At 34.0% G+C, this 114,184-nt stretch overlaps 1 protein-coding gene and 2 long non-coding RNA genes across 5 annotated transcripts; 1 reads left to right on the forward strand and 2 right to left on the reverse strand.

Annotated features, from left to right (window-relative positions):
- Positions 1–40,064: 40,064 nt before the first annotated feature.
- On the reverse strand, positions 40,065–53,518 carry LOC141544652 (uncharacterized). The gene is made up of 3 exons (XR_012482734.1): positions 53,278–53,518; positions 52,807–53,070; positions 40,065–40,092 (listed from the first exon to the last, which is right to left on the reverse strand). It is a non-coding gene; the product is annotated as an uncharacterized LOC141544652 (long non-coding RNA).
- Positions 53,519–53,542: 24 nt separating this feature from the next.
- On the forward strand, positions 53,543–69,265 carry LOC141544653 (uncharacterized). Its single transcript, XR_012482735.1, has 3 exons — positions 53,543–53,699; positions 59,599–59,693; positions 69,117–69,265. It is a non-coding gene; the product is annotated as an uncharacterized LOC141544653 (long non-coding RNA).
- On the reverse strand, positions 59,356–111,852 carry LOC141544651 (ankyrin repeat domain-containing protein 26-like). 3 transcript variants are annotated; one of them, XM_074271048.1, is made up of 15 exons: positions 110,743–111,852; positions 104,504–105,118; positions 102,148–102,264; positions 99,604–99,720; positions 97,025–97,165; positions 94,751–94,833; positions 92,992–93,085; positions 80,681–80,923; positions 79,359–79,429; positions 78,735–78,873; positions 70,173–70,430; positions 69,123–69,223; positions 67,202–67,340; positions 60,255–60,297; positions 59,356–59,527 (listed from the first exon to the last, which is right to left on the reverse strand). In XM_074271048.1, exons 2-15 carry the CDS (start codon positions 105,074–105,076, stop codon positions 59,400–59,402), a joined length of 2,247 nt encoding a protein of 748 aa, XP_074127149.1. In that variant the 5' UTR covers positions 105,077–105,118; positions 110,743–111,852; the 3' UTR covers positions 59,356–59,399. The 3 variants fall into 3 exon arrangements, with proteins under 3 accessions (XP_074127149.1, XP_074127150.1, XP_074127152.1); XM_074271049.1 differs by lacking the exon at positions 80,681–80,923; XM_074271051.1 differs by lacking the exon at positions 70,173–70,430.
- Positions 111,853–114,184: the final 2,332 nt, after the last annotated feature.

Below are 114,184 nucleotides of genomic sequence, written 5' to 3' on the forward strand. Positions count from 1 at the left end.
TGTACAAGCAAAATAATGCAGACAAGATTAGAAGGGAAGCAATAAACTGGGAAAACATTATTCCAGTCACAAATTCTGATAAAGGCCTCATTTCCAAAATATATAGAGAATGATTCTAATTTATAAGAATTCAAGCCATTCTCCAGTTCATAAATGGTCAAAGGATATAAATAGACAAAGAAATTGAAACTAATTGTAGCCATATGAAAAGATGCTCCAAGTCATTATCAGAGAAATGCAAATTAAAACAACTCTGAGATACCACTACATACCTGTCAGATTGGCTAGGATGACAGGGAAAGGTGATGATGAATGTTGGAGAGGATGAGGGAAAACTGGGACACTGATACATTGTTAGTGGAATTGTGAATACATCTAGCCATCCTGGAGAGCAATTTAGAACTATGCTCAAAAAGTTATCAACTGTGCATACCCTTTGATCCAGCAGTGTTACTACTGGGCTTATATCCCAAAAAGATCTTAAAAAAGGGAAGGGGACTTGTATCTGCAAGAATATTTGTAACAGCCCTTTTTGTAGTGGCTAGAAACTGAAAATTGAGTGGATGCCCATCAATTGGAGAATGGCTGAATAAATTATGGTATATGAATTTTAAAAAATATCATTATTCTGTTAGAAATGACCAGCAGGATGATTTCAGAAAGGCCTGGAGAGACTTATATGAACTAAAGCTGCGTGAAATGAGAAGTACCAGGAGATCATTATATACTTCAACAACAATATTATATGATAGTCATTTTTTGTTAATCTATTTTATTTCTTTTTTTTTAATAGTTTTTATTTACCAGATGTATGCATAGGTAATTTTACAACACTGACAATTGCCAAAACTTTTGTTCTAATTTTTCCCCTCCCCCCCAACACAGATGGCAGGTTGACCAATACATGTTAAATATGTTAAAGCATAAATTAAATACAATATATGTATACATGTCCAAACAGTTGTTTTGCTTACAAAAAGAATTGGACTTTGAAATAGTGTACAATTAGCCTGTGAAGGAAATCAAAATGCAGGCAGACAAAAATATCAGGATTGGGAATTCTATGTAGTGGTTCATAGTCATCTCCCAGAGTTCTTTCACTGGGTATAGCTGGTTCAGTTCGTTACTGCTCTATTGGATTTGTTCATCTCATTTTTGAAGATGGCCACATCCATCAGAATTGATTATCATATAGTATTGTTGTTGAAGTATATAATGATCTCTTGGTTCTGCTCATTTCACTCAGCATTAGTTCATGTAAGTCTCTCTAGGCCTTTCTGAAATATGATGATCAATTTTGATGGATGTGGCTCTCTTCAACAATGAGATAAACCAAATCAGTTCCAATTATTCAGTAATGAATAGAACCAGTTACTTCCAGTGAAAAGAACTCTGGGAAATGAGAGTGAATCACTACATAGCATTCTTAATTCTTCTATTTTTGTCCACCTCCATTTTTTATTTCTTTCACAAGTTAATTGAACATTATTTCCAAGTCTGATTCTTCTTGTGCAGCAAAATAACTGTATGGATATGTGTATATACAACATATATATTTAACATATTAACATATACTTTAATATATATTCCATGTATTGGTTCACCTGCCATCTGGGCGAGGGGGTTGGGGAAGGAGGGGAAAATTTGGAATAAAAGGTTTTGCAAATATCACTGCTGAAAAATTACCCATGTATTTATCTATAAATAAATAGCTATAATAAAAGAGGAAAAATAGTTGAGATAAAAAATAAAAAAGGAAAATTATTAGCATAATTTTCTGTATCAATAAAAAAATTAACAAAAACCATAACATTTCAATAGATACAGAAAAACATTTGATAAAATGCAACATCCATTCCTATTAAAAGCACTAGCGAGTATAGAAATAAATACTTTTCCTCAAAATAGTCAGTAGCAACTATTTAAAACTATCAATAAGCATCATGTGTGTAATAGGGATAAACTGGAACCATTCCCAGTAAGATCAGGACTGGAATGAGGTTGCCCACTATCATCATTACTATTCAATATTGCATTAGAAATGCTAGCTTCGGCAATAAGAGATGAAAAAGAGAGTAATGGAATTAGAGTAGGTAATGAGGAAACACAATCATCACTCTTTGCAGATGATATGGTGGTATATTTAGAGAACCCCAAAGAATCTACTAAAAGGTATTAGAGATAATCCAAAACTTTAGCAAAGTTGCAGGATACAAAATAAATACACAGAAATCCTCAGAATTTTTATGCATCACTAACAAAATTCAATAGCAAGAGATACAAAAAGAAATTCTATTTAAAATAACTGTTGATACTATAAAATATTTGGGAATCTATCTGCCAAGTGAAAGTCAGGAACTGTATAAGCAAAATTACAAAACTCTTTCCACACAAATAAAGTCAGATCTAAACAATTGGAAAAATGTTAAGTACTCTTGGATGGTCCGAGCAAGTATAATAAAGATGACAATACTACCTAAATGAATCTGTTTATTTAGTGCTTTATCAATCAAAGTCCCAAAAACTATTTTACTGAGCAAGAAAAAATAAGAAAATTCATCTGGAGACAAAAGGTCAAGAATTTCAAGGGAACTAATGGAAAAAAAAATCAAATGAAATTGTACCAGATTTACAACTACTTATAAAGAAGCTTCATCAAAACTATTTGGTATTGGCTAAGAAATAGAATAGTTGATCAGTGGAATAGTGTTAAGAAACAAGTCAATTGTTCAACAGCCTCCACAGCTGTGACTCATAAAGTCTGAAAGAGTTGCAGGGCAGCCTTTGTTGACACAGGTGTGGTGGATTGGGATTGAGAAAAATTGGAGGCAGAGGGAAGAGGAGAGAGGTGAGACAATGCATTGGCCTCTTAATCAGAGATTTTCCAACCATTCTGGATAGCAGTTTGGAACTATGCTCAAAAAGTAACCAAAATGAAAAAAAAAATAGGACCAGGAGATTATTATACATGCTAACAAGAAGATCTTATGATGATCAACTATGATGGATGTGATTCTCTTCAGCAATGATATGATTCAAACCAGTTCCAATTGAGTAATGCAGAGAATCAGCTACACTCAGAGAGAGGAACTGAGTGTACACCACAATATAGCATATTCACTCTTTCTGTTATTGTTTGCTTGCAGTTTTGTTTTCCTTCTCAGGTTTTTTCTTTCTTTCTAGATTCGATTTTTCTTTTGCAACAAGATAACTATATACATATGTATACATATAATGGATTTAACATATATGTTAACATGTTTAACATATATTGGACTACCTGCCATCTAGAGGAGAGGTTGGGGGGAGGGAGAAGAAAAGTTGGAACAGAAAGTTTTGCAAGGATCAATGGTGAAAAAATTACCCCTCCATATGTTTTGTAAATAAAAAAGCTATTTATTTATTTATTTATTTAGTTTGTATTCATTTTTCCAAATTATCCCCTCCTGTCTTCTACTCCCTCCTCCCGATGGCAGGTAATCCCATACATTTTACATGTGTTACAATATAACCTAGATACAATATATGTGTGTAAATAACATTCTCTTGTTGCACATTAATTATTAGCTTCTGAAGGTATAAGTAACTTGGGTAGATATACAGTAGTGCTAACAATTTACATTTGCTTCCTAGTGTTCCTTCTCTGGGTATAGTTATTTCTGTCCATCATTGATCAACTGGAAGTGAGTTGGCTCTTCTTTATGTTGAAGATTTCCAATTCCATCAGAATACATCCTCATACAGTATTGTTGTTGAAGTGTATAGTGATCTTCTGGTTCTGCTCATTTCACTCAGCAACAGTTGATTTAAGTCTCTCCAAGCCTCTCTGTATTCCTCCTGCTGGTCATTTCTTACAGAGCAATAATATTCCATAACCTTCATATACCACAATTTACCCAACCATTCTCCAATTGATGGAGATCCATTCAACTTCCAGTTTCTAGCTACAACAAAAAGAGCTGCCACAAACATTTTGGCACATACAGGTCCCTTTCCACTCTTTAGTATTTCTTTGGGATATAATCCCAATAACAGCAATGCTGGGTCAAAGGGTATGCACAGTTTGACAACTTTTTGAGCATAGTTCCAAATTGCTCTCCAGAATGGCTGGATTCTTTCACAACTCCACCAACAATGTATCAGTGTCCCAGTTTTCCCACATCCCCTCCAACATTCATCATTATTTGTTCCTGTCATCTTAGCCAATCTGACAGGTGTGTAGTGGTATCTCAGAGTTGTCTTAATTTGCATTTCTCTGATCAGTAGTGATTTGGAACACTCTTTCATGTGAGTGGATATAGTTTCAATTTCTTCCTCTGAGAATTGTCTGTTCATATCCCTTGACCATTTATCAATTGGAGAATGGTTTGGTTTCCTATAAATCAGGGTCAGTTCTCTATATATTTTGGAAATGAGACCTTTGTCAGAACCTTTCCTTTTAAAAATATTTTCCCAATTTGTTATTTCCCTTCTAATCTTGTCTGCATTAGTATTGTTTGTACAGAAACTTTTTAGTTTGATGTAATCAAAATCTTCTATTTTGTGATCAATAATGATCTCTAGTTCTCCTCTAGTCATAAATTCCTTCCTCCTCCACAGGTCTGATAGGTAGACTATTCTCTGTTCCTCTATTCTATTTATGATCTCATTCTTTATGCCTAAATCATGGACCCATTTTGATCTTATCTTGGTATATGGTGTTAAGTGTGGGTCCATATCTAATTTCTGCCATACTAATTTCCAGTTTTCCCAACAGTTTCTTCCGAATAATGAATTTTTGTCCCTAATGTTGGTATCTTTGGGTTTGTCAAAGATTAGATTGCTATAGATGTACCCTTTTTTGTCCTTTGTATCTAATCTATTCCACTGATCTACCGGTCTATTTCTTAGCCGGTACCAAATGGTTTTGGTGACTGCTGCTATATAATATAGCTTTAGATCAGGTACACTTAGACCACCTTCCTCTGACTTTTTTTTCATTAGTTCCCTTGCAATTCTCGACTTTTTATTCTTCCATATGAATTTTGTTATTTTTTCTAGGTCAATAAAATTGTTTCTTAGGAGTCTGATTGGTATAGCACTAAATAAATAGATTAGTTTGGGGAGTATTGTCATCTTTATTATATTTGCTCGGCCTTTCCAAGAGCACTGAATGTCTTTCCAATTATTTAAATCTGACTTTATTTTTGTGGCAAGTGTTTTGTAATTTTTCTCATATAATTCCTGACTATTCTTTGGTAGATGGATTCCCAAATACTTTATACTCTCAACATTTGTTGGGAATGTAATTTCTCTTTGTATCTCTTTCTGTTGCATTTTGTTGGTGATGTATAAGAATGCTGAGGATTTATGTGGATGTATTTTGTATCCTGCTACTTTGGTAAAATTCTGAATTATTTCTAGTAGCTTTTTAGCAGAGTCTTTGGGGTTCTCTAAGTATACCATCATGTCATCTGCAAAGAGTGATAGTTGGATTTCCTCATTTCCTACTCTAATTCCTTGAATCTCTTTCTCGGCTCTTATTGCCGAGTCTAGCGTTTCTAGTACTATATTGAATAGTAATGGTGATAGTGGGCAATCTTGTTTCACTCCTGATCTTACTGGGAATGGTTGCAGTTTATTTCTATTGCATATTATGCTTACTGATGGTCTTAAATATATGCTCCTGATTATTCTAAGGAATAATCCATTTATTCCTATACTCTCAAGAGTTTTTAGTAGGAATGGATGTTGGATTTTGTCAAATGCTTTTTCTGCATCTATTGAGATGATCATTTGGTTCTTATTAATTTGATTATTAATACGGTCAATTATACTAATAATTTTCCTAATATTAAACCAGCCCTGCATTCCTGGAATAAATCCTACTTGATCATAGTGTATTATCCTGGAGATGATTTTCTGAAGTTTTTTTGCTAATATCTTATTTAAGATTTTAGCATCAATATTCATTAAGGAAATTGGTGTATAATTTTCTTTCTCAGTTTTCAATTTACCTGGTTTAGGTATCAGTACCATGTCTGTGTCATAAAAGGAGTTTGGTAGGATTCCTTCATTCCCTATTTTTTCAAATAGTTTATATAGCATTGGGACTAATTGTTCTTTAAATGTTTGGTAGAATTCACATGTAAATCCATCTGGTCCTGGGGATTTTTTTTTCCATTTGATCAATTTTATTTTTTAGAGATTTATTTTCTTTTTTCCAACACATTAATCCTGTTTTCCTTGGAGTTGTTTACCTTTTCCAATTCACTAATTTTGTTTCTCAATGATTTGATTTCTGTATCCACTCTGTCTTTAAATGTGTGGGATGACTTCTCTATACTCTCTTGCCAAGCTTCCCTTTCCTTTTCCCATTTATCTTCTAGCTCTCTTATGAGAGCCTTTTTGATTTCCTCTATGAGAGTTTTGTGTATTGAAGAGCAGATCATATCCCCCTTTTGGGGATTCTTCTGAAGACAGTCTGCTTTTAGTCTCCTCAGGGTTTGAAGTCTGCTTTCTATCCATACCGAAGCTGTCAAGTATTAGAGCCCTTTTAAAATTTTTGTTCATTTTGTCAGAGCAGAATCAAAGAAAACAAATTAATAAGGAAAACAACTGATCTGCTTTTTTTGGGGAGGATGGGGCTGGATGGTGTTACTGGGCTTTCGCTACAGACTGCAGGAGACAGCATCGAAGCACTAACAGGACAGCAATGGCTGTGCTGCATCTGGGCTCTGAGACTCTGAGGCTCTAAGAACAAGTTGAGCCACTCAAGGTGGGGGTGGAGGTGGCCAGGTCCCAAGAGATGCTAGGGGTTTTATTCTTTACCTCCTGTGTTCACACCTTCCCTGTGTATCCTGGCTTGCTGCCAAGACAGAATATCCACACTGGGGTAAAGGTCATTCCACTGAAACAGCAGAGATCACATCCATCCCCCCTCTGGTCTGAGCAGTGTGAGCTGCCTGCCTCGCTCTCACTACTTGCCCTCAGCCTTCGCCCAGTCTGTTTGTCCCCTCCCCTAAGCAAACACAGACCTTTTCTGGTAAATTTCAAGGATGTCTTCTGTTGGCAATTATTTGTGTGTTTTTTTCCCCCCATCAAATATTAATTCTGAGGCTTGTCATGCAATAAATTTTGAGAGAAAACATGGAGCTCAAGCATCTGTGTGCCTCCTTTCCACCATCTTGGCCAGAAGTCCAACAAACAATATCTGTAATGGAGATAATCTCAAAGACTTCCCAGTAAAATCAGAGGTGAAGCCAGGATGTCCATTGTCCCCACTATTTTTGACATAGTACTAAAAATGTTATAACAATAAAAAAAAATAGAAAACATTAGAACAGGCAATAAGGAAACAAAATGATCACTCTTTGAAGATTATGCATAATTGGATACTTAGAGAAACCTAAATCAACTAAAACTATATTGTAGTAGAGGGCTGAAACTCTAAAAAGGTATGCTTGAATCAGAAAACAGAGCACTTAATTACCTATTCGATGTGAGACAATGACTCTATTAGCATATGTTTCCATAAATGGCTTTTCTCACTATTGAGTACTTGCGGTTTGGTATTGAGATAATCATAAGCAAGGATTGGAGGTTTGAGGGACAGAGGTCAGTGTCACTTTGCAGCAGGAGAGGAAGAGAGAGGCTGGTCCAGGAACCTTATGGCAGGTTGTCTGTCTCCTTCACTTCTCCCCCTGAAAGCCAAGGACTTTAATTTATCCTGACTCTGGTTGGCCCCAAGGCCCTCCAAGGAACTAGCCTGTACTTCACACTATATGAAATAACAACTTTAGTAAAGTTGAAGATAAATCCACATTTGCATTTCTTTATATGATCAACAAAGTTCAAAAGCAAGAGGTAGAAAGAAAAATTCGGGAAGTCTCCTGCCAAAACAAATTCATGAACTGTCTGAATACAATTACAAAACACTTTTGACAAAAAAAAAAATTGGCAGTTTTTATCCATGATCGATTGATATTATTGCTTGCATGGATATTGCACAACAATAATGAACTGGTCTCAGCATTATTGGGAAAAGAAGATCCAATAGGATCTCATTTGAGAAACTACACAGCACTTTTCTAATAATTACACTGCCACAAAAGCTTATAAACACCAATATTTTTCAGGAGTGATATTTGGCCACAGTAGATTTTTAAAAATCCAAAACACAAACACATGATCTCTTACAAATCAAAATTGTAGAGAATCCCCAAAATCCATGGACATATATATGGTGAATATACATAGGTGATTTTGATGACTTTGATGCAGTAAAGTATGGCAAAGACAAAAATGAATAGAAAAAGAGGAAGGCTAATCTCGTATTGCAAATGAAAGCTTGCACTGGTTCTCAAGTATTGAAAGAAGCAAGGGAACAATTCAATGTGTTTTCCTGGATCCTTTATGACAAAAGTCCTGTGGGCTGAGATTGGATGGAAGGATTAATATCTGAATCAGTGGCAAGAGTATTCATCATGATAAGCTCAAGGATCCATATAAGTATTTTATCATATCATTCCTTTATTTGCATTTATCAATGTGCATATTCTTAAGGGAAATTGAAACATGGAACAGAAAATACATGCTACAATCCTTATTAAGATTATTTCATAAAGAGAATCAACTGAATTATGAAAGTTCAAAACTTCTATGGGATAATCTTAACTAATTCAAAATCAATAAAAAAAAAACCCTGCAAATCGTAATCACCAATACACAATGGTTAATATGCCCACATGAACTGTTTTTTCTCTTGCAGAGTCATAAATAGGGATTTTTTTTTCTTTTCATACCTGATGTGTGTTGACATTTTTCACCCCTTTTCAATGATGTTCAGATTCAATTATTGTTGTTCACTAAGTGTTCCATGATTTAAATTGTTTTTATTGCTTTTTTTTCTTTTAAAGTTTTAATTACTGTACTTTTTATAGTCATCCAAGGCTTAACATTTGCTCCATTCTTTAGCAGAAATTGTGCCATTTCACAATTCTTTGCTCTAATTGCAAAAAAAAAAAAAAAAGTGGTGTTAATCCTTCCTGCAAAGTCACAATAAAGATATTGTTATATTAAGTAAGCATTTTATATTTAATTTAATTCAACTTATGACATTTTATAAACATCTTGTGAATTTGCTAATGAAGTGGTAAGAAAGCATGGCACAATGAAACATTAGAGAAGACTAGAACATAAATCTTATTTCTGTTAGTTAATTTCTATGTGATCAGAAAGCAAATTATTTCAGCTCTCTGGACCATAAGTTTCCTTACATGTAAAATGATAGAATGAAACTAGATATCTTTTGGATTCTTTCTAGTTATTAATATGTATTCATAATTTGTAAGAGACCAATTCCTATTATTTGATGAGTATATTTCCTTTCTTGCCATATTATTGTCCAGATGCAGACAAACTTATTTCCTCAAAACTCTATTAAGATAAAGGCTATATCCTGGCTGGCTTTGAAGTTGACTAGTTATTTTTACCCATTCTCCTCAGATGCAAACAAACTCAACAGTAACACCACCAACAGCAGCAGCAAATAAAACACTTTAAAAAAATATTGCCCTAAGCAAGTTAAACTTGGAAGAAAACGATTTACCTAGCACTTTCCCTCTTTTACCAACCTTCCTAATATATTCTTTGTTTTTTTCTCTCCCAAGTGGCAATGACTAAGAATTAAGACTTTACTGAAAAAAATCAGGAATCATTCAGACTAGAAAAAGAAATTTTTAGTCATTAGGATAAAGAAAACATATATTTAATTTTTTCCTGTGAAAATTCTGTCTCTGTGTAGTTAAGACCCAGTAGGAACAAATTTCAAAAGGTTTTTCCTAAAAAATCATGACATTTCTTCATGACAAATTGACATTGCTAAGTTCTATATAGAAAAGGATTGTAGATAATATCTGCTAATACTAGTTTATCATTCTGGGGAGCAGACCTAATATATCAAGCAGAGAAGATTCTGGAGAGATGGATGTGATAGAATAGTCAGCTAACTAGTAACAAAGTCAGTGAGACCTAGATTCAGGGCCTTCAGCTGACACACACATGCTGACTGGGTGACCCAGCAGCACTCCAGGACTCTCCCTAACATTGGATTTCTTAACATTTTGTTTGTCATGCACTCCTTTTCAGAATAATATTTTTAAATACCTAAAATACATAGAAAACAAACAAAACCAATTACATTGAAATAAGCATAAACATAATGTAGTTTTTTTTTTTTTTTTTTTTTTTTTTTAAGTTAATGAATCTCAGTTGAATCCACACTCTAAGATTAAAACATAGAGCAAGCCCTGAGCTAAATCAATAGAGGGAATTTCCTTCTTAGGAATTCCACTGTGAATGAAATCTCTTCCAGTGTCATGTGTACTCTCCCTGACTTCCTCACCCCTCCATCCTACATTAGAAAATTTCAAAGACTAATGAACTTTGATTACAGGATAATTTTAAATTATTTTCACTAAAGAAATGCTTCCAATTAAAAAATATGTACATTGGACACTATGATTTTTTTAGCTGATAATCGACTTTATTATACAAGATTGTTAGTTTCTACCTTGTTTTTTGCTTCAATATCAGCTTTATATTGAAGCAGTTTTGCTGCCATGTCTATGCCCTGAAAAAAAGGCAACATAGTGAAGAGCATTGTTACTGCCATCCCTAAGATTAGGATTTGCACCATGTTCAAGCAAGATAGTAGCACACTCCTCCTGCTCACACTGTATTGCCTGTCAGTATAATATATGCAAAGAAATAATAACATAATGTAAAGTTGAGTATATTCAAAAATTATTAGTGTTATATATATAAGTTACTAATTTTTGATTTTCTTAAAGGCAGAAATCTAATTCCTTTTCAATGAACAGCATGGTTAACTAATGAATACCTTCATTAAAGGTGTTTGACTGTCTCTGTCCAACAAATCCAGTTCACATTTTCTCTCTACTAAGAGAGACACAACATCTGGATGTCCATTAGCACAGGCCAGATGAAGAGATGTTCTATAGAAATGAGAGAGCAATGTGATTGTTTGATAATATACTACAGCAATCAATATTGTGCCATTGTTAACTTAATTAAATTAATAATGTATTATTCTTATGCCTAAATTGTAAATCATTTCTAAAGTAAATGGCCACAAATGTCACCCAAATAAATACAAAATATGCATTAACTCTCATAGCTGGACAAAAAATCGCTAGAGCAGGAAAAATATATCTAGCAAATAGATGTAGATTTCACTACAGAATAACAGGGGAACTTTGCTCAGGTTCTGACCTGGGCTGCTTCACCTCATGAGTTCAAGAGATCTGCTAGCCTCAGCCTCCCTGTAACTGGGATTATAGGTGGACTTCACCATGCCTGGTGGTTAAGTCTATATTTTTTTCCATTAAGATATCCATCCGCAACTACAAAATATTTAGTGAAGCAGCTGCCTCATCAAAATCCCTTACATATTTACACATTGGATCTTTATACTAGCACATGCACACATGTGTGCATTCTCTACCAATACTCACTGAAATGCACCATTGTACAGTTGAAATGGCTCTAGGTTGCCACAGGCTATTCCAGCAGGGTAAACATTTTGGCAGTTCTGCCATGGTGGGAAGGGTTTGTAGTAAGGGCCTGGTTTGTCTGTTGTCTGCAGACCAACCTAACTCAGGTCATAAAGATTGGTCAAAGGAGGATGGATTTTTTATGGATGATATATTTCAAAGTACATCTTTGTTGTTTAGTCATCTCAGTCCTGTTTGACTTTATGTCTCCTCATGTTGAGTTTTCTTGCTAAAGATACTGGAATAGTTTGCCATTTCCTTCTCCCAGCTCATTTTACATATGAGGAAACTGAAGCAAACGAGATTGAGAGTCTTGCCCAGAGCCACACAGCTAGTATCTGATACCAGACTTGAGCTCCACAAAGATAAGTCTTCCTGACTCCAAGCCCAGCATTCTATTCATTGAAAACCTCCTGCTCATAGCTGACCTTCTACACCAAGTTGTAAAGAGGTTGTGTTATGTGTTGGTGGAGGAAATATCCATAACAACAAAATCATGCATTACTGAAGTAATGAATGTTCATATAAATTTTCATATAGATATATTTTAATTTTTTCTTGTTTTTCAGAACTCCCTTTTTGCCTTTTCTTTCTGGCCTTCTCTCAGAGCGTCTAAGGTAATCAGAAGGGAAGAGATTTCTTCCTCCCCCATCCTCCCAGCTGCAATGGTGACATGCTTGGATGTATCTTGATAAGAAGGAAAACTAACATGTATTATGTGTCTACTATGGTCCAGAGACTATGTTCAGCATTTTTCAAATATTTTATCATTTGATCTTTGGGAAGTAGGTATTATTATCATCCTCATGCTTGAGGACACTGAAGAAGCTGATAAACAAATTTGCTCAGGGTCACATAACTAGAAAGTATATATAAATCCAGGTCTTTCTAGTAATTAGTATTTAGCAATAGTACGAACTAGTTCTTAAATCAGTAATCAAACAAAACAGAAAAAATAACACATAAGATATTTGCATCTCTTAAAAAGTTAACTGCTAATGATTTTCAAGCTTATTTAGAAAAGGGAGAGATGAAGCCTTTTATTATTGAGAATATGAAGGGGACTTTTAAAAAATTGAAATTTTTAAAAAAAATTATTAATTCAGTTTACACTACAAATTTTAACTTTCTTAATCCAGATGTACTCCTTGTTTTACTCAGAAAAGGGATAAGCAAAATTAAAGGAAGACAAGATAAAATGATATTCCAGGGAAGGAGTTGGCAGAAAGGATAATGGAATTATAAAAAGGTGTTTATATTTGTGAAATTGCTTAAGTAGGAAACTAAGTAATGAGTAGTGAAAGAAAGGAAGTAAAGCAGCAAAAAAATTCTCATAATAGAGGAAAAGAGGGTGAAAAAGAAAGATGCTTGGTAAACAGTCATGCTGAGTGGCACCGTGATGGGAGGGCAATTTGATTGCTGTGCATTTTCAGGGGAGAATATAACCATGAAATACAGGGGAAAAGGGAAGACTGAGTCAGTTTTCAATGAATTCATAAGCAGCTGATGGTTAGAAATTCAATGTTCATCATTTTGAGGATGTCTCCAGATTAAGTATAGTCAAAACTTCAAACTGGTGGATAATTAAATAGTGACATTCTGTTTAGGCTCATTTGGCAGTGGTTCTCTGACCACTATTGAACAAATTTAAAAGTATCTCAACCTTGAAAAAGGGATTAACATTTTCTTTGAATTGTTATACTGTGTGGCTAAAGGATGTTCATTTTTCTTTAGTTTTAGAAAAAAAAAACATATTAAGCCAAGAGTTACTTATAATAATTTCCATGAACATTACTGTATTTAAATAAAATTTAATAACCACATCAAAAAAGTATGCATGATAATTATTTTATCTATCTATTAATATATTCTGAAAGTAATTCAACTACAAATCAGTATATCCATTAGAAGAAAATAAGTAAGGATAGTCAGCCAATTATTAAGTCAGTCATTTCAGGGAGCTAATACCTCTGTTGCTTTAGCCTATGGGGATATTCTCACTTATCCACACTTACTTGTGGCTTTGTAAATGTTAAGCCAGGCACACTGATGTACGGCTGTGCATGCACAAGTACCATGCCAGTACCTTTAGGATACTTGGCTTTTAGGATAAGGGAAAATATTAAGAAAAAAAATCAAAATATAGCCTGTCATTTTTAATTTTTCAAGCTAATGAATAACTGATATTGGAAATGACATGAAAAAATAAGTTTAAATCAGGACAAGACTTTATTGTTTCTAAGAATGCATTTAATTACTTGCATATTTTTACCAATTAAGAAGCAATATAAAATACAATTTGGACAAGTGAATAATGTACTTTGAACCATCAAGTTTCTAGAAAGGACTCCACAAATTTTCAGTATTTAATAAACAACAAAGTCCTTTGAAAAATACATAAGAAATTTAATTTCCCTATGTATGATTTTTGTGATTCGTGGTTAAAGATTCTCTTGCATACATTGTTTCATAAAATCAAGAGTGGTAGCACAGTATGGTGGACAGAAAACTATCCTGGAAGTTTGCAAGACCTACTAGGTGTTATATTTTACATACACTTCCTATATAGGACCTGTGCAGATCAGTTAACCTCTCACTGACCAATACAATTTTCTAAATTCAAAGTTGCAGAAAAGATACTGTCAAGGGAATTCCCTTTTATCAGTAAAACTACTTAAACAGTCCTCATCCCATGAGACACTCTAACATACACTTTTCATTGGAAAGCTATATGAGGTATGCTGAGAGAGTAATAAAGCTGTTTCTATAAACTACACATGAAAAAAGTCTCCTTACATTAGTCATAACTTAAAGCCATTATATTTCTTCAGCATACAGGTTATCACTCCCTCAAACATACTCACTTCATAGTTGCTCAGCTTCCACATTTCATATGATCTACTTCATCTTATCTCAGCCAGATAAAGACAGACCTTTGACCACCCACAAATGCAGCACTGCTGTCCTTTCAAATCCTGTTTCTTTTATCTGATCACAATCTATTGTCAGACCATGTCTTCCTTTCCTTTGCAAACTTGAATTCTGTTTTTCAGCCAGACCATGATTTCTAATCCAAGGCCATCACCCCTGCATTAGCTATACTCTTCTCCTTTCTTTATCTTGACTCCTTAGTGAACCATTCAATGTGGCTGTTCAACTCTCCCTTGTCTTCCTTTAAATCTATTGCTCATGTATTATATTGCCAACAATGTTCTTCTAGGCCTCGATCTTTCTATGAAGATGTCAAATAAGGCTGGAAAAAAAATCATGCACCTGTGCTTACTAGGGCCACTGAAAATTTGTCCCATGAGCTCAATTGGGTTCTCCAAGGCAATCCTTTCATATTATACTTCCCTAATTAATTCATTATGCCATTTACCACAATAGCTCTTCCAAACCTTTTCATCTCAAACCTTTCATAGTACACACACACTCTGCTGCATCTTTTCAGCTAAAAATCTTGGCTTATATTTACTGGGGAAAAACAAAACAAAACAGGTCATTCCCCGAAATCTCCCCCTTTTGCCCTCCTCACCTAATTCATCTGGAAATGCCTCCTATGAATATTTTTCCTTCACCTATCTCATTTGAAGAGGTAGCCCTTTCCTTGCCAATGAATTATTCCTCTTCTCACTTATCTCACTCTTTCACTATATCCTATTTCCCTGCTTGCCTACAAACATGCCCTTGTCTTCTCCCCCAATCTTCAAAGAAATTGCCTTTGATCTATCCATCCCTACTATCATTCCACATCTCTCCTGTCTTTTGTAGCTAAATGCCATGAGAGAGGTGTCTCCATTTCCTCTCCTCTCATTTTCTTTTAACACTCACGCTTTCTTCTAAATTCTTCACATGTTAATGGATCTCTTAATTGCCAAATCTAATCGTCTTTTCTCAATTCTCTTTTTGCCTCTCTGAAGCCTTTCAAACTGTAGCCTTTTTCTCCTTGATATTCCCTTCTCCCTAGGTTTTGTGATATTCCCTCCTCTCTAGTTTTTTAATACTACTCTGTCTCCTGGTTCCCAAACATCCTTTCCTCTGCTTCAGAGGCTGCCTTTTTGATTAGCTCCCTTACCTGACTGACCTCCTAGAATGGAGGGGCAATCCATGCTCCCCCATTCCTTTGTATCTGTTGCTGTGAGCCTTGTGCCTGATATACAGAATAGATCTTAATAAAAGCAGCAGTTTTCTGCCTTGAAATTTTTACTCTTCACATATTGCATCCATCTTGGGGCATTTAAGTGGCACAATGAATAAGAGTTCTGGGTTTGGAGTCAGGAAGACATCTTCCTGAGTTCAAATCTGATGTCAAATACTTACAGTTGCGTGATCCTGGGCAGGTTGTTTAACCCTGATTGCCTCAATGTCCTCATCTGTCAAAATGAGCTGCAAGAAGGAACTGGCAAACCATTCCAGTAGCTTTGCCAAGAAAATCCCTCACATATCCTTATGGACAGTCACAGTCGTTTTGGACCTGTCAACATTTCAGCAGAAAAGATTAGTATTTTTTCCCATGTTACTATGATTAAAAATATGCCAGTTGGACCCTGGCTAAAGGCAAAGGAAGGAGTTTCCAATTCATTAAACATGGACAGGCCGGAGGGAGGAGGTGGCCCAGCTTCTGGGACTTGCTATCCAATCTCTAGAGAAGCAAAGTGCTGAGGAGGTTTGATTTCCAGGGGGTTAATTGGGGGGGGTGGCACGTACTCAAGTGGAGGGATGGGGGGCATATCTTAGGTTCCTCGGGTGGGATCTTCTCCTTCTCTCCCCTCCCCCAACCTTTGCTCTTACCGTTTCTCTCTATCCGGATCATTTACATTGTTTTTTTCCGAACAGCAACAGACGCTGCACTGTGGCCACTTCCCCTAACAAGGCAGCTTTGTGGATCTTCCGAAGGTCCTTGCTCTGGATCACGTATCCTGGGACGTAGCTGGACGTTTGGACCCCAAAGAAAATCGGCAGCTTGATGGAGGGGCCAGGTGGGAATTGCTCTTTCTGGCCGAAATCAAACATCATCTTCATGCTGGAAGCAGGCTTCAGGGCGGGGAGGGAGAACCCACGGGGGAGTTCTCTCCCGGCCCCTCAGCCTGCTCCCAGGGGGGATTAAAGGGGAATTTGAAGGGGGAATTAAAATGGGAATTAAAGGGGAAAGAAAAGGGAGAAATAACCCGAGGACAGAAGTTTAGAGACCGCTGAGGCCGCAGCAGTTAGAACCGATTTTCCTCTAGAGAGCAACCCTGGCAACCACAAGAGGGGACCTGAACAGCCCGTGCCTTTGTCGGCTCCTGGCTCACGGGGATGCGATAGTCAAGTCACGCACTGGTGAGTGCTCGGGTGCTGGGTCCCTTAACTCTCAGCTCGAGGAATCCAGAGCTCGAGGCGCTCGAGGGTGGGTGAGCTCCTGGTCTCCCATTCGAATCTCGGCACCTGCTCTGTTGCTTACTTTTGTATTAGGCAAAACTCGTCCTCTCTGAGCGTCGGTTTCTTCTGTAAAATCAGATTCTACTCGGTAATCTGCCAATAATGTCTCTAAATTGCATATGATGTTCTATAATATTTTCTAACATTTAGCACTGATATGTTTTGAAAAGATCTGGACAATGGTTTGGCTAGTTCAAAGCCCCATTGAGCAAGTAACAGACTCCATCATCCTATATGTATTTTAGTGCGTATGGGTTATAAACAGAAAATTGCTCATGGATTAAAAATTATTTGAAAAAAAAATATATATATATATACATACATCTTATTGGGGAAAAGACAAATGTATATGAAGAATAAACAAGTAAATCTAATTTGTTAATACTCAAAGAGGCAAATCATTAACATTTAATGACTTACAGATACTTGGCTGTAATCTAATATGAAATTTGTGGAAGGTGAAAAACATTTTCTTGAATTTTTTATAAATACAGATGAACATAAACTAGATGAAAATGGACAATAATTCCTCTTACACTTATTGGTAATCCTAATAACTCCCACATACCTAATATTTTATGATTCATACAGCACTTTATTTCTCTCTATTTTTGATGAACATTTATAAGAAATAGTTGTACTTAAAATAGTTTAAGTACTGTTATCATTCCTGGCTAGGGACACAGTTGATAAATGAAAAGGACAAGATTCGAACCCAGTTCTATTTATGACAGATTTAACAAAGCCATTCTTTTGAAGTTTCTCCTTGAATTTCCTACTTATGGCACACATTTGCATTGTGTGCCCTTCTCTCCAGCTGTTTCTGAGAAGATTATGAAAGATTATGTAGATTATGCCTTCATTTGATTGAGTCTATATATGTAAAGTCTTCCCATTGTTTCTCCAGACAGAGCTAAGTTTGGTTCCAATTAATGCAAATACTGAATCTTGTGAATTGGTCACATACATCAGTTGAATTTGCACTAAGTGATTGGATTGGATTAATACCAATACCAATAAGTTTAACTTCAAATAGTGTGATTATGTGGGCCAATTTTAGAGAAGTCATTATTTGAACTAATTAAGAGTTATCTCTATATCCACAGTACTAGCTGAAGAACCAATAGAGAGGTTCAATACCCTTTCCCTCTAAACAAATGTTCTTTTTTCCATATGGTTTCTGAACATGAGGCCTCTTCAAAAAGATTCATGGGAAAGTAGAGTGAGGAAACTGTGGAAAATTTATCTTTTCCAAAGTCACTAGGTCACTGAGTCAAACCCTTAAGATGGATGAGCCCAGATCATCTTGTACATTTCAGAAGGTCATGAGGCCCTAGAAGGCCACTAAATCTGTGGCTGCTGTGTTTACTGATGGTCAATTGTAGTGGTAGCAGCAGGCTAGAACAAAAGGAAGAATTGACATTTGAGAAAGAGGAGCCACTGGAAAAAGAAACACACACACACACACACACACACACACACACACAATATTTGATTGATCCTTGTTAATTTGAACAATTTTCAAACTGAATTATGGATGAAGACTTGCACGAAGACACCTGGAAAATAACTCCACTTACAACTTGGTTACAAATGGAATTACAAGTCGTATTCAAAGTGTTCTTTAAATGCACACTTTAATTCCCCTATGCTCATCATTGTTTTCTATATGGAAAGAAAATACATTGTTCCTATTACCTAAGTCATGGGATAGCATTTTTAATTTCTTTCCATTAGAGAAGACCTAGATTCCCAAAACAAAACTGATGTAAATAGCCATTTTACCTCTGAAGCAGGGTGGCAGTGAGGAGAAGGGGTGGCCGGGAGGAAACAATGAATTTTCTAACCGTTTCCAATTTCATTGCTTTTTTCTGCTGTTTGAATGTCAGGCTTCTTCCAAAATTCAACCTTGGGTAAAGAATGAAGGTAGGTGAAAAACAAAAGTTAATGGAGGTTGAGGTACTTTGTGGCTTTTGCCAAGAGGCATGTAGCTAAACATTGCACTTGATGTGAGAACTTCAGCATACTTTTGAACCCCTTTGTATTTATAGGACTCAGTGCATTGAGTGCAAGACAGGGAGTGACAGCAACCTCCAATACTTACTACATATATGATCCTGGACAAGACATTTACCTTCTGCTTGCCTCAGTTTCCTTATCTGTAAAATGGGAAGAATACTAGCAACCACATCCCAAGCATTGCTATGAGGATCAAATCAGATATCATTCACAAAGTGCTTAGCACAAGACCTGACATGTAATAAGCACTATGTAAATGTTAATCATGATGATGATGATGGTGATGATGATGATGATGATGATGATGATGATGATGATAATTATTGGAGGGATACTCCATAGAGAATTCTTGTGAATTTGATGGGAGGCTTACCATATAGAGTCAAGCACAGGCTCCATTGGCTAGATTTCTGGTTGGTCCTCTAGATTTCCTTTGACTTTCTTTGGTATTTGTTTTCTCTAGCACTGACCTTGAGAATATTTTAAAGTGATAGAGATAATGGGTATTGTACTTCATTTTCAAAGAGGACCAAAATGACATTACTGTCTTCATGTCAAGTTAGCATGTTCAACTGTAGCTCATCAGACCAATATGACCATGGAATCCTGTGACAAAGGGTTAGACCCAAATAGTCCTTATGAACATTTGGGGTGGTTTCTCTAACTGTGTTCATCTTCTGCTTCTTTTGAGCTAATTCAATCCTATTTTGCTCATAGAGCACACAGTGCTGGATGATGCTATGCAAATATCTCCTTTGTCATGCAATTAAATCTAAAGTTTTTAGGAGAAATCTTGAGTGTGTCTCTGTTTTGCTTTTTCTGACCACCTTGTGAGTGCTTACTCTGTATGAGTTTTCCATAAAATAGTCTTTTTGGCAAGTGTCTGTAAGGCATTCAAAATAATGTGATCTTGACTCCACAGAGCTACACTCTCTGCAGAAGTTTGGGTGTTTGGTAGTTTACTTTGAGAAAGTAAATATCAGTGTCTGATATTTTGTCCTACTTAATGGGAGCTTCAGCATATTCCTAAGACAATTCACATGCAAGCGATTCCATTTCCTGGCATGGTGCTGGCATATTGTCCAAGTTTCACAGACATAGAGCAACGAGGCAAGTGTAACAGCTCTGTAGCCCTTCAGTTTGCTATTCAGTACTCATCATCACAGCTCATCTCCCAAGCTTTCCCAAACACTGAGCTAGCCCTGGCAAAGAGTGTGTCAACCTCATAATGGCAAGATAAGAGAATTTATCCATAGCATTCAAAGCTTCTCCATTTGCTGGAACGATGTTTCTCCATATGGATGGTGTGATGCTGGCTGATGGAGCAACTATGTTTTCTTCTTGTTAATTGTTAGGCCAGAAGTTATCAGACCCAGCAGAGAATTGATCCACACTTGGCTGCATTTCAGCTTCACAGACTATATTGAGTGCACAATTATCTGTGAACAAAATAAAAACAAATGCTTATGCCAAGGTTATTGCAAGTTCAGCAGCAGTTGTGAGCTGGTACCAAGGGAATAGTTTTCATGGAGAGAAGAGGAGAGATGGAAACTATATGGGACAGTGACTCTTACCCAGATGAAAATCAGAGCCTTTTAAGGTCAAAAACTACAAGGATTTATTTAATCTCATGAGAAAAGGCAAGTCCTGCCAAGAACAAGCTGCAAATGCAGTAGTATATGGATCCTAATGCAGAAGCCTCCACCCCTTCTGACCTTTTCTCCCATTGGAAAAGTCTGGGGGAGCCCAGACTTGTATACTAATGTGGAAACCTACCCAGAGCCTAAAACATCTACTCCAGAAATAAAGAAGACTAGCCAGTGACACACTCTTAATGCTAATGAAAAAGAGAGGGTAGGAGGCAACAGTAAGAGAATGTAAATTCATTGAAGATAAGCAAACACCTGCAGTTTTTAGCTGTAGCTCAACTTGTTACTGCAAAGTCTCAAGTCATAATTAGGGCATAAATTGAGACCCCTTTCTTATTAGAGGTCTTCACTCAGGTCATCCCATTCAGAAATTGAAAAAGAAAACTTGGGAAGAGAAAGAAAGACAAACATTAAAAATCAGAAAGAAAAGTCTGCTGATTGTTAAATTGTCTTGGCCTGTTGAAGAACAACACTGCAAAAACTGAATATTACCTTCCTAAAGTAGCTAATAGTGATAAATTCCTGGATTCCTGCCTAATTATTCTATAATTCTTTATTATTTAGCACTTTCTTTTCTGTCTGGTGAAAAAGCTCCTTGGTCCATATTAGGATTGTTTTTAAAAGCTATTTTTTCTTTGTTTTTTTTCCAACCAGGAAACCAAAGGCTATAGTCAAGTATAGAATTGTCCCTGGAGTTGGGGAGAGGGGGCTATTATATTGGTTAGCTTAGATTGGCTATTGAAAAGTCAATCTTCCATCCCTTCCAAGGGTGGAAACTTGTAAAAATCACAATGGCAAGTGAAAACCTGTCATTGGCCCAAGTTCTTGGCACTTGGAGCCTCCCCTAAGCTATGCCTCACTAAGGCAGATAATATCACCTTGCTAAGGTAAATAATAATATCCTGAGTAGATGGAGAGGACAGCTGACTGACTGGGCAACTGCTAAGCCAGAAGAAGTTAAGGAAGCTCATTTTCTCCTAGGAAAATAGTACCAAAACTGGTTAAACCAGCTTTAAACTCAGCAACACTCTCAAGTAAGATCTTGCTGAGAATACCCTTATATTTATGTAGGTTTGAAAGTATTTTGCATAAATGTCATTTAAACCTCACAACATCCTGGTGAGGAAGCTATTCATTATTATCCCCATTTTACAGATCAAATAACTGATACTGAGAAAGTTTTGATGATTTGTCCAGAGTCACACCTTTAGAGAATATTTTTGTTTGGATTTAAACTCAGCTCTTCTTTACTGTCCAACCCTATGTACTTGTGCTATCTTTATAATTATCAACAACACTACTAAGTATTCCTGAAAATGTTGCATATTAGTTGAAAATCATAATAATGAAAGAACAATCCTTTTGTTAAAAATACTTAATTATTATGCTTCAAATTATACAAAGTACAATTTACATAAATAACTGATGAATTCCTAAGCATAAGAGTAATATAGTTAAAACCAGATTTAGAATATTTTCATAAATTCTGCTTTGTAGATTTCAATTTTGGTTTTAGGTATGTCCATAAAAATCTGTCACTGACTTAATTGGCTTTTAATGGGACAAGAAACAAATTAATTTCATTCATTACAAAAGTAAAATTTAGTGATGGCTGCAATTAATAGTTGACATGAGCTGAGTTATCAAGTCTAGATAGAGAATGGTTTTACTCTGGAGATGTTTAACGCAATGAGTCTCTTGCTTTGATTTTGTAAAGGTATTATCCTATGCTTTATCTACTAAGAGCAAAAGGATGAATGGGCTTCAAGACAAGTTGTATTGTGCTCTGTTTTGGAAATTTTAAAGTTAATTTTCTTTTTTATTTCTTTTTTTTATTTTTAATTTTTTATTATATATTTTTATAATATTATCCCTTGTATTCATTTTTCCAAATTATGCCCCCCTCTCTCTACTCCCTCCCCCCGATGACAGGCAATCCCATACATTTTACATGTGTTACAATATAACCTAGATACAATACATGTGTGTAAATACCATTTTCTTGTTGCACAATAAGCATTAGATTGCGAAGGTACATGTAACCTGGGCAGACATACATTAGTGCTAACAATTTACATTCACTTCCCAGTATTTGTTCTCTGGGTGTAGCTACCTCTGTCCATCATTGATCAATTGAAAGTGAGTTGGCTCTTCTTTATGTTGAAGATTTCCACTTCCATCAGAATACATTCTCATACAGTATTGTTGTTGAAGTGTACAGTGATCTTCTGGTTCTGCTCATTTCACTCAGCATCAGTTGATGTAAGTCTCTCCAGGCCTCTCTGTATTCCTCCTGCTGGTCATTTCTTACAGAGAAATAATATTCCATAACCTTCATATACCATAATTTACCCAACCATTCTCCAACTGATGGACATCCATTCACCTTCCAGTTTCTAGCTACAACAAAAAGAGCTGCCACAAACATTTTGGCACATACAGGTCCCTTTCCACTCTTTAGTATTTCTTTGGGATATAATCCCAATAACAGCAATGCTGGGTCACAGGGTATGCACAGTTTGACAACTTTTTGAGCATAGTACCAAATTGCTCTCCAGAATGGCTGGATTCTTTCAGAACTCCACCAACAATGTATCAGTGTCCCAGTTTTCCCACATCCCCTCCAACATTCATCATTATTTGTTCCTGTCATCTTAGCCAATCTGACAGGTGTGTAGTGGTATCTCAGAGTTGTCTTAATTTGCATTTCTCTGATCAGTAGTGATTAGGAACACTCTTTCATATGAGTGGATATAGTTTCAATTTCTTCCTCTGAGAATTGTCTGTTCATATCCTTTGACCATTTATCAATTGGAGAATGGTTCGGTTTCTTATAAATTAGGGTCAGTTCTCTATATATTTTGGAAATGAGACCTTTGTCAGAACCTTTGCTTTTAAAAATATTTTCCCAATTTGTTACTTCCCTTCTAATCTTGTTTGCATTAGTATTGTTTGTACAGAAACTTTTTAGTTTGATGTAATCAAAATCTTCTATTTTGTGATCAATAATGATCTCTAGTTCTCCTCTGGTCATAAATTCCTTCCTCCTCCACAAGTCTGAGAGGTAGACTATCCTCTGTTCCTCTAATCTATTTATGATCTCACTCTTTATGCCTAAATCATGGACCCATTTTGATCTTATCTTGGTATAGGGTGTTAAGTGTGGATCCATATCTAATTTCTGCCGTATTAATTTCCAGTTTTCCCAACAGTTTTTTTCCAAATAATGAATTTTTATCCCTAATGTTGGTATCTTTGGGTTTGTCAAAGATTAGATTGCTATAGATGTACCCTTTTTTGTCCTTTGTATCTAATCTGTTCCACTGATCTACCGTTCTATTTCTTAGCCGGTACCAAATGGTTTTGGTGACTGCTGCTATATAATATAGCTTTAGATCAGGTATACTTAGACCACCTTCCTCTGACTTTTTTTTTCATTAGTTCCCTTGCAATTCTCGACCTTTTATTCTTCCATATGAATTTTGTTGTTATTTTTTCTAGGTCATTGAAATAGTTTCTTGGGAGTCTGATTGGTATAGCACTAAATAAATAGATTAGTTTGGGGAGTATTGTCATCTTTATTATATTTGCTCAGCCTTTCCAAGAGCACTGAATGTCTTTCCAATTACTTAAATCTGACTTTATTTTTGTGGCAAGTGTTTTGTAATTTTTCTCATATAATTCCTGACTTTTCTTTGGTAGATGGATTCCCAAATACTTTATACTCTCAACATTTGTTTGGAATGGAATTTCTCTTTGTATCTCTTGCTGTTGCATTTTGTTAGTGATATATAAAAATGCCGAGGATTTATGTGGATTTATTTTGTATCCTGCCACTTTGCTGAAATTTTGAATTATTTCTAGTATCTTTTTAGCAGAGTCTTTGGGGTTCTCTAAGTATACCATCATGTCATCTGCAAAAAGTGATAGTTTGATTTCCTCATTTCCTACTCTAATTCCTTGAATCTCTTTCTCGGCTCTTATTGCCGAGGCTAGCGTTTCTAGTACTATATTGAATAGTAATGGTGATAGTGGGCAACCTTGTTTCACTCCTGATCTTACTGGGAAAGGTTCCAGCTTATTTCTATTGCATATTATGCTTACTGACGGACTTAAATATATGCTCCTGATTATTCTAAGGAATAGTCCATTTATTCCTATACTCTCAAGAGTTTTTAGTAGGAATGGATGTTGGATTTTGTCAAATGCTTTTTCTGCATCTATTGAGATGATCATATGGTTCTTATTAATTTGATTATTAATATGGTCAATTATATTAATAGTTTTCCTAATATTAAACCAGCCCTGCATTCCTGGAATAAATCCTACTTGATCATAGTGTATTATGCTGGAGATGATTTTCTGAAGTCTTTTTGCTAATATCTTATTTAAGATTTTAGCATCAATATTCATTAAGGAAATTGGTCTATAATTTTCTTTCTCAGTTTTTGATCGACCTGGTTTAGGTATCAGTACCATGTCTGTGTCATAAAAGGAGTTTGGTAGGACTCCTTCATCCCCTATTTTTTCAAATAATTTATATAACATTGAGGCTAATTGTTCTTTAAATGTTTGGTAGAATTCACATGTGAATCCATCTGATCATGTGGATTTTTTCCTGGGGAGTTGATTAATAGCTTGTTCTATTTCTTTTAATGAAATGGGACTATTTAAGCAATTTATCTCCTCCTCTGCTAATCTAGGGAGCCTATATTTTTGGAGGAAGTCATCCATTTCATTTAAGTTATCAAATTTATTGGCCTAAAGTTGGGCAAAGTAACTCCTTATTATTTCTCTAATTTCCTCTTCATTGGTGGAAAGATCCCCCTCTTCATTTGTAAGACTAACAATTTGATTTTCCTCTTTCATTTTTCTGATCAAATTTACCAAAGGTTTATCTATTTTATTGGCTTTTTCATAAGACCAACTCTTGGTTTTATTTATTAATTCAATAGTTTTTTTTTTTGTTTTTTTTTTTTTTTTTTTACTTTCAATATTATTGATTTCTCCTTTTAATTTTTGTATTTCAAATTTAATTTTTGGTTGGGGGTTTATAATTTGGTCTTTTTCTAGCCTTTTAAGTTGTAAGCACAATTCGTTAATCTTCTTTCTCTATTTTCTTCAAATAAACCTCTAAAGACATAAAATTTCCCCTTATTACTGCTTTATCTGCATCCCACAGATTTTGGTATGATGTCTCATCATTGTCATTATATTGGGGGAAATTATTAATTGTTTCTATAATTTGCTGTTTCACCCAGTCATTCTTTAAGATGAGATTATTCAGTTTCCAATTACTTTTTGGTCTATTTACCCCTAACTTTTTACTGAATGTAGCTTTTATTGCATTGTGATCTGAGAAGAAGGCATTTATTATTTCTGCCTTCCTACATTTAATTTTGAGATTTTTATGTCCTAATATATGGTCTATTTTTGTATAGGATCCATGACTGCTGAGAAGAAGGTATATTCCTTTCTATTGCCATTCAGTTTTCTCCAAAGGTCTATCATACCCAGTTTTTCTAATGTTCTATTTACTTTTTTAATTTTTTTCTTGTTTGTTTTGTGGTTTGATTTTTCTAAATCTGAGAGTGCAAGGTTGAGATCTCCCACTATTATAGTTTTACTGTCTATTTCTTCTTGCAATTCTCTTAACTTTTCCTTTAGAAAGTTAGATGCTGGCATTTCTCAAGACTTGAACCAGGGGGGCTGGGCCAAGATGGTGGAGAAGAAACACACGACTCTGTGAACGTCCTCACTCCCTCACAACCAATTAGATAAATTAAGCCTCAGAATAAGCCCAGGACTGATAGATACCACAAGGACTGGAAGCACGACTTACCAGCTGAAGAGAATCTGGAGTTTCAACAGAAAAGGTCAGTTCCCAGGGGAGGAAGAAGAGAGGCCAGCACAGACGGCTGGGTGCTAGCATACTCTGCCGACCATGCTGGGAAGGGCTCTGGGATCAGAGAAGCCACTGAGATAAAGGAATCTGGCACAGGCTATTAGCTCTTCTCTGCTAATTATTTAGCAGTTCAGAAGAGAAAGCTAAAATACCTTAAAAACTCAGATAGGATCCTGGAGGTGACTCAGCAGATCTCGTCACCAGGGGGTGTGGCCTCAGCTACCACCTGAGAATAGTTAAGAGATTGACAAGTGGGTGGATACGGCCCAAGGCAACCCACACTGCCTAGCTTAGCTGGAGGGAGTGGAACTCAGCTCCAGGAAGTCCCAGAGAAGTGGAACCTTTGAACTAGGGACCGAGGTTTCTAGCAGACATTTCCAGTTTGAGCACAGGGGCTTTTCATGTCACCTGCTGCAGACATCCACGCCCCACCGGGATGCATAGGCTGAGCTTTGTGCTGCCTTTACTATTCAGTCTCAACCTCAGGGAACCCGCTAAAACACAGTACCCTCGGGGCACAGCAGTGCTAATCACCTCTGAGGCACTTCCAGTGACAGGGGTGGGGAACTCTCTCCCAGAGCTCTATCTTAGCTCAGGCGCAGGAGCCACTGCATCCATCCGGTCTGGGAGGAAGCTGGTAAAGAAGTAAATAAATAATTTCCTACCCCAGGGACAGACCCCAAAAGATTTTTTAAATATGAGCAAAAAAGCCAAAAAAACCATAGATTCCTTCTACACAGAGAAAGAGCGGGTAGCCAACCCCGAGGAAGTTAACAGCACAGAGACAGCAGATAACAACCTAAAGGGGAACGATTCCTGCCCCCCATCACATAACTCTCTCCTGGAAGACACTTTTAAAAAATTAAGGGAGTTTGAAGAAAAATGTGGAAAGGAAAGGGAAGCTATGATAGAGAATAACAACGTCCTGAAATTGGAGTTGGGAAAAATAAAGAATTCACAGGAGATGCAGGGAAACAAAATTTATGAATTAGAAAAGGTTAAAAAAACACAGGAAAGTAGGATTTCTGAATTGGAAAAGATAAAAAGTCTCAAGAAAATAGAATTTCTGAATTGGAAAAAGAAAATAATTCTCAAAAAAAAATTAGGGAAATGGAAAAAATTCAATAGAGCAAAATAATTCATTTAAAAACGAAATTTGGCATTTACAAAAAGAACTAAAAACTGTGAAAGAAGAAAATAACTCCTTAAAAGTCAGGATGGAACAAATAGAAATGAATGATTCACAGAGAACCCAAGAATCAGTCAAACAAAACAAAAAAAATGAGAAGCTGGAGAACAACGTCAAATACTTACTGGGAAAATCTATAGACCTGGAAAATAGATCTAGGAGAGATAATTTGCGGATCATTGGACTTCCTGAAAACTATGACCAAAAAAAGAGCCTAGATTCTATTTTACAGGAAATTATCAAAGAGAACTGTCCAGAGATAATAGAAACAGAAGGGAAAGTAGATGTGGAAAGAATTCATCGAACTCCTTCTGAAATAGACCCTAAAAAAAGAACACCACGGAATATTGTGGCTAAGCTGCAGAATTACCACACAAAGGAGAAAATCTTGCAAGCAGCTAGGAAAAAAAAATAATTTAAATACCAAGGTGCCACAATAAGGGTCACACAAGATCTGGCTGCCTCCACATTAAAAGATAGAAGGGCCTGGAACCTGATATTCCGTAAGGCAAAAAATCAAGGACTGCAACCAAGAATGAACTACCCAGCTAAGTTTAGCATCTTTTTCCATGGAAGAAGATGGTCATTCAATGAAACAGAGGACTTCTATGTTTCTAAGAAAAAAACCAGACTTAAACAAAAAATTTGATCTACATCCACAAGACTGAAGAGAAACAGAAAAAGGTACACAGAACCCTTGAGAACTGTAACTCTGTTATGGATATATAAAAAGTACTCAAGGATAATTTGATTTTACTGATATAAAAGAAAAAAAAGGGGGGTGTAGTAAAGGGAAGGAGGCCAGTTCAGAAAAAGGGGAAGGAATGATAAAAAAGAGGGAAACTACATCCCAGGAAGAGGCATAGAAAATACAACATATCTGAGGGAACTTAGAAAGGGGGAGAATCATTGTGTGAATCTTACTCTCATCAGGAGAGGCTCAAAGAGTAAATAATTAACATATTTGTTTTTCAGAGAATTTTCTCTCACCTCATTAAAAGGGGGGAAGAGGAAAAGGGAAAAGGAAAAGGAGAATAAGTGAAGGGACGTGGAGGGAGGGGGGAGGGATACTAAAAAAAAAAAAAAGGGAGGGTTGCGCGTCACAAGGGGGGTCTGTAAATTAAATATCAGGGAGGGGGATCAGGGGGATCAAGGGAAAAAGCATAATCTGGATATAATATGATGGCAGGAAATACAGAATTAATAATTTTAACTGTAAATGTAAATGGGATGAACGATCCCATCAAACGGAGATGGATAGCAGATTGGATCAAAAAGCAGAACCCTACAATATGTTGTCTACAGGAAACACACTTAAAGCAGGGAGATACATACAGAGTAAAGGTAAAAGGTTGGAACAGAGCCTATTATGCTTCAGGTAAAGCCAAAAAAGCAGGGGTAGCTATCCTTATCTCAGATCAAGCAAAAGCAGAAGTAGATCTCATTAAAAAAGATAAGGAAGGAAACTATATCCTGCTGAAAGGTAGCATAAATAATGAAGCCATATCAATACTAAACATATATGCACCAAGTGGTATAGCATCTAACTTTCTAAAGGAAAAGTTAAGAGAGTTGCAAGAAGAAATAGACAGTAAAGCTATAATAGTGGGAGATCTCAACCTTGCACTCTCAGATTTAGACAAATCAAACCACAAAACAAACAAGAAAGAAATTAAAAAAGTAAATAGAACATTAGAAAAACTAGGTATGATAGACCTTTGGAGAAAACTGAATGGCAATAGAAAGGAATATACTTTCTTCTCAGCAGTTCATGGATCCTATACAAAAATAGACCATATATTAGGACATAAAGATCTCAAAATTAAATGTAGGAAGGCAGAAATAATAAATGCCTTCTTCTCAGATCACAATGCAATAAAAGCTACATTCAGTAAAAAGTTAGGGGTAAATAGACCAAAAAGTAATTGGAAACTGAATAATCTCATCTTAAAGAATGACTGGGTGAAAGAGTAAATTATAGAAACAATTAACAATTTCACCCAAGATAACGACAATGATGAGATATCATACCAAAATCTTTGGGATGCAGCTAAAGCAGTAATAAGGGGAAATTTTATATCTTTAGAGACTTATTTGAAGAAAATAGAGAAAGAGAAGATTAGTGAATTGGGCTTAAAACTTAAAAGGCTAGAAAAAGACCAAATTATAAACCCCCAACCAAAAATTAAACTTGAAATAAAAAAATTAAAAGGAGAAAACAATAATATTGAAAGTAAAAAAAATATCAAATTAATAAATAAAACCAAGAGTTGGTTTTATGAAAAAGCCAATAAAATAGATAAACCTATTAAATTTGATCAAAAAAAAGAAAGAGGAAAATCAAATTGATAGTCTTACAAATGAAAAGGGGGATCTTTCCACCAATGAAGAGGAAATTAGAGCAATAATAAGGAGTTACTTTGCCCAACTTTATGCCAATAAATTTGATAACTTAAGTGAAATGGATGGCTTCCTCCAAAAATATAGGCTCCCTAGATTAACAGAGGAGGAGATAAATTGCTTAAATAGTCCCATTTCATTAAAAGAAATAGAACAAGCTATTAATCACCTCCCCAGGAAAAAATCCACAGGACCAGATGGATTTACATGTGAATTCTACCAAACATTTAAAGAACAATTAGCCCCAATGCTATATAAACTATTTGAAAAAATAGGGAATGAAGGAGTCCTACCAAACTCCTTTTATGACACACACATGGTACTGATACCTAAACCAGGTAGATTGAAAACTGAGAAAGAAAATTATAGACCAATTTCCTCAATGAATATTGATGCTAAAATCTTAAATAAGATATTAGCAAAAAGACTTCAGAAAATCATCTCCAGGATAATACACTATGATCAAGTAGGATTTATTCCAGGAATGCAGGTATCTAGGTTATGTTGTAACACATGTAAAATGTATGGGATTGCCTGTCATCGGGGGAAGGGAGTAGAGGGAGGGGGGCATAATTTGGAAAAATGAATACAAGGGATAATATTATAAAAATATATAATAAATAAAAAATTATACTTTGATATATTTAACATGTTTTGGTCAACCTTCCATCTTTGGTGTGGGGAGGGGAAATATACAACAAAAGGTTTGGCAATTGAAAATTTTGTAAAATTACCCATGCATATATCTGGTAAATAAAAACCATTTAAAAAAAAAAGAAAAAGAAAGGTCTGCTAAAAAAGGAAACACTTGAGCTGAGATTTGAAGGGAGCTAGAATTTCTACAAGATAAAAGAGAGTAAGGAATATATTCTAAGATTCCAGAATGAAATAGAACCTTTGGAAAGGTATAATAATGGGAGATCGAATAATATGTACCATGAATAAAAAGAATGAAAATAAAAACAAAAACAAAAAAACAAAACAAAACAAAACAAAACAAAACAAACAAAAAAAGAAATCCCTTTTTATGTCACCCAAGAGAAGATCCATTGCTATGCTGTGCAATGGTACACTTTGATGCTGGCTAACACATTTATATCAGGGATGTCATCTAGAACACCAAATACCATCTTTCAAGAGCCAACACATTCTGCCACAAATGTGTTTTAAATGGTTCTCTTACATTTGCTTCCTTCAAGATAGTCATTTCTACCCACACTTCAGTGGAATTCAAAAAAGTTTGAGATAATTTCTGAATCATCATATTTTTTGTTTATAATGCCAGCATTTAAATACAAGAATGGTCTTTCAATCATCCCTCTTAGAACAAATGGCCATTCTCACAGAGGTGTGCTAATTTATATGCTCTTGGAAGAGCTGTTTCTGAGGACGGCAATCCACTCTGATTGCTTAACAACTGATGAGAAAATGATTATTACAATGAGAGGCTGGGCAATATCACAGTGAAGATGTTCAGTTACATGATGTGGGTCACTCGACTCCTTGGTCAAAAAGACTTATCAATTTCCCTATCACCTGAATGACAAAAAGGAGAATTAACACAATGTGTAGGAAAACATCCATTACCCTAAATATAGGACTTCTTTTACTGTCTGTCTAGATCTTAGCCTGGGTAACATCTTGGAAAGATTTCTTACAGTACTTGATTTCCGTAAAATGTAAAAGAAAAGGAAAAACAAAAACAAAAACAACCCCCCCAAAACTTTGTTCTGACTAAGTAGTTAATACATGAAATAATTGCTTACAATGTAGTCTAATAGATGATAAAGGTCTCCAGTTTTAATCTATTATGTGCAAATAGAGTCAAAAGAGCCTGCTGCCTTCATTAAGACTCTGGGCAGATGTTGGGTTTTCACACATTGACTATTGTAACATTATGAGTTTGTGTGTTCTCCTTTGAATCTTTGCCTCAAGCAATAGTCCTACTTTAGAGTTTTGGGGACAATAAAGATCCTTGGTGGGGCCCAGGTTTATTTGTCAATCTTTATTTAGATTCTGTCCAGGAGATGCAGGAAGGATTTCCGGAGAATTGTTCAAATTCATTAACTTTTGAGGGTGGCCAGTTCCATTGTAGCAAGCATCATGCCTTACTTATCTCTAAGATCAAGGAAGATCACCTGGAGATGAATCTCTTGTCTCTCCACTTAGTCGAGCTTTAAGTAAATTCATCTTCCAGATACAATGCAAGGGAAAAAATGCATGATACCTTTGGGGATAATATGGTTTTAAACAATTTCTCCCTAGGCATGAATGCAATGAGTGGAAAGACCTGTAAATGTTATCATTTGAAAGAACAGTTGACATCAAATTATATTTGGTAGAGGTTCTCGAACATTTAAATTGGATAAAAATTAAATTGTACTAGTTAAATAGAGCTAGCCTCACTAATAACTATAACACATTGTGGAATATAACACATTCCTTCTCTAGGAATTCTTACTTTATTTAGAGATGGGTTTCAGTTGGTGAGATCTTACTAATCTGGGGCTAATATTTATAAGTATTTTATAAATTTTGCCCGATGGATTAAGGATAGAACATTTGAGTATATATTAAAAGCTCTCTCTTAAATCCAGACACCTCCTTCAGAGGCCTCACTTTTTGTTGACAAGATAATATGGTGAGTAGACAAATAAATGGACTTGGACTCAGGAAATCTTAAGTTCAAATCATATTTCAATGCTTACTACCTGTGTGATTCTGGACAGATCACTTAACCTTTCTGTGCCTTGGTTTCTTCATCTGTTAACCAAGGAGAGGTAAGACTCAATTAACAGCACACTTTGAATTTTCATAAACAGTTATTTCAATCTCACCATTGCAAGCACTTTAACATAATTAATTGAATGTATGAATTGGAAGGGACCTCTGTGGCCTTCTAATGGCTTCCTCCCATACCAAAAACGTAAACCCCATTATGATACATTTGATAATGGACTCTCCTGCCTTTGCCCAAACACCATTAATGAAAGAAAATTGACCACCAATTCAATCTAATTTTGCAAAAGTCTCAAGTTAGGAAGAATTTCTTGACATCAAAATTAATTGATTTCATTTCAGCTTAAACTCTTATTCTTGTTTCTGAACTCTTAGGAGTAAACAGATCAAGTTGAAATTCTTCTCCAAATACTTGAATGCAGCTATTCCCCACTGAAACTCATCTTTAGTCATCCTAAACAATTCAAACAATTCAATGAAATGGAATCAAGAAGTTTTTATCATTTTGTTGGATACTTTTTTGGTGGATACTTTCAAGCTTATCAAAATTAGAATAAACTAATACATCAAAAGCCAATAAACAGTCAAAAATGTCTATGATATGATGCACATTCTACTTAATTCTGGGCATCCAACAAATAAAAAGAAAGCCCCTTTCCTCAATGAGCTTACAATCTAAAAGAGGAGACAATGCAAAAGTCTAGACACGAAAATTAGGAATAAGCAGGGAAAAAATGGGACATGAGGGATGCCACTTTGTGTTCCTGGGAACTGAAATCAGTTAGGCCATCAGATGCAAATATGAGTTATGTGAGAGCCCAGGGCTGCCTTCCCTAAAGAAACGAAGTAGGAAGTGTGGTATTGCATCCTCCGATGCTGCTTTCAGTGGAGAGAGGAGGCTGAAGGCAGAAGCTTGGTGGTGAATTTGGAAGTCATATACTTGTTCTTGTTCTATGGGGTTCAATCCAGGCAGGGCAGCCTATGTAACGATTTTAAAATGTCATCCAGTACTGATTACAAAATGTCAGGTATGAACTGAGTAGGGAAGCATAGAGATGAATGATGCTATTTTTATATTTGTGCTTCCTTACATGAACGTTTTGTTGTGGTGCCATTTTACACAGTTGGCTATTTTGAACCTACTTCAAGTAAATTCTTAGATATTTAAAAACAACGTGCTCTCTTATTATCCTTCTGATCTGACATTTATCACTGGTACATTTCAACTTATCTTTGGTCTAATGTTTTGACCTGTTAAGGATCCTGCCCTTATGAAGTGTGTTAGCTACTCCTCTCAGCTTTGTGTCATATGCAAATTTGATAAGGATGCCATTTCTGCCTTCTCAAGTAGCCAAACACTGATCCACATCCCAATCCAGAATGCCATGAAAATACCACACAACTAATCTGAATGCAGTAAAAATACCACACAACTAATCTCTATGCAGGGCTTTAAGTTTTCAAATACTTGACAGATTTTCTCTCATTTTCTAATCTCAACTTGAGAGGCAGGTCCAAGTAATAACCCTGTTTTACAGGTGAGGCAAAAGAGGAGTAATTGAGGAAGAAGGAGATTAAATGGGTTATCCCACAGCCACTAAGCTCTTGAAGCTAAATGTGAACTTGAGTTTTACTGATTGTAGGTTTATTCTTCTATTCATTATGCCCCCAATTATAAATATTCATTAAATCTTAATGGAAAATACTAACTATATCCCAATCCAACAGATCAATTAATTCAGATACTTGGTTTAATGTTCTTTTTTAAAAAGTAAGTACATTCTGGGATAAGACCTCACTAATTAGTATGGCAGAGACTGGGCACTGACCCACATGAAACACTCCATACCAAGAAAAGGTCTAAACAGGTTCATGATTTAGACATAGTGATATTATAAGCAAATCAGAACAACGAAGGATAGTCGACTCTCCAGACCTGTGGAGATGGAAAGAATTGGTGACCAAAGAAGAATTGTAGTCCATTATGAAATGAAAATAGTCAATTTTGATTACATTAAGTTGAAAAGATTTGTTACAAAGAATATAAGGGAAGCAAGAAAGTGGCAAAGGTGGGGGGATTATATTCAAAGATTCTGATAAAGGCTTCATTTCTAAAATATATGCAGAACTGCCTCACATTTATAAGAATTCAAATAATTCTGCAAATGATAAATGGTTAAAGGATATGAAAAGACAATTTTCTGATGATGATATTGAAACCATTTCTGTTCATATGAAATGGTACTCTATATCAGTATTGTTTAGAAAATTGCAAGTTAAGAGAACTCTGAGCTATCACTACCAATGTGTCAGATTGGTTAAGGGCAGAACAAGATAATAGTGAATGGTGGAAGGGATGTGAGAAAATAAAGACATTCATGCATTTTTGGTGGAATTGTGAATTGATTCAGCCATTCTGGAGAAAAATTTGAATCTATGCCCAAAGGATTATCCCACTGTGCATACCATTTGACCCAGAAGTGTCTGTACTGGATCTGTATCTCAAAGAGATCATTAAAAAAGGAAATGGAACTACATGTGTAAAAATCTTTATGACAGCCCTTTTGTAGTGGCAAGAAACAGGAAATGGAGTGGATGACTATGAGCTGAAGAATGGCTGAAAGGCTGAATAAGTTGTGGTTATATGAATGTTATAGAATATTGGTTTCTATAATAAGTGATCAGCAGAACTTGAACTAATGGTAAGTGAAATGAGTGTACACAGCAACAGCAAGATCTGATGCATGTGGCTTGTGGCTCTTCTCAACAATGAGATGATTCAAACCAGTCGACTGATAATGAAGAAAATCAAAAACACTCAGGGTGAAGACTGTGAGGACTGAGGGCAGACCAAAATTTAGTATTTTTACTCTTTTTCGTTGTTGTTTTCATGCATTTTCTTTTCTTTTTTTCTTTTTCATTTTGATTTTTCTTGTGTAACATGATAATTATGAAAACACACACACACAAACACATGGAAGAATTCTACATCTTTAACATTTATTGGATCGCTTGACATCTAAAGAGGAGTTTGGGTGAAGGGAAAGAGAAAAATGTGTAACACAAGGTTTTGGAAGGATGAATATTGGGAGGTGGAGCCAAGATGGTAGAGAGCAAATGCAACTTTCTGTGACCACCTCTGACTTTCAAACCAACAATAGATTGAACTTCTAAATAGGTCTTGGAATCAAAGAATCTACAAACAATTGGAGTACAACACATTACCAGAAGAAGATACCTTGGAAGAACTTCATAACAGGTCTGTTTCAAATGGGCAGGGGGACAGTCTGCCCACCCCAGACTACAGTAAAAGGAGACTGAAGAAAGGAACTGCAGTGGGAAGTCAGAGCTTTGAAGCTTCCACACAACTGGGAATTCTCCTACCAACCTCTTAAGCTACTCTGTCCCAGTTGCAAGCAAGTGGTTTGGTAGATTTGCCAAATTTGGCAAATTTTAAACCAAAGAGCCCTGGAAGAATGCTGGACCTAGCCATCATTACCTAACACTGGAAATCAGCAGAATGGCCCATGGCAAATTAAAGTACCTGCTGCTCTTTTGCATTGAACAGACTTCAAGCCTTAAAAAAATGACTAAAAAATCACAAAGAACTCTCACCATAGACAGCAATTATGAAGAGAGAGAACAGGCTTCAAATCCTGAGGTTCCTAATGGCAAAGCAACTCCAGATGAAACCCCAAATGGAGAAATGAGATGGTCTTCATTTCATAAAAGAGAAACTAGAGATGTAAAGGGGATAAAATTGGGAAACGAGGAAAAAGGCAGGTACAATAAAGAAAATTACATCTTCTGAAGAGGCAAAGAAAACCTAATATAATTGAGGGAAAGAAGGGAGGGGGATGAGCATTGTGTAAATGTTATTCTCATCAGGTTTAGCTCTAAGAGAACCAGGTTTAGCTCTAAGAGAACATATTAGACATATTTAATTTCACAGAGAAACTTGTCTCACCTTGCAGGGAAGTGGAAGGGAAAGGGGGGAAAGAAAGGAAAAGACTAATAGAATGGAAAACAGGAATAATAGGGGAAAAGTGTAAAAAAGAGGCTCTCTAAAGGGGGAGGACTTTGAGGGAGGTAGCCATCAAAAGGAAAATATGGGGTATGAGGAAAGAAAAGAGAAAAGCATTATAGGGTAAATAAGGTGGCAGGAAATACAGAATGTTATTTTAACTGTGAATGGGAATGGGATTGAATGAGATGAGGTGAGATCATTCAAGACAGTTGTGAAAATCGAGTAACACTTCATCTACTTCAGAGTTTGAGTAGGCCTGAAGGATTTTGAGCATCGATTCAAGGGCATAATTGAGTCCCCTTCCTGCCATCCTCCCATGACACAATTTCCTCCCTATTTCAGTCAAATATGGGCAACTATATACTTATTGGTCAAGTTCAATTTCATGGGTAGATCTTGTGTTTAGAATGTAAGAGTCTCAGCCAATGAGGATGAGGGTCAGTGGTGGGAGGGGGTGTTTTGCATTAGGGATTAAAAGTGCCATCCTGCCCATAGGAGGCACTTCCTCTCTGCTATTGTCTGCTCCAAGGGTGGGACCTTTCCTGAGAATATACAATACACTTTGCTTTATTCTAGAGATCTCTCCAGCTTTTTTTTTTTTTAATTAAATGGTGACCCCTCACCATTTCTGTACCACACAGGGTGAACTTCCCCATAAAATGGAAGTGGATAGCAGACTGGATTACAAGCCAGAATTTTACAATATGCTCACAAGAAACACATTTAAAGCAGAACAATTCATATAGAGTGAAGGTAATGGGCTGCACCAGAATCTATTGTGCTTAGGTGAAGTTAAACAAACAAACCAAAAAAAAAAAAAAAAAAAAACCAAACAAAAAAAACAGGGGTAGGAATCCTAATATCAGATCAAGCAAAAGCAAAGATAGATCTATTTAAAACAGATAAGGAAGGAAACTATATCTTACTAAAGGGTACCATAGATAATGAAGCTACATCAATACTAAATATATAAGCATCAAGAGGTATAGCATTCAAATTCTAGAGAAAAAGTTAAGGAAGATGCAAGAAGAAATAGATAACAAAACTATACTAGTGGGGGATAGTGGGGGATTCTCAACCTTACTCTCTCAGAACTAGATAAACTAAATGACAAAATAAATAAGAAAGACATTAAGGAAGTAAACAAAATGTTAGCAATGTTAGGTATGACAGACCATTGATTGGAGACAATTGAATGGAGTCAGAGAGGAATTGACTTTTTCTTCAGTGATTCATGGATCTTTTGCAAAAACTGACCACGTGTTAGGGCATAAAAACCTCAAAATCAAATGCAGAAGGCAGAAATAGTAAATGCATTTTTTTCAGATCATGAGGCAGTAACAATTACATGCAACAAAAGGCCAAGGCAAAATAGGCCAAAAATTAATTTGAAACTAAATAATGTAAGCCTAAAGAATGAATGGGTGAAAAAACAAATCATAGGCACAATCACTAACTTCATCCAAGAGAATGACAATAATGTGACAACATACCAAAATTCGTGGGATGCAGCCAAAGCAGAAATTTTGTATCTCTAGAGGCTTACTTGCAAAAAAATAGAAAAAGAGAAGATGAATAATTTGGGCTAACAACTAAAAAAAAAAAACCTCAATTAAATACCAAATTTGAAATTCAAAAGATACAAGGGTGATTAATAAAACTGAAAATTAGAAAACTATTGAATTAAGAAATAAAATGAGGACTTGGTTTTATGGGGAAAAAAACAAAATAAACCTTTAATTTGATTAGAAAAGGGAAAGAAGAAATCAAATTGTTAGTTTCAAAATGAAAAGCTAAAACTTTCCACGAATGAAGAGGAAATTAGAGCAATAATTAGGAGTTATTTTGCCCAACTATATGCAGATAAATTTGATAATGTAAGTAAAATGGAAAAATACCTGCAAAAGCAAAGATTGCCCAGGATAACAGAAGAGAGAATTATTCAAGTAGTCCCATTTTAGAAAAAGAAATAGAACAAGTTATTAATCAACTCCCTTACAAAAAAATCTCCAGAGGCAGATGGATTTACATGTGAATAGTACCAAATATTCAAAGGGCTATTGATTCCAATACTATATAAACTATTTGAAAAAATGGGGAAAGAAGAATGCCTAGTAAATTCCTTTTATGACACTGATATGGTGCTGATTGTTAAACCAGGCAAGAAAGAAATAAAATTGTAGACCAATTTTCCTAATGAATATTGATGCAAAAATCTTAAATCAAATATTAGCTGTGAGATTATAGAAAATCATCCCCAGGATAATACACTAAGATGAAGTAGGATTTAAACTAGGAATATAAGACTGATTCAATATTAGGAAAACCATCAGCATAATCAAGTAAATCAATAACCAAACTAACAAAAATCGTATGATCATGCAGAAAAAGCATTTCATAAAATCCAACACCCATTCCTATTCAAAACACTGGAGAGTATAGGAATGAATGGACTTTTCCCTGAAATGATCAGTAGATATATTTAAAACCATCAGCAAGAATCCTATGTAATGGGGACAAACTAGAACCATTCCCAATAAGATCAGGAGTTAAACAAGGATGCCACTATCACCATTACTATTTAATATTGTATTAGAAATGTTAACTTTGGCAATAAGAGAAGAAAAAGGAATTACAGTAGGTAATGAGGAAACCAAAGTATCACTCTCTGCAGATGATATGATGGCATACTAGAACCCTAGAGAATCAACTAAAAATGACCAGAAATAATTCACAACTTTAGCAAAACTGCAGGATACAGAATAAACCTACATCAATCATCGGCATTTTTATATATTACCAACAAAGCCCAGAAGCAAGAAATTCCATTCAAAATAATTGCTGATAGTATGAAATAGAACTATACAAACACAACTACAAAACACTTTCCACACAAATGAAGTCATACCTAATCTGTTTGAAAACTATCCAGTGCTCATGGGTAGGTTGAGCAAATATAATAAAAATGACAATGCTACTTAAATTAATCTACTTATTAAGTGCCATAGCAATCAAACTCCCCCAAAATTATTTTACATAACTAGTAAAAATAGTAACACAGTTCATCTGGAAAAACAAAAGGTGAAGAATTTCAAGGGAATTAATGAAAACAATGCTAATAATGAAGGCCTAGCTATACCAGACCTAAAACTATATTACAAAGCAGTGGTTATCAAAACCGTTTGGTACTGGGTAAGAAATAGACTAGTTGCTCAGTGGAATAGGTTAGGATCACAGGATAAAATAGGTAGTAAGTATAGCAATCTAGTGTTTGACAAACACAAAGACCTCAGCTTTTTGGATAAAAACTCAATATTTCACAAAACTACTGGGAAAATTTAAAACTAGTATGGAAGAAATTAGGTCTTGACCCACACCTGATACTACATATCAAGATAACATCTAAATGGGTTCATGTTTAGACATAAAGAGTGATATAAGTCAATTGGAGGAACATAGGATAATTTGCTTCTCAGATCTGTGAAGAAGGAAAGAATTTGTGTCCAAAGGAGAACTAAAAGTCATAATTAAACACCAGATAGGCAATTTTGATTATATTACATTAACAAGTTTTCTATAAACAAAATTAATACAGACAAGATCAGAAGGGAGGCAGTAAATTGGGAAATCATTTTCACATTTATGTGTTCTGATTAAGGCCTCATTTTTAAATGAGGCCTTAAAAGTGAAACTGATTTTCAAATCATTTTGTCACAGTGGCAACCCTCGTCATAGTGGCAAGAAACCGGAAACTGAGTGGATACCCAATCAGTTGGTGAATGACTAATTAAGTTATGAATGTTATCAAATATTATTGTTATATAAGAAATGATCAAGAGCATGATTTTAGAAAGTACTGGAGGGACTTACATGAACCGATGCTAAATGAAATTAGCAGAACCAGGAGATTACTGTATACAACACATCAATATTATATCACAATCAATTCTAATAAACGTGACTCTTTCCAACAGTGAGATGATTGACGCCAGTTCCAATGATTTTGTGATAAAGAGAACCATTTATACCCAGAGACAAGACCCTAGAACCTGAATGAGCATCACAACTTAACATTCTCACTCTTTTTGTTATTCACTTGCATTTTCTTTTCCTACTCATTTGCTTTCTTTTTGATCTGATTTCTTTTGCACAGCAAGAAAGTTGTATCAATATGTTTATACATATTGAATTGAAAATGTTTAACATATTGAACATGTTTAACATATTTAATTGCTTGCCATCTTGGCGAGAAGATAGGGAAAGGAGAAGAAAATCTGAAACACAAGGTCATGCAAGGGTCAGTGTTGTCAAATTATCTGTGCATATGTTTTGAAAATAAAAAGCTTAAAAAAGATGAATATTAAAAACTATTTTGCATATATTTTAACATAAAAAGTATTATCAAAAACAATTGGTTTAGGACAAATTTCTTAAAAGTTTCTTGTTCTGCTCTCATTTTTTTCATCAGAAATAAATGAAACTAATCTGTTTCAATTAATGTCCATTTTCTTCCCTGAAAGATAAAGCTCAATTTAGCTGGATAATTGATTCTTAGCTACAATACAAATTATTTTGTCATTTGGAATAGCAGGTTCCAGGCTCTTTGATCCTTTAAAGTGGAAGCTTCTTTCTGGCTGTTTGCAGTATTTTTTCCTTGGTCCAATAATTCCAAAATTTAGCTAAAATGTTCCTTGTAGTTTTCTTTTTGGAGTTTCTTTCAGGTGATTGGTGAATTCTTTCAATGGCTATTTTACCTTCTGATACTAGGACATTAGGGCAGTTTTCCTTGATGATTTTCTACAATATGATGTTTAGGATTTTTTTTTTCATCATAGTTTTTAGGAAATCCATTAATCTTAGATTATCTCTCCTAGATCTATTTTACAGGTCAGATGTTTTTTCAATTAGGACATTTTCTTTTCTTTTTTTTTTTTTTTTTTTTCTTTTTCTATTTTTTGACTGATATTTGATATCTCATTCATTCCCATTTGTTCATTTGTCATTTTTATTGAATTATTTTCTTCAGTTACTTTTTTAGCTCCTTCTGTATTTGGGTAATTGAATTTTAAAATTTTATTCTATATATTTTTTAAATTTCCATTTTCTCCATTTCCATTTCTCTTTTTTCAAGGAACTGTTTTCTTTTTCTATGCTATAAGATCTATTTTCTTTTTTTTTTTTTTTAATTTTTTTTTTTTATTTTTTTTTTTAGTAGCTCTTTTTTTTTTTTTTTTTTATATATATATATATATATATATATATTTTATAATATTATCCCTTGTATTCATTTTTCCAATTTACCCCCCCTCCCTCTATTCCCTCCCCCCGACGACAGGCAATACCATACATTTTACATGTGTTACAATATAGTCTAGGTACAATACATGTGTGCGAATATCACTTTCTTGTTGCACAATAAACATTAGATTCCGAAGGTACATGCAACCTGGGCAGACAGATATTAGTGCTAACAATTTTCATTCCCCTCCCAGTGTTTCTTCTCTGGGTGCAGCTACCTCTGTCCATCATTGATCAACTGGAAGTGAGTTGGATCTTCTTTATGTTGAAGATTTCCACTTCCATCAGAATACATCCTCATACAGCATTGTTGTTGAAGTGTACAGTGATCTTCTGGTTCTGCTCATTTCACTCAGCATCAGTTGATTTAAGTCTCTCCAGGCCTCTCTATATTCCTCCTGCTGGTCATTTCTTACCGAGCAATAATATTCCATAACCTTCATATACCACAATTTACCCAACCATTCTCCAACTGATGGACATCCATTCATCCTCCAGTTTCTAGCTACAACAAAAAGAGCTGCCACAAACATTTTGGCACATATATGTCTCTTTCCGCTCTTTAGTATTTCTTTGGGATATAATCCCAGTAGTAGCGCTGCTGGGTCAAAGGGTATGCACAGTTTGATAACTTTTTGGGCATAATTCCAGATTGCTCTCCAGAATGGCTGGATTCTTTCACAACTCCACCAGCAATGTATTAGTGTCCCAGTTTCCCCACATCCCCTCCAACATTTGTCATTATTTGTTCCTGTCATCTTAGCCAATCTGACAGGTGTGTAGTGGTATCTCAGAGTGGTCTTAATTTGCATTTCTCTGATCAGTAGTGATTTGGAACACTCTTTCATGTGAGTGGATATAGTTTCAATTTCTTCCTCTGAGAATTGTCTGTTCATATCCTTTGACCATTTATCAATTGGAGAATGGTTCGGTTTCTTATAAATTTGGGTCAGTTCTCTATATATTTTGGAAATGAGACCTTTGTCAGAACCTTTGTTTTTAAAAATATTTTCCCAATTTGTTATTTCCCTTCTAATCTTGTTTGCATTAGTATTATTTGTACAGAAACTTTTTAGTTTGATGTAATCAAAATGTTCTATTTTGTGATCAATAATGATCTCTAGTTCTCCTCTGGTCATAAATTCCTTCCTCCTCCACAAGTCTGAGAGGTAGATTATCCTCTGTTCCTCCAATCTATTTATTATCTCCCTCTTTATGCCTAAATCATGGACCCATTTTGATCTTATCTTGGTATATGGTGTTAAGTGTGGATCCATATCTAATTTCTGCCATACTAATTTCCAGTTTTCCCAACAGTTTTTTCCGAATAATGAATTTTTATCCCTAATGTTGGAATCTTTGGGTTTGTCAAAGATTAGATTGCTATAGATGTACCCTTTTTTGTCCTTTGTATCTAATCTGTTCCACTGATCTACCGGTCTATTTTGTAGCCAATACCAAATGGTTTTGGTGACTGCTGCTATATAATATAGCTTTAGATCAGGTACACTTAGACCACCTTCCTCTGAGTTTTTTTTCATTAGTTCCCTTGCAATTCTTGACCTTTTATTCTTCCATATGAATTTTGTTGTTATTTTTTCTAGGTCATTAAAATAGTTTCTTGGGAGTCTGATTGGTATAGCACTAAATAAATAGATTAGTTTGGGGAGTATTGTCATCTTTATTATATTCGCTCGGCCTATCCAAGAGCACTGAATGTCTTTCCAATTATTTAAATCTGATTTTATTTTTGTGGCAAGTGTTTTGTAATTTTTCTCATATAATTCCTGACTTTTCTTTGGTAGATGGATTCCCAAATATTTTATACTCTAAACATTTGTTTGGAATGGAATTTCTCTTTGTATCTCTTGCTGTTGCATTTTGTTAGTGATATATAAAAATGCCGAGGATTTATGTGGATTTATTTTGTATCCTGCCACTTTGCTGAAATTTTGAATTATTTCTAGTAGCTTTTTAGCAGAGTCTTTGGGGTTCTCTAAGTATACCATCATGTCATCTGCAAAAAGTGATAGTTTGATTTCCTCATTTCCTACTCTAATTCCTTGAATCTCTTTCTCGGCTCTTATTGCCGAGGCTAGCGTTTCTAGTACTATATTGAATAGTAATGGTGATAGTGGGCAACCTTGTTTCACTCCTGATCTTACAGGGAAAGGTTGCAGTTTATTTCTATTGCATATTATGCTTACTGACGGTCTTAAATATATACTCCTGATTATTCTAAGGAATAATCCATTTATTCCTATACTCTCAAGAGTTTTTAGTAGGAATGGATGTTGGATTTTGTCAAATGCTTTTTCTGCATCTATTGAGATGATCATATGGTTCTTATTAATTTGATTATTAATATGGTCAATTATATTAATAGTTTTCCTAATATTAAACCAGCCCTGCATTCCTGGAATAAATCCTACTTGATCATAGTGTATTATCTTGGAGATGACTTTCTGAAGTCTTTTTGCTAATATCTTATTTAAGATTTTAGCATCAATATTCATTAAGGAGATTGGTCTATAATTTTCTTTCTCAGTTTTCGATCTACCAGGTTTAGGTATCAGTACCATGTCTGTGTCATAAAAGGAGTTTGGTAGGACTCCTTCATCCCCTATTTTTTCAAATAATTTATATAACATTGGGGCTAATTGTTCTTTAAATGTTTGGTAGAATTCGCATGTGAATCCATCTGGCCCTGGGGATTTTTTCCTGGGGAGTTGATTAATAGCTTGTTCTATTTCTTTTTCTGAAATGGGACTATTTAAGCAATTTATCTCCTCCTCTGTTAATCTAGGGAGCCTATATTTTTGGAGAAAGTCATCCATTTCACTTAAGTTATCAAATTTATTGGCATAAAGTTGGGCAAAGTAACTCCTTATTATTTCTCTAATTTCCTCTTCATTGGTGGAAAGATCCCCCTTTTCATTTGTAAGACTATCAATTTGATTTTCCTCTTTCTTTTTTTTGATCAAATTTACCAAAGGTTTATCTATTTTATTGGCTTTTTCATAAAACCAACTCTTGGTTTTATTTATTAATTCAATAGTTTTTTTACTTTCAATTTTATTGATTTCTCCTTTTAATTTTTGTATTTCGAGTTTAATTTTTGGTTGGGGGTTTATAATTTGGTCTTTTTCTAGCCTTTTAAGTTGTAAGCCCAATTCGTTAATCTTATCTTTCTCAATTTTCTTCAAATAAGCCTCTAAAGATATAAAATTTCCCCTTATTACTGCTTTAGCTGCATCCCAAAGATTTTGATATGATGTCTCATCATTATCATTATCTTGGGTGAAATTGTTAATTGTTTCTATAATTTGCTCTTTCACCCAGTCATTCTTTAAGATGAGATTATTCAGTTTCCAATTACTTTTTGGTCTATTTACCCCTAACTTTTTACTGAATGTAGCTTTTATTGCATTGTGATCTGAGAAGAAGGCATTTATTATTTCTGCCTTCCTACATTTAATTTTGAGATCTTTATGTCCTAATATATGGTCAATTTTTGTATAGGATCCATGAACTGCTGAGAAGAAAGTATATTCCTTCCTATTGCCATTCAGTTTTCTCCAAAGGTCTATCATACCTAGTTTTTCTAATGTTCTATTTACTTTTTTAATTTCTTTCTTGTTTGTTTTGTGGTTTGATTTGTCTAAATCTGAGAGTGCAAGGTTGAGATCTCCCACTATTATAGTTTTACTGTCTATTTCTTCTTGCAGTTCTCTTAACTTTTCCTTTAGAAAGTTAGATGCTATACCACTTGGTGCATATATGTTTAATATTGATATGGCTTCATTATTTATGCTACCTTTCAGCAGGATATAGTTTCCTTCCTTATCTTTTTTAACGAGATCTACTTCTGCTTTTGCTTGATCTGAGATAAGGATAGCTACCCCTGCTTTTTTGGCTTTACCTGAAGCATAATAAGCTCTGTTCCAACCTTTTACCTTTACTCTGTATGTATCTCCCTGCTTTAAGTGTGTTTCCTGTAGACAACATATTGTAGGGTTCTGCTTTTTGATCCAATCTGCTATCCGTCTCCGTTTGATGGGATCGTTCATCCCATTTACATTTACAGTTAAAATTACTAATTCTGTATTTCCTGCCATCGTATTATCCCCAGATTATACTTTTTTCCCTTGACCCCCCTGATCCCCCTCCCCGATATTTAATTTACAGACCCCCCTTGTGACGCGCAACCCTCCCTCTTTTTTTTTTTTTTTTTTTTTTTTTAGGATCCCTCCCCCCTCCCTCCAAGTCCCTTCACTTATTCTCCTTTTCCTTTCCCCTTTTCCTCTCCCCCCTTTTAATGAGGTGAGAGAAAATTCTCTGAAAAACAAATATGTTAATTATTTACTCTTTGAGCCTCTTCTGATGAGAGTAAGATTCACACAATGATTCTCCCCCTCACTAAGTTCCCTCAGATATGGTGTATTTTCTATGTCTCTTCCTGGGATGTAGTTTCCCTCTTTTTATCACTCCTTCCCCTTTTTCTGAACCGACCTCCTTCCCTTTACCACACCCCCCTTTTTTTCTTTTATATCAGTAAAATCAAATTATCCTTGAGTATTTTTTATATATCCACAACAAAGTTACAGTTCTCAAGGGTTCTGTGTACCTTTTTCTGTTTCTCTTCAGTCTTGTGGATGTAGATCAAATTTTTTGTTTAAGTCTGGTTTTTTTCTTAGAAACATATAGAATTCCTCTGTTTCATTGAATGACCATCTTCTTCCATGGAAAAAGATGCTAAACTTAGCTGGGTAGTTCATTCTTGGTTGCAGTCCTTGATCTTTTGCCTTTCGGAATATCAGGTTCCAGGCCCTTCTATCTTTTAATGTGGAGGCAGCCAGATCTTGGGTGATCCTTATTGTGGCACCTTGGTATTTAAATTGTTTTTTTCTAGCTGCTTGCAGGATTTTCTCCTTTGTGTGGTAATTCTGCAGCTTAGCCACAATATTCCGTGGTGTTCTTTTTTTAGGGTCTATTTCAGAAGGAGTTCGATGAATTCTTTCCACATCTACTTTCCCTTCTGTTTCTATTATCTCTGGACAGTTCTCTTTGATAATTTCCTGTAAAATAGAATCTAGGCTCTTTTTTTGGTCATAGTTTTCTGGAAGTCCAATAATCCGCAGATTATCTCTCCTAGATCTATTTTCCAGGTCTATAGATTTTCCCAGTAAGTATTTGACGTTGTTCTCCAGCTTCTCATTTTTTTTGTTTTGTTTGACTGATTCTTGGGTTCTCTGTGAATCATTCATTTCTATTTGTTCCATCCTGACTTTTAAGGAGTTATTTTCTTCTTTCACAGTTTTTAGTTCTTTTTGTAAATGCCCAATTTCGTTTTTAAATGAATTATTTTGCTCTATTGAGTTTTTTTCCATTTCCCTAATTTTTTTTTTTTGAGAATTATTTTCTTTTTCCAATTCAGAAATTCTATTTTCTTGAGACTTTTTTATCTTTTCCAATTCAGAAATCCTACTTTCCTGTGTTTTTTTAACCTTTTCTAATTCACTAATTTTGTTTCCCTGCATCTCCTGTGAATTCTTTATTTTTTCCAACTCCAATTTCAGGACGTTGTTATTCTCTATCATAACTTCCCTTTCCTTGCCCCATTTTTCTTCGATCTCCCTCAATTTCTTAAGAGCTTCTTCTAGGAGAGAGTTATGTGATGGGGGGCAGGAATCGTTCCCCTTTAGGTTGTTATCTGATTCTCTGCTGTCAACTTCCTCGGGGTTGGACACCCGCTCTTTCTCTGTATAGAAGGAATCTATGGTTTTTCTAGCTTTTTTGTTCATACTTAAAAAAAATCTTTTGGGGTCTGTCTCTGGGGTAGGAAATTATTTACTTCTTTACCAGCTTCCTCCCAGACCGGATGGATGCAGCGGCCCCTGCGCCGGCGCTAAGAGAGAGCTCTGGGAGAGAGTTCCCCACCCCCTCCCTGGAAGTGCCTCAGAGGTGATTAGCACTGCTGTGCTTTGAGGGCGTAGAATAGTGAAGACTGCAGGAAGCCCAGGCTATGTGTCCGGGTGGGGAGTGGGTGTCTGCAGCAGGTGACGTAAGAAGCCCCTGCGCTCAAACTGGAAGTGTCTGCCAGAAACCGCGGTCCCTAGTTCAAAGGTTCTGCTTCTCTGGGACTTCCTGGAGCTGAGTTCCACTCCCTCCAGCTAAGCTAGGCAGTGTGTGTTGCCTTGGGCCGTATCCACCCACTTGTCAGTCTCTTAACTATTCTCAGGAGGTAGCTGAGGCCACACCCCCTGGTGCCGAGTCCACCGAGTCACCCCCCAGGATCGGGGAAAATCTAATCTGAATTTTAAAATATTTTGGCTTTCTCTTCTGAACTGCTAAATAATTAGCAGAGAAGAGCTAACAGCCTGTGCCAGATTCCTTTACCTCAGTGGCTTCTCTGATCCCAGAGCCCTTCCCAGCGCAATGGGCGCAGTGTGCCCCTACCCCACCGTCTGTGCTGGTCTTTCTTATTCCTCCCCTGAGAACTGACCTTTCCTGTTGAAACTCCAGATTCTCTTCAGCTGGTAAGTCGTGCTTCCAGTCCTTGTGGTATCTATCAGTCCTGAGCTGATTTTGAGACTTAATTTATCTAATTGGTTGTGAGGGAGTGAGGACGTTCACTGAGTCGTGTGTTTCCTCTCCGCCATCTTCTTTAGTAGCTCTTTTTGTGATAGCCAAAGATTTTCATGAATTGGGGAATAGCTGAACAAGTTATAGTTTACAAAAGTAATGGACTATTATTGTATAAAAAAATGAACAAACTGATTTTGGAAAGGCCTGAAAAAATTTACATGACTGATGCTGAGTGAAACAAACAGAACTAGAAATACATTGTATACAATAATAGCAAGAATGTGTGATGATCATCTATGAAAAACTTGGTTCTTCTCAGTGCTTCAATGATTCAAAGCAATCCCAACCGACTTTGGACAGAAAATGCCATCTGCATCCACAAAAAATACTAAGGAGACTTGTAATGTTTGGTCTAGCTTTCTGGAGATCCTCCTGAAAGGCTTTGGTCTCAGCAGGATAGTCAACAAGAGGATGGATAAGAAGAGAGTCCAAAGTCTTTATTGTCTCCTTCACAGTCTGTGCCTGTCATAGTCTGACCCAGTTTCAGTTTGACCCAGTCTCCTCCAGCAGTCTGACAGTCTGCTAGTCTCAACCAGTCTCAGTCTGAGTCTGATCTAAGATCTATTTTCTAAAGAATGATATGCTTTTTCCATTTCTTTAAATCTATTTTATAAGGAGTTTTCTTCAAATAATTTCTATTTCTTTTCCCAAACCCTCTTGGAAAGTTTTCATTTCCTTTCCTCATTTTTCTTGTTTGAAGATTCTTATTGAATTCTTCCAGGATATCCCTGGGAGATGGGGGCCAATTCACATAAGCCTTTGAGGCTTCATCTGGAGATGCTCTGCTTTTAGTGTCCTCAGGGTTTAAAAATGTATACTCTTTCTCCATAAACTATAGAGTTCTTTTTGCTTTTTTACTCATTTTTTAAAAGGTCAAAGTCTGCTTTTAGGGCAAAGGGGAGATTTTCCAAGCTTCTTCTATAGGCAACAGTCACTGCCTCAGTCAGTGCTGACTAACTCTGGTGCTGGGTGGGTATGGCCAAGTCTTGATCTTCTGGGGTTTAGGGACTTGCTATTTAACTTTGGAATTTGTGTTGAATGTTTTACAGCTAATCTGCTGATCTACTAGCTTACAATCAGGACAGAGTAGCCAACACTGCCATAGATTCCTCCTGGTAGATTGCTGGAGCACAAAGCTCACACTACTCTAGGTTTTTTGCATTGCCCATACTCAGGTTTCTATGTGACTGCTTGTGCTTGGCCTGCCTTCCTTCATGCCCAATTGAAACAGACCTTTTCTGAAAATTTTCTAAATTATATTTGGCTGGAAATTTGCTTCACTCCAAATATTTGTGGGTTCTGTCACTCCAAAACATGTGCAAAGGCTTAATGTGCTGTTAACTTGAGGGATATGGGAAGATCTCAGAAAAATTCATGTCTTCTCCCACCTTCTTGGCTTAGGGAACATTATTGTTCTATAAGACACAATCAGCAGGATGATTTCAGAGACTTGTTGAGGCCTACAGGAACTGATACGAAGTCAAATGAGTAGAAACAGGAAATTATTGTACATGGCAACAACAATATTATAGGATGATCAATTCTGATGGCTATGACTCTTCTCAACAATGAGATAATTCAGGCCAGTTCCAATGATCTTGTGATAATGAGAGCCATCTGAACCCAGAGAGAGGACTGCTGGAACTGAATGTGGATCATAGCATGGCATTTTCCCTTTTGTTGTTGTTTGCTTGAATTTTATTTTCCTTCTGGTTTTTCTTCCTTTTTGATTGTGTGTGTGTGTGTGTGTGTGTGTGTGTGTGTGTGTGTGTGCATGTGTGTGGACAGCAAGATAATTGTATAAATATGTATGACTATATGTGATATACATATCTTGTTACCATGTTTAATATATACTGGATTACTTTCCATCTAAGGAAGAGGGACGGGGGGAAGGGGAGAAAAATTGGAATGCAAGGTTTTGCAAAAAGCAATGTTTAAAAACTATCCTTGCATATATTTTGAATATAAAAAGCTGATATATTTTAATATAAAAGAAAAAAATGTTTTTTATAAGAACACAACAAACAAAAATGTTTTATATATCCTTTCTTGCCTTACTTCCCAACAAAATGAGAACTACATATGAAATTTCTTACTGGACCACACATTAACCCTACCAAAGTTTGGTTCCATTAAGTCAAAAGTTAAAATCTGGTTTAAAATGTCTAAAGTTTTCTAAGATGAGACTGAAGAAAAGTCAGAGCTGATTGCTGGTAGAATAAAGGAAGACTGATAGAAAAGCAGTTGGGAAATATGGAATTAAATTGAGTATTTATGGAATGTGTACAAACAGGAAGAATTGAGGAAAAATGGAAGAACTTAGCAAAAAAGTACTTGCTTTTCTTAAATCCTCTTACAAATAATGGCTGAGATTAAATTTTAGAGCAGTGGAAATAATCAAAGTTGCATTAAAATCATAGGGCAGTCTGAGATAACTTTGGAGGACATTAGCAATGATATGACCTACTGGGATAATGATTTGATCTGATTGAAGTGCAGACAGCCAAGAATAGTGACTGCCTATTCAACAAGAACAAGACTTCAAGGAAATTAAATCTGTTGCAATTTTAGTTTAGAAAGGTTGATCCCACAGATAGTGTGGGGATTGGGTGGCTGATGTGGAGAAGATTTTGGAGGCCCTCAAATTCAAAGCCCAGAGTGCTGACAGTTTGAGCTCTCTGCAATGAAGGAACAATAGGATGAGGCCCTGCTATTTGTCATTTGCAAAAGAGTAAAGTTTTAGTTTGAAGGCAGGGGAATTGTAAGGGTTAAAAAGCCTCTAGAAGCAAAGAATGCAGTTCAAGTCATGTGGGAGGACCTGAGGGATGAGAGGTTCTGAGGCACAGGCCAGTCCTATGTGGAGGAGGGGCATAGCCCCAAGAGACATTGTCTGACTCCAGGTACCACGCCTCCCTCTTTAGTGCTCTCAAAGCCTAGCACGCCTCCTTCCTTCTTCTTGGGCCAATCCCATTATGCCAGGTTCCTAGAAGACCTCCTCCTTTCCCCCATATCATCAGTGGGGTATAAATATGTACTATCTCAGAATAAAATTCTCTTTTGCTTCACCCCTACCTTTTGGTGGTCTGTCTCTGTGGGATCCGGGTTGGGGCCCAAAGACGGGTAAGTGTGGCCTAGCCGTGCCGCCAATGGACGGGCATTAAGAGTAGCTCTACGGGAGCTACCAGGTTAGAGTAATCCATAGGGGTGTAACAGAAATAAATTGGCTCTTCCAGTTGCCTGAGACACTGCAGGGGTACCAGAGTGCTTGGGTATTAATGCTGGGTTATCCTCCTCAATGTCAGGAGTGGAGGGGAGTACCTCAGACCACTTATAGAACAAAGCATGAACTGGAAGAGCACTGACCACAGCTGGTCTCAGATTATAAAAAAAGTGGAAGGAATAGTAGGCCCCCCTAAATTCATAAAACAACAACACAGAAAAAAAGGAGTCTGAGATATACCTTACTCTGTGTGGCAAAACCCAAGTATAACATAGTCAACAGCCAGAATACAGATTATCAAAAATGAGTAAAACTAGAGAAATAATCTGGCCATGGAAAACTACTATGATGTTAGAAAAAAAATCAGGGTACAAACCAAAATAGTTTTCCAGAAAGCTACAAAGAAAAATTTTAAAAATTAAAAAAGTTCTTGGAAGAGGTTTAAAAAGACTTTAAAAATCAATTAAGCTTCAAATAGTGTGAATCCTGCTCTCTTCTCCCCTGCTACTACTTTGTCTTTTGTGTCTCTTCATGTGATTAAATTCATTTCACTTTACCCCCCTTTTATTCTTCTCCCAGAATCCCTTAATGGTGGAATTGTTTTATTTATCTATTTCTAAAAATATTATTGATTTAAACTAACTTATACCCACACACTGTTTCTAACTGCCCTAATAAAAGGTACAATTCTCAAAAGTTAAAAAGTATCATTTTCCCATATAGGAATGTAAACCTTTTAATAAAATGAGATAATATTTTCCCCAATTTATCCTTTAATGCTTTTTTGAAAGTTATGTTTATAGGTCAAAATTGTTTAGTTGTGATCTTTTCAAGAGAAATGATTGAAAAGTCCCTTATTTCATTGGAGGTCCATCTTTGAGCTTGAGAGGTAATGCTGAGTCCCAGTGGGGAGTTGAATCTTTGTTGTACTTCAAGGTCCTTTTTTTACATTTTTTTACAATCCTTATTCTTTTCATTGAATGTTTTCTTTGCAGGTCTAAAAGGCAAGTGATTCTTTTTAGTGTGAATAGTACTTTCAATTTTAAGTAAAATACATATAAAATCAGTTATTGGATCAGTTTAACACATATATGTATATACAGTTATATAACAATCATATACTTTTCATATTTCTAATCAATCAAAAAAGATACAGAATACAACAGCAATTAATTTCTTAACCATAATTTGAATAAATGATTACCTTTGCCTCTTGACAAGGTTTAAAAAGAAATTATTAATCTTTATCTTCTTTTGGCCGCATCTTTTTTTTACACTTGCTGTGTTTATCTGCTTTCAGGGATTTTCAACTCCACATTTGTCAATTCACTAGGAATGAAGATGTCAGGTTTGATCTGAAATTCAAGAAGTGTGAGGTTTAAAACTTGTAAATGATTAGTGCAGGGAACTTATGGAAAAGATGTGTATCAGAGAGTTGCTAAGAGACACAAGAATTGGCTGACTGCTTGGGGTCATAAATCAATTATGTCATAAAGGGGAACTCAAACCCAGTGTATCTTTATTCTCAGACACACTCCCTGCGCAGTAATGGTAAAGCCCTTCTCTTCTCACCTCTTTAGATTCTATTAGCATGGAGGCACCTTTTTAGTCCTAATTCTGTGATAAGTATGTCCAATTGAGTTACTTTAATTACCTATTCTTTTTTGTTTGTTTAAGTAAGTTTATTTTTAATACATATTGCTTTAAGGATTGTGTTGGGGGAGAGAAATCACAGTGAAAGGGGAAAAAAACAAAACAAACAACCATGGGAGAGATTAAAAAAAAAAAAAAGTGAAGCATGGATTGGTTTTCTTTGGATCACTGAACTACTGAAAAGAACCTAGTCTTTCATAGTTAATCATCCCATATTCTTGCTGTTATTGTGTACAATGTATTCCTGGTTCTGCTTGTTTCACTCAGCATTAGTTCCTGTTAATCTTTCTAGGCCTTTCTATAATCAGGTTGTTCATCATTTTTATAGGACAATAATATTCATTACCTTCATGTACCACAACTTGTTCAGCCATTCACCAACTGATGAGCATCCAATTCTTTTCCAATTATTTGCTACCACAAGAAGAGCTGCTACAAATATTTGTGCTTCTGGCTCCTGCCCGCTCCTTTATGATTTCCTGGGGATATGATTTCCTTCTCAATAATGACATTTCTGGGTCAAAGAATATGTATTTTATAGCCCATTGTCCATAGTTCCAGATTGTTCTCCTGCATGGTTGAACCATTTCACAACTTCACCGATGATGCTTCAGTGTCCCAGTTTTCCCACATGCCCTCCAACATTTCTCATATATTCCTGTCATCTTAGCCAAACTGAGAGGTGTGAGGTGGTACCTCAGAGTTTTAATTTTCATTTCTCTAATCAATAGTGATTTAGAGCATTTTTTCATAGAACTATAAATGCTTTAATTTTGTCATCTGAAAATTTTCTGTTCATAATCTTTGACCACTTATCAATTGGGGAATGACTTGTATTTTTATAAATGTGACACAATTCTTTTTATAATTTGAGAAATGAGATCTTTATTAGAAATACTGTCTGAAAGATTTGTTTCTGTTTGTTTTGTTTGGGCAAAACATTTTTATTTAATGTAATCAATGTAATGTATCTCATGTTCTCCTAATTTGTATATGGTATCATCCTTTATGCCCAAACCATGTTTCCATTTTGACTTTATTTTGTTTTGAGGTGGGTGATGTTGGTTAAATACCTGTTCTTTTAACATGTCTTCTCCTCTTTCATTTGGATTCCATCTCTTCTTCCTCCTTATGTCTACTTTCAATTCTTCCAATACTACTCTTTGGGCTCACTTTCTTTTCCTACTAAAGATGGAATCTTTCTCCTCCAGCTCAAGTCAAATCAATTTCTTAAAGCTTCCTGAATTTCTTTATTATTACCTTTTTTTATGACTGAATTTTTAGCATATCTAAGACAAGAAATCAAGGCATTATGCCTCATGCAACAACTCTTGTAGGCACACGTAAGTTTTTTTCCACCTAGGCATCTTCCTGATCCTTCCCTTCATCTTCCTTCGTTCCTCCCTTACTCCATCATTCCAATTTACAGCTAATGCTTTGCAATGTCTAGAAGCTCAAGAAACATTGTGCCCTTTTAATAGACTTGCCACCCCTTCCCAGAGACCTCTAAGACCTCTAATTGGGAACTAGAATACTTCTGTACAAGTCTCAAAGTGACAAGCAGTTTTCTACCACTCTTGTCCACAAGAATTCTAAGAAGAAATCACTCAGCAAAGGCTTTTGTATTTTTTTCTATTGCTGCTCTCCTTGCTGAGAAATTTCCAATACCATTTCCTAGCTATATTGAGGATCCTGGTTCCAGTAACTAATCCCTACCTCGTGTTGATAACTCCTTTGCCTAGTCACTTAGATGAATTTCCACAATTATGAGAGGATACATATTTGCACTGTAGATGTGCCTTAAAAGGCTTTGCAGGAATCTATCTCAGGGTAGCTAATACATGGTGTGGCCATATGGAAGGACATAGCTTGTTCATTCTTCATTCATCTAATAAACATTTCTTAATAATTATATTAAGATATTATATAGAATAGGTTTTGTAGTAAAAATAAAACATTCAAATTTTACCATTTTCACATACTGGTTTTGTGAGCCCAAGCAAGATTCTTGATCTTTCATAGTTAATAGGCAACTCCCTAAAGCAGAAAAGTTGCTAATCTGCTAAAAACTTCATAAACACACACACATGCATACTTATACATGTGTGCATATATATATATATATATATATATATATATATATATATATATATATATATATATATATACATGTGCATATATATATATATATATATATATATATATATATATATATATAATTTGTATACAATTATTTGCAGATTTATTTTGGATAGCATATATGCTCATAAAATTACATACCTACCTGTGTTTATGTTTCTATATATGTTTATTTATTTGTACAATTTTTACTTTGTATTTGTAATTTGCTTTGATTGTGTATTTCTACACATGTATGTATATAAGCATCATGTATGTTTTAATACACACACATTACTTAAGCTAATTCTGTGCATTGAAGATATGTCTTTTGAGGGGCACAAGAATAGTGTTAGCCTTGGGCAGAAAAAAGTATGGACCATGAGGATTAATTACTTAAAATATTATCCTCCTATGAAGCCTACCTATTTATAGATTCTTTTGAGGAATTTTCTTCCACTATTTCATAAAAATGTAAAACACAATTAAAACACAAATATTAATACATGATGTGCATGTATTAATTATGAAAGTATTATTTATGAAATTTTGCTACACTGTTTTTTTTGAGACCTGACTCGCTTTACATGGAAGTATGCTATAGATAAATGTCTTAAGTATCACATTTCTGATGGTAGAAAAAAAGTTTTTTGTAAAGTCTTAGATATCTGTTAGTGATTCGGTTAAATTAACCTTTTCATTAGCAGGTTGCTTCACACTAACAGAGCACAATCTCTCTTGCAGTTATTATAAAAAGAAAGAACAACCTGACATAACATAATTACTCTGAGTTTTTTATGTAAGTAGATTGAGAAAAAACACATTTCTTTTACATTCCTCAACACACTCTTCCCAGTGCAAATGTTTGTAGGTATAATCCTGCCACATTCAGCATGACATGGTATGAGCTGTTTAGTCCATTTTGTAAATCAGGGCATATCTAAGACTGTTCTGTTTAGGATGAGATAGTTGTAGTTCTCCATGGGCAAGAGGTCCCAAAATAATGTCCCTTTTATACAGATTCTACCGTCCCTAGAAGAAAAAGGCTGATGCAAGCCAGTGTGTTTTCTCTTTTCAAGACTTCCTGGGGAGAAAAGCTGAAAACAAAAACAAAAACAAATTAAGAAGTACAATGCATATCTATTATTTCTTCTGACATTCTCCCCTAAAATATAGTCTAAAGACAATGAGATGAGCAGTGAATTTAGCACTTTTTTCTATCCCATTTCACTGAATACATTATTGTATTATTTGATTCATAACCATTCTCCAAAATGTATTTTCTCCAATCCGTCCAATAACATGTTGCTAGATTTCTTTTGAACTAGGTACATTCAAGTAAGTATGAGATTTCATTTGCCTGGAACTGATAATGCTACAAATCACCTCCCCTGATAGGAAATTTCTTTGCAAATTATATTCTTAGTGAGTTAGACTCTTGAAGCACTAAAGGTTAAGTACCCTCTATAAAACCTATTAGCCAATGTGTATCAGAAATTGGTTTTAAGTACATGATTTCTTATTATAACGTTCAATTCTGTATCCAGCTTTTTCAACTGTCTAGGACCAGAAAGACTATTCATTTTGATAAACAAACTAAGAATTTGGAGTTCCCTCTATCCCCTGATAAATTTTAAAATAAGACTTAGATATAGAGCACAATGTATACTGCATACCTATTAATAATTTTATGAGTGACAAATATGATTCTTAAAATTTTATCCCCATTAAAATGTAACTAAACTAAAAATGTCATGCCATATTGTGAAGGATAAAACGGTATTCTGTGACACGTTTTCAAAAAGTGGAGGGTCAGAAAAAGTTAACTAAATTCTTACAGAATAAATTATCTACTCCTCCACCTAAGGTGGATAGAGAGAGTCAGGAATGATTTTGCTATGGGGCATTTAAAAAGGCAGAAAAACATTCAATCCCTCAATGCTGAAGAGGTGGCACATTGGCTCCAGTCTCATTTTATATCATAAACATAATTCAAAGAACTTGCCTTATATTATGTGGCAATGGGATCTGTATAGAATAAGACATTGTGGGCTTGTACATTACTACTTGTCCAGTCACTTCTGGGACAGGATCTCAAGCAACATTATATTTCAGGGTTTAGAATCTATTTCTTTTTCTTAAAAATATGAAAAACCATTTAAACTGCACTATGGAATCATTGTAGCAAAACTTCACTACAGTTTTCAATTACATGGCCACATTGAAAATTGAGTCAAGATCAGAGCAGGTTGATATTCCTTCCCTTTTTGTAGCACATAAGTAATTAAGTAGACAGAAAAGCAAAATAGGATAATAGGCAAAATTATCCGTTTAATTTATCTTTTTATAGTAACAAGAAGTGTATTCATAATAGGAATAGGAGGTATTTATTCTGATGAGAAGAATAATTACTTCTTGTCAAATAAATTTAAAGGTAAAAAAAATAATTTTAACCCTACCAACACAAAGTTTCAAAATTAGCTAGCTGGCTGAAAATGAAGAACTGGCAATTCCATTATTGAATATCTCCCCAGACGTAGGAAAATAAAGGGAAAAAAAATAGAGTAAAATAACCAATAGTGCACATTTAAAAATTTAAAACGAGGGCCATATAATATTTATAAAAATAGAATGTGAGTGGTCCAAAGGTTATGAATTGAGACAAATAAGGAGCCTTATTAAAAGAAAATGAATTTAGGGTTATTCAAGGGAGACTCTATAATCTGGATGAGACTTACCTCAGGCGCAGAAAATATATGTGCAGATATCAAGGGGTCAGTGTCCATGGACGATCCTTGCATGAAAATGCCACTTTGTGAACATTTCCTTTTTGAGTCCTTGCAGGGATTGGTCAAAAAAGGCTGTGACCCATGCATCACTATCCCACCAGAGGAGCTATCACTGTGGAAATTGAGAATATCCCATCTCCACACAAGAACCTAAGATCGAGCTCTGAGCAAAGGAAGTGACTCTGAGCAAAGGAAGGATCCACAGTTCTCTGTGATGAAGAGGATCTCAGCTCTTTCCCACCATCTGAGATTCATCCTCTTTCTAGGGCCAGATTTTTATAAGGCTAGATGTCTAGACATTCAAGAACAGCTATAATAGATATTGAATAATTCCACTGATTGACATGTGATAGTTGAGTGACATCATATGTCAGCAGGGTCGCAAGGTGGGTGAAGTAAGAAATATTCCACAAATGGACAGGCTTCTCCTTAGTGTAGGTGTGAGGAAATGGTACAAGTCATGAATTGGATGATCTAAGTGGTCATAAGATGATTACCTGTTGCTATTAAACCAGTGATTAATTCAGAGGTACAAGAATTTTGGGGGGGACTTTGCATTTAATTATTAACTCTGTCACACTGAGCTTGATCACTATGAGAAGGAAAAAGAATGGCGGAAGGATGCTAAATTTCTATAATTAAGCTAGTTAGATTGTGCAGGTCAAAGCTCTTGTGTCTTACATACAGAGCTTTGATATCAAATTGATGAATAGTGATGTTAGTAGAGTTCTCGATGTACTTTATTTTTTCCTTTTTTTAAAGTTCATTAATATTTTTTAAAATTTCTTGAATAATGCTGAGTTGGTCTGGAAACTGGATCCCAATTCAGATTTGGCCTTCTACTGTATACTACTGGTGAAGCCCAGCGAGATGTAGATGGAAGCTCAGAAATATCTGTGGAAAAAAAAAGAAGAAGAAAAAGCAATTTATACATGTGTGTGTATGTGCATTTTTTGTATTGGCAGTAATGGTTCATCATATCAAGGAATTTTGGGTGCGAGAATCATGGAAATGGTCATTGGTCCAAGTGAGTCTTAAGAGTTTGCTGAGCATTTTGAAGGTAAGTGACTTGTTCATGGTTTTAAGGACTATATTTCATAGAGAGAACTTCAAGATTTTCTGGAAGTCATCTACCATACAGGATTGTTTGGAATTTCAAATCAGCTAATATATTCAAAATGCAAAGTTTAAGATCCTGAATAAATGTCCATTTCTATTATTGGAGCAACTCATCAGATTGTTCACCTAATATTATCATTTTACCTTCTGAAGTAGCAATCGGTACAGGAACTGCAATTAAAATTATGTTCATAGTAGTCTATTTGCTTGTGTTGTCTATCTGCTCATGCTTATGTTCGAGCTCTATTTCCTATTTATAATATTATTGCCTTCGGGCTCAAAATGAAATGAACTGTGACAATTATTTTATTTGCCTATCAGAAGAAATACAAACCACACTTTGATTTCACTATTACAACAACATCCTCCTCCTCCTCCTCCTCCTCCTCCTCCTTCTTCTTCTTCCCATTGAAATAGCACTTTAGGGGGATTTTAAAGGTATATTCACAAATCAGATAGAGCATAAACGGTGACATTTTACTTATGAATCATTTGAACATACCATCATCACTTTTAGCTACAGAGTTTTCCATCGCCTGCTGAATCTGAAATAACATTAAAATAATATTTCAAAAAAATGAAGTAAATGAAGAATAAGGAACTACAGATAATCCAAACAACTCACAAAATTTGTTTTTATAAATTGCAGGTATCCAAAGAAATTATTAATAAATGTACACATTAATTAAGTTTGACTATTGGTCATTCATCAGAAAATATATAGCTATAAAATAGGGCTTAAATTTTTTCCACTCACAAATCCCTTTTTAATAAAGACTCATTTTTTATCTTACTCCAGATATATAGATATGTGAAACATATACAAATCAGATATTTACCCTTAACAAATTATAACTTTGTGACCCCCCACACTCAGAAATGAGGGCCCATATAGAAGGTGGGATCTAATAAAAGATGATACTATTATTAAGAGCATCAAGAGTTTATCACTATTAATTATATACCAAAAAATATGAACTTTGTTAGCATAGTAGTTATGTCTCAGGTTTGATATATATATATATATGCCTTCTACTCTAGGCAAATATTACCCTTGTTATTATTACTATTATTTTTTTTTTTGCTGAATATAACATTTTTCTTTAAAAAGAAAATCAACAATGAGCCTATACTTTAAAACAATTGTAAATATTAATACTTCACTAAGCTACAGACAGTCCACATATAAAATGTATATCAATTTACATGGAGCAAAACAGAAAATTAAATACTTGGAAAAAATTAAATATAAATATACACACATATGTACATCCATAACACATAGAAGGGGTGATGAAGAAAAGCCTAATTCACTTGACATGGCAGAAATATAAAGATTTTGTTTTGAATTTGAAGATATCTCCAATATATATGGAGTAAATTTGACCAAAGAGACTGGGTTGAGCATTTTGATCCTACCCTTTTGATAGGCTTGACTAGGTACTTGTTTTATGTGTCCTCTGACACCACAAGGGGGAATCCCAAAGTTTCTGTTTCCCTTTAAAGGCCGAATTCAAGAGAATGGCTCAGATATATACCAGCCAGATCTGAAGCAATAATCAATGTGGCAACATCATAAATATCCAGGAAAAAGGAATTCATTACTTGTGAGATATGACTAATGTCCCAAATACGGTATCAGTGAGCACATTCATGCTCTCTGTAGAGGCCAAGTTTCAAAGTCAGAATAAGTATCTAACTCTAAATTTTCTTCTCTATAAGACCTTCTTTTTATACACACACACACACACACACACACACACACACACACGAGTATCATATTTACATACATGTATATGAATGTCTACCTATGCAAATATGTTCAGAGTCATTTGTGTACAGAGAGTGAGATTTGAATCCAAGTTTTCCTGCTTTTAAATGTAGCAACGATATATTCTTTCAAGGTGGAGCTAAGATGGCAAAATAAAATCCAGAATTCAGCCAACTCATTCCCCAAATGCTCCAAATTACTTTAAAGAAGGAATCTAAACAAAGTTTAGAGCATCAGAACATCCCCAAAGACAGAGTAGAATATTTTCCAGCTGAAGACAACTTAGAAGAGCAGCAGAAAACATCTGTGACACCAGAATGGAAATTCTGTGCAGCCCTAAACCCAGCCCCAGCATCCACAAGGTGGGCCTTCTCAATCCACAGCACTACTGGTAGCTTCCAGATATCCCAGGACAAAAACACCAAAGAGGACTTAGACGTTCAGCAGAAAAGGGCTGGGGCTCCAGGGTGTAGGAGGCTAGTCACTGGGCCTGCCCTAGCCCTAGTCCTGGCCCTGACAACATCATCACAAGGTGGAAACAGCAGCAGTGCTGGGAGCTCCTGGACATCTCTGCCTGGGTACAACAGGAAGGACATGTTAGTTCACAGAAGAGTGTCTGTGCTACCAGGGGTGGGAGTAGGGCAAGTCGTCCCAGCATAGGTAGTGCTACCGTGACCCCAGTCGCAAACATGGTAACCACAGCATCAGCAAAATAGGACTCTGTTGCTTGAACGCACTAAATCTTACAGCTACAGTGGAGCAAGGACAGTCCAAAAAGCTCCAAGGCAGAAAAGAGTGTTTGTGGTCAGGTTCCTTGAAGAATCTCTGAAAACAGATGCACCAAATCCCTGAAAGTTGGGTCAGAGCACCCTCCACTCTGAAAACAGAACCCTACATTATCAAAGAGGTAAAAGCTGAGCAATAAGTAGCCTAGAGAAATGAGCAGAGAACATAAAAGCTTCTGACCACTGAAAGTTATAGTGGTGGTAAGGAAGATCAAAACACACTCAGAAAATAAAAACGTCAAAGCTCCTACATCCAAAGCCTCCGAGAAAAGTAAGAATTAGACTCAGGACATGGAAGAGCTGAAAAGCTTGAAAATTAAGTAAGAGACTTAGAGAAAAAATTAGGACATGAATTGAGAAAATACCTAAAAAGGAAATACAAAAGGCTAAGGAGGAAAAGAATGCCTTTAGCTTTTTAGCTCAATTGGCCAGTAGGGACAGAAGGTACAAAAACTCACAAAGGAAAAGAATTCCATATAAAAGAGAATTGCACAATGGAAGCTTATGACTTTATGATAAGTCAACATATAATAACGCTTAAACAAGAAAAATAAAAAAAAATATGAAATATCTCATTGGAAAAACAACTAACCTGCAAACTAGATTCAGGAGAGATAATTTAAAAATTATTGGTCTACCTGAAAGTCATGACCAAAAATAGAGTCTGGATATCATCTTTCAAGAAAATTATTAAGGAAAACTGTCCTGATATTCTAGTACCCAAGAGTAAAACTGAAATTTAAAAATCCACTGAATACCTCCTGAAAGGAAATTCCAAAATGAAAACTCTCTGGAATATTACAGCTAAATTACAGAATTCCAAAGCCAAGGTAAAAATACTTGCAAGCATCCAGAAAAAAACAATTCAAGGACAGGGGAATCACAGTTAGAATAACACACTATTTAGCAACTTCTACCTTTAAGGATTCTACCTTAAGAATATGATATTCTTGATAGCAATGGAGGGAGGATTATAACCAAAATTCACATTTCCAGAATAAGTAACTTATATTAATGTTTCAGAGCAAACAAACAAACAAACAAACAAACAAAAACAAAATAATGGGGGAAAAAAGAAAATGAAAACAACTTGGAAAATAAATCTGGGTAAGGTGTTTTAAAAATTATTGGTGTACCTGAAAGTCATAATGGGAAAAAAAGAGCCTAGAAAAATTTCAAAAATACTACCAAGGAAAACTGTTAGGATATTCTAAAATGAGAAGGCAAAATAAAAATGGAAAGAAACCTCCTAAAACAGATCCCAAAATGAAAACTCCCAGGAATAATAAAAGAAATTTCAAAACTCCCAAATCAAGGAGAAAATATTGCAAGCATCCAGAAAGAAACAATTTATGTATAGTTGAGCCAAAGTCAGATTAATAAAAGATTTAGCAGCATCTATATTAAAGGACTGGGGACTTGTAATATGATAATCTCCAGAGTAAAGCACTTAGGATTACAAGAAAGAATTACCTATTCAGCAAAACTAATAATAAGAGGACTTTCAAGAATTCATGACAAAAAGGCTAGAGCTGAATAGAAGATTTGACTTTCAAATACAGGTTTCAGAAAAAGTCCAAGGGCATATTCAATCAAGTAAAATCATAAGAGACTTTGTAAGGTTATTATCTTGTTATTTTTCTACATGGGAAGTTGATTCAGACAGTTTGAAGGAGTTTCTATAGTTAAAGGGCAGAGATATGAGTTGAATATGAAGGGATAATATTTTGAAAACTAAAACTATAAGGAGAAGAGAGGAATACACTAGGGAAAAAGGGAAAGAGAGAGGTGAATGACATAAATTATCTGCCTGAAAAGAGGAAATTAAAAACCTGATTTTACAATGGAGAGGAAGAGAGGAAGAGAACTATCAGAATTGGTTCAAAGAAAAAATACCATACTCGCTCAGGTATAGAAATCTATATTACAGGAAAGGAGGTAGGGAACGGGGTATGAGAAGGATGGAGAGTGATAGAAAGGAGGACATACTAAGGGAGGGGAGGTTAAAAGGCACAACCTTTTAAGGAGGGACAGGGTGATAAGAGAGAGAACAGAATAAACCGAGTGGGGAATAAAATTAGCAATTGTAATTGTGCAACGAATTTTGAGGCAAGTTTATCTGATGAAAGCTTCACTTCTCAAATGTAAGAGTTATAGCCAAATTAAAGAAAAAATAGGAGCCATATTCCTATCTGATAAATCATAAAGATATGAACAGTTTTCAGATGAACTAATCAAGCTATTTATAGTCATATAAAATTTTTCTAACAGTAGATCGGAGAAATTAGACATAAACAACTCTGAGGTACAGTCTTTTAAATTGGCTAATGGGGCAGAAAAGGAAAATGACAAATATTGGAATGAATGTGTGGGGGGGAAGGAGATATTTATGCATTGTTAATGGAATTGTGAGCTTATTCAAACATTCTGTAAAGCAAACTGGAAGTATGTTCTAAGGTTCCTAAAAATCTTATTTACCTTTTGACCTATACCAATATATGGCATGTCTCCTAAATAGAATTATTTTTAAGAAGGGAAAGGAGGCCTATATATTCAAAAATGTTTTATAGCAGTTCATTTTTCAGGACAAAGAATTAGAAATGAAGGGGATGCTCTTCAATTGGGAATGACAGAATACATCATGCTACATATCACTGTTGAAATAATAATTTTATAAGAACATTATATATATATATATATATATATATATATATATATATATATATATATATATATGTATATATATTTTATAAAATAACCTATTAGTAGGATGTTTTCAGTGAGATAAGTTCTCTGTGAGATTATGCAAAGTGAAATGTCCTGTGTATAAAGTAGTAGCAAGTTCTCATCAATGCAATGATTGTGCAGGACTTATGATGAAAAATGTTATTCACATCCAGAGAAAGAATTGATTGTGTCATAATACAGATTGAAGCATAAATTTTTATTTTCTTTTTTTTTTTTTGAGAGGGGAGGGAGAAGATCTGTTTTCTATTGTAGCAACATGACTTTAATAGAAGGTTTTTGCATCACTTCACATGTAGTTTCACTGTGGGGGGCGCTAAGGAAGGGTTATAGTAAGGAGAGAGGAAGGGGGAGAATCTGGAACTCCCAATTATATACATAAATGTAAAGATGACTGACCTGTAATTTTAAAAATATTAAATTTGAAATGGGAAAAATGAGATATATATTACATAAAACCTTAATGTTGTAGATGAAAATATTATAACCAGAAAAATTAAGTATAATAATCAATGAAAACAAAAGGACATTCAAAATACTATTTTAATTTCAGAATTTTATCTCAAGGAAACCTGGACTTAATAGAAAATTTAACATATAAGAACAATATGAAAAATGAATTTGTGTGTCTCTTATACACGTACAATATGTGTATGTATGTGTGTGTGTGTTATTCTTTCTTGGTATATACACATCAGAAAGGGTACAATATCCTTCAAAATCTCTAAAGAAAATAAGATTGGAAGGAATAGGATAAGGTGGGGTACAGTAGTGTGGGTAATTGAACGGCAATGGGGTAAGGTGTGTAGATTAATATGAATGGGATAAAGAGGAAAGTATGGGATTGGGGGAAAAGATAAAAAAACATATCCATGGTGGTTGGGTAGAGGAGGGGACAGCTGGTAAAGCCTAAGTCAAAAAGAAGAATAAGCAGGGATGGGAAAAATAAGCAATAAATACTAATATAATACCAATGTCCTAAGTAAAATTTATTAGGAAAAAATATAGAAGTAATAATCCCCAAATTCCGATAAAGTCAAAGATTTAATCAAGAAACAAATCTACATTGTTTTTCAGTCATAATAATCTTTTAGAAGTATGTGTAAATATGTATAAGTGCATGTACTTATATATTTTGTATACATGAATATGTATGTATATAGGTATATATGTACATTATATTCATATATATCAGTAAATATATATATATATATGATATATGTGTGTATATGTGTACACACACATATATGTATATCTGCAAGCCTCCCTGGAGACATGAGGAAAAGAGTGAAAAGTACCAAGAAAAAAAAAAAAAAAAAACATAGCAGAGAACAAAAGTAAACCTAGAAGAAATAAAAGAAAAAATGGACTGTTAGGAATATAATGCCTTCTATTATTATATATGTTTTCTTGAAATTGAAATTTATTCCTGCATATTTTGAATCCTTCACAATGTTTTACTTGGCACATGAAAAGATTCTGCTTTATTTTATTTTACTTGTTTTTATTTTCTTATTTTATGTTTATGTTTTAAGTGACTATATATATATATATATATATATATATATATATGTATATATATATGTATGTATAGGAAAGAAAACTATTTTAAGATGCTAAATTATTGAACCCATTGAAAAAGAAAAAATATGTTAAATTGGTTTTCCCAATTCCATTCATCCTAATCCTTTAATTATGGAAACTACAGTATTTTTCTTCCCATCAGCTTTGTGTCATTAGAATAAAAAATGATTACAAAAAAAAAAAGGCACTAATATGAGGTTACTTTAAAAACAATTAGATTTTGACTAAAGTGTTCCAGGTTACAAAGAGAGAGTCAAAGAGAAGATTAAGCCATGTTGGCTACACACCTTTTCACCATTGAATTATCATTAATTTAAAGGAATGATACTTGTGGATTAAAACAAAACAAAACAAAACAAAACAAATAAACAAAAAAAACAACTTTAATACACAGCCTTTAAACTTTAAAGAACACAAAACTTTAAAAATATCTACATTTTTTATTTATTATTAGGCAAAAAAAAATCATCTTTTTTGAAAAATAAATCCCAAAAATAAATAAGCATGAAATTTTACATTATAACTTTAGGATAAAGAACAAGAAGGTGGGAAAAAATGACTAACCTTTGAAAAGCAGTCTTCAGTAGAACTTTCTGAAGACTCTGTATTTTCAGGAAAATATATTGATCTTCTTCTAGGAAGTACCAAAGAAGTATCAACAAATTCATTATTCATTGGCTCCAGAAAGGGACCTGTAGTAAATCTGTTGAGTAAAATTTTACTTTTAAAACTTTAGGTTTACTTTTGTTCTCAGCTATGCATTTTTTTTTTTTTGTATTTTTCACTCCTCTCCTCATGTCTCCAGGGAGGATTGTAGATATACATATATGTGTGTGTACACACACACACACACACACACACACACACACACACACACACATACAAACATATATATATATATATATATATATATATATATATGTTTATATATATGTGTGTATATATATATAGTGATATATATGTATATAATGAACATATATACCTATATACATATACATACATATTCATGTATACAAAATATATATGTATATGCACATATACATATTTACACATACTTCTAAAACATTAATATGACTGAAAAACAATGTAGATTTGTTTCTTGATTAAATCTTTGACTTTGTCGGAATTTGGGAATGATTGCTTCTATATTTTATCCTAACAAATTTTACTTTGGATACTGGCATTATATTAGTATTTTAGTTTTTCATTGATTAGTCTGCCATAAGTAGCCTCTCTTTGGTTCTGTGAACATTTTACAGCACATAAATGGCTATTAATTTTCTTAATGGTTGGGTTTTTTTTTAATACTGTCATAATTGTGATTTTTTTCTTAAAAAGTTTCTTGACTCAGAAAACAATGAAATTATATGTTATACATTTTTTTACATAATTGAATTATTTCTATTAAGGTCTTTTTCTAGCAAATGAATGGTATAAAGAAACTGAGTGAAGAAAAAGTTGTTTGTTTTGTTTTTGTTTTTGTTTTTTGTTTTGTTTTTGTTTGTTTTTATCCAAAATGGCCTGGGGAAACTGAAAACAAAACAAAACAAAATTAAAAACAGAAACACAAAAGATACTTGCAAATGCTGCATTCCTTATTTATCTGATTTTAAAGAAGCCATTAAAATCACTTTATTCTATAAATTCAAATGGAAATTACTAGGTCTTAAAGAAATCAGGTAGGATCCAAATCACTCTGGGCTAAAAAACAAAATGGATAGAGAACATAAAACCAAAGCAATTTAACATTTTCAGCAAGATATATACCAAGGAAGTTTTACCCATCCCCTGTTCTTTAACCCATTATATCTTTTGGCTATACAATACTCTGGTGTAAACCCCTATGAGATCCTACACTTCTCATTTTCATTATCTGATGAAGAGTAGTAATAATATCTCATATATTGCTATGATCCTGTTAATATATTTCCCACAACACTTTAAAATGTTTACTCTTGTCATTTGCTGAAAACATAGTAATGTTTTTCTGATTTACAATTTTTAACTATCCTGGAAGGACTAATCTGTCTCAAATACTGAAAAGAAACAATAGGATATATAAATGAGACACAATTAAAAATTAGTTATTTTTATTGGATCATTTCATTGGATTGAGGACTAAAAAGGCATCTTAAAACCCCAGTTTTAAACATGCTCATTTTAAAGACAAAGAAACTAAGGCACCAGGAGGTTCAGTGATTTGTCCAAAATCATACAGTTGCAAGCATCAGAGGTAAGATCTGAATCCAGGTCCTCTGACTGTAGCCAGGGGATCATCTTTCCATTGTATTCCTTTCAAACTAGTTGACATTAAAAAATAAATACATAAATAAAATATTTATATAAGTATAATCTCCCAGTTAACCCACATTTTCCATTGAGGTCATAGATATGATCATTAATGTTTTGTTATATTCCAAATGGAAATCTTCAAAAGCAATGTAAATTTATATGCTTTTTTCTTCCTGTCTGTGTTTAGGTGTACCTGTGTTCTTGAGAAAAGAATTTTCTGTATCTCTTCAGCTCTGCCTTCAACTCTTGATTTCCGGTGTTGCTTTTGCAAAATTTAGCTTTCAGTTGTTGAATCTAAACCAAATGGAAAACAAAGAATAAAGTTCACAAAAATGCTTGACTCTATCTTGTAAATTCTAAGACTTTGTTGTCATATTCTATTAGCTTTCATTTTAATTTCAGACAGTGATTCAGAGGGCACTACTAAATTGCAAAACATAGATTCTAACTTTGAAATGAGTCATGATCAAGATCAGCTGAATTGCATTTGAATTGGAAAAAGACAAAAAACAACAAAAACAACTCAATTTCTACTAGATGTTAATTCACTAATTCTTATCCTTGAGTTTTATCTCTTTAGATTATTATAAACATATGAAATACAATTTTGAAAAAAAATTACCTCCAGATGCTTTTAAAATGTTTTCCTCCAATTAAAATTTTCGTTGAAAAACAGACAAAAACTAAAAGAACTCACTTTTTGAATATTGCACCAATTATATAAAAAAAAACAATTTGATAGTATATATGGTTATTTTTGCTTATGATTTCAAAGATGTAAAATAGGTACCTTGAGTGGTAAATAGAACTAGATTTGAGAAAGAGAGTTGTAAAATGAATGATTATATGAAACTTTAAAATAACAATTTGGTTCATTACATGGAAAAACCACTGCTGGACATCCATCATGATACTTAAAAGTAAGCTAAGTGCATTATAGTTGCCTTAACTATGGTCATAAAACTATCTGGGAAACAAAGTATTCTAAATAGATAATTTAACATTTTTTCTGACAAGGGAAGAAAATAATGTATTTTCAGAATTCACATCAGTGGGCAATAATTTCTTTTCTTCTTTCTGTTTTTTTTTTTTTTTTTTTAAGGTGATACCAAGCTTAAGGAGACTAAAAGGTAGAGGGAAAAATTCTAAAGAAAAAGATTCTGAATTTATAATAGGGGGGAAAATGATAAATCTGCATTTACATGGAAATATTTTAAAATATAAAAGTGATAAATTAAATAACCTTTAATAATGGATTGATTTTTTTTAGTTTTCCTTTAGTCTCTTCCTTCACTTGTTTTTTAACATTTGGTCCATATTGTTCTACTTGACTGTAGTTATGTATTTCTAATTGACACTTAAGACGCAGCATGTCAAATTTCTGTTTCAAGGTTTCCACTGTTTCTTCTTGAAGACATCTATTTATAGATTCCATATGCCTATTTGTGGAAGATACAGTTCTTGAAGCATCGAATTGTTGCTGAAGTTCTTCATCATGTTTCTATAAGGTATCAGTTTAGCAAAGTATAGAAGTAAATATCTTTTGACTTAAATAATCATTTAAAATTAAGATTAAATTAGTCTTAATTGTAAGCTTTAAGAAAGTGTTTCTTTATCCTTATCTTATAGCTATAAAATATTTTCCTAAAGCGATTATTAAAGCAAATTAAGAAATTCAAAACAAAGGTAAGATTGAAAGAAGAAACCACAAAATTACTTTACTAGCTTCTATATAAAGTTGAAATAATCCACATTTATTACTTTATTCTATAGTTTCTTCTGGGTTCTTTCTTTTGTTATAACTCTTTTCTCTCCACCTCTTAATACAGTGAGTAGATACCAAGCCAATTCACATAAGATGGATATCAACAAAACCTTCTTAAATTATGTTAGGCTTAAAGCAAAGATAGATATTAAAAGGATTTGCAAAGAAATATGATTCCTTTTTTATCACTCTAACAAGACTGATTCTAAGGGTCAGAGTTGATTAGAAAAAAGAAAATCAATCTAAACTAATTAGAATGTCAAGGAGAGATGTGCAATTGCAGTACCAGAAAAAATAGTATGTTTCTCATCTGCAAAACTCTGGTATCAGTGCCCAAGGAATATACAACATCAACAGGCGCCTCTTAATATTCCTCAAGTGGCACAACAATCTAAACCAATAAACTAAGCAGGATAGCTACCTGTTTTCCTTCAGCCCCAGGGACTAGAGGACTGAGTGAAATATATGATACAAAAAAAAAAAATATGACATTACTGAGTTCTAAAGAGGCCAAATTCTATGCATATTAAGACGCCAATTCTGTTCGATAAATATTGATGAAAACTGCAAGACACCAAATGATTGACAGTAAAATAAAATGTTTCTAGTCACTTGTCATTATTTGAAAAAATGATGGGGTAAGTGTAGCAACTCCCAATTTTACCTACGAAATCTAAGATACATGTGAAAAATTCATAAGGACATTCTCTTTGCCAAAAGGTATCTTTATTTATGAGAAGAATTTACAGATACAATGAAGACCTAAAATAGGTAGCAGGAGGGGTTAAACATAAATAGATTCGGGAGAGCAATAGAGTTAGCAAAAAATTAGTATTTGAAAGAAACCATTAAAGAAATATTCTAGGAGCCATCAGTAGATCATTGAATGGCAGGCTAAATCCATAGAGGAATTTAGAAGTCTAACCAGAGTCAGCTATATTAAGGAGAAAGATCATTAAATGGAAGTTGCAAAGGGGGAGGGAGAGCCTATCTCCTAGCTGGCTTACTCCTAAAAAGGACTTAGCAGAAATCTTCATAAGTCTTGAGGGCCATGGAATGTTAAGGTATAAGACCCTTTTCTCCATGGAGTACTTTGGGAATCTAGTCTGGCTCAGCTTCTCTATCCCTCCTGCTGGTGGCAGGCCTTCTGAGAAGTCAGGAGACATGTCTAACCTTGCTGATTACTAGTATCAAGAATCTTTGGAGGAAGGCACAATTACAGACTTCTAAGAAATGTGTCTGGAGGACATCAGCCAGACATTCTATTATCTGTTACCTGCTATCTGAATACTTTTGTACATGATGCCTTGATTATTGTTCCAATTTAGATGTAGCAAGAATCTCACTGAATACTTAGGCATTTGTACCCCAATAGGCAAACTTTAGGTATATTAACCCTGATGTAATCCTGAATAGATTAAACTCTGCTGAGTCCCGCCTATCCCCTCCTTGTTTATGAATCAGGACAGGGGGCTGACACCTGTAGCTCTCCTATGAGCAGATCTGAACAATAAGCACACCTTTCAGAGAGTAAATATAAACTTGGGTTTTCTCAGGGGAGGAGGACAAGTAATACAGAAGAGTTGGGAAGATAAAAGTTATATATTGAGATATTGGGACTGTTAAAGATATTCTGAGAAAACATGATTCCCATCAGGGCTTTATCAAACTGTCTGGGGAGTTTCCATCATAGGTATCTTAATGATACCAATTAAAACAGTCTGGGCCCATCAAACCTGCCTTAACTATCATAAACAAGACAGTCTGAGAATCTAAGAACCTAAGTTGAGCATTTTACGATTTCCTGAGAAGGAAAGAGTTTCAGAAATCACATGGGTAGCATCACTTCTATTTAACACTTGCATAGCACCACTTTGCAAATGTTAGCTCATTTAAGCACTTCTATTTTTCAAAAGCTCTTCAAATCATTCCCCCAATTTTTGGTGATGTAAAATATCAGAGTTGGGGAAATGTTTCAATATTATCAAAATCTAACATCTTAAAAAAAAAACAAAAAAAGAAAAACATCTCTCCATGTATTCATTTATTTGTTATTCTTTCAGCAGGAGGAAAATCTTTCCTTCCCTAAAATAGAAAAGCAATATATGCAGAATACTATACTGGAAAGATTATAAACCATTTACTGGTGGAGTGAAATGAAAATCTTCCAAGTATGTCAGCCCTTTCTCTCAAACAAATTAAAATCCTGTTTTCCTACAATAAGTCAGTAACTCTAAAATCTATTTAAAGTAATGAAGGTTATTACTCTTAGTAGTAATCACCCTGAAATCAAACTGTTTCTTTATTGGTTCTATATTTTTTAAAATCTCTTAAAGCAATGCTCTTTTCAAATTTTGGGGGAGCATTCTGGGAAGATGGCAAAGCAAGATGGTCAATTTCAAGGCCTAATTTACCCCACAAATAAGACAAATCTTTGCCTCAGAGCAAAAATAAACATGAAAAACCAAGCTGACTTGGGGGCAGAACAGAATTCCTCTCTTGATACAACAGGACAAGATCTAAAGGAAGATTTTGGGCCAGGATTAACATATCAGAAGTGCAACCATCTCAAAGCTAAATACTCAGGAACATCCAGTGGGGATCCCTCAGGCTAGCAGCTTGTGTAGCTAATGTCTCTGCTGGAACTATGGTCACTTTCACCTGCCCCACTGTTTTGACCTGCCCAAATGTGGGACTGTATTGACTCCTCTTGTGGAGTGGGGGTTGGATTTCAGGAGTGATCCTCGAATGTTTAGGAATACAAGGCCCAGCTGTGCTGCTGAGATGCAGCCCTGGGCGAGAAGGAACCAACATCTGGTGAGTGCAGAAGAAGGTGGGTAGGGGCACTGCTGACTGTAGGCACTTGCAGGAGGGTGGAGTTCTTGATTTTAGGTTCCTGGTCAGAGTGGAGAGCTGAAGGGAAGCTTGAGGCACTATCCCCCACCCAGTGATTGGAGGTACTTAAATTAATACCTTCTATTAAAATATATCTTATTAAAAAAAAAAAAGACAAGAAGAAGTGGCAAAGAAGAAAAAAAAAAAACACCATTGAAATATATTATGTGAATAGGGAAGACCGGAATTCACTTTCAAAAGATGATCCTTTAGCATAAATAGTTTCTGACCCCAAAAATAATGTGAAATGGCTCCCTGCCTAAAGAGAATTTATGGAGGAACTCAAAAAAAGAATTCAAATCTTAAATGACAGGCCTTGAGGAAAAACTATAGAAAAACAAATGAAAACCATCCAAGAAAAACAAGATTACCAAAAAACTGTTAACCAATTAGAAAAGGAGGTACAGTGTCTCAAAGATTAAAATAATTTTGTGAAATTAGAATTGGGCAAGAGGAAGCCCTTGAAGCTATGAGGGACCAAGAAAAAGTGAAACAATATAAAGTATGAGATAATAGAACAAAATGGGAAATATAAGAAAAATAACAGATCTGGAGAAAAGATTAAAAAGTGAAAGTATAAAAATAATTGGACTGCCAGTAACTTGTGATCAAAAAGAGAAACTTGACACAATATAAATCCCCAGTAAAGAATACTAGAAAATTTTTTTGGAGTGATGCAAACAGGAGGGGAAAGTAGAAATAGAAAAAATCCACTGATCACCACCTAAAGAAATCCTTTGTGGAAAACACATAGGAATATAATTGCCAGATTTCAAAACCCCCAAATCAAAGAGCAAATGTTGCAAGAAGCAAAATATATATATATATATATATATATATATATATATATATATATATATATATATATATATATATATATATTTCAATACACTGCAGGGACAATTAGAATTGTACAAGAATTATCAATAGGTACAATAAAAGACCACAGGTACTAGAAACATATCTACAGAAAACCAAAAATATCACATCCAGCAAATTTGTTTACAATTTTCAATTTAAAAAAATGAAATTGAAGGAACTTGCAAATTTTCAGAACTTTTTTATCAATCACACCTGAACTTAACATAAAATTTAAAATCAAAGAGCCAATATCAAAGAGTAATTTTAAGGAACTTGACATAGACAAAGTGTTTAAACATGAACAATTTGCTTAGGTTTTTTTACATGGACAATGTATACTTTAGGATTAAGATTTCCATCAGCAATAGGGTAGCTCAAAAGAAAGACTGGCAGAGTAAAGCTTAAAAGAGTAACCATATTATACAAATTAGATGCCCAAGGTGGCATTAGGGGGATCAGGGTTCATAGTTATTAAGATCTATTCACCTAGGGAATGGATTCAATTGTCAACACTACATATATACCATGAAGGATATTGTACCTTCTAAAATCCATAAGAAAATAAACATAGAGGAGTAGGCAGATGGGGAAGCAAAACTCCATGAAGAATACAAAAAAGGAATCCAAAAGGCAACTTACGGAGCAGAATTTAATGAAGGAATCGGCAGTGATGGGAAAGATATGTGTGTATGCAGGGTATATTTGTGGGGAGATTTATATGTATATATATATATGTTTATAGACATATGTATGTAAATATATCATTTCTTAACTATAGCTTGCTTGTTGTCAGGAGAGGGATTAAATGGAGATAAGTGCTTGTGTCTTTTAGTGTGTATTATTTTTATAAAAAGATCTATATATGTACATAAATATACATCTACATCTATATGTATATCTATATCTATCTATATTTCTATATATAATATAGAAATATATATATTCTTATCTGATAAATCATAAAGATTTGAACAGCTTTCAGATGAACTAGTCAAGATATTTGTAGTCATATGAAAAATTTCTCACTGTAGATTGGAAAAATTAAACATGAACAATTCTGAGGAATGATCTTTTAAATTGGCTAATGGTCCAGAAAAGGAAAATGACAAATGCTGGAATCAATGTGGAGGGGAAAGGTGATATTAATGCATTGTTAATGGAATTGTGAGCTGATTCACACATTCTGTAGAGCAAATTGGAACTATCCTCAAAAGATCCTAAAAATCATATTTAACTTTTGCCCTATACCAATACATGGCATGTCTCCTAAATAGAATTTTTTTTAAGTAGGGAAAGAGCCTATATGTTCAAAAAATGTTATAGCAGTTCATTTTTGTGGACAAAGAATTAAAAGTTGAGGGGATGGTCTTCAACTAGCAATGAGAGAATATATCATGTTAGGTGATTATGTTGAATAATACTTTTATAAGAACATCGTGTAATATATATATATATATATGTATATATATATATATATATATACACACACACATATATATATATACATATATATATAATATATAATATACACACATATATAAATGTTTATAAAACAACCTATTAGTAGGGTGTATTCAGTGAGATAAGTTTTCTGTGAGATTGTGCAAAGTGAAATGTCCTGTGTACAAAGCAGTAGCAATGTTCTCATCAATACAATGATTGTGAAGGACTTAGGATGAAAAATGTTATTCACACCAGAGATAGAATTGATTGTGTCATAATACAGATTGAAGCATACGTTTTTATTTTCTTTTTCTTAAGAGGGGAGGGAGGAGATCTGTTTTCTATTGTAGCAACATGACTTTGATGGAAGCATTTTTCATCACTTCACATGTAGCTTCTCTGTGGGGGTGCTAAGGAATGGTTATGATGGGGAGAGAGGAAGGGGAGAATCTGGAACTCCTGATTCTAAATATAAATGTAAAAATGACTGAATAAAGGAAAATATTGAATTTAAAATGGGAAAACTGTGATAATTATTGCATTAGACCCTAATATTGTAGATGAAAATGTTGTACCCAGAAATATTAAATATAATATTGAATGAAATAAAAAGGACATTCAATAAACTCTATTATTTTCATGATTTTACCTCAAACAAACCTGAACTGAATAGAAAAATTTACATAGAAGAACCAAAATGAAAAATTAATATCTGTTTTATACAGACACAGATATATGGATATATGTATAGGTAGTATATGTATTTCTCTGTGTGTGTGTGTGTGAGCACATGTGTGTTTATGGGGTTGTTCATGTGTGTGCATGCTACTCCTTTCTTGGCATATATACAAGAAGAAGGGGCTAACACCTTAAAAATCCTTAGAAATTAAGGGGCAAGGAATAGGATAAGGTGGGGTACACACCTGTGTTTAATTAAATGGCATTGTTATTAAATGAAAACAAAAGGACATTCAAAACACTATATTAATTTCAGAATTTTGTCTCAAGCAAACCTGAATTTAATAGAAAATTTAACATATAAGAACAATATGAAAAATGAATTTATCTGTCTCTTATACACATACATTATGTGTATGTATGTGTGTGTTATTCTTTCTTGGTATATACACAAAAGAAAGGGTACAATATCCTTCAAAATCTATAAAGAAAATAAGATGGGAAGTAATAAGATAAGGTGGGGTACAGTAGTGTGTGTAATTGAATGGCAATGGGGTAAGGTGTGCAGATTAATACGAATGGGATAAAGAGGAAAGTATGGGATTAGGGGAAAAGATAAAAATGATATCTATGGTGGTTGGATAGGGGAGGGGACAGCTGCTAAAGCCTAAGTCAAAAAGAAGAATAAGCAGGGATGGGGAAAAGAAGCCATAAATACTAATATAATAGCAATGTCCGAAGTAAAATTTAATAGGAAAAAATATAGAAGTAATAATCCCCAAATTCCGACAAGTCAAAGATTTAATCAAGAAACAAATCTACATTGTTTTTCAGTCATAATAATGTTTTAGAAGTATCTGTAAATATGTATAGGTGCATGGATATATATATATATATATTGTATACATGAATATGTATGTAGGTATATATATACATGTATGTGTGTACATATATATACATGTATGTGTGTACATATATACATATGTACATGTATGTGTGTATATATATATATGTATATATATATGTATATATATATATATGTATATATATATATATATATATATATATATATATATATATATATATATATATATATATATATATATATATATATATACACACACATATATATGTGTGTACACACACATAGATGTATATCTGCAAGCCTCCCTGGAGATATGAAGAGAGGAGTGAAAAATACAAAAAAAAAAGAAAAATACACAGCAGAGAACAAAAGTAAACCCAAGAGAAATAAAAGAAAAAATGGACTGTTAGGAATATAATGCCTTCTATTATTAAATATGTTTTCTTGAACTAGAAATTTATTCTTACATATTTTGAATCCTTCACAATGTTTTACTTGGCACATGAAAAGATTTTGCTTTGCTTTGTTTTACTTGTTTTTATTTTCTTATTTTATGTTTATGTTTCAAATGAATATATATATATATATATATATATATATATATATATATATATATATATATATATATATATATATATATATATATATATATATATATATATATATATATATATATATATATATATATATATATATATATATATATATGAAAGAAAATTATTTTAAGATGCTAAATTATTGAACCCTTTGAAAAAGAAAAAATGTTAAATTGGTTTTCCCAATTCCATGAAAGAAAATTATTTTAAGATGCTAAATTATTGAACCCTTTGAAAAAGAAAAAATATGTTAAATTGGTTTTCCCAATTCCATTCATCCTAATCCTTTAATTGTGAAAACTACAGGATTTTTCTTCCCATCACCTTTGTGTCATTAGAATAAAAAATAATTTCAAAAAAAAAAGCATAAATATGGAGATTATTTTTAAAACAATCAGATTTTGACTAAAGTGTTCCAGGTTACAAAGAGTCAAAAATAAGATTACTAAACACCTTTTCACCATTAAATTATCATTAACTTAAAGGACTGATACTTGTGGATTTAAAAAAAAAATACAGCTTTAAAACACAGCCTTTAATCTTTTAAAAACACAAAACTTTAAAACCATTATCGAAATTTTTTTTATTATTTGGCAAAAAAAATCATCTTTTTTGAAAAATAAATCCCCCAAATAAATAAGCATGAAATTTTACATTGTCACTTTAGGATAAAGAACAAGAAGGGGGGGAAAAATCACTAACCATTCGAAAGAAGTCTTCAGTAGAACTTTCTGAAGACTCTGTATTTTCAGTAAAATATATTGATCTTCTTCTAGGAAGTACCACAGAAGTATCAACAAATTCATTATTCATTGGCTCCAGAAAGGGACGTGTAGTAAATCTGTTGAGTAAAATTTTATTCTTTACTTTTTCATTCATTAGTCTGCAATAAGTAGCCTCTCATTACTTCTGTGAACATTTTACAACACATAAATGGGTAGTAATTTTCTTAATGTTTGGATTTTTTAAAAATACTGTCATAATTGTGATTTTTCCTTAAAAAGTTTCTTGACTCTGAAAACAATGAGATTATGTTATAAAAGTTTTTTATAATTATATGTTATAAAAGTGTTTTTTACATAATTGAATTATTTCTAGTTGACTAGTCTTCTAGTTGACATTAATATATGTATATGTATTTATATATATTTATATATGTATAATCACCCAGTTAACCCACATTTTCCATTGAGGTCATAGATATGATCCTTAATGCTTTGTTATATTCCAAATGGAAATCTTCAAAAGCAATGTAAATTTATATGATTTTTTCTTCCTGTCTGTGTTTAGGTGTACCTGTATTCTTGAGAAAATAATTTTCTGTACCTCTCTTGCTCTGCCTCCAACTCTTCATGTACGGTGTTTCTTTTGCGGAATTTAGCTTTCAGTTGTTGAATCTAAACCAAATGGAAAACAAAGAATAAAGTTCACAAATATGTTTGACTCCATCCTGAAAATTATAAGACTTTTGTTCTCATATTCTGTTAGCTTTCATTTTAATTTCAGACAGTGATTAAGAGGGCACTTCTAAATTGCAAAAAAGTAGATTCTAACTTTGAAATGAGTCATGATCAATATCAGCTGAATTGCATTTCAATTGGAGAAAAACAAATAAAAACAACAACAATAAAAAAAAACAACTCTATTTCAATTGGAGATTAGTTCACTAGTTCTCATCCTTCAGTTTTGTCTTCTTAGATTATTATAAACATATCAAATAAAATTTTGAAAAAAATTACCTCCAGACCCTTTCAAAATGTTTTCTTCCAATTCAAATTTTGGTTGAAAAACACACAAAAACTAAAACGACTCACCTTTTTTTTAAATTGAATATTGTACCAATTATTAAAAAAAACACTTGAGAGTATATATGGTTATTTTTGCTTATGATTTCAAAAATGTTATATAGGCACCATGAGTGGTAAACAGAATAGATTTGGGAGAGAGAGTTGAAACATGAATGATTATATGAAAACTTTAAAATAAAAGTTTTGTTTATTACATAGAGCAACCATAGCTGGACATCCTTCATAGTTTCCAATATTATGCTATTTTTTGTATTAATTAACAAGGGGAAATATAATTTTTCTATTAAAAATCACACTTACGTAGGAGGAAAGAACCAATAGAGGGAAGATGCTATGAGGTAGAGAGTACCTCATATGTAGTTTAGTTCAGGAAAGGATTCAGGTTCACATCACATCAGGGAAAGAGGGAACATAAAGGCAGAAACTTTATGGTGTGGAGATTGACTTGAACATAGTAGAAAAGACAGTCTGAGAAAGATTGGGTTCCTATCATAGGTATCTTAAAGATACTAACAAAGTAATCTAAGCACATTATGGTTGCCTTAACTATGGTCATAAAACTATCTGGGAAACAAAAAAACTTTGACATTTTTCTGACAAGGGAAGAGAATAATCTATTTTCAGAATTCACATCAGAAGGCAATATTTTCTTTTCCTCTTTTTCTTTTCTTTTTTTTTTTTTGTTTTGTTTTGTTTTGTTTTTTAAGTTGATACCAAGCTTAAGGAGAGTAAAAGGCAGAGGGGAAAATTCTAAAGAAAAAGATTCTGAATTTAGAATAGGGGGAAATCTGCATTTACATGTTAATATTTTAAAAATATAAAAGTGATAAATTAAATAACCTTTAATAATGGATTTATTTTTTTCACTTGTTCTTCAGTCTCTTTCTTCACTTTTTCTTTAATCTTTGGTCCATATTGTATTTGTTCCATAGGTATTTCTAAATGATGCTCAAGATCCAGCCTGTCATCATTCTGTTTCAAAGTTTCTATTATTTCTTCTTGAAGATATCTATTTATAGATTCTATATGTCTATTTATTGAATTTTGTGCATCCAATTGTTGGTGAAGCTCTTCCTCATATTTCTATAAAGTATAAGTTTAGCAAAATATAGAAGTAAAAATCTTTCAACTTAAATAATAATTTAACATTAAAATTAAATTATTTTAATTGTAAGCTGTAAGAAAATGTTTCATTATTGTTATCTAACAACTATAAAATATATTTCCTAAAATGATTATTAAAGCAAATTAAGAAATTCAAAACAAAAATAGGATTGAAAGAAGAAACCACAAAATTACATTACTAGCTTTTGTATAAAGTTGGAATAATCCACATTTACTACTTTATTTTATAGTTTTTTTTCTGAGTTATATGTCTTTTCTCTCCAGCTGTAAGTACAGTGAGTAGATACCAAGCCAATTCACAGAAGGTGGATATCAACAAATCCTTTTTAAGTTATCTTAGGCCTAAAGCTACATTAGATCTTAAAAGGAATCTGCAAAGAAATGTCATTCCTTTTTTATTATTCTAACAAGAAGACTGATTCTAAGGGTTATAGACTTGATTGGAAAAGCAAATAAATTTAGACTAATTAGAATGTCACCAACATCAGATGTGCAACTGCAGTACCTGAGAAAATAGTTTCATCTAGAAAACTCTTGTAATAGTGCCCTATTTTATACTACATATAACATTTTTATATTAAATATCATATAGTAGTAATATCTATATCTATATCTATATCTATATCTATATCTATATCTATATCTATATCTATATCTATATCTATATCTATATCTATATCTATATCTATATCTATATCTATATCTATATCTATATCTATATCTATATCTATATCTATATCTATATCTATACGGGTTTTAGTGTGGAGCTGCCCTCTTCATTTTCCTCAAGTGGCTCAAGAATGTAAAGCAATAAACTTAGCAGGATAGCTACCTGTTTTGCTTGAGTCCCAGGGATTACAGGACTGACTGAAATATGTATACAAAAAAAGCATGACATTACTGAGTTCTAAAGAGGCCAATCTATGCATGTTAAGAAGCCAATTCTGTTTGATAAATATTGATGAAAGCTGCAGGATAGTAAATGAATGACAGTAAAATAAAATGATTTTAGTCACTTGTCATTTTTTAAAACATGATGGGGTGAGTGTAGCAACTCTTAATTTTACATACAAAATCCAAGATACATGTGAAAAATGCATAAGGGCATTCTCTTTGCCAAAAGGTATCTTTATTTATGAGGAGAATTTAAAGATAGAATGAAGTCCTAAAATAGGCACCAAGCGGGGTAAATCTAAATAAATTAGGGAGAGCAATAGAGTTAGTAAAAAAAAAAGTTTAGTATTTGGAAGAAACCATTAAAGGAATATTCTAGGAGCCTTCAGTAGACCATTGAATGGCAGGCTAACTCCATAGAGGAATTTAGCAGTCTAACCAGAGTCAGCTATATTAAGGAGAAAGATCAGTAAAAGGAAGTTGCAAAGAGGGAGGGAGAGCCTATCTCCTAGCTGGCTTACTCCTAAAAAGGACTTAGCAGAAATCTTTATAAGTGTTGAGGGCCATGGAATGTTAAGGTATAAGACCCTTTTCTCCATGGAGTACTTTTGGGAATCTAGTCTTGATGAGGAGTAAACTGAGGGTCCAAACCGAGATGGGTCATTTTTTTTCAGGAGGTCTAATAATCTCTTTCTCCTTCCCAAAGTCCCAACAGGCGGTCCGTTAGCAAATGACTTTTGCTACTCAAGGCTGTGTAGAAACAAAGTCTTTATTTATTAAAATAGAAACACCGGAGAGTCGGTGGGCAAAATGGCTGCAAGGTACAAGGCCAGTTTGCAAAGAATAGATTTTTGGGTTCCCTTTTTTATACAAAGCATAATTATTCAAATGTATTGATCTAATGAGGTTCAGGAGAGTGATGTAGATAAGATAAGGATTCTCTTGTAATCTTTTGAGTAGAGACAGAAGTCTCTTCCCCTGCTGTGACATTTGGTCTGTTTGAGCAGATTAGAATGGGGGGCTATAAAACTCCAACCAGTTCAGATAGCCCAAACTGGTTTGACCACATCAAAGTCCAAGTTCCAAATGGAGTTGGAGATCAAACAAAGAATACCAAAGGGGCTACTGCCCTCAACAGTCTGGCTCAGCTTCTCTATCCCTCCTGCTGGTGGATAGAGAGAAGTCAGGAGACATGTCTAACCTTGCTGATTACTAGTATCAGGAATCTTTGGAGGAAGGCATGATTACAGACTTCTAAGAAATTTGTCTGGAGGACATCAGCCAGACATTCTATTATCTGTTACCTGCTATCTGAATACTTTTGTACATGATGCCTTGATTACTGTTCTAATTTAGATGTAGCAAGAATCTAACTGAACACTTAGGCATTTGTAACGGAATAGGTAAACTTTAGGTATATTAACCCTGATGTAATCCTGAATAGATTAAACTCTGCTGAGTCCCTCCTATCCCCTCCTTGTTTATGAATCAGGACAGGGGGCTGACACCTGTAGCTCTCCTATGAGCAGATCTGGACAATAAGCACAACTTTCAAAGAGTAAATATAAACTTGGGTTTTCTCAGGGAAGGAGGACAAGTAATACAGAAGAGTTGGGAAGATAAAAGTTATATATTGAGATATTGGGACTCTTAAAGATATTCTGGGAAAACATGATTCCCATCAGGGCTTTATCAAACTGTCTGGCAAGTTTCCATCATAGGTATCTTAAAGATACTAATTAAAGCAGTCTGGGCCCAACCAAGCTGCCTTAACTATCATAAACAAGACAGTCTGAGAATCTAAGGTCCTAAATTGAGCATTTTAACATTTCCTGAGAAGGAAAGAGTTTCAGAATTCACATGTATAGCATTACTACTATATAATACATACATAGCACCAATTTGCAAATGTTAGCTCATTTCACCACTTATATTTTTCAAAAGCTCTTTAGGTCTTTCCTCCATCTTCTGGTGATGTAAAATATCAGAGTTGGGGAAATGTTTCAATATTATCAAAATCTAGCATCTTAAAAAAAAGCAGTATCTCTACATGTATTCATTTATTTGTTATTCTTTCAGCAGGAGGAAAATCTTTCCTTCCCTAAAATAGAAAAGCAATATATGCAGAATACTATATTGGAAAGATTTTAAACCATTTATTGGTGAAATGAAATAAGAATCTTCCAAGTAGGTCTATGTAAAGTAATGAAGTTTCTTACTCTTAGTAGTAATCACCCTGCAATCAAACTGTTGCTTTATTTGTTCTATATTCTTTTAAAAATCTCTTAAAGCAATGCTCTTTTCAAATTTTTGGGGGGAGCATTCTGGGAAGATGGCAAAGTAGGATGGTAAATTTCAAGGCCTAATTTACCCCACAAATAAGACAAATCTTTGCCTCAGAGCAAACATAGACTTGTGAAAACCCAAGCTAACTTGGGGACAGAACAGAGTTCCTCTCTTGATACAACAGGACAAGATCTAAAGGAGGACTTTGGGCCAGGATTAACATATCAGAAGTGCAACCATCTCAAGGCTAAATACTCAGGAACATCCAGTGGGGATCCCTCAGGCTAGCAGCTTGTGTGGCTAATGTCTCAGCTGGAACTATGGTCACTTTCACCTGCCCCACTGTTTTGACCTGCCCAAATGTATTGACTCCTCTTGTGGAGTGGGGGTTGGAGTTCAGGAGTGATCCTCGAATGTTTAGGAATACAAGGCCCAGCTGTGCAGCTGAGATGCAGCCCTGGGCAAGAAGGAACCAACATCTGGTGAGTGCAGAAGCAGGTGTGTAGGGGCACTGCTGACTGTAGGCACTTGCAGGAGGGTGGAGTTCTTGATTTTAGGTTCCTGGTCAGAGTGGAGAGCTGAAGGGAAGCTTGAGGCACTATCCCCCACCCAGTGATTGGAGGTACTTAAATTAATACCTTCTATTAAAATATGTCTTATTTAAAAAAAAGACAAGAAGAAGTGGCAAAGAAGAAAAAAAAACACCATTGAAATACATTATGGGACACAGTGGATAGAGCACCAGCCTTGAATTCAGGAGGACCCAAGTTCAAATCTGGTCTCAGACACTTAACACTTCCTAGCTGTGTGACTCTGGGCAAGTCACTTAACCCCAGCCTCAGGGAAAAAAATATACATATATATATATATATATATATATATATATATATATATATATATATATATATATATATATATAAAATGGGAACAAGGAAGACTGGAATTCATTTTTTAAATGCCTTCCTGCCTAAACAGAATTTATGGAAGAACTCAAAAAAGAATTCAAAACTCAAATGACAGGCATTGAAGAAAAACTTAAAAAAAATAAAAAATAAAAAACTGAAAAGCATCCAAGAAAAACAAGGAGATTATGAAAAAAAAAACAGTTAACCGGTTAACAAAGGAGGTACATTGTCTCAAAGATTAAAGAAATTTTTTTAAAAATTATAATTGGGCAACAGGAAACCAATGAAGCTATGAGGGACTAAGAAACAGTACAACAATATAAAGTATGAGATAATAGAACACAATGGGAAACATCTCATAAGAAACATAACAACAAGATCTCATAACAACAGATCCCAAGAATAGATTAAGAAGTGAAAGTATAAAAATAATTGGACTGCCAGAAAGTTGTGATGAAAAAGAGAACCTTGACACAATATAATGCAGTAAATAATCCTAGAAAATTTTCTTGTTGTGATGAAAACATGAGGGGAAAGTAGAAATAGAAAAAAATCCACTCATCACCACCTCAAAGAAATCCTTTGTGGATAATAAGTAGGAATATAATTGCCAGTTTTTAATACTGCCAAATCAAAAAGCAAATTTTGCAAGAAATGAGAAAAAAATAACAAAAATCTGGATCAAAAATTAGAATTGTACAAAATTTATCTATGGCTATAATAAAAGACCACAGGTACTGGAAACATATCTACAGAAAACCAAAAATACCACATCCAGCAATTTACAATTTTTTTTATTTACAATTTTCAATTTAAAAAGACCCAGAATTTGAAGGAACTTGCAAATTTTCAGAACTTTTTATCAACTTCATTTGAACTTAATAGAAAATTTAACATGAAAGAGCCAATATCAAAGTGTAATTTTAAGGAAGTTGACATAGACAAACTATTTAAACATGAACAATTTGCTTATGTTTTTTTACACAGACAATGTATACTTTATTTTTAAGATTTCCATCAGTAGCTCAAAAGAAAAATTGGCAGAGTAAGGGTAAAAAGAGTAACCATATTATACAAGTGAGATGCAGAAGATGGCATTAGAGGGACAAGGGCTCATAGTTCTGAAAATCTATTCACCTAGGGAATGGATTCAATTGTTAATACTACATATATACCATGAAGGATATAGTACCTCCAAAAACTATAAGTAAATAAGCAGGGAGGAGTAGGTGAATGGGGAAGCAAAACTCCAGGAAAGAAAACAAAAAAGGAATCCCTGGGTGGGGGGAGTTAAATTATAATAAGCCAACTTATGGAGCAGAATTTAATGAAGGAATCAGCAGTGATAGGAAAGATATGTGGGTATGTGGGATATATGTGTGGGGAGATTACATATCTATATATCTATATCTATATCTATATCTATATCTATATCTATATCTATATCTATATCTATATATGTATATATAGAGAGAAATATAGAAATAAATATATCTTTTTTTAAACTATAGCTTACTTGTTGTCAGGAGAGGGATGAAAGGAAGGTATGTGTTTGTGTCTATTAGTGTGTATGTATTTGTATGATTATATCTACATATGTATATATAGATATAGATATAGATATAGATATAGATATAGATATAGATATAGATATATACACATATATATAGATAGATAGATATATACATATACATATATATATATATATGTATCTCTCTCTCTCTCTCTCTCTCTCTCTCTCTCTATATATATATATATATATATATATATATATATATATATATATATATATAATATAACCTGTTTGGTGTTTGGTGTAGGGTTGGGACTGAAAAAAGATAAAAAAGATAAACGAGGAAAAGTCAAGTTGTTTCTGTCTGTTAATAATTCTTTTCAGGGACATTTTTCATCTTTAGGATTATAGAAGCAGAGTGTCATAAGCTCTGTGGTTCTGAGAGCCTCTGTAAATACTGCCCCTAAATGTTTCAACACTCTGAAAAAAAGTTCTTTGAAACCATCTATTTCTCTTTGGGATCTCTCTGTTAGATTTTTTTTCTTTCTGTCAAAGTTAACTTTGTGTCTTTATTACTTTCATTCATGAAAAAAAAATGTCTAATATTTTTGCCACCTGTGAATGCTTTCAAATACTTGAAAAAGTCTATTTAATAGAATATAATCACACACACACAAACACAATAGATTCTTTTATGAATTCTATTATGTAAAAGAAGACATTTTTCTAATAGAGAAACCTTTATAGAAAATCTTTGGAGACCAGAATTTTCTGGAGATGTAAAGTCCTTAAGTGATGAAGTCCTGGGCAGCTAGTTGTGGTAACAGAGAAGTTTGAAGCTAAAATTGTAATATTCATTGAATGTTAGGGAAGATCATTGATGGAGGTCTTTGCAAACTTGAATTTACTGTATTCAATCAGGAAGCCAAGTTATGATGTCAAACCCTCAAGGTTAAATTTCCCCTATAAAAGATGCTCTCGTGGTGTAGAGTTTCTTTCCCTAAATTCTTTTCTGTTAGCCTGCCATGCTTCACCTCATGGTATCTTTCTTTTCAAACCTCACTCATGCATGCTTCATGGAATCTTTCTCCTTCTCATAGGATGCTAAATCCCTTCTGGGGACACTGAATTGCTTCCATTTGAATTGCCTTAAGAAGATTCTGGGAATCACCTAGAAGGATAAAATACCCTACACTGAGGTCCTTTCTCAAAATAACCTGCCAAGCATTCTAACTCTCCTGTAGAAAGCAGAACTCCTTTGGGATGGCTACATTGCTTGAATGCCAAATGAATGCTTACAAAAATTTTTATTTCATGGAGAACTCACATAGGAGAAGTGCTCACAAGGTAGACAGAAATATCAATATAAGAACACTCTTAAGGTGTCTCTTAAGGACTTTAAAATTGATTGTATGACATGGGAGAGACTGGCACAGAACTGCACAGCAAGGCATGCCCTCATCAGTGAAGGTGCTATGTTTTATGAACAAAGTTGAATTGCGTTAGCCCAGAAAACACGGGAGATGCACAAAGGTAGAGATGCCACCCCAAATATTCACAGGGAATATTTGTATCTAAATTGTGGCAGAGTATTCTAAGTTTGTATTTGTCTGATCAGCCACAGACAGACACACTGTACCTTGACTCTTAACATAGTGATGCAGTCTGGGTACTTTTTGAAAATGAAGGACAATACATACTTACATACTTCCTCTAACAAGGGTATAACCCTTTCCCTAACCACTTTCAGTCTCCTAAACTCTTCTGTGGATTTAGCCTGCCAGCCAATCGATTCTCACCTCATAGTATATTCCCATTGCCCTGGTAAATTAAAATTCTACAGGAACTTGTCTTTTTCATTGTTCATTGTTCAAACCCCTTTCCTTGCTAACTATAATATTCTATCTACTGCACTCCTGATCCCATTTCCTGAATATTTTCCAAACTTCTCATATCTATTTTACTTCATTTGGTATCTTGCCACAACAATTTCTGCATTCATACATTCTATTTTACTTTTGCCTGTGGCATATGTGGAGCAGACCATTCTAGTTAGTTTTTAATTTTTGTATCATCACCCACTTTAGTACTTTATGATATACTGTACAGAGACATATCTATGATGATAAACTGGACAGGGACATAACAAGCACATATTAAGCATTTTGTAATATTAGATTTGGGAACGATGACTTGATTAGACATTAATAAGAAGAGATTAAAAGATGAGGAAATAAAATACTTTTACATAGTCCCGTTTTAGAAAAAAAGAAGTTGAATAAACCAACAATGGACTCCCCAAGGAAAAATCTCTAGGTCCAGATGGATTTACAAGTAAATTCTACCAAACATTTCAAGAACAATTAATTCCAATACTCCACAAACTATGTGGGAAAATAGGGAAAGTAAGAGTTCTATCACTTTCTTTCCATGACACAAATATGTTACTGAAATCTAAAGTGAGAAGAACCAAAGCAGAAAAAGAAAATTACAGAAGTTTCCCTAATAAATGTTGAAGCAAAAAGATTAATAGAACTTATCATCAGGATAATACACTATCACCAACTGGGCTTTATACCAGAAAGGCTGAGCTGGTTCTGTACTAGGAAAATTACCAGCATAATTGATCTTATTGATGGTTATCTCAATAGATGTTAAAAAACAAAAACAAACAAACAAAAAAACCTTGAGCAAAGTACACCACCCATCCCTATGTGGAGAGCAGAAAAATAAATGGAGTTTTCTTTAAAATGGTTAAATCAGTTAAAGTATTAGATATAATTCAACAAGGTAGAAGCATTCCCAATAAGATCAGTGGTGAAATGAGGTTGCCCATTTTCATCATTATTATTAATATTGTGTTAGAAATGTTAGCTTTAACAGTAAGAAAAGAAATTGAAGGAATTAGAGTAGTTCACAAGGAAACAAAATCATCAGTCTTTGCAGATAATATGATGGTACATTTAGAGAATCCTAGAAAATCAACTAAAAAACCACTAGGAACAATTAACAATTTTAGCAAAGTTGCAGGGTATAAAATAAACCCCTATAAATCATCAGCACTTTTGTATGTCACCAACAAAGCCCAACAGCAAGAGATAGACAGATTTTATATATAAAATGTTTGGGAGCAAAGTAAGCCAGGACACAATTACAAAATACATTTCATGCAAATAAAACTAGATCTAAACAACCGAAAAATATTAAGTGCTCATGAGTAGGCCAATCTAATATCATAAAAATGACAATTCTGCTTAAAATAATTTACTTAGACAGTCTCATACACACTGCCTAAAAATTATACAGCTAGAAAAATAAAAACATAACTTACCTGGTAGAACAAAACATCAAGAATTTCAAAGAACATAGTGAAAGTGAAAAAAAATGCAAAGAAATGTGGCCTTGCTGTATCAATCACACCTAAAACTATGTTTTAAAGCAGTAATCTTCAAAATCATCTACTACAGGCTAAGCAATAGAGTAGTAGATCAGAGTAAGAGGTTAAATTCACAAGACAAAATAGTCAGTGATTAAGAACACACTATTTGACACAAATTGCTGGCAAAATTGGAAATTAATATGGCAGAACCTAGGTTTTCACCAATATTTAACACTCTATATCAAGGAATCTGAAATGTATTCATGATTTAGATAAAAAGGGTGATAATATAAGCAAATGAGGAGAATAGGGAATAGTCAGCTCTGTGGAGAAAGATGGACAAAGAGAAGTGGAGAACACATTTTGAAACGCAAATTGGATAATTTTGATTATGTTAAGTTTTTTAAAAATCTGCACAACCTTGATAAATGTGGAAATATGTAGAGAAGAATTGTACATGCTTGCATATATTGGAATACTTGCTGTCTAAGTTAGCTAATGAAGAAAGGGAGGGAGAAAAATTTGAACACAAGGTTTTTTATGAGCGAATGTTGGAACCTATCTTTGCATATTTTAATTTTTCTCCAGTTGCATTGTATACAGCTTTTTTTACATTTGTTTTTAATATTTTTGAGTTCAAGGTTCTCTCGATTATCCCCACTTACAATAAAGAAACCACATGTGTATTTATGCAAAACCTTTCCATAAGATTCAGGTTGTGGAAAAAAAAAACATAGATCTCCCACCCTAATGAAAATAAAAATCCTCAAGAAAAATATAGTTACAAAAAGAGAGAGAGATAAAGAGAGTAATAAAGAATGCTTCAATATATAAATAGACTCCATCAGTTCCTTCTCTGAGTATGGATAAGAGTTTGATCATAAGTCCTTCAGGGAAGATGTGGATGATTGTACCACTGAGGAAAATAACATTATCATTAGTTGCTCATCCTAGAATATTTACATATAGTATTAATTTGCATACTTTGATTTTGTTCATGGTGAACTTTCCAGGATTGTTTTTTTTTATTTGTTTTTTTGTTCTTTTGTTTTGTTTTGTTTTGTTTTGTTTTTTGTTTTTTTTTTTCCTGAGAGCATCCTGCTCATCATTTTCTAGAGAATATTATTTCATCATAGAAGCTTGCTTCAATTTTTTCCAATTGCTGTTTCTATTTTCTCCCATTTATTTACGTTTAATTTATTTACCTTAGCCTTTACCATGTCCCTCATCAAAAGCATCCTGCTACTGACCATTCCCTCCCCCAACATGCCTTCTCTTTTATCATCCTCCCCCTTTCCCATATCCCATTTTCCCTTCTATTTTCCTGTAGGGTAAAATAGATTTCTATACTCTTATTGATATGTTATTTCCTATTTGAATGAATTCTGATGGAAGTAAGGTTCACTCACTCACCTTTTCTTCCCTCACCTCCCTTTCACTATAAAAGCTTTTACTTGGTTCCTTTTTATGGCAGATAATTGGCAGCATTCCATTTCTCCATTCCCTTTTCTCCCTCTACATTTATCATTTTTTCAAAAAGATAGTATCCCTTAGTTTTCAACTCACATCCATATTTTCTGTCTGTATATGCTCTTTGTAACTGCCATAATAATGAGAATAATCTATAGGACTCCCACCCTGGTATCACAGACCTTTTGTACTGAGCTTGCTTCTAAGTTGGATTTGGCTGGAAAATGTTCTACTTTTTGGGTGGTCTAATCCTTTAAGATTTGTTTACAGTCATTATTCAAAGGAGTTTGGAAAAGTCTGGGGAAGCGATTGGACAAATTCCTGCCTTTATTCTGCCATTAAAAAAAAGAAAATAATGTTTTTTCCACACACAAAGCCAATGTAGCCAAGTTTAGGAGGCAAAAAAAGCTGAGAAACAATTTTTCTATCCAGTGTTTTTGATAAAAGCTTCATTTCTAAAATATATAGAGATGAATTCAAATTTATAAGGATATAAAGCATTCCCCAATTGATAAATGATCAAAGGATATGAACAATTTTCAGTTGAACAAATACAAGCCATTTCTAATCATATAAAAAAATGCTGTATTTCACTACTGATTAGAGAAATACAATTAAGGCAATGCTGATGTATCATTTCATAGTGCTTGGTTAAGATTGATTAAGATGTCAGGAAAAGATGATAAATGATGAAGAGGATGTGGGAAAACTAGAATACTATTGCATTGTTTGTGGGGTTTTGAAATGATCTGACCATTCTTGAGAGTAATTTGTAACGATGCCCAAAGAATGATCAAACTCTAAATTCCCTTTTATTCAGCAGTGTCTCTGCTGGGATCTGTAGCCCAAAGAGATCATAAAAGAGGGGAAAGGATCTGCTTGTGCAAAAAAAAATGGTAGCAGCCCTTTTTCTAATTTTGTAGAAACTAGAAATTGGGTAGATGCCCATCATTTGGGGAATGGGTGAATAAATTATGCTATATGAATATAATGGAGTATTATTCTACAAATAAATAATGAACAGGTTGATTTTAGAAAAGCCTGGAAAGATTTATATGAACAGATGTTGAGTGAAGCAAGAACCCCCCAGGGAAAATTGTACACACTAACAAGAAAATTATGTGATGATCAACTGTGATGGACTAGGTTCTTTTTAACAATGAAGAGATTCAAGAAATTGTCAATAGGCTTGTGATGGAAAGTGATATACAAGCACAAAAAGAAAACTGTGGACACTGAATGTAGATGAAACCGTAATATTTTCACCTCTTTTTGGTTGATTTTTATTATTTCTCATATTTTTCCCTTTTGATTTGATTTACTTGCTTAACATGAAGACTATGGAAATATGTTTACAAAGATTGCATGTGTTTCACTTATATTGGATTGCTTGATGTATTAGAGGAGAGGAGGAAGAAAAATGTAGAAGATTATGCAAAGGTGAAAAAGCTATTAAAGGAAAAAAAAGAACAATAGGAAACTCTATTTCCCTCAACTTAGAATTGTTGAAGCAGTGTAATCTACCACTTAAAGAAATTATTTTTCAAATGAGAAAAATTAAATCCCAGAGCTGACTTACGATAAGAAATTCCAAAAACTGTTTGGGAAGTTTTCCAGTTTTGTTCATTTGCTGCTTTATTGCATCTTCAAATGTGGCACTTTTCATTTTAAGCCTATAAAAAAGTTAATATATTGTCAACAATTCAAAGCTTTGAAGAACTTTTTTATAGTTAATTGAATTTAACAGTTTCTTATAAGTTTCAGTGCCTTACTTGCAAAGACTTGAAGTTAGATTTAAAGAGAAAAGTAAAAAAAAAAAAATTGGCTTCTAAAATATTTCATTTTATTCCAATGAGAACATCATGCACAGGTAAATAAATGAATACAGGATACTGGGAATAAATATAAAGTAATTGAAGAAAGGAATTAAAAAAAGAACACACAGAAAGTCTTATGGGAGACTTATGGGCTTTTTTTGGGGTGAGCTTTTTGACTGGGTGAGCTAGAGATTTCAAGAGGTGTATGTAAATTCCACATTATGGATTATGCAAAGGCATAGGGATCAAAAACAGATACTATTTCGAATCTGGGACACAGTTATGAGGAAAACTTTTAAGAAATCCTTCTAAGATACTTATATTTGCATATAATTACTCCTATCTCCTATCATACAATGATATTATCTAGACAAGTATATCTTTTTTTTTTTTTTTTTTTTTTTTTTTAGGATAACTCTCAAACAAACATGATCATGATCTGAAATCGTGTGATTGGGAGTAGTGATTTCCTTGTTGTAGGTAGATATTGTCCACCTATTCAAACTTGCAAGCTTATGCCTTCCAAAGTGTCCTACCAGCACTGAGAGGTTCAGATTTTGACTCAGAGTCACAGACTCAAGGTTTGAACTCTTCTCACTTGACTTAGTTCGCTTACGATTGTTTCTAGAGATCAAAAAGTCGGCCAATTTTCTTTCTTTTTTTTTTTAAAGAAAATCTGTGTTTTGATAATTCTTCAGAAAGAGTTTAACATAAGTATATGCTATATTAGCAACTGGATATGAAAAAAAAAGCTAATTATATAATTCTGGGGAAAAATCCTCATAAGACACAATTAGTCAAGATGCTTTTTGAAGGGACATTTTGTTGGGGGGGTGTAATAAGGGGTGTAATATTTTGACTGAAATAGGGAAATCTTCATGAAGAAACTGCTTCTCTCAGTGTGTACCTGTGGCAGTTCTTCAATGTATACTTTGAGAGTATTTTGTGGGAAACAAAGTGACTGGCCCATGATACACAGCAAATAAGAAGTCAGATATTCAAACCTAACAAAAATTTCCATGACTTGGAAGCAGGTTGTGGATACATTAGATTACACTGCTTCAAGCCTAGATCTTGATGGGAAAAATAATTATTTTCTAGCAGTAATTTATATGGCTTATCCATTGAAATTCTGCTGATGATTTCCATTATGGTTAAAGTGCAACACTTGAATAAAGTGCCAAGATGAACACCAGTATTTTTTGGAACATGTCATCCAATCTACTTTCCTACATTTCTCATCCCGAAAACTCTCAGGACCAAAGTGTCAGTTACTTTATAAAAGGTACATTTTACTTGAAGTCCAAGATACTTTTGATATTTATATTCCCAGTGCTGAGTACAATTTATTTATTTATTCATCTCAAAATAAATTCTACTTAAGCAGATTATTCCTCTTTTCCATTAGAAAAAAGTAGATTTGCATTATGTTCTATTACAAATATATTTTGTCAATTTATTATTTTGATTTGCTCTGCAACGAGACATAACACTAAATTATAAAAATGCTTTGACTCTTACTTTTGTAAAGAATCTTTGCTCTCCTTAAGATACTGAAGATACTCCTTAAAATTCTGCTTATCCTCCTCTCGAGATTTCTGGAACTATAAAAATCCCAAACAAAATGTTTCAAAATTTTCAACTTTAAAAATTAAATCACAATCTTATCCTTAACTCTGAATTAGTGATGCCTGTACATAAGTATTAAAATTTCACAAAATTTTACTAGTCCATCAAGCAGTAGCCCATTGCATAGACACAAAGTTATGTATTCTTATATTCCAAGTGTGACTATATTTAATCCACTTTTTGGCATATACACCCAATATGTAAAATGCACTAAAATGTAGCACAGGGCACTTCATAAATATAGATCACAGCCATCTAGAATAGAAACCCTAAAGAGTTGTCTGAGGTAAATGACCTTAAGAAAGTTTTTAAGGGTCTTCTAGCTAGACAATTACAGAGAATGAATTTTCTAATTTTCTCAGTTCCAAACCAATACACTACACCAGAGATGTCTTGTGTAAAATGATCAAGGTTATGCTTGTTGATTATAAAGCTACATAGTGAAATTGCTGCTCAAAGGACAAATACATGTTTTAGAGAAAAATAATCTTTGGAAAAGTAACTTTCTGATGTAGATTTTTGACAAATTATATTTATGCAATTATCTAAAATATGTTATTAAATTGAGCTATTTGGCAATTGCTCTTTCACCAGAGGTGCTAACTTAGAAATTTTGTGATGGCTATTTTTTTTTCATGTTGGGAAGAAGATTAGATTAAGTGTCACCTGATCTAAGGTAAAAGCACAGTGATCTTTCTTTCTGCCTCTCTGTCTGCCTCCCTCTCTCCTGCCCTCCATTCCTCCTTCTCCCCCTCCACCTTCTCTTTCTCTCTCTCTCTCTCTCTGTGTCCTTCACTCTTGCTCTCTTAAATAAATGCTTACTTTACTTATAACACAAGTCCTTTGGTGCTTGTTTCCATGATACCTTGTATTGTAATGAAATTTTCCCTATTTTGCATTGCCTTCTCAGTGAAACTGCAAATTCTTCAAAGACAAGAGAGCATGGCTTTCCCATATTCTTGTGAACCTAATGAGAACCTGTCATAGTATAATTCACAGAACTGACATTCATTAATTAAAGAAAAAAGAAACACAAATTTTACCCAGTTCTAATATAGCTTAGTTACTACCCTAATCAGGGAAAGAAGAAAGGGAAGAAAAGGTGCCAGTTTGCTCTGAATGCATTTTACTGAGTTCATTCATATAGACACAGATTGATGGCTTCCCTGTGATTCCTTATCAAGTTCAGTGCACATCTAGCTCCTTGATGTCAGTTCTCAACACAAAGGATTTTTAAAAAGTTAATATTTGAATCAATATGGTCCAAACAGAATGGGAGGGAAATAAAGGGAATTGAGTGATAGAGGAAAAAATTGATTTGGGAAACAAAATTTATTCCATTCCAATGTTGATTTCTGAAAACCAGAAATATATCTCTAGCATACAAATACGAATGAATAAGTTTTGAAAAAAAAGAAACTAGCAATAAACCAGTTCTTAGTAAAAACCGTTATACTGAAGTTAAGCAAGTAAGGGAACTGGTTCACAACATTCAGAGATGTTACTCAAAATATAAGAGATAATGATTACTTTTATATATAACTGAAAATATTGACTTTTATGTTTCTGGAGCAGAGAAACAAGCATTCCCTAAGTATCTACTATGCATCAGGCACTGTGCTAAGAGCTTTAGAATTCTTTTCTCATTGGATTCTCACAACTATTCTGGGAGGTAGATGCTATGATTATACACATTGTACAGTTAAAGAAGCTAAGAAAGATAAAGTAACTTCCCTATATTGTCTGAGGCCACTTTTGAACCTAGATCTTTCCAACTTTAGATGCAAAGTTCTATTCATATTTCCACCAAGTAGCCTGTGTGTGTGTGTGTGTGTGTGTGTGTGTGTGTGTGTATAGATCCACTTATCTATACACACACACAAACATACATACATAAGAACATAGTTAAAGTATGATATACTTAATACTCAGGAAAAAAAAACACACCATATCATTCCTTCTGTAAGGATATTATGATTAAATATAATTATCCCAATATAAAATGATATTAAGGGGTACAAAAGGTAGGTGTTATAGATCTCGTTCTGTTAGTTTAAATGACAGGCACAATTATCAAAAAATGTATTATACTATTGGTTAAAAAAAGTATTATAGTGAAAACGTTCCATTAATCAATGACAAATTATGGATTTTTTGCATACATACTTTATGCATGTCTTCATCAATCTTTTCCTGTAGTTTTTGCTTCAAGAATAAAAATCTTTGATGTGACTGAATCTCTTCTAAAGACTTGAGTTGTTTTTTTTGGGAATCTGCAATTTTTTCTCGTAGCTTTCTTGTTGTATCCTGATAGAAATATGTATGTAAAATTTCTATTACTGATTTTATATAGCACCATTAGCTTCTATGAAATAAATATGCTTTTACTTGCCTCAATATATTTATGATTATCATAGCATGGTTTTAGGAAAAGTCTTAGGGACTTTTAATGCAATCACCTCATTTTGCAGTTTGAGGAAAGTTAAGACCCAAAGAGGTTAAGTAAGCTGTCATAAAAATAGTCATCAAGAAAAGGATTGGAACTTGGTTCGTAGAACAAAAAATTATTTTCCCTATATCACACATCTTTCATTCAAGCATGGGCCAAATGTTATCCTCTTCCTTGCTCATCACAAACCATTACTTTCATTCTGTCTTCAGAAATAAAACACCTCCAAAGCCATGTAGGAGATAAACTTTTTCATGTGCAATTCACATGGAAGGTGGGGGAATGGTAAAGGTAGACTATATAATTTCTTATATCTGATAGAAACATTAGGTTTTTTACTTTCTATTTTTCAGAAAAAGTGCTTTGCACCTGCCCTTATATGAATAGGAACATTTATGAGAAGAAGATGAATTTTCTTTCCTCTCATAGTTTCCCCTGGAGAAAGTTTTTAAGGGTCTTCTAGCTAGAAAATTACAGAGAATGAATTTTCTAATTTTCTCAGTTCCAAACCAATACACTACACCAGAGATTTCTTGTGTAAAATGATCAAGGTTATGCTTGTTGATTATAAAGCTACATAGTGAAATTGCTGCTCAAAGGACAAATACATGTTTTAGAGAAAAATAATCTTTGGAAAAGTAACTTTCTGATGTAGATTTTTGACAAATTATATTTATGCAATTATCTAAAATATGTTATTAAATTGAGCTATTTGGCAATTGCTCTTTCACCAGAGGTGCTAACTTAGAAATTTTGTGATGGCTATTTTTTTTTCATGTTGGGAAGAAGACTAGATTAAGTATCACCTGATCTAAGGTAAAAGCACAGTGATCTTTCTTTCTGCCTCTCTGTCTGCCTCCCTCTCTCCTGCCCTCCATTCTTCCTTCTCCCCCTCCACCTTCTCTTTCTCTCTCTCTCTCTCTCTGTGTCCTTCACTCTTGCTCTCTTAAATAAATGCTTACTTTACTTATAACACAAGTCCTTTGGTGCTTGTTTCCATGATACCTTGTATTGTAATGAAATTTTCCCTATTTTGCATTGCCTTCTCAGTGAAACTGCAAATTCTTCAAAGACAAGAGAGCATGGCTTTCCCATATTCTTGTTAATCTAATCAGATCCAGTCATAGTATAATTCACAGAACTGACATTCATTAATTAAAGAAAAAAGAAACACAATTTTTACCCAGTTCTAATATAGCTTAGTTACTACCCTAATCAGGGAAAGAAGAAAGGGAAGAGAAGGTGCCAGTTTGCTCTGAATGCATTTTACTGAGTTCATTCATATAGACACAGATTGATTGCTTCCCTGGGATTCCTTATCAAGTTCAGTGCACATCTAGCTCCTTGATGACAGTCTCAACAGAAAAGCTTTTTAAAAAGTTAATATTTGCATCAATATGGTCCAAACAGAATGGGAGGGAAATAAAGGGAATTGAGTGATAGAGGAAAAAATTGATTTGGGAAACAAAATTTATTCCATTCCAATGTTGATTTCTGAAAACCAGAAATATATCTCTAGCATACAAATACGAAAGAATAAGTTTTGAAAAAAATGAAACTAGCAATAAACCAGTTCTTAGTAAAAACCGTTATACTGAAGTTAAGCAAGTAAGGGAACTGGTTCTCAACATTAAGAGATGTTACTCAAAATATAAGAGACAATGATTACTTTTATATATAACTGAAAATATTGACTTTTATGTTTCTGGAGCAGAGAAACAAGCATTCCCTAAGTATCCACTATGCATCAGGTACTGTGCTAAGAGCTTTAGAATTCTTTTCTCATTGGATTCTCACAACTATTCTGCGAGGTAGATGCTATGATTATACACATTGTACAGTTAAAGAAGCTAAGAAAGATAAAGTAACTTCCCTATATTGTCTGAGGCCACTTTTGAACCTAGATCTTTCCAACTTTAGATGCAAAGTTCTATTCATATTTCCACCAAGTAGCCTGTGTGTGTGTGTGAGTGTGTGTGTGTGTATAAATCCACTTATCTATACACACACACAAACATACATACATAAGAACATAGTTAAATTATGATATACTTAATACTCAGGAAAAAAAACACAACATATCATTCCTTCTGTAAGGATATTATGAGTAAATATAATTATCCCAATATAAAATGATATTAAGGGGCACAAAAGGTAGGTGTTATAGATCTCGTTCTGTTAGTTTAAATGACAGGCGCAATTATCAGAAAATGTATTATACTATTGGTTAAAAAAAGTATTATACTGAAAACGTTCCATTAATCAATGAGAAATTATGGATTTGTTGCATACATACTTTATGTTGTTTTTGCATCAAGAATAAATCTCTTTGTTGTGACTGAATCTCTTGTGAAATCCTGAGTGGGTTTTTTTCGCAATCTGCAATTTTTTCTCGTAGCTTTCTTGTTGTATCCTGATAGAAATATGTATGTAGAATTTCTATTACTGATTTTATATAGCACCATTAGCTTCTATGAAATAAATATGCTTTTACTTGCCTCAATATATTTATGATTATCATAGCATGGTTTTAGGAAATGTCTTGGGACTTTTAATGCAATCACCTCATTATGCAGTTTGAGGAAAGTTAAGACCCAAAGAGGTTAAGTAAGCTGTCATAAAAATAGTCATCAAGAAAAGGATTGGAACTTGGTTCGTAGAACAAAAAATTATTTTCCCTATATCACACATCTTTCATTCAAGCATGGGCCAAATGCTATCCTCTTCCTTGCTCATCACAAACCATTACTTTCATTCTGTCTTCAGAAATAAAACACCTCCAAAGCCATGTAAGAGATAAGCTTTTTCATGTGCAATTCACATGGAAGGTTGGAGAATGGTAAAGGTAGACTATATAATTTCTTATAACTGATAGAAACATTAGGTTTTTTACTTTCTATTTTTCAGAAAAAGTTCTTTACACCTGCCCTTATATGAATAAGAACATTTATGAGAAGAATGTGAATTTTCTTTCCTCTCATAGTTTCCCCTGGAGAAAGTTTTTAAGGGTCTTCTAGCTAGAAAATTACAGAGAATGAATTTTCTAATTTTCTCAGTTCCAAACCAATACACTACACCAGAGATGTCTTGTGTAAAATGATCAAGGTTATGCTTGTTGATTATCAAGCTACATAGTGAAATTGCTGCTCAAAAGACAAATACATGTTTTAGAGAAAAATAATCTTTGGAAAAGTAACTTTATGATGTAAATTTTTGACAAATTATATTTATGCAATTATCTAAAATATGTTATTAAATTGAGCTATTTGGCAATTGCTCTTTCACCAGAGGTGCTAACTTAGAAATTTTGTGATGGCTATTTTTTTTTCATGTTGGGAAGAAGACTAGATTAAGTATCACCTGATCTAAGGTAAAAGCACAGTGATCTTTCTTTCTGCCTCTCTGCCTCCCTCTCTCCTGCCCTCCATTCTTCCTTCTCCCCCTCCACCTTCTCTTTCTCTCTCTCTCTCTCTCTGTGTGTCCTTCACTCTTGCTCTCTTAAATAAATGCTTACTTTACTTATAACACAAGTCCTTTGGTGCTTGTTTCCATGATACCTTGTATTGTAATGAAATTTTCCCTATTTTGCATTGACTTCTCAGTGAAACTGCAAATTCTTCAAAGACAAGAGAGCATGGCTTTCCCATATACTTGTTAACCTAATCAGATCCTTTCATAGTATAATTCACAGAACTGACATTCATTAATTAAAGAAAAAAGAAACACAATTTTTACCCAGTTCTAATATAGCTTAGTCACTACCCTAATCAGGGAAAGAAGAAAGGGAAGAGAAGGTGCCAGTTTGCTCTGAATGCATTTTACTGAGTTCATTCATATAGACACAGATTGATGGCTTCCCTGGGATTCCTTATCAAGTTCAGTGTACATCTAGCTCCTTGATGTCAGTCTCAACACAAAGGCTTTTTAAAAAGTTAATATTTGCATCAATATGGTCCAAACAGAATGGGAGGGAAATAAAGAGAATTGAGTGATAGAGGAAAAAATTGATTTGGGAAACAAAATTTATTCCATTCCAATGTTGATTTCTGAAAACCAGAAATATTTCTCTAGCATACAAATACGAATGAATAAGTTTTGAAAAAAAAGAAACTAGCAATAAACCAGTTCTTAGTAAAAACCGTTATACTGAAGTTAAGCAAGTAAGGGAACTGGTTCACAACATTCAGAGATGTTACTCAAAATATAAGAGACAATGATTACTTTTATATATAACTGAAAATATTGACTTTTATGTTTCTGGAGCAGAGAAACAAGCATTCCCTACGTATCCACTATGCATCAGGCACTGTGCTAAGAGCTTTAGAATTCTTTTCTCATTGCATTCTCACAACTATTCTGGGAGGTAGATGCTTTGATTATACACATTGTACAGTTAAAGAAGCTAAGAAAGATAAAGTAACTTCCCTATATTGTCTCAGGCCACTTTTGAACCTAGATCTTTCCAACTTTAGATGCAAAGTTCTATTCATATTTCCACCAAGTAGCCTGTGTGTGTGTGTCTGTGTATAGATCCACTTATCTATACACACACACAAACATACATACATAAGAACATAGTTAAAGTATGATATACTTAATACTCAGGAAAAAAAAACACACCATATCATTCCTTCTGTAAGGATATTATGAGTAAATATAATTATCCCAATATAAAAATGGTATTAAGGGGTACAAATGGTAGATGTTATAGGTCTCGTTCTGTTAGTTTAAATGACAGGCACAATTATCAGAAAATGTATTATACTATTGGTTAAAAAAAGTATTATACTGAAAATGTTCCATTAAACAATGAGAAATTATGGATTTGTTGCATACATACTTTATGTTGTTTTTGCATCAAGAATAAATCTCTTTGTTGTGACTGAATCTCTTGTGAAGTCGTGAGTTGGTTTTTTTGGGAATCTGCCATTTTTTCTCGTAGCTTTCTTATTGTATCCTGATAGAAATATGTATGTAGAATTTCTATTACTGATTTTATATAGCACCTTTATCTTCTATGAAATTAATATGCTTTTACTTGCCTGAATATATTTATGATTATCATAGCATGGTTTTAGTAAATGTCTTAGGGACTTTTAATGCAATCACCTCATTTTGCAGTTTGAGGAAAGTTAAGACCCAAAGAGGTTAAGTAAGCTGTCATAAAAATAGTCATCAAGAAAAGGATTGGAACTTGGTTCGTAGAACAAAAAATTATTTTCCCTTTATCACACATCTTTCATTCAAGCATGGGCCAAATGCTATCCTCTTTTCTTGCTCATCATAAACCATTACTTTCATTCTGTCTTCAGAAATAAAACACCTCCAAAGCCATGTAGGAGATAAACTTTTTCATATGCAATTCACATGGAAGGTGGGGGAATGGTAGAGGTAGACTATATAATTTCTTATATCTGATAGAAACATTAGGTTTTTTCCTTTCTCTTTTTCAAAAAAAAGTTCTTTGCACGTGCCCTTATATGAATAAGAACATTTATGATAAGAAGATGAATTTTCTTTCCTCGCATAGTTTCCCCTGGAGAATTATCATCTGATCACTGTTAGGCTTGTCAGGCATGACAAAATTACTTGAAGGGATTGATCTGATTTGATGAAAGCAGAAACAAAAAAAAAAAAGGGAGGGGGGAAGAAGGAACGGGACAGAGGGGCTGCTGCCCCTGTTAAGTCTTTAAAGCAGTTCCTTTTTATACAAGGTTATAAATTATACTCCTGATTCCAATCTTCCAGTCAATGGACAGAAAATGGGGAAAATTAGAGAAAATATGGTAGCTCTTTCACTTATAGATATACAGTATGGTGCAAGATTACAAAAAAAGGGAAATAAATTCATTTCATTCTCTAACCTAGTAGAAGACCAACATACAAACATATATAAATATACATATACACACAAAATACAAGAATATATATGTGTGTATTAATATTCATGCATTATAAAAAGCCTGTGTAGTTTCATTATAAAGAAAACTATTGCATTTGTGACAATAGTAAGTGTAACTAAAAAGTAAAATGCATTTAACATTTTTATCTCATTAGATACGATTAATTATCTTGTAAAAAGTCAACTAAATTCTAGTAATATTTCAAAAGGAAATAAGGAAGAGATACAAATGTAAAATTGTCTAAAGATAATTGACAAAAATAACTGAATCAGTACAAAAACATTAAATTCCACTATGAAATGAATCTATATCCAACTACCTGATCATAAAAACTAAATATAAAATATAATTTTTTTCATCTGAAATTGCTGCACAGTGCTATAGTTGGTAGTATTCCACTTATTGCAAACGTGATAAGCATCAGAGAAAATGAGACCTGCTATTAGACAGTAAAAAAGCTAAATTTTCAGTAAATGAAAGGCACTGACTGATGCCATAAACTGCAATTCTGGAAATCATGCAAGAAGTATTAGTAAAAACAGTGAAAAAATACTGACATAAACAATAAATATGTAGTAGGGAATCAAAAGCAAACTTTAAAAAATGGCTCTATTACCACACACCAAAATTAATTCTTAATGCACAATCACAGTCTCTTTGAAGAGAACTGTTGTCCTAAATTCTAAAGAAACATAGTTAGTAATCTTTATGATTTTATTAAAAATATGATCAGCTTTTTAATATTTAAAAAATCAGTTCATATTAGTTTGAATTAAAACTATTCAGATTGATAAACATGTTTCAATGGTTATGAATGGTAATGTCCAACAGTATCTCAGTTTAGATGCCTCATTTGAATTGTTACATTATGCCTAGAATATTTTTTCAGGATTTATCTTGTTTCCGTGAGTCAAATGATTTATTCCATTGCAGCATTACATGGAATGCTAGGCAAATTATTAGAACTACAAGTTGATCAGTATCTACTTAAAAGTGCTTAACTCCATCTACACTCACTAACTGCTATAATGCATTTAAAATTTCATGGGCTAACGCACACAATATTTTTTAATCAAAATTAGTCATCTTATCTAAAAAATGGATATTGGCTTGTTTTTTTTTTTTTTTTTTTTATCATGAATGCTTTCTCATCGTCCTTTTTTGCATATCAGAAATTTTACATTGAAAGTTACTAATATCAGAAAATCAAATTCCTAATTTATCTTGATCAAAATAACTTTGAAATTCATTTCAAAATATTAAATGTTTGTCAGACAATATTTAAAGACTTACCTTGTTTTTTGAGTTCTCATTTTCAAGTTTACCTAGTTTGTCTCTTAAAGAAATACATCTCTCATCAACTGACTCTTTATTTCTCTCTTCTAGCACAGGATCTTTTTTTGCAGTATCAGCACAAAAAGTCATGGGGCTATCCTTAAACTGCACCTGGACACCCTTTGATATGAAGACCCCTTTGTTTTGGGAATCTTCAAAAGGTTTCTGAAGCAGCTGAATTTTCTTCTGCATTTGGGCTAATCTTTCTTGCAGGGACTCTTCTTTGAAAATTAATTTATTCAAGTTTTTCTGTTGTATAGATTTTTCGTTTTTGAGTTGCTTTAATTTATCTTTGAACTCTTTTAATTGTCTCTGAGTTTGTTCTAAAAGTAATGTCTTCATTCTATGGTCATTATTTACTTGGTAGATCTCATTTTCGAGTTTAGAAAGCTCAATTGTCAGGATGTCAATCTTATCTATTAGGCTGTCCTTTAAAAGAAGCCATTTATCTCGTTTTCGCTGAAGGTTTAGTTTTGATGTCTGACTTTCCTCTTCAAGCACAGCAGAACTTGCACAAGAAGGGTAATGCATTTGTGTCTGTAGTTTTCTCTGTTTTGTTTTTCACCTTCCAATCTAGAGTTCAGTATTGCATTTGGAAAAAATAATTGTAAGTAATTGTGTTATATAGTCTTGAAAATTACTAAAATGGATAAAATTTTAAATAATCAAAGGAAATTTTGCATTGAACTTTGTGAGAGAACTTTCATTCTAATTTTCAGGATCCTTTTTATTTAATATTGTTCTATTGTATTGCATTTTTAAATACGTTTTGTTTCCAAATACATGCAAAGATAATGCAAAATCTGTTTCTGAAATTTTTTCTCCCTTCTGTGCCCCACCCCTTCCCTAGATGGCAAGTAATACATATATGTTAAACATGTGCAATTATTCCGTAATATTTCCATATGTATGATGCTGCACAAGAAAAATCAGATCAAACAGGGAAAAATGGGAAGTAAAGAAAACAAGCAAACATCAACAACTAAAAATACAGGTAATATGATGTTGAGACCTACATTCAGTCTCTACACTGTTCTTTTGCATGCAGATGGCTCTCTCTCTCTCTCTCTCTCTCTCTCTCTCTCTCTCTCTCTCACGTTTCTACTGGAATTGATCTGAAAAACTTCATTTTTGTTGAAAAGAGACAAATCCATCAAGATTCTTTTTGTAATTTTTCAGATATCCACCAGTATTTCAAATCCAATACTAGTCAAAACATCGGCTTACAGTCTGCTTGTACCACTATTTTAAGGTTTGAAGATGTAGACTGCATGCTAAATGGAGGTGTCTGAACCACTGAGAAGTCAAGAACCCTGCCTATACTATTTATATTGATGAAGACAATTGTCTGGAGTGGTAATCAGAATTTGAAATGAAAACTAAGAAGACCTACTTTGATTAGACTCATGCTAAGGTGTTCCTATTGTTGACTAATTACTTTCAGTATTTCACAACCCTCCATGATGGAGGTATTGAGACAATGTTTTCACATATTTCAATGATGAATGAGAGAATAAACTAAGTATAATTAAAAATAAGGAGATTAACCTTCAAAAGTGTTAGATTAGAATCACATGGAATGACTATCCTACTGAAAATATAAAGGATCATTTATATTGTGAGGAAGAAATAATTCTCAAATACTCCCATAAGAAAGTCAATGGAGATTATGCATGCTGTTTATAAACTTTTATTGTATAGCATAGAACTCTTAATAAGTCAGTTATTTTCAGTAAACAAGCATTCATTCCTATATACCAAGCACTGGGGATAAAAGTCAAAAGTCAAAAAAAAAGTCAAAAACACTAATCCCTCCCTTCTAGGTGCTTATATTCTAAGTCCTCAAAACATATCAATAACATTCATGAAAGCAAGTTACATATTGAATATTTGAGAGGTAACATCAGAAAAGAAGGCACATCATTACTAAAGGCACTAAAAATTTGACAGGCAGTGAAATTTCAGAAAAACCTGGAAAGACTTATATGAAATGATAAAAGGTTAAGTGATCAGAATTACCACCCTGTACATCAATATTGGGTCATGATCATCTATCAATAACTCAGCTCTTTTCAGCAATACAATGATCTAAGATAATCTCAAAGGATTCATGATGAAAAATGCTATCCATATCAAGAGAAAGAACTGATGAAGCCTGAATGAAGGTCATAATATATGATTTTCACTTTAGATGTTTCATGGTTTTTTTTTTTGTTTGTTTGTTTTGTTTTTCCATTTAAATTGTTCTTCTCTCACATCATGCCTAATATGAAAATATGTTTTACATGACAACATCTAAAAAAATCAACATCAAATCGGTTAATATTTTACGGGGGGGGGGGGGAGGAGGAAAAAGAGAGAAAATTTGGAACTCAATATGTATTAAAAAATAAATATTCAAACAAATGTTTGTGTACCATAGGGGAATGTGGTCTTACAATGAAGAAAAAGAATAGCAGGTGAGCCAGTAGATCTGGATCTCAGAGTTAGGAAGAGGAGTAAAATGTGAGAAAACTGGAAAAGGGCGGAGCTAAGATGGTGGCGAAGACACATGCAACTTTCTAAGCTCCTCTCATAGCGTCCCGACCAATTATTCAATTGAGCCTCAAAAATAGCACTTGACTGGTAAAATTCACTAAGAGTAGAAGTACAACAACTTGCCAGCCAAAGATAATTTGGAAGAACACCAGAAAAGGTTTGTTCTGAGCAGTGGGAACAGACCAGCGCAAACAGGGATAGAACTAGAGGTTGGCATATTGAGCAGACTGGAGGGGGTGGCCTCTGTGGTTAGAAAATTTACAGAAACGACTCTGCCATAGGCTTACTGCTCTGCCTTGATTACAAAGTAGTAGAACAATAGAGACATTAAAGCCAAAGGTAGAGGATACTGTAAAAAATGCCAGAACCTAACAAGATCTGTCTATACCCACTCAAAACTGGAAGTGATTCAGCACCTACCACAGCTCAACTGGGAAGCTACATTCTGCAGCACAGGCTGGGGCAGTCACAAATTTGTATGGCAGAGGGGTGCAGCCCGGGGATAGCCTCTTATCTGCAAAGTGTCAAGTTCGGTGGCCTGGGGCAATAGAACTTCTGAAGCATGACTGTGCATCCCTGGGCAGAGACACTTCCAGTCACTGAGAGGCTATTCACTGGTCAACTGCTAATAGCCACAGCCCCACAGCAGGGCTTTGGCTTGGGATCGTGACACTTTCACTGCTCAGCCTCTAGCCCCTGGGCAGTCACTAATCCATACCATGGGGCTCTTCACTGGGCACTTCCCCTGCTCAGCCCCAAAATACCTAGGCCTGAGTCACTTCTGGTGGGGAACTTTTTTCAGAGCACTCCCATGCCTCGACACTCCTTGCAGCCCATTTGCAGGACAGCTACTGTCTATATATCGATCCCTGCTCTGCAGAGGAAGCTGGTAACCTCTTTGCCCTGAAGGCAGACCATACAGGCTTTAAAAAAATGAGTAAAAAAAATCACAAGAATGATTGATAACTTCTATACAGAAAGAGAATAGGTTTTCCATCCTGAGGAGACTAATACCAGACAGTCTCCAGACAATACGCCAAAGGGGCATCTAACCTGGTCCCATTACAAAAGGCTCTCCTAGAAGAAACATTTAAAGATCTTAAAAGAGAGATAGAAGAAAAATGGGGAAAGGAAAAGTAGCTATGTAAGAGAGTAACAACTTCCTGAAATGTGAATTGGAAAATAAAGAACTCCCAAGAATTGCAAAGAAACAGAATTTGTGAATTAGAAATGGTAAAGAACTCTCAGGAAAGTAGAATTTGTGAATTGGAAAGAGAAAATAACTCACTAAAAAAAGAAATAAAATTAGTGAAATGGAAAAAATTTCCATAGAGCAAAACAACTCATTTACAATCTCGATTGGACACATACATTAAGAAGTTTAAAAAGCTAATGAAGTAAATAACTCATTAAAAATCATAACTGAACAAATAGAAATGAATAATTCATTGAGATATCAAGAATTATTCAAGTAAAACCAAAAAAAATGAAAAATTATTTGGTAAACATTAAACCTGAAAAATAAATCTGGGAGAGATAATCTGAGTATTATTGGCCTTCTCAAAAATTATGATGAAAAAATAGCCTAGATACTATTTTACAGGAAATCATCAAAGAGAACTGCCCAGATGTAATAGAATCAGAAGGTAAACTAGGCATTGAAAGAATTCATCGAGCACCTTCTGGAAAAGACCTTAAAATAAAAACATCAAGGAATATTGTGGCCAAATTTCAGAACTATCAGACTAAGGAAAATATATTACAAGCAGCCAGGAAAAAAAAACAATTCAGATACTGAGGTGCCACAATCAGGATCACTCATATCTGGCTGCCTCCACATTAAAGGATCTTAGGACCTGCAATCTGATATTCCAAGAGGCAAAAGAACTTGGAATGAAGCCAAAAATAAACGACCCAACTAAGCTGAGCATTTTTTCCATGGAAGAAAATGGACATTTATTGAAACAGATGAATTCCCTTTGTTTCTAAGGAAAAACCAGATGACTCAAGAAAAGCAGAAAAAGGTAAAAGGAACTCTCTTGAGAACTGTATTTCTCTCATGGATATACACAAAGACTACATATATAATTTGAATTTACTGATATAACATAAAAAAGGGAATTCTAAATGGAAAGGGGATTGTGTCAGAAAAAGGGAAAAGGGGAGATAAAAAGAGGGAAACTGCATTCCACGAAGAAGCAAAGGAAACCTATCAGGTCTGAGGGAATTTAGAGAGGGGAGGAACATTGTGTGAGTCTTACTCTCATCAGAGTTCGCTCAAAGAGAAAATAATTGACCTATTTATTTTAGAGTAAATCTTCTTTTACCATTTTAAAAACTGGGAGAGGAAAAGGGAAAAAGAAAAGCATAATAAGGGAAGGGTACAAGAAAGGGGAAGGGATTCAAAGGGAGAAGGGAGGGATTCTAAATTGCATGATGAAAATGGGGCCCATAAGTTTTATACTGGGAAAGGGGGTAAAGGAGGGCAAGAAAAAGAAAAGCATAATCTGGGGATAATAAGATGGCAGGAAATACAGAATTAGTAATTTTAACTGTAAATGTGAATAGGATGAACACTCCCATAAAGCAAAGGTGGATAGCAGACTGGATCAAAAGTCAGAATCCTAAAATATCTTGCTTATAGGAAACACATTTAAAGAAGGGAGAAAGTAAGAAAGTAAACGACTGGAGCAGAATCTATTATGTTTCATTTGAAGTAAAAAAAAAAAGCGGGGTAACCATCCTTATCTCAGATCAAGCAAAAGCAAAAATTGATTTAATTAAAAGAGCTAAGGAAGGAAATTATTTCTTGCTAAAGGGTAGCATAGACAATGAAGCAATATCAATAAAAAACATATATCCACCAAGTGGTATAGTATCTACAGTCTTGAAGAAGTGAAGAGAGCTGCAAGAAGAAACAGACAGCAAAACTATAACAGTGGGAGATCTCAAACTTGTACTCTCAGAATTAGATAAATAAAAGCACAAAACAAATAAGAAAGAAATTAAAGAGGTAAATAGGATATTATAAAAGTTAGGTATGACAGATCTTTAAAGAAAACTGAATGGTGATAGAAAAGAGTATACTTGCTTCTTAACAGTTCATGGAACCTATACAAAAATTGACCATATGTTAGGACATAAAGATCTCAAAATTAAATGCCGGAAGGCAGAAATAGTAAATGTTTTTTTTTTTGTTTGTTTTTTTTTTTTTTTTTTCAGATCATGATGCAATAAAAACTACATTCAACAAAAAGTTAGGGGTAAATAGACTAAAAATTATTGGAAATTAAGTAATCTCATCTCAAAGAATGATTGGATGAAACAGCAAATTATAGACAAAATTAATAATTTCACTCAAGATAATGACAACAATGAGACATCATAACAAAATTTGTGGGATGCAGCCAGAGTGGTAATAAGGGGAAATTTTATATCCTTAGAGGCGTACTTGAATAAAATAGAGAAAGAGAAGATCAATGAATTGGGCTGCAACTTAAAAAGCTAGAAAAAGACAAAATTAAAAAATTCCAATCAAAAATAAGCTGGAAATTCTAAAATTAATACTCAAAGTGAAAAAAAAAAAAACTATTGAATTAATAAATAAAACTAAGAGTTGGTTTTATTAAAAAAAAAAAAAAACAATGAAATAGACAAACCTTTGGTAAATCTGATGAGAAAAAGGAAAGAGGAAAATCAAATTATTATTCTTAAAAATGAAAAGGGGGAAGGGGGCGGGACAAGCGAGCAGGCAAATCTGTAGCCTCCATGTAGCCCGAGGGGACCGTTAAGACGCTAGAGGAGTTTCAAACCACCGTACCGGGCTCTGCGGGCTGAGAGAGGGGTTGCCCCGGCCTCAGCAGGCACGGGCCCAGCTTCTCCCCTATGGAATAGGAAAGGGTCTTGGCACTTCTGAGAGCAGAAGTGGAACGGTTATCCAGCGAGCTGCAGGAGACAACCCAGGAGAAAGTCCAGGCTGCAACATATGGCCTGGCAGTGCTCGAGGAAAATGCTGACTTGAAACAGAAATATGGGGACTTGGAAACAGAACTAGAGTCCCATAGGCTGGAACTGCATCAATTGAAACAGGCATTAGCAGAATGTCACAGCAACCATAAGCGGGTCACATATGATGGAGAGAACAGAGAAGAATGCTTACTGCTAGAAACTGCTTCCAAGGAGGCAAAGCTGATGGAGAGAATTGAAGAGCTGTAGAATGACATTAAACAAATGAGATTTCTTGTGACTAATACATCCGCTGAAAATGATCGCCTTTCTTCCATAATCTAGGAGCTGAGAAAGAACTATGTAGAGCATGGCCTTTGCACAAAGTCCCCAATTCAGGAAGTAAGTTTGCAATGAGTAAACAAACAAAAACTCATTCTAAAGAGCCGTTATGGAGCCAGAGCCACCCAAGACACCAACTCAAGACAAGAGACGAACACCACAACATATGTAAGCCAAAGCCTCAAAGAAAAATTCAGCTTTGCCCCCAACTAAGCAATAAAGTAATAATTTTGAAAATTAAAAAAATAGATTAATAAAAAAAAATGAAAAGGGAGAACTTTCTACCAATGAAGAGGAAATTAGAGAAATAATAAGATTTACCCAACTTTATGCCAATAAAATTGATAACCTAAGTGAAATGGATGACTACATCCAAAAAAATAAGCTTCCCATATTAACAAATGAGAAAGTAAATCCCTTAAATATTCCCATTTCAGAAAAAAAGAAATAGAACGAGCTATTAATAAATTCCCTAAAAAAATCTCAAGGACAAGATGGATTTTCATGTGAATTCTCTCAACCGTTCAAAGAACAATTAGCCTCAATGCTATATAAAATATTTGACAAAATAGGGAATAAAGGATTCCTACCAAATTCCTTTTATGACAGAGACATGGTACTGACACCCAAACCAAGTAGGTTGAAAAGAAAGAAAGAAAATTATAGACCAATCTCCCTAATGAATATTGATACAAAAATCTTAAATAAGATATTAGCAAAAAGACTATAGAAAATCATCCCCAGGATAATACAAATCAAGTAGGATTTATACCAGGAATGCATGGCTGTTTCACTATTAGGAAAATTATCAGTATAATTGGCCATATTAATAACCAAATTGACAGAAACCATATGATCATTTCAATAGATGCAGAAAAAATTTGATAAAATCCAACATCCATTCCTACTAAAAACACTTGAGAATATAGGAATAAAAGGACTTTTCTTTAAAATAATCAATAGCATCTATTTAAAATCATCAGTAAGCATCATATGTAATGGCGATAAACTGGAAACATTCCCACTAAGATCAGGAGTGAAACAAGGTTGCCCACTATAGCCATTACTATTCAGTATTGTAGTAGAAATGCTAGCTTTGGCAATAAGAGTTGAGAAAAAGATTAAAGGAATTAGAGTAGGTAAGGAGGAAACCAAATTTTCATGCTTTACTGATGATATGACAGTATACCTAGAGAACCCCAAAGTTTCTACTAAAAAGCTATTAGAAATAATCCATTCCTTTAGCAAAGTTGCAGGATACAACATAAACCCACATAAGTCATAAGCATTCATATATATATATATATATATATATATATATATATATATATATATATATATATATATATATATATATATATATATATGTATATATATGTATATATACACACATATAGATACATATATATATGTATATGTATATATATATATATATACACATATAGATACATACATATAGATACATACATATATATATGTATATATATATATATATATTCTTATATATCACTAACAAAATCCAACAGTTAGAGTTTTATAAGAGAAATTCCATTTAAAGTAACTATGGATAGTACAAATTGCTTAGGAATCTACCTGCCAAGGGAAACTCAGGGGTGGAGGGAAAGAGGGGAAAAGTTGGAACAAAAGGCTTTGCAATTGTCAATGCTGAAAAATTACCAATGCATATATCTTGAAAATAAGAAGGTATAATTTTTTTTAATTTTTAAATTAATTTTATATTTATAACATTTTTGACAGTACATATGCATAGGTAATTTTTTTTTTACAACATTATCCCTTGTACTCCCTTCTGTTCCGAATTTTCCCCTACATCCCTCCACACCTTCCCCTAGATGGCAGGCATTCCCATACATATTAAGTATGTTATAGTATATCCTAGGTACAATATATATGTGCAGAATCGAATTTTATTGTTGTTATTTTTGTTGCAAAGGAAGAATTGGATTCTGCAAAGAGTTTACACTCACTTCCCAGTGTTCCTTCTCTGGCTATAACTGATTCTGTCCATCATTGATCAATTGGAATTGGATTAGTTCTTCTCTATGTTACAGATATCCACTTCCATCAGAATACATCCTCATACAGTATCCTTGTTGAAGTGTATAATGATCTCCTAGTTCTGCTCATTTCACTCAGCATCAGTTGATGTAAGTCTCTGCAAGCCTCTCTATATTGATCCTGCTGGTCATTTCTTACAGAGCAATAATATTCCATAACATTCATATACCATAATTTACCCAACCATTCTCCAATTGATGAGCATCCATTCATTTTCCAGTTTCTAGCCACTACAAAAAGGGCTGCCACAAACATTTTGGCACATACATGTCCCTTTCCCTTCTTTAGTATTTCCTTGGGATATAAGCCCAGTAGCAGCACCGCTGGATCAAAGGGTATGCACAGTTTGATAACTTTTGGGGCATAATTCCAGATTGCTCTCCAGAATGGTTGGATTCTTTCACAACTCCACCAACAATGCATCAGTGTCCCAGTTTTCCCACTTCCCTTCCAATGTTAATTATTATTTATTCCTGTCATCTTAGCCAATCTGAGAGGTGTGTAGTGGTATCTCAGAGTTGTCTTAATTTGCATTTCTCTCATCAATAGTGATTTGGAACACTCTTTCATATGAGTGGAAATAGTTTCACTTTCATCATCTGAAAATTGTCTGTTCATATCCTTTGACCATTTATCAATTGCAGAATGGCTGGATTTCTTATAAATTAGAGTCAATTCTCCGTATATTTTGGAGATGAGGTCTTTATCAGAACTTTTAACTGTAAAAATGTTTTC

The sequence above is a fragment of the Sminthopsis crassicaudata genome, chromosome 5, assembly GCF_048593235.1.
Source record: "Sminthopsis crassicaudata isolate SCR6 chromosome 5, ASM4859323v1, whole genome shotgun sequence".
NCBI classification, from domain to species: Eukaryota; Metazoa; Chordata; class Mammalia; order Dasyuromorphia; family Dasyuridae; genus Sminthopsis; species Sminthopsis crassicaudata.

What these genes read in the sequence shown, in the direction of transcription:
- LOC141544651 (XM_074271048.1), bottom strand. Translation starts at nt 105,076, where the DNA reads ATGCATTACCCTTCTTGTGCAAGTTCTGCTGTGCTTGAAGAGGAAAGT. An exon ending in TTGGAGGCAGAGCAAGAGAG is followed by an intron (nt 78,874 to 79,358) that starts GTACAGAAAATT and finishes TTTACTCAACAG; the next exon opens with ATTTACTACACGTCCCTTTC. An exon ending in TGTAGCTAAAAGTGATGATG is followed by an intron (nt 59,528 to 60,254) that starts GTATGTTCAAAT and finishes TTTTTTCCACAG; the next exon opens with ATATTTCTGAGCTTCCATCT.